Source organism: Poeciliopsis prolifica, unplaced genomic scaffold (genome assembly GCF_027474105.1).
Source record: "Poeciliopsis prolifica strain line A6 unplaced genomic scaffold, Auburn_PproV2 SCAFFOLD022, whole genome shotgun sequence".
In the NCBI taxonomy this organism is placed as follows: Eukaryota; Metazoa; Chordata; class Actinopteri; order Cyprinodontiformes; family Poeciliidae; genus Poeciliopsis; species Poeciliopsis prolifica.
Window position 1 is genome coordinate 3,219,025 of NW_026562397.1, and position 124,539 is coordinate 3,343,563.

The 124,539-nt window shown below is 40.7% G+C and overlaps 10 protein-coding genes, 1 long non-coding RNA gene, 66 other non-coding genes and 2 pseudogenes across 84 annotated transcripts; 39 read left to right on the top strand and 40 right to left on the bottom strand.

Moving 5' to 3' along the window:
• Positions 1 to 1,121: 1,121 nt before the first annotated feature.
• Positions 1,122 to 4,006, bottom strand: LOC129369796 (diablo IAP-binding mitochondrial protein-like). 2 transcript variants are annotated; one of them, XM_055045431.1, is made up of 6 exons: positions 3,917 to 4,006; positions 3,541 to 3,658; positions 3,344 to 3,466; positions 2,233 to 2,343; positions 2,037 to 2,133; positions 1,122 to 1,810 (listed from the first exon to the last, which is right to left on the bottom strand). In XM_055045431.1, exons 1-6 carry the CDS (start codon positions 3,958 to 3,960, stop codon positions 1,602 to 1,604), a joined length of 702 nt encoding a protein of 233 aa, XP_054901406.1. In that variant the 5' UTR covers positions 3,961 to 4,006; the 3' UTR covers positions 1,122 to 1,601. The 2 variants fall into 2 exon arrangements, with proteins under 2 accessions (XP_054901406.1, XP_054901407.1); XM_055045432.1 differs by having other exon boundaries at positions 1,697 to 1,810; positions 1,962 to 2,133.
• A 4,510-nt stretch (positions 4,007 to 8,516) lies between these two features.
• LOC129369715 (odorant receptor 131-2-like) lies at positions 8,517 to 9,422 on the top strand. Its single transcript, XM_055045294.1, has one exon. The coding sequence runs from the start codon at positions 8,517 to 8,519 to the stop codon at positions 9,420 to 9,422; it is 906 nt and encodes a 301-aa protein (XP_054901269.1).
• Positions 9,423 to 11,628: 2,206 nt separating this feature from the next.
• LOC129369716 (odorant receptor 131-2-like) lies at positions 11,629 to 14,723 on the top strand. The gene is made up of 2 exons (XM_055045295.1): positions 11,629 to 12,526; positions 14,665 to 14,723. Exons 1-2 carry the CDS (start codon positions 11,629 to 11,631, stop codon positions 14,721 to 14,723), a joined length of 957 nt encoding a protein of 318 aa, XP_054901270.1.
• On the bottom strand, positions 13,007 to 14,722 carry LOC129369797 (diablo IAP-binding mitochondrial protein-like). Of its 2 annotated transcripts, none has more exons than XM_055045434.1 (6): positions 14,429 to 14,722; positions 14,234 to 14,330; positions 14,013 to 14,135; positions 13,804 to 13,914; positions 13,595 to 13,691; positions 13,007 to 13,490 (listed from the first exon to the last, which is right to left on the bottom strand). In XM_055045434.1, exons 1-6 carry the CDS (start codon positions 14,542 to 14,544, stop codon positions 13,285 to 13,287), a joined length of 750 nt encoding a protein of 249 aa, XP_054901409.1. In that variant the 5' UTR covers positions 14,545 to 14,722; the 3' UTR covers positions 13,007 to 13,284. The 2 variants fall into 2 exon arrangements, with proteins under 2 accessions (XP_054901409.1, XP_054901408.1); XM_055045433.1 differs by having other exon boundaries at positions 14,013 to 14,138.
• Positions 14,724 to 19,613: 4,890 nt separating the features above from the next.
• On the top strand, positions 19,614 to 20,543 carry LOC129369717 (odorant receptor 131-2-like). Its single transcript, XM_055045297.1, has one exon. It carries the CDS (start codon positions 19,614 to 19,616, stop codon positions 20,541 to 20,543), a length of 930 nt encoding a protein of 309 aa, XP_054901272.1.
• Positions 20,544 to 21,571: 1,028 nt separating this feature from the next.
• On the bottom strand, positions 21,572 to 22,365 carry LOC129369718 (diablo homolog, mitochondrial-like; annotated as a pseudogene).
• A 19-nt stretch (positions 22,366 to 22,384) lies between these two features.
• On the bottom strand, positions 22,385 to 22,998 carry LOC129369710 (uncharacterized). Its single transcript, XR_008606973.1, has 3 exons — positions 22,688 to 22,998; positions 22,494 to 22,589; positions 22,385 to 22,399 (listed from the first exon to the last, which is right to left on the bottom strand). It is a non-coding gene; the product is annotated as an uncharacterized LOC129369710 (long non-coding RNA).
• Positions 22,999 to 25,241: 2,243 nt separating this feature from the next.
• On the top strand, positions 25,242 to 26,257 carry LOC129369708 (odorant receptor 131-2-like). The gene has a single exon (XM_055045284.1). The coding sequence runs from the start codon at positions 25,322 to 25,324 to the stop codon at positions 26,255 to 26,257; it is 936 nt and encodes a 311-aa protein (XP_054901259.1). The 5' UTR covers positions 25,242 to 25,321.
• Positions 26,258 to 28,853: 2,596 nt separating this feature from the next.
• On the top strand, positions 28,854 to 29,788 carry LOC129369709 (odorant receptor 131-2-like; annotated as a pseudogene).
• Positions 29,789 to 32,943: 3,155 nt separating this feature from the next.
• On the top strand, positions 32,944 to 71,674 carry p4ha3 (prolyl 4-hydroxylase, alpha polypeptide III). Of its 2 annotated transcripts, none has more exons than XM_055045752.1 (13): positions 32,944 to 33,194; positions 34,249 to 34,403; positions 34,505 to 34,728; positions 37,121 to 37,270; positions 37,347 to 37,398; positions 37,701 to 37,858; positions 66,422 to 66,601; positions 68,372 to 68,436; positions 68,547 to 68,706; positions 69,543 to 69,605; positions 69,928 to 69,996; positions 70,555 to 70,651; positions 71,087 to 71,674. In XM_055045752.1, the coding sequence occupies exons 1-13, from the start codon at positions 33,007 to 33,009 to the stop codon at positions 71,182 to 71,184; spliced, it is 1,659 nt and encodes a 552-aa protein (XP_054901727.1). In that variant the 5' UTR covers positions 32,944 to 33,006; the 3' UTR covers positions 71,185 to 71,674. The 2 variants fall into 2 exon arrangements, with proteins under 2 accessions (XP_054901727.1, XP_054901728.1); XM_055045753.1 differs by having other exon boundaries at positions 71,114 to 71,674.
• On the top strand, positions 38,341 to 38,412 carry trnad-guc (transfer RNA aspartic acid (anticodon GUC)). The gene has a single exon. It is a non-coding gene; the product is annotated as a tRNA-Asp (tRNA).
• trnag-gcc (transfer RNA glycine (anticodon GCC)) lies at positions 38,500 to 38,570 on the bottom strand. Its single transcript has one exon. It is a non-coding gene; the product is annotated as a tRNA-Gly (tRNA).
• Positions 39,072 to 39,143, top strand: trnad-guc (transfer RNA aspartic acid (anticodon GUC)). The gene has a single exon. It is a non-coding gene; the product is annotated as a tRNA-Asp (tRNA).
• trnag-gcc (transfer RNA glycine (anticodon GCC)) lies at positions 39,231 to 39,301 on the bottom strand. The gene has a single exon. It is a non-coding gene; the product is annotated as a tRNA-Gly (tRNA).
• trnad-guc (transfer RNA aspartic acid (anticodon GUC)) lies at positions 39,803 to 39,874 on the top strand. Its single transcript has one exon. It is a non-coding gene; the product is annotated as a tRNA-Asp (tRNA).
• Positions 39,958 to 40,028, bottom strand: trnag-gcc (transfer RNA glycine (anticodon GCC)). The gene has a single exon. It is a non-coding gene; the product is annotated as a tRNA-Gly (tRNA).
• On the top strand, positions 40,528 to 40,599 carry trnad-guc (transfer RNA aspartic acid (anticodon GUC)). Its single transcript has one exon. It is a non-coding gene; the product is annotated as a tRNA-Asp (tRNA).
• On the bottom strand, positions 40,686 to 40,756 carry trnag-gcc (transfer RNA glycine (anticodon GCC)). Its single transcript has one exon. It is a non-coding gene; the product is annotated as a tRNA-Gly (tRNA).
• trnad-guc (transfer RNA aspartic acid (anticodon GUC)) lies at positions 41,254 to 41,325 on the top strand. Its single transcript has one exon. It is a non-coding gene; the product is annotated as a tRNA-Asp (tRNA).
• On the bottom strand, positions 41,413 to 41,483 carry trnag-gcc (transfer RNA glycine (anticodon GCC)). The gene has a single exon. It is a non-coding gene; the product is annotated as a tRNA-Gly (tRNA).
• On the top strand, positions 41,985 to 42,056 carry trnad-guc (transfer RNA aspartic acid (anticodon GUC)). Its single transcript has one exon. It is a non-coding gene; the product is annotated as a tRNA-Asp (tRNA).
• On the bottom strand, positions 42,143 to 42,213 carry trnag-gcc (transfer RNA glycine (anticodon GCC)). Its single transcript has one exon. It is a non-coding gene; the product is annotated as a tRNA-Gly (tRNA).
• trnad-guc (transfer RNA aspartic acid (anticodon GUC)) lies at positions 42,715 to 42,786 on the top strand. Its single transcript has one exon. It is a non-coding gene; the product is annotated as a tRNA-Asp (tRNA).
• On the bottom strand, positions 42,873 to 42,943 carry trnag-gcc (transfer RNA glycine (anticodon GCC)). The gene has a single exon. It is a non-coding gene; the product is annotated as a tRNA-Gly (tRNA).
• On the top strand, positions 43,442 to 43,513 carry trnad-guc (transfer RNA aspartic acid (anticodon GUC)). Its single transcript has one exon. It is a non-coding gene; the product is annotated as a tRNA-Asp (tRNA).
• Positions 43,599 to 43,669, bottom strand: trnag-gcc (transfer RNA glycine (anticodon GCC)). Its single transcript has one exon. It is a non-coding gene; the product is annotated as a tRNA-Gly (tRNA).
• trnad-guc (transfer RNA aspartic acid (anticodon GUC)) lies at positions 44,171 to 44,241 on the top strand. The gene has a single exon. It is a non-coding gene; the product is annotated as a tRNA-Asp (tRNA).
• On the bottom strand, positions 44,327 to 44,397 carry trnag-gcc (transfer RNA glycine (anticodon GCC)). The gene has a single exon. It is a non-coding gene; the product is annotated as a tRNA-Gly (tRNA).
• Positions 44,899 to 44,970, top strand: trnad-guc (transfer RNA aspartic acid (anticodon GUC)). Its single transcript has one exon. It is a non-coding gene; the product is annotated as a tRNA-Asp (tRNA).
• On the bottom strand, positions 45,055 to 45,125 carry trnag-gcc (transfer RNA glycine (anticodon GCC)). Its single transcript has one exon. It is a non-coding gene; the product is annotated as a tRNA-Gly (tRNA).
• trnad-guc (transfer RNA aspartic acid (anticodon GUC)) lies at positions 45,626 to 45,697 on the top strand. The gene has a single exon. It is a non-coding gene; the product is annotated as a tRNA-Asp (tRNA).
• Positions 45,784 to 45,854, bottom strand: trnag-gcc (transfer RNA glycine (anticodon GCC)). Its single transcript has one exon. It is a non-coding gene; the product is annotated as a tRNA-Gly (tRNA).
• Positions 46,352 to 46,423, top strand: trnad-guc (transfer RNA aspartic acid (anticodon GUC)). Its single transcript has one exon. It is a non-coding gene; the product is annotated as a tRNA-Asp (tRNA).
• Positions 46,511 to 46,581, bottom strand: trnag-gcc (transfer RNA glycine (anticodon GCC)). Its single transcript has one exon. It is a non-coding gene; the product is annotated as a tRNA-Gly (tRNA).
• trnad-guc (transfer RNA aspartic acid (anticodon GUC)) lies at positions 47,083 to 47,154 on the top strand. Its single transcript has one exon. It is a non-coding gene; the product is annotated as a tRNA-Asp (tRNA).
• On the bottom strand, positions 47,238 to 47,308 carry trnag-gcc (transfer RNA glycine (anticodon GCC)). The gene has a single exon. It is a non-coding gene; the product is annotated as a tRNA-Gly (tRNA).
• Positions 47,808 to 47,880, top strand: trnad-guc (transfer RNA aspartic acid (anticodon GUC)). Its single transcript has one exon. It is a non-coding gene; the product is annotated as a tRNA-Asp (tRNA).
• Positions 47,966 to 48,036, bottom strand: trnag-gcc (transfer RNA glycine (anticodon GCC)). The gene has a single exon. It is a non-coding gene; the product is annotated as a tRNA-Gly (tRNA).
• trnag-gcc (transfer RNA glycine (anticodon GCC)) lies at positions 48,689 to 48,759 on the bottom strand. Its single transcript has one exon. It is a non-coding gene; the product is annotated as a tRNA-Gly (tRNA).
• Positions 49,257 to 49,328, top strand: trnad-guc (transfer RNA aspartic acid (anticodon GUC)). The gene has a single exon. It is a non-coding gene; the product is annotated as a tRNA-Asp (tRNA).
• On the bottom strand, positions 49,414 to 49,484 carry trnag-gcc (transfer RNA glycine (anticodon GCC)). Its single transcript has one exon. It is a non-coding gene; the product is annotated as a tRNA-Gly (tRNA).
• trnad-guc (transfer RNA aspartic acid (anticodon GUC)) lies at positions 49,985 to 50,056 on the top strand. Its single transcript has one exon. It is a non-coding gene; the product is annotated as a tRNA-Asp (tRNA).
• Positions 50,140 to 50,210, bottom strand: trnag-gcc (transfer RNA glycine (anticodon GCC)). The gene has a single exon. It is a non-coding gene; the product is annotated as a tRNA-Gly (tRNA).
• trnag-gcc (transfer RNA glycine (anticodon GCC)) lies at positions 50,863 to 50,933 on the bottom strand. Its single transcript has one exon. It is a non-coding gene; the product is annotated as a tRNA-Gly (tRNA).
• On the bottom strand, positions 51,581 to 51,651 carry trnag-gcc (transfer RNA glycine (anticodon GCC)). The gene has a single exon. It is a non-coding gene; the product is annotated as a tRNA-Gly (tRNA).
• trnad-guc (transfer RNA aspartic acid (anticodon GUC)) lies at positions 52,150 to 52,221 on the top strand. Its single transcript has one exon. It is a non-coding gene; the product is annotated as a tRNA-Asp (tRNA).
• Positions 52,305 to 52,375, bottom strand: trnag-gcc (transfer RNA glycine (anticodon GCC)). The gene has a single exon. It is a non-coding gene; the product is annotated as a tRNA-Gly (tRNA).
• Positions 53,034 to 53,104, bottom strand: trnag-gcc (transfer RNA glycine (anticodon GCC)). The gene has a single exon. It is a non-coding gene; the product is annotated as a tRNA-Gly (tRNA).
• Positions 53,600 to 53,671, top strand: trnad-guc (transfer RNA aspartic acid (anticodon GUC)). Its single transcript has one exon. It is a non-coding gene; the product is annotated as a tRNA-Asp (tRNA).
• On the bottom strand, positions 53,755 to 53,825 carry trnag-gcc (transfer RNA glycine (anticodon GCC)). Its single transcript has one exon. It is a non-coding gene; the product is annotated as a tRNA-Gly (tRNA).
• On the top strand, positions 54,320 to 54,391 carry trnad-guc (transfer RNA aspartic acid (anticodon GUC)). The gene has a single exon. It is a non-coding gene; the product is annotated as a tRNA-Asp (tRNA).
• Positions 54,477 to 54,546, bottom strand: trnag-gcc (transfer RNA glycine (anticodon GCC)). The gene has a single exon. It is a non-coding gene; the product is annotated as a tRNA-Gly (tRNA).
• Positions 55,045 to 55,115, top strand: trnad-guc (transfer RNA aspartic acid (anticodon GUC)). Its single transcript has one exon. It is a non-coding gene; the product is annotated as a tRNA-Asp (tRNA).
• On the bottom strand, positions 55,198 to 55,267 carry trnag-gcc (transfer RNA glycine (anticodon GCC)). The gene has a single exon. It is a non-coding gene; the product is annotated as a tRNA-Gly (tRNA).
• On the top strand, positions 55,768 to 55,839 carry trnad-guc (transfer RNA aspartic acid (anticodon GUC)). The gene has a single exon. It is a non-coding gene; the product is annotated as a tRNA-Asp (tRNA).
• trnag-gcc (transfer RNA glycine (anticodon GCC)) lies at positions 55,925 to 55,995 on the bottom strand. The gene has a single exon. It is a non-coding gene; the product is annotated as a tRNA-Gly (tRNA).
• On the bottom strand, positions 56,644 to 56,714 carry trnag-gcc (transfer RNA glycine (anticodon GCC)). Its single transcript has one exon. It is a non-coding gene; the product is annotated as a tRNA-Gly (tRNA).
• trnad-guc (transfer RNA aspartic acid (anticodon GUC)) lies at positions 57,208 to 57,278 on the top strand. Its single transcript has one exon. It is a non-coding gene; the product is annotated as a tRNA-Asp (tRNA).
• On the bottom strand, positions 57,363 to 57,433 carry trnag-gcc (transfer RNA glycine (anticodon GCC)). Its single transcript has one exon. It is a non-coding gene; the product is annotated as a tRNA-Gly (tRNA).
• Positions 57,931 to 58,002, top strand: trnad-guc (transfer RNA aspartic acid (anticodon GUC)). Its single transcript has one exon. It is a non-coding gene; the product is annotated as a tRNA-Asp (tRNA).
• Positions 58,658 to 58,728, top strand: trnad-guc (transfer RNA aspartic acid (anticodon GUC)). The gene has a single exon. It is a non-coding gene; the product is annotated as a tRNA-Asp (tRNA).
• Positions 58,813 to 58,883, bottom strand: trnag-gcc (transfer RNA glycine (anticodon GCC)). The gene has a single exon. It is a non-coding gene; the product is annotated as a tRNA-Gly (tRNA).
• trnad-guc (transfer RNA aspartic acid (anticodon GUC)) lies at positions 59,380 to 59,450 on the top strand. Its single transcript has one exon. It is a non-coding gene; the product is annotated as a tRNA-Asp (tRNA).
• trnag-gcc (transfer RNA glycine (anticodon GCC)) lies at positions 59,535 to 59,605 on the bottom strand. Its single transcript has one exon. It is a non-coding gene; the product is annotated as a tRNA-Gly (tRNA).
• On the top strand, positions 60,099 to 60,170 carry trnad-guc (transfer RNA aspartic acid (anticodon GUC)). The gene has a single exon. It is a non-coding gene; the product is annotated as a tRNA-Asp (tRNA).
• On the bottom strand, positions 60,255 to 60,324 carry trnag-gcc (transfer RNA glycine (anticodon GCC)). The gene has a single exon. It is a non-coding gene; the product is annotated as a tRNA-Gly (tRNA).
• On the top strand, positions 60,821 to 60,892 carry trnad-guc (transfer RNA aspartic acid (anticodon GUC)). Its single transcript has one exon. It is a non-coding gene; the product is annotated as a tRNA-Asp (tRNA).
• On the bottom strand, positions 60,976 to 61,045 carry trnag-gcc (transfer RNA glycine (anticodon GCC)). The gene has a single exon. It is a non-coding gene; the product is annotated as a tRNA-Gly (tRNA).
• On the top strand, positions 61,542 to 61,612 carry trnad-guc (transfer RNA aspartic acid (anticodon GUC)). The gene has a single exon. It is a non-coding gene; the product is annotated as a tRNA-Asp (tRNA).
• Positions 61,697 to 61,767, bottom strand: trnag-gcc (transfer RNA glycine (anticodon GCC)). Its single transcript has one exon. It is a non-coding gene; the product is annotated as a tRNA-Gly (tRNA).
• trnad-guc (transfer RNA aspartic acid (anticodon GUC)) lies at positions 62,267 to 62,338 on the top strand. The gene has a single exon. It is a non-coding gene; the product is annotated as a tRNA-Asp (tRNA).
• trnag-gcc (transfer RNA glycine (anticodon GCC)) lies at positions 62,423 to 62,493 on the bottom strand. The gene has a single exon. It is a non-coding gene; the product is annotated as a tRNA-Gly (tRNA).
• On the bottom strand, positions 63,143 to 63,213 carry trnag-gcc (transfer RNA glycine (anticodon GCC)). The gene has a single exon. It is a non-coding gene; the product is annotated as a tRNA-Gly (tRNA).
• Positions 64,593 to 64,663, bottom strand: trnag-gcc (transfer RNA glycine (anticodon GCC)). The gene has a single exon. It is a non-coding gene; the product is annotated as a tRNA-Gly (tRNA).
• trnad-guc (transfer RNA aspartic acid (anticodon GUC)) lies at positions 65,517 to 65,588 on the top strand. The gene has a single exon. It is a non-coding gene; the product is annotated as a tRNA-Asp (tRNA).
• trnag-gcc (transfer RNA glycine (anticodon GCC)) lies at positions 65,669 to 65,739 on the bottom strand. Its single transcript has one exon. It is a non-coding gene; the product is annotated as a tRNA-Gly (tRNA).
• Positions 71,675 to 73,363: 1,689 nt separating the features above from the next.
• c2cd3 (C2 domain containing 3 centriole elongation regulator) lies at positions 73,364 to 94,313 on the top strand. 2 transcript variants are annotated; one of them, XM_055045584.1, is made up of 33 exons: positions 73,364 to 73,556; positions 74,176 to 74,445; positions 74,688 to 74,845; positions 75,326 to 75,504; positions 75,599 to 75,738; positions 76,364 to 76,496; positions 76,575 to 76,712; positions 77,667 to 77,814; positions 77,891 to 77,988; positions 78,075 to 78,278; positions 78,376 to 78,491; positions 78,949 to 79,067; positions 81,025 to 81,156; positions 81,248 to 81,691; positions 82,155 to 82,306; positions 82,840 to 83,083; positions 83,363 to 83,546; positions 84,010 to 84,193; positions 85,026 to 85,198; positions 85,299 to 85,434; positions 85,640 to 85,908; positions 86,021 to 86,095; positions 86,187 to 86,774; positions 87,641 to 87,982; positions 88,450 to 88,588; positions 88,663 to 88,727; positions 88,811 to 89,016; positions 89,101 to 89,219; positions 89,290 to 89,439; positions 90,287 to 90,477; positions 91,388 to 92,069; positions 93,385 to 93,493; positions 94,080 to 94,313. In XM_055045584.1, exons 1-33 carry the CDS (start codon positions 73,505 to 73,507, stop codon positions 94,218 to 94,220), a joined length of 6,480 nt encoding a protein of 2,159 aa, XP_054901559.1. In that variant the 5' UTR covers positions 73,364 to 73,504; the 3' UTR covers positions 94,221 to 94,313. The 2 variants fall into 2 exon arrangements, with proteins under 2 accessions (XP_054901559.1, XP_054901560.1); XM_055045585.1 differs by having other exon boundaries at positions 74,254 to 74,445.
• Positions 94,314 to 95,412: 1,099 nt separating this feature from the next.
• Positions 95,413 to 101,241, top strand: LOC129369702 (dicarboxylate carrier SLC25A8-like). Of its 3 annotated transcripts, XM_055045275.1 has the most exons (6): positions 95,413 to 96,067; positions 97,369 to 97,576; positions 98,086 to 98,289; positions 99,726 to 99,827; positions 99,920 to 100,100; positions 100,171 to 101,241. In XM_055045275.1, the coding sequence occupies exons 1-6, from the start codon at positions 95,942 to 95,944 to the stop codon at positions 100,292 to 100,294; spliced, it is 945 nt and encodes a 314-aa protein (XP_054901250.1). In that variant the 5' UTR covers positions 95,413 to 95,941; the 3' UTR covers positions 100,295 to 101,241. The 3 variants fall into 3 exon arrangements, with proteins under 3 accessions (XP_054901250.1, XP_054901249.1, XP_054901251.1); XM_055045274.1 differs by having other exon boundaries at positions 99,920 to 101,241; XM_055045276.1 differs by having other exon boundaries at positions 95,413 to 96,055; positions 99,920 to 101,241.
• Positions 101,242 to 102,806: 1,565 nt separating this feature from the next.
• On the top strand, positions 102,807 to 115,570 carry camkk1b (calcium/calmodulin-dependent protein kinase kinase 1, alpha b). 2 transcript variants are annotated; one of them, XM_055045279.1, is made up of 17 exons: positions 102,807 to 102,904; positions 104,463 to 104,783; positions 104,863 to 104,910; positions 104,987 to 105,040; positions 105,122 to 105,173; positions 106,632 to 106,765; positions 106,930 to 106,966; positions 107,055 to 107,076; positions 107,183 to 107,271; positions 108,429 to 108,628; positions 108,707 to 108,760; positions 108,850 to 108,923; positions 109,866 to 109,953; positions 110,439 to 110,567; positions 111,849 to 111,952; positions 113,485 to 113,529; positions 113,850 to 115,570. In XM_055045279.1, the coding sequence occupies exons 2-17, from the start codon at positions 104,535 to 104,537 to the stop codon at positions 113,929 to 113,931; spliced, it is 1,461 nt and encodes a 486-aa protein (XP_054901254.1). In that variant the 5' UTR covers positions 102,807 to 102,904; positions 104,463 to 104,534; the 3' UTR covers positions 113,932 to 115,570. The 2 variants fall into 2 exon arrangements, with proteins under 2 accessions (XP_054901254.1, XP_054901255.1); XM_055045280.1 differs by lacking the exon at positions 113,485 to 113,529.
• Positions 115,571 to 124,539: the final 8,969 nt, after the last annotated feature.

The following is a 124,539-nucleotide window of genomic DNA, read 5'->3' on the forward strand; positions in this document are numbered from 1 at the left end:
CAGCAAGTACTGAAAAACTCTCGGCTCCAACAAAAGTACTTACTGGCTGTGATTCTTGCCAAAGGGTGTGGTGTTCAGCACTCAGCATGCCGAGTGCCAAAAAATTTGTAAATGGTTTCTGATAAATAAAAAAAAACAACAACAACAACAAAAAAAAACAACAACAACAACAAAACAAGCGAGTAAGATAATAATGATAATGAAAATAAAAAAATAATAATTGTGGATTAGATAAACCTTCCTGCTCGATTCTGTTTTGGGGACATTATCAATAAACCAGAGGCCATATTTAACTGTACTGCAGTTTCTTACTCACAAAAGTGAATGTAGAAAGATTAAGCCTGACAGGGAGGCTGTTGCACAACCACTGGTGTGATCCAACCATGACTGAACTGGGTATCCACCCAGGATGACCAGAAGGGGCCTTGTGTCTTTGCCAATAACACATCTCATAGATGTCATTTGTTTTCAATCAAAAAAAAAAAAAAAATGTTATTCCAAATGTGAAAAGCATTCCAGCCCTCTTCCATTAGGGACCTAATGAATGAAAATCATCCTAACATTTAATGCAAACTAGTTTCAAACACTGGCCAGTCTAGAGAGAACACATTGATGTTACTATGATTCTTTATGGCATCGATTCAACAAGATCTCAGAAACATTGTTTATAGTTTTGGCTTCGATACGACAGCGTGAAGCAGCTGCATCATCCTGCTGGCTGGAGTCGTCTGACGTGCTTCATAAAACCGTGGGAAGGTTCCTTAGATCGGCTGCAAATGGCAGGAGAAGCATTGCTGCAACGAGGTGCTGAAGGAGGAGTGTGGGAAAGAGCAGGTGCTTCTTAAAGAGACAGGCTCAATTTCAAGGTGTCAGAAAGCCGAGTGAAATTTCTTTTAAGATGTGTTTGAAATTATGAAAAAATGAAGAGAACGCTTAAAATGATCAGTTTCTCTGATTTGACTTTTTTAGGTGTATTTTTGAGGAAAGATGTTTTTATAGTTGCACTACTAGTCTAAATCTGATATATATTAGAAAAGTAGAAAGATTGAAATCCTTTAAGTCCAAGAAATAAATGGAATTCATCTTTGAATAATCAGTTTAAACAAAAAGCAAAACATGACTTTAGTTGCATCTTATGTTTATTAAAATAACCCAAACTATATATTGACACAGAAACCTGTTGGTACATCAACTTAAAAGAGACCAGGGTTCATTAATGCAGTTTGCAATCTGACAGTTATCAAATCAATCGCATCAAAAAAACCAAATGTTTAACACAACACTTTGGATTACACTGCAATATTGGAAGTGGAGAACTATTGAAATATTGATTGGCAAAACTTGCAAATTAGTTTAGTCTTATTTCAAGTGTACCCAGATATTTTCACATGAAATTAAACTGAAATGACTGGTCAGACTCTCCTTCTGTAGTGCATTGAACAATTCTTATCCATTCTAAAAAGAAAAGAAAACAATAATGTCATGCTTTCTTTTAATTTTGGTTACAAACAATTAACTTTCATCAAAAAGTCTGTCATGTGACAGAAATAAAAGACAGAACTCTGTACAGATTTGGTAAAATGATGTGCTGATTGTGCGTCTCAGTCCTCTCTCAGGTAGGCCTCGGGTGTCTCCTCTTCGTCGTTGCTCCCCTCAACGATGGCGGCGTATTGCGTCATCCTCTCGACTTCCATGACTTTAGTCTCTGCCAGCTTCTTTTCTGCGTCCAGTGAGACTTTCTGGGCCTCCTCTACATGGGATTGGGCCAGCTGGATGTTCGTCCTGACCGTGATGGACGCGATCTCAGCTCCTGAGAACACACACACACACCCACACACACCCACAAGTACAAAATGCTCAAGCAAACATCAAACTTGTTGAGTTTAGATTTGAAAAGCGGGTCCTTAACCGGGCCCGACTCGTCTGTTATCTCCTTTTGTGTTTTCGCTCAAAGGACCCACAGAGTGACAGCACACGACCCATCTGCCGTCCGGAGCGATGGAACTGAATGGGCAAAAACACTTTGAGTCGCACACCTGATGTGTACGCAGCCTCGGCCGCCGCCTCACACAGCCTGACGGCGGTGGCCCAGATCAGTTCGAAGCGCTTCTGTTCCTCTTGTTTGTGGGCAACCTGCCACAAAAACATGCAATGAAGAAATTTACAACCGCCTGTTTTAAGGTTTTTAGTTGGGATGGACCGAAAACAATGGAAAGAGACACAGAGACTGACCTCTGCACGCTGGCTAATGATCACCTGCCAGATCGTATCTTCTTCTGTTGGACTCAGTTTCCCCAGGGAAGCTAAATATTGCCTTTGCAGGGCGATGAGTGTGTGCACTGCCTGTGTGGAGACAAGGGCGAAGATTCTCACTGTTTACACTCAAAAGCAAAGACACATTTATAGAGACATACTCAAAACCTTGAGAATTTTCAGAAACATGAAGGGATTTCTTTAGGGACACATTAAGAGTGCACTCTTAATGTCTTATTGCTAGCAAGAGAAGCATTATTGGTAACATAAATGAGCTGTTTGGTTTAATAAGAAAATATGATAAAATAAAGCTTTGTGATTTTATTTATGTACATATGCACATTTTTTGGGAGGTAATTTTATCTGTCATTTGACCTTTGTTTTTGTCGGGACAAAAAAAGAACCAACGGACGACAAGCCGCTTCTCTTGGCTGATTGAGTGTTGAGTTTTGCTTCTGAAAAAAGGTTGAAGTTGTGCTAAGCTCGAATTAGCCTATCAGCGAAGAGACTGAAGACTAAAATAGCATCTCAATGCTAAACATGTAGCTGCAGCGCCGATGTCCCCCAACGCCGGTTCCATCATCCACAGTCCATATTTCTAAAGTTCTGTGAATGATCAAAAGTTCTTAAAGCACTGGAAAGCTGGATTGGTAGAATAGGATTTTACACTGATCTGCTGGTTAAACAACATCAAATATTTCACTGGACACAAAACATATTTTCGTTCTTAAGGAAAGACGGGATCTTTGACTTGCCATGAAGATAAAAGGGAAGCTATAACAATATTTGGTGCAACTTTTACATCATGCTCCTAAGATAATGTGTTAAAAACCTCAAACAAACACTTTATTATTAGGAGCAGATACACTTGTCAAAAAAGACATTGAAAGATTGTAAAGAAAATTTCCATTCCAATTCTTCTTTTTGTGTTGCAATAAAGCAGAAGTGTGTATTGTAGAGAGAGGGGAAAAGACCACATACCTCCAGTTTGGCTTTTGGTTATGGTCCATTAAGAGCTTCAGCAGCACATGGAAAGTATCAATCAGTTCTAACAGTTAGGACAAATGGTAGTCACAACACGAAGCCATACCTTTGCATACTCTGTGAGGGCGTCAGTCAGAGCCAGAGTTGCCTGAGAGAGAAAAGTGCTTGAACTGTCTGTCACCAGAGAGGCTGCTCGTCTCACCAGGGAGTCATGAGAGAGGTTTTCAACCTGCATCGGGGGGTTCAATGAGTTTACAGCAGCTGAAACGTCCAAATAGGCACATTTTCGGCTGTCAGACTCGCCTGTTTAAAAGGTACAGCGCACAGACTTCCGCCGACGGCGAGAGAAGACAGGACACTTGTCCATCTGGGGGACTTCCGGACAGCAGGTTTTATCCAGGACAGGTACCGGGAGGAATTTCTGTACAGAAAAAGGGAGTTAAATACAGATAAATAAACCAGGAAACAGCGAGGGAGAGACGCTGATTTAACTTCCTTTTTGACTGGCTCTGCTCCACTGACAAAACAAATCTGAGAATTGGGGCAATCAAACAACTGCTGTTTATTCGCTCATACTTTCATAAAGAAGTTTAACAACTACATAAATCAAAGCAGGTGCCATGTATTAAACAACAAGCTAATGATTGTGTCACGATATCTTAATGTTAACGCGACCGACCTGAGGAAATTGAGATACAGGGATCTCCTCCAGATCGCCGCCATTCTGGTCCGACACAATGAACTGTTCTGCTCTACGGCAGACTGCAGAACAAAGGTTCCGCCCCGTCTTCTTCCTGATCATTTTACAGCGTTGGGTGGTGCATTGTCGCCATCCCCTGGTTCTTAACTGTAAAAGCACTCTCTCGCTGAATGAATGAATGAATGAATGAATGAATGAATGAATGAATGAATGAATGAATGAATGAATAAATAAATAAATAAATAAATATTCGAAGCTTTTAACATTTTTTTATTTTCTGTCAAAAGACAGAATAGGACAAGAAAACAATTCTTGATCTTTCCTTCAAGTTAATATTCAGTTACTCAAAAATCACAAAAACTGTAATTTCTAAGCATTTTCCTTCATCCTTTGCTCTCCACACGTGTGGAACTGGACTGAACTTATACAAATTCAACACTTCTGCCCCCTTGTGGTGACTGATTAACATCTCCTCCAACCCCAGCTTCAGTTTCTCTGTGCCTGGTGGTACCTAGCAGACATTGTCAGTAAATACCTTCTGTCAAACACACCCATTAATTTTTCATTTCACCATTTTTTTCAATAATTGTTAACACATTTCTATCCCCTCATCGAAATGTTTTAGACAAATGAGGAAAGCAAAACAAACACTTTGAAATGTGAAATTCGTACAATAATGGGAACATAAACATTATTCTCACTGTTCTCAAATTAATATCCAAATATGCAAGATTATCTTTCCATCACACAGCAGCAAAAGACTGGAACAAACTCCAAAAGAGTACTGAAGCGGAGCAGCTTTGAATCAATAAAAACTTTTAAAGGTATTTTAAAAGTTATTTTAAAGGTTGTCTGAAACCTGCACATGCTTCGGCTAAAAAAAAAAAAGAGTCAGTTTTATCACAAGATTGTGAATTTTTGAGTTTTCTTTGTTTATTTTAGGTTTCTGTGTTTATTGAGTCTCCGTGTGTCTCGTTCCCTGGTTACAGGTGGGATTATTCCCCTCTGTGTATTTAATCCCACCTGTCGGGCTCTTGTCTTGTCTTGTTTTCTGGTCACGTCGAACCTGTTGTTCGATGTCCACTGTTACCAATTGCTACCACTTTTGAGCCTTGGCCTTCTGTTCATTCTTTGCTGCCTGGATTTTGGACTTTATATTCATGTCATCATTGAAATCATAATTCTTTCACTCCAACCTGGGTCCTCAGCATCATCCTTACCACCTCTTCACCGCATGTCATGACAAAGAAGCCCTTGTCTCTATATTGTTTTATGATCTCAATAGGTTTGCTCATTTTTGTTGTTTATTACATAAATACGCCAAATAAATATTTATACAAAAAGCAATACCAAGCTATTGATCTAAACACGTGACCTGAACGTTTTATTGTTTCGCAATAAAGTACTGGATGTAATAACTGAGTTTATTTCAGATGTTTGTCTCATCAAGTCAAATGTTTCTGGCTGCAGCGAGTTGTTTACACCAGGGGCGTGAATGCAATATTCAGTTTGGCCTCTTCATGATTTCCATTTCCAGGCTGGAATGAGCACCCATTGATACAGGCTCAAATATATACATACACCCTCTTTCATAATTGGTTAAATCTCCCATAACAAGGTTCACCAAAAGCAAAGGTTTCATATGCATCAACAATCTCCTGGAATATCTGATTGGTTGTAGAGTTCGGTTAAACTGGCTGGTTTAATAGAACCAAAGAAATTTGACTTTGTAATTTAACGCCTTGAATTTGGGCTTCTGTCTCTTTAAAAAAAACTCTACAACTTCAGTAACGTTCTTTTTATTTATTTATTTTTTTTACCAGCTTTGCAATGGCAAGTAGCTCCTACGATGAGCTCAGCAGGTGTGCAGTTGCTAATTGCTGCTGGCTAGTTTGAAGGAGTTGAGTGGGAGTTCACAAGAAAAAGCTGCTCTGTGAAGTGGAAGCTCGGAAGCTTGGAAATTGTAGCTCTAAGTTGGAGTTTTGTCCTCAAAGGCAGGGCTGGGTCCTGGCATTTTGCAAAATGAATGGTTGCTCTAAATCACATTTAGAGCTTTTGCAACGTGATTTTTGACCAAACTACCCCTTTAAGCATGACAGTGATCCCAAAGCCGCATTGAAAGCTTGTCATTAAGCTTTCAGAAACCTAGCACTCTGAATTAACCCTGTTGTAAATTGTGGACTATGGCCAACAGCATTTAAATTAATCAATATTTCAACCAGAATAATTCCATAAACTGGCTGATGTCAACACATGGACACATGGTGGGCAATGCACGATGCAACCAAATATCACCTGAAGAGCATATGTTTGATCTCTTATCTACTTTTTGTGGATAAGAGAAAATCCACATTAAAATTAAACTTGTGCATCAAATTATTTAAAAAAATCAATCAGTTCAATCAGTTCAAATGACCAATAATTGCAAAGGTTTAGTTTAAAATATGTTTAATGAAAACACTACAAACATACAAAGTTGTTTTTGTTGGCGTTCATGTCGAGGTTGTTTTTCTCCTGTTTGGAGACGGTAAACAGGTTGTTCTTTGAATAATTAATGACAGTCTTCAAACATCACTTTAATGAGTTTCAGAGGAGCCTCGTAACACACACAGGAGCAGAGTTAACAGACTAATGATTGTCATCATTACCTCATGGACAAAAACAACTTTGGCTGAAAAACAAAGCAAGATCTTCAGAGTGTAACTCTGCCCCATGACACCTTAAAGTCTGTACAACTATACAAGACTCTAGATGCAAAGCCAAAGTTAAACGCACAAACTTATATTTTTTGTTTACCTCCTGGTTGTCTTAACAGTGACTTGCAAAAGTCGCTGTCAAACTGCACACTCTTAAAAGTTTCTGCATTTTGCCTGTTCCAATGGGATTTTATGTGACAGATCAGCACAAAACAGGTTTGGGGTAAGCATCAATTCAACGCAGAAACAAACAAAAAAGATATGTATTCATTTCATTTATTTATTTATTTATTTTTGTAAAATATAAATGTCAAAAATAGTTAATACAATTCTCAATAAAAAATAACAAGAATGAAATCTCTACTGGCTGTCTCACAATCAGACCCGTCTTATGCTGACCCAGCATTTGCACTTCATGCCTTCTCGGCTGGGAGGCCTCTTCGCCATCACCCTAATCTGGAGCTCCATTAAAAGATCCTCCATCAGGTTAATGTCAGGACTCCCTCTCGGTCACACCAAAACATGCGTCTTACTTTTTGTAAAACTAAACAAAAACACTTTCCCTTATGAATCATTTTGGGCTTCACTATATTTATTTAGCAAAGTTTTGCATTGAATATTAATTCCTACGTCTTTCACAATTAAATTTTCTGAATTTGTTTTGATTAATTTATATACTTTATCCATCGTCTATATTTACATTCTTGAGAGATCGTGAGGAAAATAAGTACGTGAACACCCTGTGGCTTTGCAAGTTCTTACACTTAGAAATCATGGAGGGTCTGAAATGTTCATCTTTGGTGCATGTCCACTGTGAGAGACATAATCTAAAAAATGATAATGACATAATGTATAATTTTTTAAATAATTTATTTGTGTGCTACTGCTGCAAAGAAGTATTTGAACACCAGTTAGTCCAGGTCCGTTCCACTCTGGGTCTTAATCCCACTCGTCGTGTTTGGAGAATGATGAGTACCGTCCTGTGAGAAGCATGTCGAGGTTCTGGAGGTCTGGAGGCTGGGCTAGCCAGTCATACATTGTGATATCCAGATTTATTTATTTATTTATTTTTGTAGATTCAAATTAAAAAGATAAAAAAAAAACATACAAAACACCCCACAGGAGTACATGGTGCTCTGACCTCTGACCTCTGACCACCACCAGCAGACAAGGGTGGTGATGTGTCTTGCGCAGAGGCCGATGCGGTGGGATTCGAACCAGCAGCCCACCCATTGTGGGACGAATGTCTACCACCGTCAACATCATTGTCCCAAAATGAAAAATCAGGCTGATCTAATCATAGAAAGGGATGAACCAAGAAATCAAAATGGGAAAACAACTAACAGGTTGTTAGTTGTTTAAAACCAACAACACCCAGGATTCGTAAATAAAATGGTGCATCAGGCATGTTAACTAGGTTCAGTGCTTAAGATAATTAAAGTGCATCATTCAGTAGTTTCTTAATAATCATATATAAACAGCTTTACTTGTGTTTTGTCTCTCTCTTTTTCTCTTTCTATGGATTAAGGTTTTCATTGCATTGTAGGTGAAATTCAACGAAAAAAGATCAACTTTTAGCATTAGTGAAAATAGTTTTCAATATCGTCATGATGGTTGCCGTTGTGTGATGAGGACGAACTCCAGAGGCGTGTCGAAACGACGACACGCCTCTGGATTCATGTGTGCATATCAAGGTTTACAAAGAATATTCAGAGAGCATTTGTGCTCACCATGAGCCAAGGCGCCACATCGGATTTAGAAAGGAACTGATAATCGAAATGATTTGCTGTCTTAGAACTGCATGCAGATGTACTTTGTTCTAATCAGAGTGAGTTGAAGAAATGAAGTGAGGTTCCTAGGGTTTCTGTGTATTTAACACTGAAATGAATAACAACACCTCTGTTTTAACGCAAAAGTTTTATGATCGGGCGGTGATTGTACAGATTCTGGTGGGTGCCTTTCTTTGCATCAACTCCATGCTGATTGCAACTTTTTTCACTAAGGACATCTTCTACACAAACATGCGCTACATTTTGTTTGCCAATGCATTGTTTTCTGATTGCATAAATTTAATAACGACAAATGTGCTGTTGCTCTTAGTCAGCTTTTCTTTCCCTTTACAAACATGGTCATGCCTTTTCTTTTTCATTCTGTCGTCTATGTATAATTATGTCACTCCTCTGACTCTGACAGCGATGAGCCTGGAGCGCTACGTGGCTATCTGCATGCCACTGCGTCATGCAGAGCTGTGCACTGCAGGCACAGCCCTGCAGGTCGTCCTCGTCATTCACAGCCTCAGCATCATACCCTCCACTGTGGTTCTTATCATCTTCTTTTCCTCGGTCGCTGTGAGCTTCTTTAAACAATATGCACTGTGCACTGCACAAGTGTTCATTTCACACAGGTGGCAGGATCATGTTAGGTCTGGGGTCAGTCAGTTTTACTTCCTGGTCATGTGCGTCCTCATCGCTTTCTCCTACGTTCAAATAATGAAAGTGGCCAAAGCTGCATCTGGTGAAAACAAAGAGTCGACACGAAAAGGACTCAGAACTGTGATCCTTCATGCTTTCCAGCTGCTTCTCTGTCTCATCCAGCTGTGGACCCCCTTCATTGAAGCTGCTGTTCTTCAGATTGACCTTAATTTATATGTAAATGTTAGATACTTTAATTACATCTGTTTAAATCTTGCGCCACGCTGCCTCAGTCCTCTTATCTACGGCCTCAGGGACGAGGCGTTTTTAGTCACTCTGAAGCATTACATGCTCTGTGGACTAAGTAAAACAAACTGAAGAACCTGAAATTCATTGAACAGAGAAATGAATGTGATTCCTGATGAATACATGTTTCAATATTTTACCTGAATTCTCAGCAGAGTTGTTGGTACGTGTCAGATTCTGTTGTTTTGGGGTTTGATACATTGACTCTAGTTTAACTATTATTCTGAACTTCGTTTTCACAAGGCATGGTCAGCTTCGTCTCTGAGGCCGTCAATAAGAGGACTCATTTTCCATTAGCAGAGCCGACACGGCTCATCCTGGCTGTTCTCAGATTTTCCCAACTACTTCAGGGCAGTGCTAGCAGGAACAAGCAGGGAACAGCAGCAAAACCATTTAAATAACAGCTGGCCGCATTCATTGCTCCAACAGTGTGAAACCCCAGAACTATAATATGAACATATTATGTGAATTTTACTTTTCCCTTGGATTAAAAATAAAGTTTATGCGTGGCTACTTACTGGTTTGCATCCTTTGACTGCATTGCCTAAATCTAAAAGCTTGCACATTTTATAAATTAAAGTGCCAGAATGTAGTTCTGTTGATATGTACAGCAAAATAACCAGCCGGACAGAGTCTTTATCATTATGATTGAGATAGCCACAAATTTGTATTAGACAAAATGGGTTTTGTTGGGGTACAAATAATTCTATGATTTTCTCTGTCATTTTTAGCTGCTTGCATACTAATTTATACACACATGAACACATTTAGTGCACATGCTCTTAGGTAAGGTTAATGGAAGTGACACTCTCTTTAGGGCATAGTTTAGATAGAGGCCCAGAAAAGGAAACAGAAATTGTTTTTTGAGGCCATTTTGCTGTGTTAGCCCATAAGGAAAGCAAGACAATGAACCAGCACTGCATTTAGTCTCAATAAACGAAATTCATGAATTCAACTCACTGACTCTTCTTGATCATCATAGTATAAGAACCTAAATGGAGACAGGATAATCTCTACAATTTGGAGGCACAGCTGGATGTTTGATGGTTAGTTATTTGAAAAACCGAGCAGAGGAGAAAATCCCTGAGCAAAATTGCTGTTGATTATTAACTGGTCTTTTTATCCACGCTCAGTTTGCATGTTCTAGTTCTCTCTCTGGTTGTAGTAACAACCTTTTCAGCATGTCAATGTTCTTAGGCCTTCATTTGATCCAGGTGTGTTAAACCAGGGAGAGAACTAAGACATACAGGATGCCGGCCCTCCAGGACCCACTTTGGGCCGTAAAGTCAACAATACAATACAAAGCGCAACAAGCTGGTTGAGGAGGGTGAATGCTGCCAGTCAATGACTCGATGCAATCTGCTGGGTTTCCTTAGATGGAAACAAAGAACTGCTTTGACTGATTAATTGTTTAATAACTAGGATGAATTGGAATGTATGTTTGATTTAATTAAATCTTTTTTTCAGGTGCCTTGAGACGACATTTGCTATGAATTGGTGCAAAATAAATAAACTGAAACATCTAGTCATTCTTTTCCCCTGATGTTGTTGTGTACGGTGCTTTGGATTCCTCCAGACAAGATGAAGCACCATACAAGTACAGGCTACTTAGGTGTTACAAAAGTTACTTCATGGAGATGACGACACAGATTCAAAAAGAATTTCTGTTTTTCTTGGACTTGCTTATCTTTCTTCAGCGCCCCTCAGTACACCAATTACAAATGGTTTCAAGTAATGGAGTAGTTGGCCCGTGTCATTTCTCTGTCATGATATAAAAAACCTTTTCTGACCAACCTGGTATCCATTTGATTTGTTCTTTTAAAAATTCACTGATATATATTTTTTTTAAACAAAGAAAAATCAAAAGGTGTAATTCCGTTTTTTTCTTTCTTTCTTATAATCAAATTTGAAATAAATATCCTGATTCAATTTTCTTTTCTTCTGTTCCCTCATGAGAACAGCTGAGGTGCACAAACAGCAAGTGGCGATGACGACACCACAGAGTTAACTTTCATTACATGTTGCTGCTGGATGTCTTGTATTTAAAGCCTTCATGCAAGGAGATCTCTGTCAACAGGCTGTTTAAAACTCCTTACGCTGGAGCAGAATCAGTGGTTTTTAAATTGCTGCATTTCATCTGAACACCTTGGTTATACTTATGCTTCGTATTTTATTGGAATAATAAATTTTTTTGTTGTTGTTTATTATTTAAACACAATGCACTGAATGAGTTGTTGTGTCAGTTGACTGAATCCTTTTTTTTCTCTTTAAAAGGAAAATGCCTAATAACAGCTCTGCTGCTGTTGCCTCTGTCCAGCAGCAGATAAGTTTCCGTGTTTTGCTCATTCAGATTTTGGTGGGTATTTTTCTGTGCGTCAACATGTTGCTCATTGTGACGTTTTTCAAGAAGGAGTGCTTCCACACCAGCGCTCGGTATATTTTATTTGCTGTGATGTTGATGTCGGACAGTTTTGTACTTGTGCTTTCTAATCTTATGGTGCTTGTAAACTCTCTTCAGTTCAGCATACAGGTGTGGTTGTGTACCGTCATTTCCATTGTCACGTTGCTCTATGTCATGGCCACACCTGTGACTCTGACAGCTATGACTCTGGAGCGTTACGTGGCCATTTGCCTGCCGCTGCGGCATGCGGAGCTCTGCTCCACACGCAGGTCAGTGCACTGCATCCTCGTCATTCACTGCATCAGCTCCGTTCCCTGTTTACTGATTCTCTCCATATTCTTCGCAACGGCTTCTTTTGAACTCTACCAACAGAGGGCATTGTGTTCAGTGGACATGTTCCTTTTACAACCGTGGCAGCGCCACTTTTGGTCCGCCATAAGTCAGTTTTACTTTTTGATCATGTGCATAATCTTAGTTTTCTGCTATATTCAGATTGTCAAAGTGGCCAAAGCTGCGTCTGGAGAGAACAAACAGTCGACACACAGAGGAATGAGAACGGTGATTCTTCACGCCTTCCAGCTGCTGCTCTGCCTCATCCAGCTGTGGAGCCCATTCACTGAAGCTGCTGCACTCAAAGCTGATGTTAATTTGTTCATGGACATCCGATACTGTAACTACTTATTCTTCAGTGTGGCACCGAGATGTCTGAGTCCTCTGATTTATGGACTCAGGGATGAAATATTTTTTCTCGCACTTAAAAACAATATTTACCTCAGATTTAATACAAGATACACATTCTAAGTGGTACTAAGAAAAATGAGTACAAAGTGCGAAAGTAAGTACAGACAGTCATTTTTACTCTATTAATATCTAAAGAACCATCCCTTGTAAAAAATTATGTATAGCACAAAGGTGAAGTGATTTTTTGTAAAGATTTGTTGTAACTTCTAATAATGTTTTATATTGTTCAGTATATGTTTCTTAACATTGGTAAACATCAACACAAATCTTGCAGATTAAAGTCATGATGATAAGATTCACTCTGTCTTTTCTTTATTAAGTTGTGACTTCTGGAATATAATTAGCAAAAGTTACAATAGTGGAAAAAATGAACTTGTGATCAAAAAATTTTAAATCAAATAGTCTTTGACTTCTCATAGTCTCAGTCATGCCTCAACCCTTGCCTCATCACCAAGATCAACTCAAAATAAATAAGTCAATAAGTAAATAAATGATCACAATAGATTTTACAAAATAATTTTTAAAATATCTTTTTATTTTTTCAAAAATAACAAAGATGATAAACATAGTAGAAAAAACATTCTTGCCACAGCAAAACATCAGATTTTGTTCTCTTCTATCTCCATGTTCATCACTGATGATTTCATTGTACAATTCAAATAAATAACTTAGGTGATACAGTAGATAATGCTTAAGAAAATGTATTAAAAATCTATTAAACAAAACGTTTAATAAATGAACGTTTCAGAAGGAAATCAGTTGCACTTTGACATGGTTTCTGCTGTGGTTGACTCAGTCCTCCCGTAGATAAGCCTCATGCACCTCACGCTCCTCGCTGCCCTCTAGAAAAGCTGAATATTCGGCCATTCGCTGGATCTCCTCCACTTTAGTCTCGGCCAGCTTCTTATCTGCCTCTGATGACAGTTTCCGCGCCTCCTCCACTTGCGACTGGGCCACCTGAATATTTGTTTGGACCAGGATGGACGCCTGATGGGCTCCTGCAAAATCAGAGACCCAAACATGGACATCATTTCCTGAACAATGTGGAAATGGTGAAAAGTACATATTTAAATGTTGACTACGCTGCTCTAATTTCCCTCACCTGAGGAATATGCTGCCTCAGCTGCCATTTTAGAGAGGTTGACGGCATTAATCCAGGTGGAGTCATAATGCTTACATTCATTCAGTCTCTCAGCTGCCTGTCAGGACACATACAAGAAATAATCAACATAACAAATACATGTTTCTGCAAGAGACAAACATGTCAGAAGTGTATTCAGATCTTTTCCAAAGACCTTTTCTCAGGCCTACCTCTGAACGCCAGCCACTGATCGCCCGCCGAAGGGATTCCTCCTCTGATGGACTCATCTTGCCCAGGGATGCAAGATATCTCTTTTGGAAAATGATGCGTGAGTGCACAGCCTTTTGAAAGAAGCCAAACAGGAGCAGGTTGAATATTCCTGTGATGAATCAACCCCAACAGTTTGGACATTTCATGCAAATGCAGAATGAATGTCTACCTTTGAATAGTCTGTCAGTGCATCTGTGAGAGCCAAGGTGGCCTGAGAGAGGAAAGAGCTGGAGCTGTCTGTCAACACTGAGGCAGCTCTCCTGATCAGAGAGTGATGGGAAAGATCCTCAACCTGCTGCAAAAAAAAGAACAGTAGTCTTAATATGTTTCTTCTTGGAAGGTATGATGAACTTTTATTTTTACAGTTTTCACATTGAGTCTTTGACTCACCCAAAGCCCATGGCCGACACTTAATGAGGCCATGCTGATGTGAGTCGGGTTTGTCAGCTCTCCTGGTTTCTGTGCTCCAGTTCTATTATCAGACGTACTGCAGAAGGAAATGATACAAGAAATGCTTAGAGATCTAAAGTCACAGACAACAAATAATTGAAATTATTACTGTTTTCTGTTTACAAAATAACTCACCTGAGGTAGCGGATGCAGGCTGCACCTCTCCTCTGCAGCAGGGAAACCTCTTGGTTTCGTACCAGTTCTCCTGCAGCACGTTTTGCACAAGCTGAACACTGACGAATGACTTGCATCTTGAAGAGTTTCGCTTTAGCTGCTCTAGCTGACTCTTTTTAAGAATTGTTGAGCGATAAATGCTGATTTTCTGTCTTCAACAAAGTTGAAAAAATGTCCTGCTGACTTATTGATGGCTTGTCTTTGTGGAATGAAGAAAAGACTCCAGAAAGTTTGGAGTCTGTTGAGTGAATGTTGACAGTTCCACCCTGAGGATATTTATAAGGCCTCAGCCCGTGTTGATTACGCAAAAGGTATTGATCTGCTGACACAGCTTGCAAATGTACGTATTTGGCTCTATCTAAAGTCCTTCTGATATGTGCAGGACAGAGGCGGGTAGTGACTTTGGACAACACTTTTCCTGTTCGTTGCACTTTATTCTCTGTGCTCCTCTTGCTGCTCATATGTCTAACAGAATGCTTGTGTTCGCAGAAAAACATTCGATCAAGACTTTCAAAACATTTTTGCCTTGTGTTGTAACTCTCCCTTCATTCCGATCAATAGAAAAATGATGTTCTGATATTTTAAAGTAATTAAGTGTAACTAATACACCTGTTGTCATAAACATTGAAGGTGAAATCTACTTCTTTGTAGTTTTTTTTTTTAATTTCACATTACTGAAGCTTTGATGCATTTATGAAATCTAAAACAGAAAAACAGTTACTTACATTTTTTTTACCTTCAGTACTACCAGCAGGTGCAGCACTATCATTTTCATTACTTGATTTGGAGCATATCCTTTTGCCTTATAGCATTATTGCCTAAGTCATGTTTAAGTGGGGGGTTTTTAAACAGGAAAATATAAATAAAAACTAGAAATAAAAAAATAGATTGTTTAGACCGTAACAAGTGTTCTTGTTGCAGGGTCCTACTACAGGATGATGTAGTAGTATAAGAATGTGAGCATTATACAGGCGCCTCAGTTTGGTCAAGATATGACTTAGGCAATTATGTAATGAGGCTGTATGTCCTCAGTCGGCTCTAGTCATGGTGGGTCAAGAACATTTTAATATTTGTGATCAAAAAACAAAAAAATTGTACAAAATATGCAGAATGAGAACATTCTGCATATTTGCAGAATGTCCTCTGCAAATATGCAGAGGACATTCTGCATTTGAGCCAGTTATCGTTAGTGCAAGGGTCAAACACAGTGAGTATATTTTTCTTTCCATCCCAACCAAAGGTCGTTTGACATTCTTTAAGATCAATGATCAAATACAAGTCTGCTAGTTAAAAGTGTTAAGTTGTTTTAAAAGAGGACCCAAGTGCAGGAAAACCTGGAGGCCAAAGGAACATGAACGTCTTCAATAAAATAAACGTAAACTTACAACATGGCATAATGAATCACAACAATGAGGAGGCAGGAAAAGAGCAGACCAGGGAGCGGGAGGAAATGGAATAATCCAGGAGGGTTTGAGAAATATTACCTGGTTACTGAGGAGTTTGAAGACTGACAAGCTGCAGGTGGTCGACTACAAACACGATGCATCAAATATCCAAGAGAAGAACATCCAAAAAATACGAGAAACACCCAAATAAACTAGAAAACTTAATACAAAGGCAAGAACAGATGCGGCAAGAGCTTCAAGATGATACTTACTGCTCAATGTGGCAAGACCTGTAGAGCAATAAGGACTTAAGAAAGTAAGCAAACAAGAAAAAGATCAAAATCAAACACAGAAGAAAAACAAAATGCAAACACTTCAGAATCGCAACAAAGGCAAAATCAAATATTTTGTCCTTAAATGTCTGAAAACACCTTTTGTATCCTTGGGTTTGTCATAAATGGTTAATGATAGAAGTCCAGTAATGAACTCAGGTGTGAAAACTACAATTACTATTTATAAAGAAAAAGATAATTTGAATGTGTAGCTAAAATGCCTTGTTTTAATATGTTGATCCAAAAGTTAATTGTCATTATTTCAACTATATGATACAGAAAGCAGATAAATGAAAGTTTAAGTCCAGGGTCTTAAACAGTTTCCATGTTTAAAATCAAATCAAATGTCTTTAACATCTGAACTCATGTTTACAATCGTTTGCTTCACATAATTACTTATCATATTAATAATAAAGTGGAAGAAATATGTTTTAAATGAGAATTGTAAATTAAATCTGCAATTTAAAGAGGATCTACTTTATTTTTAGTATACTAAAGTGTAGTCTGCTACAGATTATAGTCTACAATTTTTATTTATCGTTATTTATTTATTCATTAAGACAATATGCATGTCAAGCCCCTGTCTGACTTTGTCAAATCCACTTTTTTCTACATTGAACTGAGAACAGCCTGGTTTGCTTCCTTTTTCTGTGTCATTTAATGTTCAACCGAGATCACTGTTGATTTGAAAAGCTTGTATTATGGCTCCCAACCACAAAAAGGTGTTTTTCCATTCAGAGGTCAAACAGAGAAAGTTTGCTTTAGAAGGGTTACAGTCCAAACCCTTTTCACTGACGCATAACGGACGTAAAGAGCTGACGAAACCCACCGAGCTGCTCCCTGCACTCTGCCTGTTTACCAAAATGGGTCAAACCTTCAGCTTGAACAACTGAGCCCAAGTGATTCGTGTTAATCAGTTCAAGCCTTACGGCTCAAAATTCACACTGTGGGGGATTTACCAAACCATTGTGCTTGCTCTCTATTTACTTCAGATCTTTCTTGGCTGATTGAGTCACTTTTTCTCAACCCTGGAGCCCTGAGCTCTGACCGCTGACCTCGGCATAATTGTGCAAGAGAGCGACACTGGAAAACGGTCAAAATAGATAATGCAGTGCATCAAACGTACCACCTGTTTTTGTCACATCAATGTTTTTCAAAATGTTCTGTGACTTTTTGACTCCTGTCCAGAGACACCCAGGTCCAAGCTGGATGGAGCCAAGACTCAACCTTCCAGGTCACTGCAGTAACAAAACGAGACGGAGGCAAAAAAACGGCGTATAAACAAAACTGAAAAGCTGAAAGAATTAACTGAGTATCTTTGCCTTCTCTATGTACTCACGATTTTTGTGATCAGTCCAGACCAAGAAGGAGTATTCTGTCCCCTCCAGCCAATGTCTCCACTCCTCCATCGCCGCCTTCATGTTCACAGTTTCTTTCTGAACAGGACAATATTCTGGAAAGAATAGCAAAGGAGTGAAAGCTATTGTTCTTCACAGCTCGCTGAGATCCAACTCCAAAAATAAACTGGCAGTGAGGATGTGGTAGTGTGAGGTTAGAGACAGGTGTGAACACGTCTTATAAACCACTCAGGTCTTACATTCTTTGATGCAGAGGAGCTGAACTGGAGTAAAGGTCATGAATAAACCTTCAGTAAAAATTTGCAAAATCAAGGAATCTTTGCAGCTGCATGTGGCTGAAGGTTATGGACCTCTCAGTCATGGCACTAAGTTTAACTGGAGCCATCTTTACCTCACTCTCAGAAATGATCAAACTAAGGAAGGAAACTGTGGACATCACCCTTTTCAGTCTTGCCAAGGAGTCAATGGAGCACTTCACTGACCTGTCTGTTCACCAGAGAAGAAAATCATCAAGATAAACAAAGACATATTGACAAGATCTCAATATGTCCCATAATTTACTGGGGCCTGAAAAAACAGAAGTGCACTGGTCAATTCAATAGACATTTCTAAATACTCATAATGAACACAGGTGTGTTAAGATTTTCTCATACTCTCACTAGATGGTAGCAATGCGCAAGTCCAGCTTTGTGAACATTTTTGCACCATGCAGCAGTTCGAGAGTTGTAGAGAGAAGAAGAAGTAGGTCCCTGTTGCTTGTTGTCCCAATGACCAAGGGCAATCTTCTTGGTCATTGGTGTCTTCCTTAGAAGAAATTATTGTATCTGAAGAGGAGGAAGCGTCAGAGAAACCACAGTTTTTTCTGCAATCCACGTGCCATAAGAGAATCCGTTCAGATGCCCGATCCATCTGGAGGTTGTGCTTGGCCAATCAGTAAAACTTGTGTTCTCTGATCACTTATGTTGATTTAATTTACATTCGGCTTGTTATACGTCTACAGGTGACGATGGAGAGTCTCAAACCAACGTTCATCCGTTTTGTCTCATGAGCCCAAGACCAAGACAGAGACCAGGAAACAACAGGTCACGTCAGTTTTTGTCTCAAGACTGGTCTCCAGCCATTCAGCCCAGAAGCTCAAACCTTAATGTCTCAGTCACAACTTTTATAGGATATGTTATCGGATATGTTGTGTTACATGAATGAATTTTGCTCAGGCTACAAATCTGAGATGAAGAGGGGAAACTAATTACTGAGATGCAGACTCCTACAGAAACAAGCAAACAAAAGTCCTCTAAATGCAGGCAGAGAAATGAGAGGCTGATGCTACATAACAGAATTTTGAGGTGGCACTCAGCTCAATACAAACACAGCCAGGGGCAGAGTGCAGCAAGGCTGAGTCCTGAACTGCACAAAGGCCTTGTGTTCCGTCAAAGTGCAGCATTCTTCCTGCCGGCCATCTTCCCTGATCAACAAAAATCAGTTTTATCACTGAAACAGTTCCAGAGAGGACTGTTGGTCTGCTGTGTGTCAGTACTTTCACTGTTTTGAATCCATTTGCAGTCCAAAATCAGATTTTTCAAGCCAATAAATCCAATTTTTCATCAGTGCACAATTTTTCAATCAAAAGTCTGTTCGGCTTCTTTTTAAAATGTAGCATTCTTGAGAAACTCTGTATTTCAGCCTAATGGTGTCAATTTGCAAGACAACGCAAAAAGTTATTTTCCTTTTAACAAGGCTGAGGCAAACATCTAGAACTTTTTTCTTCTGTTCCCTCATGAGAACAGCTGAGGTGCACAAACAGCAAGTGGCGATGACGACACCACAGAGTTAACTTTCATTACATGTTGCTGCTGGATGTCTTGTATTTAAAGCCTTCATGCAAGGAGATCTCTGTCAACAGGCTGTTTAAAACTCCTTACGCTGGAGCAGAATCAGTGGTTTTTAAATTGCTGCATTTCATCTGAGCATTTTGGTTTGACTTTCATTTTTATTCTTTTTAAAGGGAAGTGTTTTTTGTAGTAATATTTTGACATAATGCAACAAAGTTGTTGCCCATTTCTTTAAAAGGAAAATGCCTAATAACAGCTCTGCTGCTGTTGCCTCTGTCCAGCAGCAGATAAGCTTCGGTGTTTTGCTCATTCAGATTTTGGTGGGTATTTTTCTGTGCGTCAACATGTTGCTCATTGTGACGTTTTTCAAGAAGGAGTGCTTCCACACCAGCGCTCGGTATATTTTATTTGCTGTGATGTTGATGTCGGACAGTTTTGTGCTAATCCTATCTAACGTTTTGGTAATTATAAACTCTCTTCAGTTCAGCATACAGGTGTGGTTGTGTACCGTCATTTCCATTGTCACGTTGCTCTATGTCATGGCCACACCTGTGACTCTGACAGCTATGACTCTGGAGCGTTACGTGGCCATTTGCCTGCCGCTGCGGCATGCGGAGCTCTGCTCCACACGCAGGTCAGTGCACTGCATCCTCGTCATTCACTGCATCAGCTCCGTTCCCTCCATGTTGAATCTCTCCATATTCTTCGCAACGGCGTCGTTGGGCTTTTACCAACAGAGAGCGTTGTGTTCAGTGGACATGTTCATTTTGCATCCGTGGCAGCGTCACTTTAGGTCCGCCATAAGTCAAGCCTATTTTTTCATCATGTGCACAATCTTAGTTTTCTGCTATATTCAGATTGTCAAAGTGGCCAAAGCTGCGTCTGGAGAGAACAAACAGTCGACACACAGAGGAATGAGAACGGTGATTCTTCACGCCTTCCAGCTGCTGCTCTGCCTCATCCTGCTCTGGAACCCGTTCACTGAAGCTGCTGCACTTAAAGTTGATGTGAAGTTATTTTTGAATATCCGATACTTTAACTACATAGTATTCAGTCTGGCACCGAGATGTCTGAGTCCTCTGGTTTATGGGCTCAGGGATGAAATGTTTTTTCTTGCACTTAAAAATTATATTTGCTTCTGTTTTTGTAAAAAAAATTGCAGTCTGAGTTAAATTACGTACAAGTACAGAAATTATTGAATTATATTATTACTTTTATGCTGTGTGGTTTTGCTTTCATTTTTATGCATAAATTGATCTAAATTGTAAGAAATGAACTTGTTAAAAGTTTTAAATTAAAATAACATTCCTAAATCTTTTCTCCCATGAGTTGCTTGCATGTATCTAATTAAGTTTTAAGTCTAATTAAGTATCAGTTAATACAGTGCTACATTTGAAATACAATGAAATACAGTGCATCTATGTACAATTACTCCAGCATAATAGGTAATTCTATTATTTACTTTTGCTGCTAAAATAAGAAAGCAATTATCTTTGGCTTCATGTTAGATGGACTTTTAATTGCAGAAATAGGATGAAACAAAATGTACTGCAATCTTTTTTAAAAGTGTATATACATCACAATAAAGTTCACTCTCTTTTAAAAAAATAATAATTGTGAAATCTGTAATACAGTTAAAATTTTTCCACAAATAAAAATGAACCAAAAAACTGAATCCAAAACATTTCAATCAAATAGCCTGTTTTGGATCAATTGCTCCGTCAACATGATCAAATCATCACAGCTTCGGGGAAATGAGGAAAAAGTAGCTTGTGACTAAAAAAAAACATCCCCACAACAGTGTTTTTTAAAAACTTTTTAAAACATCTTTTTATTTTTTCAAAAATAACAAAGATGATAAACATAGTAGAAAAAACATTCTTGCCACAGCAAAACATCAGATTTTGTTCTCTTCTATCTCCATGTTCATCACTGATGATTTCATTGTACAATTCAAATAAATAACTTAGGTGATACAGTAGATAATGCTTAAGAAAATGATATTTAATCTATTTCAATCTGGAAATTTGTTCTTCCTTGTAAACATAAATACATACAATCTACACAATGCTACAGAATCCAGATGAAGTTAAGATGAAGAGAAAACAAAACGTTTAATAAATGAACGTTTCAGAAGGAAATCAGTTGCACTTTGACATGGCTGGTTGACTCAGTCCTCCCGTAGATATCCTCATGCACCTCACTCTCTCGCACCTCGCTCCTCGCTGCCCTCCAGAAAAGCTGAATATTCGGCCATTCGCTGGATCTCCTCCACTTTAGTCTCGGCCAGCTTCTTATCTGCCTCTGATGACAGTTTCCGCGCCTCCTCCACTTGCGACTGGGCCACCTGAATATTTGTTTGGACCAGGATGGACGCCTGATGGGCTCCTGCAAAATCATAGACCCAAACATGGACATCATTTCCTGAACAATGTGGAAATGGTGAAAGTACATATTTAAATGTTGACTACGCTGCTCTAATTTCCCTCACCTGAGGAATATGCTGCCTCAGCTGCATTTTAGAGAGGTTGACGCATTAATCCAGTGGAGTCATAATGCTTACATTCATTCAGTCTCTCAGCTGCCTGTCAGGACACATACAAGAAATAATCAACATAACAAATACATGTTTCTGCAAGAGACAAACATGTCAGAAGTGTATTCAGATCTTTTCCAAAGACCTTTTCTCAGGCCTACCTCTGAACGCCAGCCACTGATCGCCCGCCGAAGGGATTCCTCCTCTGATGGACTCATCTTGCCCAGAGATGCAAGATATCTCTTTTGGAAAATGATCGTGAGTGCACAGCCTTTTGAAAGAAGCCAAACAGGAGCAGGTTGAATATTCCTGTGATGAATCAACCCCAACAGTTTGGACATTTCATGCAAATGCAGAATGAATGTCTACCTTTGAATAGTCTGTCAGTGCATCTGTGAGAGCCAAGGTGGCCTGAGAGAGGAAAGAGCTGGAGCTGTCTGTCACACTGAGGCAGCTCTCCTGATCAAGAGTGATGGGAAGATCCTCAACCTGCTGCAAAAAAAGAACAGTAGTCTTAATATGTTTCTTCTTGGAAGGTATGATGAACTTTTATTTTTACAGTTTTCACATTGAGTCTTTGACTCACCCAAAGCCCATGGCCGACACTTAATGAGGCCATGCTGATGTGAGTCGGGTTTGTCAGCTCTCCTGGTTTCTGTGCTCCATTCTATTATCAGTCGTACTGCAGAAGGAAATGATACAAGAAATGCTTAGAGATCTAAAGTCACAGACAACAAATAATTGAAATTATTACTGTTTCATGTTAACAAAGCAACTCACCTGAGGTAACGGATGCAGGCTGCACCTCTCCTCTGCAGCAGGGAAACCTCTTGGTTTCGTACCAGTCCTCCTGCAGCACGTTTTGCACAAGCTGAACACTGACGAATGGCTTGCATCTTGAAGAGTTTCGCTTTAGCTGCTCTAGCTGACTCTTTTTAAGAATTGTTGAGCGATAAGTGCTGATTTTCTGTCTTCAACAAAGTAAAAAAAAAAGTCCTGGTGACTTATTGATGGCTTGTCTTTGTGGAATGAAGAAAAGAATCCAGAAAGTTTGGAGTTAGTTGAGTGAATGTTGACAGTTCCACCCTGAGGATATTTATAAGGCGTCAGCCCCTGTTGATTACGTAAAAGGTATTGATCTGCTGACACAGCTTGCAAATGTACGTATTTGGCTCTATCTAAAGTCCTTCTGATACGTGCAGGACAGAGGCGGGTAGTGACTTTGGACAACACTTTTCCTGTTCGTTGCACTTTATTCTCTGTGCTCCTCTTGCTGCTCACTTCTGGAGGTTGGATCCGATCAGGCCGAAAAAAATCTAGCATAATCAAGTCCAAGCTTGTAGACGTTGTGTCTGATGCCAATCCAACCTAAGTAATTATGCTTCGCATACAATCCCTTTAGAACCTGGCCTCCATCTACCAGATAAATAAATATTTTCACACAGAAGTTCCAAAGAAGTAAATAGAAACAAGAGTACTATTAAAAACGATAGGAATTATAATATTCTGTACAAAATAATGAAATAAAAAAATGCACAGTTACAATAATAGACATAATCATAAGTCAAGAGATCCCATCTGAGTAGGATAAATGAAAGTACAATCTCAGTGTCAAATCACACGTTCCAACATGATCTGATCTTTAGTTTCTTATCAAATCTTTTACATTTAAATCTAACCTCAAGTTACCTTGCTGCAAAGTAAAAGAAAAAGGGTTTTCTTAGTGCCACTCACTGCAAATTGAATTCAAGTGAAAAAGATGCCACTGGGAATAAGTCAACCAAGTCGTCTTCCAAGGAATTGCTGAACGTTGTGAAATTGACTTTTGTGTTTGTCTTTTTTTCTGTGTCATTTCATGTACAAGCAAGAATTTTGTTGATTTGAAGAGCGTAAATTTTGTCTTCCAGCCAAAATTCAGAATGAACTCTGAATGTTTGGACAGGTTGCAGTCCAGCCCCTGTCCATCCCTTTTTACTGACGCAGAATGGACGTAAAGAGCTGACGAAACCCAGCAAACACGCTCTAAACTCTGCTTGCTTACATAACGGGTTACGTCTCTGGGTTAAACCTCCAGGTTGAACAACTGAGCCCCAGAGATTCATGGTAATCAGTTGGAATCTGACGACTCAAGATTTATTCCAACTGTGGGGAATTTACCAAACTATTGAGCTCCTCTCTATCTTCTTTGGGCATTTCTTGGCTGATTGAATCACCTTCTTTCACGTAGCTGTGTGGAAAATGGCCCAAGAAGATAATGCAGTGCACCAAAGTGCTTTTTGAAATGCTCCAGAGACCAGGGAACAATCTCAAACTTTGGTGTTTCAGTCACACTATTTACTGAGTGTATATGATACGTTATGCTACATGGATGACGTTTGGTCATTCTATAGCTGCTGAGGTTAGCAGCAGACCATCCCCACTATGAACAGTGTTGGTGCTGTACTGCTTCCCCCTCCTGAGACGCCAGATGATGGAACAGAATCGCCCTGAAGTCATGCGAAAGTCTTTCTCTATGGCCCAAACACGCCCCAGTTTGGGTCAGGTGCAACTACATTGCACCTGACCCATTAGGTGAACCCACATCTCCTCTTTGGGTTCTGCTGGACTCCGTGGAATAAAGTTTGGCTCTCGCCAACAATCCCCTTCTCAATACCTGGCTTCAGATAGGGGCCCCAGTTACCCGCTTCCAGGCAAAGGAACACTGTTTTCAATGATTGTGTGCATGATAAGGGGTCTTTGGCCTGCACTTTGTCTGGTTCCACACCTACAGCATGTCTGCCATGGGGGTGACCCAACCAGGGGCCTGAAGCCCCCTGGCAGCATATCTACTCGGATCACAGGGACACTCAAACCCAGTTCCAGCCCATGAAGGGACTGCTTGGATTTACGCTTGATATTATTTTGCTTCAGTTGTGATTTTCAATCTTTGAAAAAAAATCCTATATTTTTCTGCTGCTTTATTCTTAAAATAAGAAATACATCAGTCTCTTGTTACTTTGCCAGATAAAAAAAAGTTTATTGTTATCTGGCATGAATTTGTGATAAAATTCCTTTCAGAAGGTAATGTGCAAGGTTTTCAAAGAAGAATATCATATAGAGTCACTTGGCCATGGGGGTGTGGCTCCAGAGGAATCAAGTCTAAGCCTATATATTGGAACGTGTTGGCTTAGACTTTTCAGTTAAGACGGAGATTCATCCTGACATGTTTCTCTACAAAGACACCATGAAAAGTAAAACGCTGTAAGCTCTTCTGCCTGATAAAGGCATTAATAGGTGAGTGAAGTACGGTCAATAGTAAAATGTCGAGCGTTAACAGATTGTACGTTGTATTTTTATACTCTTTCTGTGTCAACTGAAACTTACCGTTTTGCTACTGTTTTTCTGAAACTGGAACTATTTGTTCACAGCAGCAAAATGCAGAATGGGACTGAACTTTCTGTCAATGAAACTTCCTCAAAAAGCTTCTCTGTGATCATCAAGGTGTGTGTGGTGATCCCGTTGTTCTGCGTCTTCCTGTGCTTCATCGCCGTCATGCTGCAGATCTTTGCCTCTCACAGACAGTTTTTGGACACTTCCCGTTACATCCTGTTTGCACACATGCTGATCAACGACACCCTGCAGATCCTATCCTCTGTGTTACTCTTCCTCTGTGTGATGGGTCGGGTCAACTTACCTCTTCTGTTCTGTGTCCCTCTGCTCTTTGTATCTACCGGTACCTTCCAGAACACCACTTTGATTCTGGCTGCCATGTCACTGGAGCGTTATGTTTCCATTTTCTACCCTCTGCAGCGCCCGGCCTCCTGGCGCTCAGACCGTATCTGGATCATTACTCTGCCTCTGTGGATCATCAGCTTCACTTTCCCCATTATTGAGTTTTCCATCGGGAAGTACAGTCCCAATGTAGATGTCCTCACTACAAACATGCTTTGCAAAGCTACTGTTATTAACTCATCCCCGATGCAGGGACTGTATCGGCTTGCTGTTTCTGTGCTTTTCTTTGCAGTGGTAAGTGTTGTCATCCTCTTCACCTATGTGAGGATTGTGATGGAAACCAGGAAGATGCGGCAGGACAGAGCTTCAGTGAGCAAAGCCAGGCACACTGTGCTGCTGCACGGCTTCCAGCTGCTGCTGTGCTTGCTGGCGTTTACTCAGCCTATTGCTGAAACTCTCATTGGACTCCACACAAACTGGCCGGCTGAGGATGTCGCCTTTTTCAATTATTTCTGCTTCATCCTGATGCCTCGCTTCCTCAGCCCGCTCATTTATGGCTTCAGAGATCAGAGTCTGAGAAAGCACATTGGGAAAAGATTCCTCTGCTGCTCACAGAATAGAAAACTCTTTTTCAAATAGTGACACTGGCAAAAATCATTTAACAAGATTCAGACCACAAACACTTCTGAACATTTTTTAACCAGTTTTTTGTTATGCACAGTTAATATTTAATAAGATGTTTTCCCAAACTCATAAAATATGCATGAATTTTTCAACTCTGAAATTGATGTATGATCACAGCAGAAGCAAAGAAAAATAAGTGGTGTAGCTGTGCAGAAATATGGATCTGAAATGAAAATGTAATTTACAAAGACATTAACATTTTTCTGTTTTTGCAAATTGTCAACATGTTCCTTCACAATTTAATCCTGACATATTGCCACCTTTTCAAAATAATGGCCTAAGTAATTTTTGACAAGTGATTTTTTTTGTTGTTGCCTACATCGTATTTTCGTACCGAAGAAGCAATGATGTCTCTTTTTAATTGTTTTGCCAAAATCATAGAAGAAAAAATGACAGGAGATGATTTCTTTCATTTCCAGATGAGAAGAACTGAAACATAAATTTTGCAGATGGAGACATTTTGAGGAAATTATTTCAAATATGAAATTTGTTAAAAAAAAATATATCACAACCTACGTATTTTATTCCACCAAACATTTAAAATTCTGATTTCTAATTTGCCCTCAAATGCAGCATTGGTTCTCTTTTGCTCTTGACAATAGGAAATGACTTTTTAAATGCTTCATTGTGTGAAAAACATCCTGTAAATTGATTGTGTCATGTTTTTGAAGTAAAATCCTCTTACAATGTTGCTGCTCCATCACTGTATTTCAATAGAAATACTGTAAAAATGTTCTTCATAAGTTGTTTCATGCTTCCTATTCCTTTTCAAACAGAAAAGTAGTAGTAAACAAATGATTTTGTTCTTGGTTATGTATGCACATGCATTTCGCTGCTTGTTTGTATTGGTTGTTTAATTGTTTTTAAAAGCCTGTTTGAAATAGTTTAAATTTGTGCTTGAAGAAAGTTCAGCGTCATCTATGTGACCTACAGACGAGTGGAAATCCACCAAGGTAGAGTAGCTGGTGAAATGCTCATTAAAAACTTTATGAAAAGATCAAATTGAGCTGTTTTATTTTAGAAGAGGTCTTGTTGAAGCATGCAACAAGGTGGTGCAGGGATAAACCGCGGGACCCATATACCAGTCGTCCCCAACCCCCGGGCCGTGAACCGGTAGCAGTTCATGGACCGATTGGTACCGGAACGCACCAGAAATAATTAAATGTTTTTATTTATTGCATTATCTGAGTCTGGAGGCTCTTTAATTTTGAAAGTCCTTTTATCAGATTCTCTTGGTTAGGTCTTGCCCGCCAACATTGAGCCCACAAACAGCAAAATGACTCAGAAACAGATCAGATGTCTTTGGAAAGTTTCTTTGCAAAAGGGAAAAAGGTCCAGAGAAGAGACAGGAGAATGGATTTATCCTGGACTGGTAGGTGAGTCCCACATCACAAGGCCATTCTGCATGATATGCGACAACCGACTTCCTAATGAAGCTTCAACCTGCTTGGTAGCCCCCTGTGTGTTAGCAACACTTCGGGTGTCATTGTCTCCCAGATGGGGCCATCTCAGGGCTCCCATTGATTTTTCGTTATCATGAGTTAAAATTTTCATGAAAGTAAAATGTTTGTTTTTGTGGCACATCTGTATCTTATTTTGAAGGTGCAAACGTTACCATAACGACTACAGTCGGACAGCTTATGGGTCCTAAAATATATTAGGCAGATGGTTATAAGGCATGTTTGGTGTATTGCTGCAGCTAGAATGGCTCTCTTGTTCTGAAAGTACATTTTAAAGATAAATTATCTATCCATTTATCTAATATTTACGTTTTTTGAATCAGTTGCTCTCTCTAACATTTAAAGAAATATTTTACTGTCCCGGTCTTAAAATAAGCCAAGTTTTAATCTACATCATCAGATATCACATAAATCCCATAAAATATATTTTATATATATATATATATATATATATATATAATATATATATATATATATATATATATATATATATATATATATAATATATATATATATATATATATATATATTGCATTATCTGAGTCTGGAGGCTCTTTAATTTTGAAAGTCCTTTTTATATATATATATATATATATATATATATATATATATATATATATATATATATATATATATATATATATATATATATAGTGGATATCTACACTTGCATCACAAAGTATTTAGTTAAATTTCCTTTTAGAATGTAAATTTTAGGGTTTGCAGAGAAGATAACTTCTTCAAAGTTTTATCAGTTGGAAAGTTTCATGTTTTGTGAAACTTTGTTACCAGCTGAAATCTGTTGCTAATTAGAATCACAACACGTGTCTCTAGAGGAATCTGGTCCAAGACTACATAGTGGAAAATGACTGGAACATCTGAGTTAAGGAGGGGATTCCTCCTGAAACACATCTCAAAGACACCATGTGAAGTAAAACAGTCTGTGCTCCTCTGGCTGATAAAGGGTTTTGCAGGTGAGTGAAATACAGTCAATGGGGAAAATGTTAAGCATTTGTATTTTTTAACTCTTTTTGAGTAAACAGAAATTTACTGTTTTTCTGAAACTGGAACTACTTGTTCACAGCAGCAAAATGCATAATGGGACTGAACTTTCTGTCAATGAAACTTCCTCAAAAAGCTTCTCTGTAATCATCAAGGTGTGTGTGGTGATCCCGTTGTTCTGCGTCTTCCTGTGCTTCATCGCCGTCATGCTGCAGATCTTTGCCTCTCACGACAGTTTTTGGACACTTCCCGTTACATCCTGTTTGCACACATGCTGATCAACGACACCCTGCAGATCCTATCCTCTGTGTTACTCTTCCTCTGTGTGATGGGTCGGGTCAACTTACCTCTTCTGTTCTGTGTCCCTCTGCTCTTTGTATCTACCGGTACCTTCCAGAACACCACTTTGATTCTGGCTGCCATGTCACTGGAGCGTTATGTTTCCATTTTCTACCCTCTGCAGCGCCCGGCCTCCTGGCGCTCAGACCGTATCTGGATCATTACTCTGCCTCTGTGGATCATCAGCTTCACTTTCCCCATTATTGAGTTTTCCATCGGGAAGTACAGTCCCAATGTAGATGTCCTCTCTACAAACATGCTTTGCAAACCTGCTATTATTAACTCATCGCCGATCCAGGGACTGTATCGCTTTGTTGTGAATGTGCTTTTCTTTGCAGTGGTAAGTGTTGTCATCCTCTTCACCTATGTGAGGATTGTGATGGAAACCGGGAAGATGCGGCAGGACAGAGCTTCAGTGAGCAAAGCCAGGCACACTGTGCTGCTGCACGGCTTCCAGCTGCTGCTGTGCTTGCTGGCGTTTACTCAGCCTATTGCTGAAACTCTCATTGGACTCCACACAAACTGGCCAGCTGAGGATGTCGCCTTTTTCAATTATTTCTGCTTCATCCTGATGCCTCGCTTCCTCAGCCCGCTCATTTACGGCTTCAGGGATCAGAGTCTTAAAAAGCACATTGGGAAAAGATTCCTCTGCTGCTCACAGAATAGAAAACTCTTTTTCAAATAGTGACTCAGATATTAATCAGTTATAAATTGAGTTTTAAAATATGTTTCAGTCCTGTACCATCACAATATGTAAGTGAGACAGCTGTTAACCAAGTCTATTTTGAATTATGTTATTGTAATTAAATGACAATAATATCATTACGGAAGTCGTACAGTTAATTATAAAAAATGTTGTTACTTGCAAATGATATTTTTCATCGTTTTGTAACCACAGAGTCTTTCAGTTCAAGGACCAAAAGGACCCAGGGGTCACATTCCCTACTGTGCTCTTACACTGAGGTGAGAGGTTTGTCAAAAATTCATACATATTTTGATAGCAAGATCTTTGATCACTTTTATGAGGTACAGCCAAAAGTTAACAATAAGTTAGTTTGCTTCAAGTCTTACTTGTTTGCAGATTTATTCTTTTTGTAATTTCAAAAAAATTCAAGAAGTTACAACACAAAAGTTATCGTTGTGTGGAAAAGTCCTGTAAATTAACTGTGTGATGTTATTAAAATGAAATCTTCCTGCTGTCCCCTCTCTGCACTTCCGATAAAATTGTTTTTCATTAGTTGTTTAATATTTCCTACTCTTTTCCAAAACAGAAAAGCAGTGGTAAACAAGTTATTTTGCTCTTGGTTATATATGCACATGTTTTTCTCTGTCCTACTTCTCGCCTGTTGAATTGTTTTTGTTAAAATCTTTTTGAAATAAATACATTTGCCTGAAGAAAGCCCAACATCTCCTATGTGACTGCGAGAAAAGTAATTAGCGAAATGTTAATTATAAAGCAAAACTAAGATAAATCTGAGCTTTGTTGTAGAAACAAATTGTGTTTGTGTTGAGAGTTTAAAAGTGTGCTTGCCTTGGCGGAGTCCAACTCTCACCAGAACCGAGTCTGACTGACTGACTGCCGGTAAAGCCATGCACACTGTGCTGCTGCACGGCTTCCAGCTGCTGCTGTGCTTGCTGGCTTTCACTCTTCCCATCTCCAAAACTCTCATTGGACTCCAAACAAACTGGCCGGCTGAGGATCTTGCCTTTTTTCATTTCTTCTGTTTCATCCTGATACCTCGCTTTCTCAGCCTGCTAATTTATGGTGTCAGGGATCAGAGTCTGAGAAAACACATTGGGAAAAGATTTCTCTGCTGCTCACAGGAAAGAAAACCCTTTTTCAAATAGTGGCTCGGGTTTTAATCACATATAAACTGAAAATAAAATGTTTTAATGTTTAGTAATTATAACTAAGTCAGCTTTGAAATAATTAAATGACATTTTGGAGGATTTTAAACGACTCAAAAACTGTTTGCTTTTTCGGAGGTATTAGTGTCAAAAACATCCAATGGCCACATTTTTGACTGTGCACTTAGATAGTATATATGTCAAAAAATATATTTTTTGATAGTAAAATTATGAAAGCATTGAAACACTACCAATATAGAATGTTGTACATTAGCATTCCAAGCCAAGGAACATTTCTAAATACTTTGCAAATAGCTTTTACTAATTTTACACACTGGGGTGAGATACAGCTAACATTTAATAAGTAAAACTTTATCCAATTAAGTAAAGTAAAAGTTTATGTTGATTGATGATGTTAAGGGAAACAAATGAAAATAAAAGTGATGTGCAAAGCTATGGAACTTCAATAAGAGGAATAAAAAAGATCTCATATCTCGATATAAGTTGTTATTGATTTATTTGCCAGCTTATTGTGAGTTTCTTTAAATCAAGGTTAAAAAGCCACAAGTTTAGAGTTGCTTTCGATTCATAACTGGAACATAAGTCTCCATTGGTCAACCTGGTGTTGCTACTACAACTAACACTTCAGCTCTGCAGAGATTCAGTAATGAACAGTTCAAACTCATCTATCCGTTTTTGTCCCCCAAAAAACTACAAGTGATAAGTCTAGCAAACTCTTTTTCTGTGTTGTTGGAGACTTTTATGGTGAGAACATTTGATCAATGTTTGCCAGCCGGCACAGCGACACTTGCTACTCCATCTCCTGGGTTGCCACCAGACGGGCGAGAGAGAAAGTGGTAGGGAGGGAGCGCTGTGCTATTATACCCAAAGTGATGAAAGTTGTCCCAAGCCATCTCAAACAATGGTAAAATTCAACTGTTTGACCAAAGGTCAGTAGTGAGATGGTTTTAGGCAAAAGTTATGCCTAAAACCTTTATTTAGCTGCTGCACACCCAGGATTTCTGGATAGAATTAGACAGGACACAACCAGGGTACCAGGATTGTCTAATTAGGTTCCTAATTAAATAATTAGGAACCTAATTAGACAGTTTATCAGTAAACAAAAATTTACTTGAGTGTGAGTTTTGCTTTAAGAAAGTATTGTCTGTCATTGCATCTGAGCTGATTAAATTGTAAACTCATTCCTCTCATCGGGTGTTGTCAACCCAGGCTGCATCAACAGCAATTATCAAATCACTGATCAGAAAGAACAATTTGGACAAGTCACTACTTCAGCATTACAGGCCAATGTCCAACCGTACATTCATCAGCAAAACTACTGAAGTAACTGATAATTGCTGTCTTTGCAATAATTAACCCCTATGACGTCTTTGGGTTTAGTTTTCCTGCGTTCAGTACCGCTCATCACAATAATGAGACTATCCTAGTCAACATGTTCAGTGACATCCTCATAAAAACAGACTGTAGAAGAGCCACAGTGTTGCTTCTGTTGGACCTCAGCACAGCATTTGACAGTGCTGACCATGAAACATACAGGAATAAAAGGAGTAAACTAATGCAAAGGAATGAACTGACATGTCAATATAAAAAATCCACATTTTAATTGATCTCTGTGTTTTCTTTTTACAATATCAACTATTTAGTCCACCAACTGTGGTTATTTGCTGTACTATCTGGGTTAGGGTTGTCCTCCCCACTGATAGTCAAGAGTAGATTTAGTAGTAATGGCGCAGTTTGACCAGCAGATGTCGCCGAAGAGCAAAAAGCCCGTTAAAGGCGCTTTTTTTGAAACCTTATTATTATCATCATTATTGTTTTACAATTGTGCTCAATTGTGCTTTTTCTTAATAAAAAAAAGTTTCAAACACTGTTGCCTCAGCACAACTTCCAACAGGCCTCCTCTTTGTCAGAAGAGTTCATTGCGGCGCAGCTCCTCACAGAGAGAGGCGTGAAGCCGATCCCCGACCAGAACCGAATCATCCGGACGAGGAGCGGCGAGAGGCTCTCGGCTCATTCCGCGATAACGACGGACTGATGGAGGCTCGTGCGGCCGGCCTCCGTCTCTGCTGCTTCCTTGTCGCTGCTCTCGCTCTCCAGGCCGAGGGAGAAATGTACACGTCGCTCCAGAACGTGAGGCAAGCCATTGACGTCGAGAGGAAACTGATCGATTACCTGAGAGCTTATATCGACGGCGAGCAGCAGAGGCTGGAGGACATGAAGCGGTGAGCGAGGCTGAGTTCAAGGACTTTTCACCAGGATGGTAAAAGGAGAAATCTGTTGATTTCTCTGTCGCCTCCACTCCTTTTTGGTTTGTGAATGAAATGCAGCTTAATAGCTTAACTACTTGTATTTTTTAAACCGTTTCATTTATGTGATCTGTGGGGTTTTTCTCTTCTTTTTAAAAGGAGTGACTTTGTTGTAAAGTGTGAAATAATTAGTCATTATTGGCGTGCATTGATGCAGAACTAAGCAAGGCCTTGGGAAAGGAAAAAACAACAACAAAAAAACTCACAAACTTACACTTTATGTGTTTTCTCCAGTGTTAATATAGCTGCACGTATTTTCCTCTCTGTCTCTGTGTCCAGAACCAGAACCAGCCAATGATCCAAAGTGAAGTCACCTTTATGTGTTCAGAAAATTTCAGAAACAGGGCAGTTCAAAAAGCTTCCCATTGTAAAAAAAAAAAAAAAAAAAAAAAAAAACATTTCACAGCAATGAATTATGAAACAAGAAATTTATCTTTTGTTAAATATTCAAGCAAATATTCCTAAAATATATTGATCAGTGTTCCAGTTACTACTTATCAAAGGCATCTGTAAACAGGTGGAGGTTTTAGCCTTGATTTAAAGGAACTCGGTTTTTCAGCATCTTTGCAGCTTTCTGGAAGTTTGTTTAAGATTTAGAGAGCATAGAGCCTGAATGCTGCTTCTCCATGTGGGGATTCAAAGTAGACCAGAACCAGAGTGGTGATGGAGTCAGGTATGCTGAATACAAATCCAAGCCACATTTCAGAAATCCTTTTTTTTTCTTTCTTTTTTTAAATAAAACCGATTTTTGAATCATGTATTATTCTTTTGGTCCGTCATATAAAATGCATATACATCGAAGCTTATGGCTGCATTGTGAAATCTAATGGGTTGAGATAGTAAGAAATACTTGTGGAAGGTGTCAGGTTGTTACTCGGGTTCAGTATGTCTTTCATTTCTATTCTTTCCAGTCTGATGAGGACCATATGTGTTCACCTTTCTGTGACCCCCAATCTCATCTTTCACACAGGTTTCATGCCAAGGTGTCCGACCTCCACACTGAGCTCTACAAAGGTCCTGCAGCTGCAATGGTGAACCCGCTGGTGGCCTTCACGCTCGTCAAGCGGCTGCATTTGGAGTGGCTGAACGTCGTCTACAGCAATGAAGCTCAAGAAAACGCTCAAAGTGAGCTCTGTCCCTCGCCCTCCTCCGTATTGATTCCTGAACTTCTTCCGCTTTTTCAGCCGTCACAAGCAAACTTCAGCCTTCAGTAATGCTCCGTTCAGCCCTCAGGTCCAGATACGAGGAAGAGGAGGCTCACTTGCCCAAAGTGGAAGACCTCCGGGGGGCTGCAAAGGGGCTGATGAGGCTCCAGGATGTGTACTCGCTCCAAGTTTCAAGCCTGGTAAAGGGCCGCTTCCAGAGGGCCAGCGGTGGAGGTGTGATTGACGTCTGCTCGCCTGCTGTGTCTGTCTCGCTGTCTGGTGACGACTGCTTCCTGGTTGGGAAGGTGATCCATTGCACAGAGAAACTGATTCTTTCTTCATAAGGTCATATTCTATTGATATCAGCTCTCTGGTGAATAAGTGAGATTGCTTTGTTTAGGTGCAAACTTGTGGTTTAGTCCCGTAAATCAAAACGTTACCTGCCAAACTCTTCACAGCCCAGGAGGAAAAAGAGAAATTTTGAAAGAATAAAAAATGTCAAAAACCCAGAGAGATGGTAATTGCAGTGCATGCAAAAGTATTCACACCCCCTGAGGTTTTTCACATTTTTTCCCATCGCTACCACAAACTTTTATGTGTTTCATATGAAAATGTGGGGGAATTTAAAGCTGTGTTAAAGCTGCAGTATGTAACATTTAATAAAATGTTTTTTTTTACATATTTATTGAAATGAGACCGATGATATGTGAAACAACTGAGCTCCCTTGCCTTCTCCAAGTGTTAATTAGAAACAACCAATCAGAGCCAGAAGGCGGGACTTAGTGGTGTCAATCACCCTCCATGTTGCACTGGTCATCCTCCTACCCCCTTTGCTCTCCGCTATGCTGCAGCTAGCATAGCCTGTTGTGAATGCTCAGGCTAGCTAGCATAGCAACCGATGATGGCAGATAAACGGCTTTCCTGAAACAGTAAGTTGTTTCCTCACCAATAGCACATTTAGCAGCGAATACACTGCCATGATTTGCAGCGCTGCGGCCCTCCTCCTGGCTCTTCTGATTGGTTGTTTTTGGTTGAGAGCAGTGCATTTCTTAAATACATGGTAGCAAAAGAGACAAGGGCACAGGTTCACTTTACAGAAAGACAATTCCTTTAAAGAAACAGCCAGAGCTGGAATGTAATGGTTTGGGTTCAAACATGTTCACGTTGTTTGAATGTCTCAGTTAAAGTCCAGACTTGACTGAGAAAAAGTCGACAAAGTCTTTCCACTCACTCTGTGACCTTCAGATAATTCGCAAAGAACGGAAACGTCTGGACAAACGTAGTAGAGAGTTTCTCCAATGAAAGGTGCTACTAGAAAGTTTTGAGATCACATCTATCTTAATGCACGCCACACCTTTCAGATTTTTATTTGCTATGAGACCTGTGTATTTTGTGTCCATTTTTAAATTATGCTATATTTGTATGTGCACATAGAATCCCAGTAAATACCCTGAGGTTTGTGGTGAGGATGTGAAACAATGGAAAAAATGTTGAGGGTTTTAGCCAGACAAAGACCACACACATGTTTTCTATAAGTTCACTGTGGGCTTCACAGAAGCAGACCAACAGTAAATATGAACATCAGGCCAAAGACAGAACATGAAATAACAGGACAAGTTGTCTGAGGAAAGAAGGAAAATATGAAAAAAAAAGTTGTATGTTTCCATTGTTTAAGCTGCACTATACATGATAATATAATTTAAGACAGACAATGTGTCAAAAAATCTGAGCTCCTGTGTCTTCTTCCAGAGCTCCAAGTGCTAATTGCAGAAATGCACCAGTCAGAAACAACCAATTACAGCCAGAAGGAGGAGGTTTTCAGCACTGTCAATCACTCCCATGCTCATCCCTCCCATTTGCTGTTTCTAAGCAACTATCAAAGAGCTGTAGCTAGTCTAACCTAGACAACATTCACCACAACGTTTGCTAATTTAGGCTAAGGCGAAATTGACTGCTCCTCAGATTGTTTCACATCTGGCCTTAGACCTGATATAGTTGATCATCTCCCTGAAGATGCAGTCAGATGTTGATTGTTGCAGATTTCTGATGATCCGGAAATCACAAAGAGACCACAAACATATTCACTGCTTCGTTTAAAGGGGCGGTATTATGTATTGGCATCTTATACCACAGTCAAGAAACTATGTTTTCTTCAGTTGTTATAAAAATGCCAATATATATATATATATATATATATATATATATATATATATATATATATATATATATATATATATATATATATATATATATGTATTGTGGTATATATTGTGGTATATATATATATATATATATATATATATATATATTATATATATATATATATATATATATATATATATATATATATATATATATATATATGTATTGTGGTATATATTGTGGTATTTATATATATATATATATATATATATATATATATATATATATATATATATATATATATATATATATATATATATATAAATGGAGTCAAAATCTTACAAAGTTGTTATTTGTTCTTCTATGACAGGTCCACAGCAGCACAGAGAGAATCTGAAGGAGCTCTGATTCAGTTGTTGCTCGTTTGACACATAACTAAAATTAAAAATGTTGCCTGAATGCTGGAACACAACAGAATACCTGATATAGTTTATAAAATACTGACTCAACAAATCATTTAATATCAGAATAAAGTATTTCTTTCATCGTGCACAGGTGGCCTATGAACAGGAAGACTACTACCACTCGGTGCAGTGGTTGGAGGAGTCGGTGCGTCTCTTCAGGGGAGCCGCAGGACAGTGGATTCCTGAGAATGAAGGGACCTTAGAGGACGCTCTGGATCACCTGGCTTTCTCCCACTTTAAAGTAGGAGAGCAGAGAAACGCACGTTGGTCCCATGTTTGACTGCAAGGACTGTTCTAAATTCCTCTGTTTGATTCAGACAGGAAATGTCTCGTATGCCTTGAATTTGTCTCACGAGTTACTGCATCACGGTGAGTCTGCACCTCCATTTCGCAATAAGAGCAGTGCCTGCACCTTTTTTCAACATTTTACTGTTTCAAAACCTAAATTCTTTGTGATAGACTGAAACAAAGTGTTGCGTAATTATGAAGTGAAAGCTCATTTTTAAGTTTGCCACACGTTACAGCTAAACAGCAGCAGAAACCGCTCTCTGTTTTTGCAAACGCTTGTTCTTTGACATACAGTACTAAGGGAAATTTCAAGAAGAATGAATGGTTTGTAATAAGACTGTATCCAGCCTTGGTGACTCTTTGCACGCGTTTTGTTTTCCCAGATCCAATGAATGCACGGGTGTTGCAGAATGTTGAGAAATATGAGAAGCTGCTGGGTTCTGTTGGTCCAACCAGGGAGAGCAGCTTAGGAAGACCTGGCTCCTCTTTCTTAACGACACGGGACACTTATGAGAGACTGTGCCTGACTCAGGGCTCCCAGGTATTTATCAGCATTTTACTCTTCACGTAGTGTCCTGTAGTAACATGTAGCTCAACTATCAACATCCACATTGTCTGCCAATGTGTCATTTTGAACCAGTAAAGTAATGAAAATAAGGCCCGATCAGAAACCGTCGTTTAAGCATGGATCCACCCATAATATCGGTTATAATATTGAAACAGTGACGTGTTCCAAAGTCTAAAATTAGTGCTCACATATCCTTAAATATGAAAGAGGAGGCAACAATAACGCCTGTCAGGAAGGTTGAATTTCGCCCACAGTTACAAGACCTACTGCCGGACTCGTACCGATGTATTTCTAATCAAAAAATCATACCTTCGTGACTTCAGGGCACCGATATGAAAGACTTTGAAGTTTGGTGAAAGACATTGGATGATGGCAAGTAATTAAAAAACCCACTCAGAAACTGTAGATTGTCCTGAGCTGGACCCAGAAACACCAGGTGGACGACAGCAGGCAGCTCCTCGTTAGTATAGTGGTGAGTATCCCCGCCTGTCACGCGGGAGACCGGGGTTCAATTCCCCGACGGGGAGAATACGTCTTTTTTTTTTTATCTGCAACATACACCCTATGCTGTAAATTTTGTATAACATCTGTCTTACAAGCAGAAAAATGGGGAGTGCATTGGCCGGGAATCGAACCCGGGCCTCCCGCGTGGCAGGCGAGAATTCTACCACTGAACCACCAATGCTTACATTCCCTCAACACTTTTCCTCTTTGTTCAGACACACACACATTCTTGTTCTTCCACCTAACTGGGACCTTGTTACTGACTTCCATGAATATCAGTACTAGACTCATGCCTTCCCTAAACAAGGGGGTTCCACGCTATTAGGATGGGGCTTTGGTGATAAGTCTTCAGGAGATAATATTGGTTGTAATGTTGAAACAGTGACGTGTTCCAAAGTCTAAAATTAGTGCTCTCATATCCTTAAATATAAAACAGGAGGCAACAATAACGCCTGTCAGGAAGGTTGAATTTCGCCCACAGTTACAAGACCTGCTGCCGGACTCGTACCGATGTATTTCTAATCAAAAAATCATACCTTCGTGACTTCAGGGCACCGATGTGAAAGACTTTGAATTTTGGTGGAAGACATTGCATGATGGCAAGTAATTAAAAAACCCACTCAGAAACTGTAGATTGTCCTGAGTTGGACCCAGAAACACCAGGTGGACGACAGCAGGCAGCTCCTCGTTAGTATAGTGGTGAGTATCCCCGCCTGTCACGCGGGAGACCGGGGTTCAATTCCCCGACGGGGAGAATATGTCTATTTTTTTTTATCTGCAACATACACCCTATGCTGTAAATTTTGTATAACATCTGTCTTACAAGCAGAAAAATGGGGAGTGCATTGGCCGGGAATCGAACCCGGGCCTCCCGCGTGGCAGGCGAGAATTCTACCACTGAACCACCAATGCTTACGTTCCCTCAACACTTTTCCTCTTTGTGCAGACACACACACATTCTTGTTCTTCCACCTAACTGGGACCATGTTACTGACTTCCATGAATATCAGTACTAGACTCATGCCTTCCCTAAACAAGGGGTTCCACGCTATTAGGATGGGGCTTTGGTGATAAGTCTTCAGGAGATAATATTGGTTGTAATGTTGAAACAGTGACGTGTTCCAAAGTCTAAAATTAGTGCTCTCATATCCTTAAATATAAAACAGGAGGCAACAATAACGCCTGTCAGGAAGGTTGAATTTCGCCCACAGTTACAAGACCTGCTGCCGGACTCGTACCGATGAATTTCTAATCAAAAAATCATACCTTTGTGACTTCAGGGCACCGATGTGAAAGACTTTGAATTTTGGTGGAAGACATTGCATGATGGCAAGTAATTAAAAAAACCCACTCAGAAACTGTAGATTGTCCTGAGCTGGACCCAGAAACACCAGGTGGACGACAGCAGGCAGCTCCTCGTTAGTATAGTGGTGAGTATCCCCGCCTGTCACGCGGGAGACCGGGGTTCAATTCCCCGACGGGGAGAATACGTTTTTTTTAATCTGCAACATACACCCTATGCTGTAAATTTTGTATAACATCTGTCTTACAAGCAGAAAAATGGGGAGTGCATTGGCCGGGAATCGAACCCGGGCCTCCCGCGTGGCAGGCGAGAATTCTACCACTGAACCACCAATGCTTACGTTCCCTCAACACTTTTCCTCTTTGTGCAGACACACACATTCTTGTTCTTCCACCTAACTGGGACCTTGTTACTGACTTCCATGAATATCAGTACTAGACTCATGCCTTCCCTAAACAAGGGGGTTCCACGCTATTAGGATGGGGCTTTGGTGATAAGTCTTCAGGAGATAATATTGGTTGCAATGTTGAAACAGTGACGTGTTCCAAAGTCTAAAATTAGTGCTCTCATATCCTTAAATATAAAACAGGAGGCAACAATAACGCCTGTCAGGAAGGTTGAATTTCGCCCACAGTTACAAGACCTGCTGCCGGACTCGTACCGATGTATTTTTAATCAAAAAATCATACCTTCGTGACTTCAGGGCACCGATGTGAAAGACTTTGAATTTTGGTGGAAGACATTGCATGATGGCAAGTAATTAAAAAACCCACTCAGAAACTGTAGATTGTCCTGAGTTGGACCCAGAAACACCAGGTGGACGACAGCAGGCAGCTCCTCGTTAGTATAGTGGTGAGTATCCCCGCCTGTCACGCGGGAGACCGGGGTTCAATTCCCCGATGGGGAGAATACGTCTTTTTTTTTTATCTGCAACATACACCCTATGCTGTAAATTTTGTATAACATCTGTCTTACAAGCAAAAAAATGGGGAGTGCATTGTCCGGGAATCGAACCCGGGCATCCCGCGTGGCAGGCGAGAATTCTACCACTGAACCACCAATGCTTACGTTCCCTCAATACTTTTCCTCTTTGTGCAGACACACACACATTCTTGTTCTTCCACCTAACTGGGACCTTGTTACTTCCATGAATATCAGTACTAGACTCATGCCTTCGCTAAACAAGGGGGTTCCACGCTATTAGGATGGGGCTTTGGTGATAAGTCTTCAGGAGATAATATCGGTTGTAATGTTGAAACAGTGACGTGTTCCAAAGTCTAAAATTAGTGCTCACGTGTCCTTAAATATGAAAGAGGAAGCAACAATAACGCCTGTCAGGAAGGTTGAATTACACCCAAAGTTACAAGACTTGCTCCCGGACTCGTACCGATGTATTTCTAGTCAAAAAATCATACCTTCGTGACTTCAGGGCACCGATATGAAAGACTTTGAATTTTGGTGGAAGACATTGCATGATGGCAAGTAATTAAAAAACCCACTCAGAAACTGTAGATTGTCCTGAGTTGGACCCAGAAACACCAGGTGGACGACAGCAGGCAGCTCCTCGTTAGTATAGTGGTGAGTATCCCCGCCTGTCACGCGGGAGACCGGGGTTCAATTCCCCGACGGGGAGAATATGTCTATTTTTTTTTATCTGCAACATACACCCTATGCTGTAAATTTTGTATAACATCTGTCTTACAAGCAGAAAAATGGGGAGTGCATTGGCCGGGAATCGAACCCGGGCCTCCCGCGTGGCAGGCGAGAATTCTACCACTGAACCACCAATGCTTACGTTCCCTCAACACTTTTCCTCTTTGTGCAGACACACACACATTCTTGTTCTTCCACCTAACTGGGACCTTGTTACTGACTTCCATGAATATCAGTACTAGACTCATGCCTTCCCTAAACAAGGGGGTTCCACGCTATTAGGATGGGGCTTTGGTGATAAGTCTTCAGGAGATAATATTGGTTGTAATGTTGAAACAGTGACGTGTTCCAAAGTCTAAAATTAGTGCTCTCATATCCTTAAATATAAAACAGGAGGCAACAATAACGCCTGTCAGGAAGGTTGAATTTCGCCCACAGTTACAAGACCTGCTGCCGGACTCGTACCGATGTATTTCTAATCAAAAAATCATACCTTTGTGACTTCAGGGCACCGATGTGAAAGACTTTGAATTTTGGTGGAAGACATTGCATGATGGCAAGTAATTAAAAAACCCACTCAGAAACTGTAGATTGTCCTGAGCTGGACCCAGAAACACCAGGTGGAAGACAGCAGGCAGCTCCTCGTTAGTATAGTGGTGAGTATCCCCGCCTGTCACGCGGGAGACCGGGGTTCAATTCCCCGACGGGGAGAATACGTCTTTTTTTTAAATCTGCAACATACACCCTATGCTGTAAATTTTGTATAACATCTGTCTTACAAGCAGAAAAATGGGGAGTGCATTGGCCGGGAATCGAACCCGGGCCTCCCGCGTGGCAGGCGAGAATTCTACCACTGAACCACCAATGCTTACATTCCCTCAACACTTTTCCTCTTTGTGCAGACACACACACATTCTTGTTCTTCCACCTAACTGGGACCTTGTTACTGACTTCCATGAATATCAGTACTAGACTCATGCCTTCCCTAAACAAGGGGGTTCCACGCTATTAGGATGGGGCTTTGGTGATAAGTCTTCAGGAGATAATATTGGTTGTAATGTTGAAACAGTGACGTGTTCCAAAGTCTAAAATTAGTGCTCTCATATCCTTAAATATAAAACAGGAGGCAACAATAACGCCTGTCAGGAAGGTTGAATTTCGCCCACAGTTACAAGACCTGCTGCCGGACTCGTACCGATGTATTTCTAATCAAAAAATCATACCTTCGTGACTTCAGGGCACCGATGTGAAAGACTTTGAATTTTGGTGGAAGACATTGCATGATGGCAAGTAATTAAAAAACCCACTCAGAAACTGTAGATTGTCCTGAGCTGGACCCACCCAACACAGGTGGACAACAGCAGGCAGCTCCTCGTTAGTATAGTGGTGAGTATCCCCGCCTGTCACGCGGGAGACCGGGGTTCAATTCCCCGACGGGGAGAATAAGTCTTTTTTTTTTATCTGCAACATACACCCTATGCTGTAAATTTTGTATAACATCTGTCTTACAAGCAAAAAAATGGGGAGTGCATTGGCCGGGAATCGAACCCGGGCCTCCCGCGTGGCAGGCGAGAATTCTACCACGGAACCACCAATGCTTACGTTCCCTCAACACTTTTCCTCTTTGTGCAGACACACACACACATTCTTGTTCTTCCACCTAACTGGGACCTTGTTACTTCCATGAATATCAGTACTAGACTCATGCCTTCCCTAAACAAGGGGGTTCCACGCTATTAGGATGGGCTTTGGTGATAATTCTTCAGGAGATAATATTGGTTGTAATGTTGAAACAGTGACGTGTTCCAAAGTCTAAAATTAGTGCTCACATATCCTTAAATATGAAAGAGGAGGCAACAATAACGCCTGTCAGGAAGGTTGAATTTCGCCCACAGTTACAAGACCTGCTGCCGGACTCGTACCGATGTATTTCTAATCAAAAAATCATACCTTCGTGACTTCAGGGCACCGATATGAAAGACTTTGAATTTTGGTGGAAGACATTGCATGATGGCAAGTAATTAAAAAACCCACTCAGAAACTGTAGATTGTCCTGAGTTGGACCCAGAAACACCAGGTGGACGACAGCAGGCAGCTCCTCGTTAGTATAGTGGTGAGTATCCCCGCCTGTCACGCGGGAGACCGGGGTTCAATTCCCCGACGGGGAGAATATGTCTATTTTTTTATCTGCAACATACACCCTATGCTGTAAATTTTGTATAACATCTGTCTTACAAGCAGAAAAATGGGGAGTGCATTGGCCGGGAATCGAACCCGGGCCTCCCGCGTGGCAGGCGAGAATTCTACCACTGAACCACCAATGCTTACGTTTCCTCAACACTTTTCCTCTTTGTGCAGACACACACACATTCTTGTTCTTCCACCTAACTGGGACCTTGTTACTGACTTCCATGAATATCAGTACTAGACTCATGCCTTCCCTAAACAAGGGGGTTCCACGCTATTAGGATGGGGCTTTGGTGATAAGTCTTCAGGAGATAATATTGGTTGTAATGTTGAAACAGTGACGTGTTCCAAAGTCTAAAATTAGTGCTCTCATATCCTTAAATATAAAACAGGAGGCAACAATAACGCCTGTCAGGAAGGTTGAATTTCGCCCACAGTTACAAGACCTGCTGCCGGACTCGTACCGATGTATTTCTAATCAAAAAATCATACCCTTGTGACTTCAGGGCACCGATGTGAAAGACTTTGAATTTTGGTGGAAGACATTGCATGATGGCAAGTAATTAAAAAACCCACTCAGAAACTGTAGATTGTCCTGAGCTGGACCCAGAAACACCAGGTGGACGACAGCAGGCAGCTCCTCGTTAGTATAGTGGTGAGTATCCCGCCTGTCACGCGGGAGACCGGGGTTCAATTCCCCGACGGGGAGAATACGTCTTTTTTTTTATCTGCAACATACACCCTATGCTGTAAATTTTGTATAACATCTGTCTTACAAGCAGAAAAATGGGGAGTGCATTGGCCGGGAATCGAACCCGGGCCTCCCGCGTGGCAGGCGAGAATTCTACCACTGAACCACCAATGCTTACATTCCCTCAACACTTTTCCTCTTTGTGCAGACACACACACATTCTTGTTCTTCCACCTAACTGGGACCTTTGTTGCTGACTTCCATGAATATCAGTACTAGACTCATGCCTTCCCTAAACAAGGGGTTCCACGCTATTAGGATGGGGCTTTGGTGATAAGTCTTCAGGAGATAATATTGGTTGTAATGTTGAAACAGTGACGTGTTCCAAAGTCTAAAATTAGTGCTCTCATATCCTTAAATATAAAACAGGAGGCAACAATAACGCCTGTCAGGAAGGTTGAATTTCGCCCACAGTTACAAGACCTGCTGCCGGACTCGTACCGATGAATTTCTAATCAAAAAATCATACCTTTGTGACTTCAGGGCACCGATGTGAAAGACTTTGAATTTTGGTGGAAGACATTGCATGATGGCAAGTAATTAAAAAAACCCACTCAGAAACTGTAGATTGTCCTGAGCTGGACCCAGAAACACCAGTGGACGACAGCAGGCAGCTCCTCGTTAGTATAGTGGTGAGTATCCCCGCCTGTCACGCGGGAGACCGGGGTTCAATTCCCCGACGGGGGAGAATACGTCTTTTTTTATCTGCAACATACACCCTATGCTGTAAATTTTGTATAACATCTGTCTTACAAGCAGAAAAATGGGGAGTGCATTGGCCGGGAATCGAACCCGGGCCTCCCGCGTGGCAGGCGAGAATTCTACCACTGAACCACCAATGCTTACGTTCCCTCAACACTTTTCCTCTTTGTGCAGACACACACACATTCTTGTTCTTCCACCTAACTGGGACCTTGTTACTGACTTCCATGAATATCAGTACTAGACTCATGCCTTCCCTAAACAAGGGGGTTCCACGCTATTAGGATGGGGCTTTGGTGATAAGTCTTCAGGAGATAATATTGGTTGCAATGTTGAAACAGTGACGTGTTCCAAAGTCTAAAATTAGTGCTCTCATATCCTTAAATATAAAACAGGAGGCAACAATAACGCCTGTCAGGAAGGTTGAATTTCGCCCACAGTTACAAGACCTGCTGCCGACTCGTACCGATGTATTTTTAATCAAAAAATCATACCTTCGTGACTTCAGGGCACCGATGTGAAAGACTTTGAATTTTGGTGGAAGACATTGCATGATGGCAAGTAATTAAAAAACCCACTCAGAAACTGTAGATTGTCCTGAGTTGGACCCAGAAACACCAGGTGGACGACAGCAGGCAGCTCCTCGTTAGTATAGTGGTGAGTATCCCCGCCTGTCACGCGGGAGACCGGGGTTCAATTCCCCGATGGGGAGAATACGTCTTTTTTTTTTATCTGCAACATACACCCTATGCTGTAAATTTTGTATAACATCTGTCTTACAAGCAAAAAAATGGGGAGTGCATTGTCCGGGAATCGAACCCGGGCATCCCGCGTGGCAGGCGAGAATTCTACCACTGAACCACCAATGCTTACGTTCCCTCAATACTTTTCCTCTTTGTGCAGACACACACACATTCTTGTTCTTCCACCTAACTGGGACCTTGTTACTTCCATGAATATCAGTACTAGACTCATGCCTTCGCTAAACAAGGGGGTTCCACGCTATTAGGATGGGGCTTTGGTGATAAGTCTTCAGGAGATAATATCGGTTGTAATGTTGAAACAGTGACGTGTTCCAAAGTCTAAAATTAGTGCTCACGTGTCCTTAAATATGAAAGAGGAAGCAACAATAACGCCTGTCAGGAAGGTTGAATTACACCCAAAGTTACAAGACTTGCTCCCGGACTCGTACCGATGTATTTCTAGTCAAAAAATCATACCTTCGTGACTTCAGGGCACCGATATGAAAGACTTTGAATTTTGGTGGAAGACATTGCATGATGGCAAGTAATTAAAAAACCCACTCAGAAACTGTAGATTGTCCTGAGTTGGACCCAGAAACACCAGGTGGACGACAGCAGGCAGCTCCTCGTTAGTATAGTGGTGAGTATCCCCGCCTGTCACGCGGGAGACCGGGGTTCAATTCCCCGACGGGGAGAATATGTCTATTTTTTTTTATCTGCAACATACACCCTATGCTGTAAATTTTGTATAACATCTGTCTTACAAGCAGAAAAATGGGGAGTGCATTGGCCGGGAATCGAACCCGGGCCTCCCGCGTGGCAGGCGAGAATTCTACCACTGAACCACCAATGCTTACGTTCCCTCAACACTTTTCCTCTTTGTGCAGACACACACACATTCTTGTTCTTCCACCTAACTGGGACCTTGTTACTGACTTCCATGAATATCAGTACTAGACTCATGCCTTCCCTAAACAAGGGGGTTCCACGCTATTAGGATGGGGCTTTGGTGATAAGTCTTCAGGAGATAATATTGGTTGTAATGTTGAAACAGTGACGTGTTCCAAAGTCTAAAATTAGTGCTCTCATATCCTTAAATATAAAACAGGAGGCAACAATAACGCCTGTCAGGAAGGTTGAATTTCGCCCACAGTTACAAGACCTGCTGCCGGACTCGTACCGATGTATTTCTAATCAAAAAATCATACCTTTGTGACTTCAGGGCACCGATGTGAAAGACTTTGAATTTTGGTGGAAGACATTGCATGATGGCAAGTAATTAAAAAACCCACTCAGAAACTGTAGATTGTCCTGAGCTGGACCCAGAAACACCAGGTGGACGACAGCAGGCAGCTCCTCGTTAGTATAGTGGTGAGTATCCCCGCCTGTCACGCGGGAGACCGGGGTTCAATTCCCCGACGGGGAGAATACGTTTTTTTTAATCTGCAACATACACCCTATGCTGTAAATTTTGTATAACATCTGTCTTACAAGCAGAAAAATGGGGAGTGCATTGGCCGGGAATCGAACCCGGGCCTCCCGCGTGGCAGGCGAGAATTCTACCACTGAACCACCAATGCTTACATTCCCTCAACACTTTTCCTCTTTGTGCAGACACACACACATTCTTGTTCTTCCACCTAACTGGGACCTTGTTACTGACTTCCATGAATATCAGTACTAGACTCATGCCTTCCCTAAACAGGGGGTTCCACGCTATTAGGATGGGGCTTTGGTGATAAGTCTTCAGGAGAATATTGGTTGTAATGTTGAAACAGTGACGTGTTCCAAAGTCTAAAATTAGTGCTCTCATATCCTTAAATATAAAACAGGAGGCAACAATAACGCCTGTCAGGAAGGTTGAATTTCCCCACAGTTACAAGACCTGCTGCCGGACTCGTACCGATGTATTTTTAATCAAAAAAAATCATACCTTCGTGACTTCAGGGCACCGATGTGAAAGACTTTGAATTTTGGTGGAAGACATTGCATGATGGCAAGTAATTAAAAAACCCACTCAGAAACTGTAGATTGTCCTGAGTTGGACCCAGAAACACCAGGTGGACGACAGCAGGCAGCTCCTCGTTAGTATAAGTGGTGAGTATCCCCGCCTGTCACGCGGGAGACCGGGGTTCAATTCCCCGACGGGGAGAATATGTCTATTTTTTTTTATCTGCAACATACACCCTATGCTTTAAATTTTGTATAACATCTGTCTTACAAGCAGAAAAATGGGATGCATTGGCCTGGAATCAAACCCGGGCCTCCCGCGTGGCAGGCGAGAACTCTACCACTGAACCACCAATGCTTACGTTCCCTCAACACTTTTCCTCTTTGTGCAGACCACACATTCTTGTTCTTCACCTAACTGGGATCTTGTTACTGACTTCCATGAATATCAGTACTAGACTCATGCCTTCCCTAAACAAGGGGTTCCACGCTATTAGGATGGGGCTTTGGTGATAAGTCTTCAGGATAATATTGGTTGTAATGTTGAAACAGTGACGTGTTCCCAAAGTCTAAAATTAGTGCTCTCATATCCTTAAATATAAAACAGGAGGCACAATTAACGCCTGTCAGGAAGGTTGAATTTCGCCCACAGTTACAAGACCTGCTGCCGGACTCGTACCGATGTATTTCTAATCAAAAATCATACCTTCGTGACTTCAGGGCACCGATGTGAAAGACTTTGAATTTTGGTGGAAGACATTGCATGATGGCAAGTAATTAAAAAAACCCACTCAGAAACTGTAGATTGTCCTGAGCTGGACCCAGAAACACCAGGTGGACAACAGCAGGCAGCTCCTCGTTAGTAGTGGTGAGTATCCCCGCCTGTCACGCGGGAGACCGGGGTTCAATTCCCCGACGGGGAGAATACGTCTTTTTTTTTTTATCTGCAACATACACCCTATGCTGTAAATTTTGTATAACATCTGTCTTACAAGCAAAAAAATGGGGAGTGCATTGGCCGGGAATCGAACCCGGGCCTCCCGCGTGGCAGGCGAGAATTCTACCACTGAACCACCAATGCTTACGTTCCCTCAACACTTTTCCTCTTTGTGCAGACACACACACATTCTTGTTCTTCCACCTAACTGGGACCTTGTTACTTCCATGAATATCAGTACTAGACTCATGCCTTCCCTAAACAAGGGGGTTCCACGCTATTAGGATGGGGCTTTGGTGATAATTCTTCAGGAGATAATATTGGTTGTAATGTTGAAACAGTGACGTGTTCCAAAGTCTAAAATTAGTGCTCACATATCCTTAAATATGAAAGAGGAGGCAACAATAACGCCTGTCAGGAAGGTTGAATTTCGCCCACAGTTACAAGACCTGCTGCCGGACTCGTACCGATGTATTTCTAATCAAAAAATCATACCTTCGTGACTTCAGGGCACCGATATGAAAGACTTTGAATTTTGGTGGAAGACATTGCATGATGGCAAGTAATTAAAAAACCCACTCAGAAACTGTAGATTGTCCTGAGTTGGACCCAGAAACACCAGGTGGACGACAGCAGGCAGCTCCTCGTTAGTATAGTGGTGAGTATCCCCGCCTGTCACGCGGGAGACCGGGGTTCAATTCCCCGACGGGGAGAATATGTCTATTTTTTTATCTGCAACATACACCCTATGCTGTAAATTTTGTATAACATCTGTCTTACAAGCAGAAAAATGGGGAGTGCATTGGCCGGGAATCGAACCCGGGCCTCCCGCGTGGCAGGCGAGAATTCTACCACTGAACCACCAATGCTTACGTTTCCTCAACACTTTTCCTCTTTGTGCAGACACACACACATTCTTGTTCTTCACCTAACTGGGACCTTGTTACTGACTTCCATGAATATCAGTACTAGACTCATGCCTTCCCTAAACAAGGGGGTTCCACGCTATTAGGATGGGGCTTTGGTGATAAGTCTTCAGGAGATAATATTGGTTGTAATGTTGAAACAGTGACGTGTTCCAAAGTCTAAAATTAGTGCTCTCATATCCTTAAATATAAAACAGGAGGCAACAATAACGCCTGTCAGGAAGGTTGAATTTCGCCCACAGTTACAAGACCTGCTGCCGGACTCGTACCGATGTATTTCTAATCAAAAAATCATACCTTCGTGACTTCAGGGCACCGATGTGAAAGACTTTGAATTTTGGTGGAAGACATTGCATGATGGCAAGTAATTAAAAAACCCACTCAGAAACTGTAGATTGTCCTGAGTTGGACCCAGAAACACCAGGTGGACGACAGCAGGCAGCTCCTCGTTAGTATAGTGGTGAGTATCCCCGCCTGTCACGCGGGAGACCGGGGTTCAATTCCCCGACGGGGAGAATACGTCTTTTTTTTTATCTGCAACATACACCCTATGCTGTAAATTTTGTAACATCTGTCTTACAAGCAGAAAAATGGGGAGTGCATTGGCCGGGAATCGAACCCGGGCCTCCCGCGTGGCAGGCGAGAATTCTACCACTGAACCACCAATGCTTACGTTCCCTCAACACTTTTCCCTCTTTGTGCAGACACACACACATTCTTGTTCTTCCACCTAACTGGGACCTTGTTACTTCCATGAATATCAGTACTAGACTCATGCCTTCCCTAAACAAGGGGGTTCCACGCTATTAGGATGGGGCTTTGGTGATAAGTCTTCAGGAGATAATATGGTTGTAATGTTGAAACAGTGACGTGTTCCAAAGTCTAAAATTAGTGCTCACATATCCTTAAATATAAAAGAGGAGGCAACAATAACGCCTGTCAGGAAGGTTGAATTTCGCCCACAGTTACAAGACCTGCTGCCGGACTCGTACCGATGTATTTCTAATCAAAAAATCATACCTTCGTGACTTCAGGGCACCGATATGAAAGACTTTGAAGTTTGGTGGAAGACATTGCATGATGGCAAGTAATTAAAAAACCCACTCAGAAACTGTAGATTGTCCTGAGTTGGACCCAGAAACACCAGGTGGACGACAGCAGGCAGGTCCTCTTAATATAGTGGTGAGTATCCCCGCCTGTCACGCGGGGAGACCGGGGTTCAATTCCCCGACGGGGAGAATATGTCTATTTTTATCTGCAACATACACCCTATGCTGTAAATTTTGTATAACATCTGTCTTACAAGCAGAAAAATGGGGAGTGCATTGGCCGGGAATCGAACCCGGGCCTCCCGCGTGGCAGGCGAGAATTCTACCACTGAACCACCAATGCTTACGTTCCCTCAACACTTTTCCTCTTTGTGCAGACACACACACATTCTTGTTCTTCCACCTAACTGGGACCTTGTTACTTCCATGAATATCAGTACTAGACTCATGCCTTCCCTAAACAAGGGGGTTCCACGCTATTAGGATGGGGCTTTGGTGATAAGTCTTCAGGAGATAATATGGTTGTAATGTTGAAACAGTGACGTGTTCCAAAGTCTAAAATTAGTGCTCACATATCCTTAAATATGAAAGAGGAGGCAACAATAACGCCTGTCAGGAAGGTTGAATTTCGCCCACAGTTACAAGACCTGCTGCCGGACTCGTACCGATGTATTTCTAATCAAAAAATCATACCTTTGTGACTTCAGGGCACCGATGAAAGACTTTGAATTTTGGTGGAAGACATTGCATGATGGCAAGTAATTAAAAAACCCACTCAGAAACTGTAGATTGTCCTGAGTTGGACCCAGAAACACCAGGTGGACGACAGCAGGCAGCTCCTCGTTAGTATAGTGGTGAGTATCCCCGCCTGTCACGCGGGAGACGGGGTTCAATTCCCCGACGGGAGAATATGTCTTTTTTTTATCTGCAACATACACCCTATGCTGTAAATTTTGTATAACATCTGTCTTACAAGCAGAAAATGGGGAGTGCATTGGCCGGGAATCGAACCCGGGCCTCCCGCGTGGCAGGCGAGAATTCTACCACTGAACCACCAATGCTTACGTTCCCTCAACACTTTTCCTCTTTGTGCAGACACACACACATTCTTGTTCTTCCACCTAACTGGGACCTTGTTTACTTCCATGAATATCAGTACTAGACTCATGCCTTCCCTAAACAAGGGGTTCCACGCTATTAGGATGGGGCTTTGGTGATAATTCTTCAGGAGATAATATTGGTTGTAATGTTGAAACAGTGACGTGTTCCAAAGTCTAAAATTAGTGCTCACATATCCTTAAATATGAAAAGAGGAGGCAACAATAACGCCTGTCAGGAAGGTTGAATTTCGCCCACAGTTACAAGACCTGCTGCCGGACTCGTACCGATGTATTTCTAATCAAAAAATCATACCTTTGTGACTTCAGGGCACCGATATGAAAGACTTTGAATTTTGGTGGAAGACATTGCATGATGGCAAGTAATTAAAAAACCCACTCAGAAACTGTAGATTGTCCTGAGTTGGACCCAGAAACACCAGGTGGACGACAGCAGGCAGCTCCTCGTTAGTATAGTGGTGAGTATCCCCGCCTGTCACGCGGGAGACCGGGGTTCAATTCCCCGACGGGGAGAATATGTTTATTTTTTTATCTGCAACATACACCCTATGCTGTAAATTTTGTATAACATCTGTCTTACAAGCAGAAATGGGGAGTGCATTGGCCGGGAATCGAACCCGGGCCTCCCGCGTGGCAGGCGAGAATTCTACCACTGAACCACCAATGCTTACATTCCCTCAACACTTTTCCTCTTTGTGCAGACACACACACATTCTTGTTCTTCCACCTAACTGGGACCTTGTTACTGACTTCCATGAATATCAGTACTAGACTCATGCCTTCCCTAAACAAGGGGGTTCCACGCTATTAGGATGGGGCTTTGGTGATAAGTCTTCAGGAGATAATATTGGTTGTAATGTTGAAACAGTGACGTGTTCCAAAGTCTAAAATTAGTGCTCTCATATCCTTAAATATAAAACAGGAGGCAACAATAACGCCTGTCAGGAAGGTTGAATTTCGCCCACAGTTACAAGACCTGCTGCCGGACTCGTACCGATGTATTTCTAATCAAAAAATCATACCTTCGTGACTTCAGGGCACCGATGTGAAAGACTTTGAATTTTGGTGGAAGACATTGCATGATGGCAAGTAATTAAAAAACCCACTCAGAAACTGTAGATTGTCCTGAGTTGGACCCAGAAACACCAGGTGGACGACAGCAGGCAGCTGCTCGTTAGTATAGTGGTGAGTATCCCCGCCTGTCACGCGGGAGACCGGGTTCAATTCCCCGACGGGGGGAATACGTCTTTTTTTTTAATCTGCAACATACACCCTATGCTGTAAATTTTGTATAACATCTGTCTTACAAGCAGAAAAATGGGGAGTGCATTGGCCGGGAATCGAACCCGGGCCTCCCGCGTGGCAGGCGAGAATTCTACCACTGAACCACCAATGCTTACGTTCCCTCAATACTTTTCCTCTTTGTGCAGACACACACACATTCTTGTTCTTCCACCTAACTGGGACCTTGTTACTTCCATGAATATCAGTACTAGACTCATGCCTTCCCTAAACAAGGGGGTTCCACGCTATTAGGATGGGGCTTTGGTGATAAGTCTTCAGGAGATAATAGGTTGTAATGTTGAAACAGTGACGTGTTCCAAAGTCTAAAATTAGTGCTCACATATCCTTAAATATGAAAGAGGAGGCAACAATAACGCCTGTCAGGAAGGTTGAATTTCGCCCACAGTTACAAGACCTGCTGCCGGACTCGTACCGATGTATTTCTAATCAAAAAATCATACCTTCGTGACTTCAGGGCACCGATATGAAAGACTTTGAATTTTGGTGGAAGACATTGCATGATGGCAAGTAATTAAAAAACCCACTCAGAAACTGTAGATTGTCCTGAGTTGGACCCAGAAACACCAGGTGGACGACAGCAGGCAGCTCCTCGTTAGTATAGTGGTGAGTATCCCCGCCTGTCACGCGGGAGACCGGGGTTCAATTCCCCGACGGGGAGAATACGTCTTTTTTTTTATCTGCAACATACACCCTATGCTGTAAATTTGTATAACATCTGTCTTACAAGCAAAAAATGGGGAGTGCATTGGCCGGGAATCGAACCCGGGCCTCCCGCGTGGCAGGCGAGAATTCTACCACTGAACCACCAATGCTTACGTTCCCTCAACACTTTTCCTCTTTGTGCAGACACACACATTCTTGTTCTTCCACCTAACTGGGACCTTGTTACTTCCATGAATATCAGTACTAGACTCATGCCTTCCCTAAACAAGGGGGTTCCACGCTATTAGGATGGGGCTTTGGTGATAATTCTTCAGGAGATAATATTGGTTGTAATGTTGAAACAGTGACGTGTTCCAAAGTCTAAAATTAGTGCTCACATATCCTTAAATATGAAAGAGGAGGCAACAATAACGCCTGTCAGGAAGGTTGAATTTCGCCCACAGTTACAAGACCTGCTGCCGGACTCGTACCGATGTATTTCTAATCAAAAAATCATACCTTGTGACTTCAGGGCACCGATATGAAAGACTTTGAATTTTGGTGGAAGACATTGCATGATGGCAAGTAATTAAAAAACCCACTCAGAAACTGTAGATTGTCCTGAGTTGGACCCAGAAACACCAGGTGGACGACAGCAGGCAGCTCCTCGTTAGTATAGTGGTGAGTATCCCCGCCTGTCACGCGGGAGACCGGGGTTCAATTCCCCGACGGGGAGAATATGTTTATTTTTTTATCTGCAACATACACCCTATGCTGTAAATTTTGTATAACATCTGTCTTACAAGCAGAAAAATGGGGAGTGCATTGGCCGGGAATCGAACCGGGCCTCCCGCGTGGCAGGCGAGAATTCTACCACTGAACCACCAATGCTTACGTTCCCTCAACACTTTTCCTCTTTGTGCAGACACACACATTCTTGTTCTTCCACCTAACTGGGACCTTGTTACTGACTTCCATGAATATCAGTACTAGACTCATGCCTTCCTAAACAAGGGGGTTCCACGCTATTAGGATGGGGCTTTGGTGATAAGTCTTCAGGAGATAATATTGGTTGTAATGTTGAAACAGTGACGTGTTCCAAAGTCTAAAATTAGTGCTCTCATATCCTTAAATATAAAACAGGAGGCAACAATAACGCCTGTCAGGAAGGTTGAATTTCGCCCACAGTTACAAGACCTGCTGCCGGACTCGTACCGATGTATTTCTAATCAAAAAATCATACCTTTGTGACTTCAGGGCACCGATGTGAAAGACTTTGAATTTTGGTGGAAGACATTGCATGATGGCAAGTAATTAAAAAACCCACTCAGAAACTGTAGATTGTCCTGAGCTGGACCCAGAAACACCAGGTGGACGACAGCAGGCAGCTCCTCGTTAGTATAGTGGTGAGTATCCCCGCCTGTCACGCGGGAGACGGGGTTCAATTCCCCGACGGGGAGAATGTCTTTTTTTTTATCTGCAACATACACCCTATGCTGTAAATTTTGTATAACATCTGTCTTACAAGCAAAAAATGGGGAGTGCATTGGCCGGGAATGAACCCGGGCCTCCCGCGTGGCAGGCGAGAATTCTACCACTGAACCACCAATGCTTACGTTCCCTCAACACTTTTCCTCTTTGTGCAGACACACACACATTCTTGTTCTTCCACCTAACTGGGACCTTGTACTGACTTCCATGAATATCAGTACTAGACTCATGCCTTCCCTAAACAAGGGGGTTCCACGCTATTAGGATGGGGCTTTGGTGATAATTCTTCAGGAGATAATATTGGTTGTAATGTTGAAACAGTGACGTGTTCCAAAGTCTAAAATTAGTGCTCTCATATCCTTAAATATAAAACAGGAGGCAACAATAACGCCTGTCAGGAAGGTTGAATTTCGCCCACAGTTACAAGACCTGCTGCCGGACTCGTACCGATGTATTTCTAATCAAAAAATCATACCTTCGTGACTTCAGGGCACCGATGTGAAAGACTTTGAATTTTGGTGGAAGACATTGCATGATGGCAAGTAATTAAAAAACCCACTCAGAAACTGTAGATTGTCCTGAGCTGGACCCAGAAACACCAGGTGGACAACATCAGGCAGCTCCTCGTTAGTATAGTGGTGAGTATCCCCGCCTGTCACGCTGGAGACCGGGGTTCAATTCCCCGACGGGGAGAATACGTCTTTTTTTTAATCTGCAACATACACCCTATGCTGTAAATTTTGTATAACATCTGTCTTACAAGCAGAAAAATGGGGAGTGCATTGGCCGGGAATCGAATCCGGGCCTCCCACGTGGCAGGCGAGAATTCTACCACTGAACCACCAATGCTTACGTTCCCTCAACACTTTTCCTCTTTGTGCAGACACACACACATTCTTGTTCTTCCACCTAACTGGGACCTTGTTACTTCCATGAATATCAGTACTAGACTCATGCCTTCCCTAAACAAGGGGGTTCCACGCTATTAGGATGGGGCTTTGGTGATAAGTCTTCAGGAGATAATATTGGTTGTAATGTTGAAACAGTGACGTGTTCCAAAGTCTAAAATTAGTGCTCACATATCCTTAAATATGAAAGAGGAGGCAACAATAACGCCTGTCAGGAAGGTTGAATTTCGCCCACAGTTACAAGACCTGCTGCCGGACTCGTACCGATGTATTTCTAATCAAAAAATCATACCTTCGTGACTTCAGGGCACCGATGTGAAAGACTTTGAATTTTGGTGGAAGACATTGCATGATGGCAAGTAATTAAAAAACCCACTCAGAAACTGTAGATTGTCCTGAGTTGGACCCAGAAACACCAGGTGGACGACAGCAGGCAGCTCCTCTTATATAGTGTGAGTATCCCCGCCTGTCACGCGGGAGACCGGGGTTCAATTCCCCGACGGGGAGAATATGTCTATTTTATCTGCAACATACACCCTATGCTGTAAATTTTGTATAACATCTGTCTTACAAGCAGAAAAATGGGGAGTGCATTGGCCGGGAATCGAACCCGGGCCTCCCGCGTGGCAGGCGAGAATTCTACCACTGAACCACCAATGCTTACGTTCCCTCAACACTTTTCCTCTTTGTGCAGACACACACACATTCTTGTTCTTCCACCTAACTGGGACCTTGTTACTTCCATGAATATCAGTACTAGACTCATGCCTTCCCTAAACAAGGGGGTTCCACGCTATTAGGATGGGGCTTTGGTGATAATTCTTCAGGAGATAATATCGGTTGTAATGTTGAAACAGTGACGTGTTCCAAAGTCTAAAATTAGTGCTCACATATCCTTAAATATGAAAGAGGAGGCAACAATAACGCCTGTCAGGAAGGTTGAATTTCGCCCACAGTTACAAGACCTGCTGCCGGACTCGTACCGATGTATTTCTAATCAAAAAATCATACCTTGTGACTTCAGGGCACCGATATGAAAGACTTTGAATTTTGGTGGAAGACATTGCATGATGGCAAGTAATTAAAAAACCCACTCAACTGTAGATTGTCCTGAGTTGGACCCAGAAACACCAGGTGGACGACAGCAGGCAGCTCCTCGTTAGTATAGTGGTGAGTATCCCCGCCTGTCACGCGGGAGACGGGGTTCAATTCCCCGACGGGGAGAATATGTTTTTTTTTTATCTGCAACATACACCCTATGCTGTAAATTTTGTATAACATCTGTCTTACAAGCAGAAAAATGGGGAGTGCATTGGCCGGGAATCGAACCCGGGCCTCCCGCGTGGCAGGCGAGAATTCTACCACTGAACCACCAATGCTTACGTTCCCTCAACACTTTTCCTCTTTGTGCAGACACACACACATTCTTGTTCTTCCACCTAACTGGGACCTTGTACTGACTTCCATGAATATCAGTACTAGACTCATGCCTTCCCTAAACAAGGGGGTTCCACGCTATTAGGATGGGGCTTGGTGATAAGTCTTCAGGAGATAATATTGGTTGTAATGTTGAAACAGTGACGTGTTCCAAAGTCTAAAATTAGTGCTCTCATATCCTTAAATATAAAACAGGAGGCAACAATAACGCCTGTCAGGAAGGTTGAATTTCGCCCACAGTTACAAGACCTGCTGCCGGACTCGTACCGATGTATTTCTAATCAAAAAATCATATTTGTGACTTCAGGGCACCGATGTGAAAGACTTTGAATTTTGGTGGAAGACATTGCATGATGGCAAGTAATTAAAAAACCCACTCAGAAACTGTAGATTGTCCTGAGTTGGACCCAGAAACACCAGGTGGACGACAGCAGGCAGCTCCTCGTTAGTATAGTGGTGAGTATCCCCGCCTGTCACGCGGGAGACGGGGGTTCAATTCCCCGACGGGGAGAATACGTCTTTTTTTTTATCTGCAACATACACCCTATGCTGTAAATTTTGTATAACATCTGTCTTACAAGCAAAAAAATGGGGAGTGCATTGTCCGGGAATGAACCCGGGCCTCCCGCGTGGCAGGCAAGAATTCTACCACTGAACCACCAATGCTTACGTTCCCTCAACACTTTTCCTCTTGTGCAGACACACACACATTCTTGTTCTTCCACCTAACTGGGACCTTGTTACTGACTTCCATGAATATCAGTACTAGACTCATGCCTTCCCTAAACAAGGGGGTTCCACGCTATTAGGATGGGGCTTTGGTGATAAGTCTTCAGGAGATAATATTGGTTGTAATGTTGAAACAGTGACGTGTTCCAAAGTCTAAAATTAGTGCTCTCATATCCTTAAATATAAAACAGGAGGCAACAATAACGCCTGTCAGGAAGGTTGAATTTCGCCCACAGTTACAAGACCTGCTGCCGGACTCGTACCGATGTATTTCTAATCAAAAAATCATACCTTCGTGACTTCAGGGCACCGATGTGAAAGACTTTGAATTTTGGTGGAAGACATTGCATGATGGCAAGTAATTAAAAAACCCACTCAGAAACTGTAGATTGTCCTGAGTTGGACCCAGAAACACCAGGTGGACGACAGCAGGCAGCTCCTCGTTAGTATAGTGGTGAGTATCCCGCCTGTCACGCGGGAGACCGGGGTTCAATTCCCCGACGGGGAGAATACGTCTTTTTTTTTATCTGCAACATACACCCTATGCTGTAAATTTTGTATAACATCTGTCTTACAAGCAGAAAATGGGGAGTGCATTGGCCGGGAATCGAACCCGGGCCTCCCGCGTGGCAGGCGAGAATTCTACCACTGAACCACCAATGCTTACGTTCCCTCAACACTTTTCCTCTTTGTGCAGACACACACACATTCTTGTTCTTCCACCTAACTGGGACCTTGTTACTTCCATGAATATCAGTACTAGACTCATGCCTTCCCTAAACAAGGGGGTTCCACGCTATTAGGATGGGGCTTTGGTGATAAGTCTTCAGGAGATAATATCGGTTGTAATGTTGAAACAGTGACGTGTTCCAAAGTCTAAAATTAGTGCTCATATCCTTAAATATGAAAAGAGGAGGCAACAATAACGCCTGTCAGGAAGGTTGAATTTCGCCCACAGTTACAAGACCTGCTGCCGGACTCGTACCGATGTATTTCTAATCAAAAAATCATACCTTCGTGACTTCAGGGCACCGATATGAAAGACTTTGAATTTTGGTGGAAGACATTGCATGATGGCAAGTAATTAAAAAACCCACTCAGAAACTGTAGATTGTCCTGAGTTGGACCCAGAAACACCAGGTGGACGACAGCAGGCAGCTCCTCGTTAGTATAGTGGTGAGTATCCCCGCCTGTCACGCGGGAGACGGGGTTCAATTCCCCGACGGGGAGAATACGTCTTTTTTTTATCTGCAACATACACCCTATGCTGTAAATTTTGTATAACATCTGTCTTACAAGCAGAAAAATGGGGAGTGCATTGGCCGGGAATCGAACCCGGGCCTCCCGCGTGGCAGGCGAGAATTCTACCACTGAACCACCAATGCTTACGTTCCCTCAACACTTTTCCTCTTTGTGCAGACACACACACATTCTTGTTCTTCCACCTAACTGGGACCTTGTTACTGACTTCCATGAATATCAGTACTAGACTCATGCCTTCCCTAAACAAGGGGATCCACGGAATAAGGATGCGGCTTTGGTGATAAGTCTTCAGGAGATAATATTGGTTGTAATGTTGAAACAGTGACGTGTTCCAAAGTCTAAAATTAGTGCTCTCATATCCTTAAATATAAAACAGGAGGCAACAATAACGCCTGTCAGGAAGGTTGAATTACACCCAAAGTTACAAGACTTGCTCCCGGACTCGTACCGATGTATTTCTAGTCAAAAAATCATACCTTCATGGGCACTGATGTGAAAGACTTTGAATTTTGGTGGAAGACATTGCATAATGGCAAGTAATTAAAAAACCCACTCAGAAACTGTAGATTGTCCTGAGCTGGATCCAGAAACACCAGGTGGACGACAGCAGGCAGCTCCTCGTTAGTATAGTGGTGAGTATCCCCGCCTGTCACGCGGGAGACCGGGGTTCAATTCCCCGACGGGGAGAATACGTCTTTTTTTTTTATCTGCAACATACACCCTATGCTGTAAATTTTGTATAACATCTGTCTACAAGCAAAAAATGGGGAGTGCATTGCCGGGAATCGAACCCGGGCCTCCCGCGTGGCAGGCGAGAATTCTACCACTGAACCACCAATGCTTACGTTCCCTCAACACTTTTCCTCTTTGTGCAGACACACACACATTCTTGTTCTTCCACCTAACTGGGACCTTGTTACTTCCATGAATATCAGTACTAGACTCATGCCTTCCCTAAACAAGGGGGTTCCACGCTATTAGGATGGGGCTTTGGTGATAAGTCTTCAGGAGATAATATGGTTGTAATGTTGAAACAGTGACGTGTTCCAAAGTCTAAAATTAGTGCTCTCATATCCTTAAATATGAAAGAGGAGGCAACAATAACGCCTGTCAGGAAGGTTGAATTTCGCCCACAGTTACAAGACCTGCTGCCGGACTCGTACCGATGTATTTCTAATCAAAAAATCATACCTTCGTGACTTCAGGGCACCGATATGAAAGACTTTGAAGTTTGGTGGAAGACATTGCATGATGGCAAGTAATTAAAAAACCCACTCAGAAACTGTAGATTGTCCTGAGTTGGACCCAGAAACACCAGGTGGACGACAGCAGGCAGCTCCTCGTTAGTATAGTGGTGAGTATCCCCGCCTGTCACGCGGGAGACCGGGGTTCAATTCCCCGACGGGGAGAATATGTCTTTTTTTATCTGCAACATACACCCTATGCTGTAAATTTTGTATAACATCTGTCTTACAAGCAGAAAAATGGGGAGTGCATTGGCCGGGAATCGAACCGGGCCTCCCGCGTGGCAGGCGAGAATTCTACCACTGAACCACCAATGCTTACGTTCCCTCAACACTTTTCCTCTTTGTGCAGACACACACACATTCTTGTTCTTCCACCTAACTGGGACCTTGTTACTTCCATGAATATCAGTACTAGACTCATGCCTTCCCTAAACAAGGGGGTTCCACGCTATTAGGATGGGGCTTTGGTGATAATTCTTCAGGAGATAATATTGGTTGTAATGTTGAAACAGTGACGTGTTCCAAAGTCTAAAATTAGTGCTCACATATCCTTAAAATAAAAGAGGAGGCAACAATAACGCCTGTCAGGAAGGTTGAATTTCGCCCACAGTTACAAGACCTGCTGCCGGACTCGTACCGATGTATTTCTAATCAAAAAATCATACCTTCGTGACTTCAGGGCACCGATATGAAAGACTTTGAAGTTTGGTGAAAGACATTGCATGATGGCAAGTAATTAAAAAACCCACTCAGAAACTGTAGATTGTCCTGAGTTGGACCCAGAAACACCAGGTGGACGACAGCAGGCAGCTCCTCGTTAGTATAGTGGTGAGTATCCCGCCTGTCACGCGGGAGACCGGGGTTCAATTCCCCGACGGGGAGAATACGTTTTTTTTTAATCTGCGACATACACCCTATGCTGTAACTTTTGTATAACATCTGTCTTACAAGCAGAAAAACGGGGAGTGCATTGGCCGGGAATCGAACCCGGGCCTCCCGCGTGGCAGGCGAGAATTCTACCACTGAACCACCAATGCTTACGTTCCCTCAACACTTTTCCTCTTTGTGCAGACACACACACATTCTTGTTCTTCCACCTAACTGGGACCTTGTTACTGACTTCCATGAATATCAGTACTAGACTCATGCCTTCCCTAAACAAGGGGTTCCACGCTATTAGGATGGGGCTTTGGTGATAAGTCTTCAGGAGATAATATTGGTTGTAATGTTGAAACAGTGACGTGTTCCAAAGTCTAAAATTAGTGCTCTCATATCCTTAAATATAAAACAGGAGGCAACAATAACGCCTGTCAGGAAGGTTGAATTTCGCCCACAGTTACAAGACCTGCTGCCGGACTCGTACCGATGTATTTCTAATCAAAAAATCATACCTTGTGACTTCAGGGCACCGATGTGAAAGACTTTGAATTTTGGTGGAAGACATTGCATGATGGCAAGTAATTAAAAAACCCACTCAGAAACTGTAGATTGTCCTGAGTTGGACCCAGAAACACCAGGTGGACGACAGCAGGCAGCTCCTCGTTAGTATAGTGGTGAGTATCCCCGCCTGTCACGCGGGAGACCGGGGTTCAATTCCCCGACGGGGAGAATACGTCTTTTTTTTTATCTGCAACATACACCCTATGCTGTAAATTTTGTATAACATCTGTCTTACAAGCAAAAAATGGGGAGTGCATTGGCCGGGAATCGAACCCGGGCCTCCCGCGTGGCAGGCGAGAATTCTACCACTGAACCACCAATGCTTACGTTCCCTCAACACTTTTCCTCTTTGTGCAGACACACACACATTCTTGTTCTTCCACCTAACTGGGACCTTGTTACTGACTTCCATGAATATCAGTACTAGACTCATGCCTTCCCTAAACAAGGGGGTTCCACGCTATTAGGATGGGGCTTTGGTGATAAGTCTTCAGGAGATAATATTGGTTGTAATGTTGAAACAGTGACGTGTTCCAAAGTCTAAAATTAGTGCTCTCATATCCTTAAATATAAAACAGGAGGCAACAATAACGCCTGTCAGGAAGGTTGAATTTCGCCCACAGTTACAAGACCTGCTGCCGGACTCGTACCGATGTATTTCTAATCAAAAAATCATACCTTCGTGACTTCAGGGCACCGATGTGAAAGACTTTGAATTTTGGTGGAAGACATTGCATGATGGCAAGTAATTAAAAAACCCACTCAGAAACTGTAGATTGTCCTGAGTTGGACCCAGAAACACCAGGTGGACGACAGCAGCTGCTCGTTAGTATAGTGGTGAGTATCCCCGCCTGTCACGCGGGAGACGGGGTTCAATTCCCCGACGGGAGAATAGTCTTTTTTTATCTGCAACATACACCCTATGCTGTAAATTTTGTATAACATCTGTCTTACAAGCAGAAAAATGGGGAGTGCATTGGCCGGGAATCGAACCCGGGCCTCCCGCGTGGCAGGCGAGAATTCTACCACTGAACCACCAATGCTTACGTTCCCTCAACACTTTTCCTCTTTGTGCAGACACACACACATTCTTGTTCTTCCACCTAACTGGGACCTTGTTACTTCCATGAATATCAGTACTAGACTCATGCCTTCCCTAAACAAGGGGGTTCCACGCTATTAGGATGGGGCTTTGGTGATAAGTCTTCAGGAGATAATATGGTTGTAATGTTGAAACAGTGACGTGTTCCAAAGTCTAAAATTAGTGCTCACATATCCTTAAATATGAAAGAGGAGGCAACAATAACGCCTGTCAGGAAGGTTGAATTTCGCCACAGTTACAAGACCTGCTGCCGGACTCGTACCGATGTATTTCTAATCAAAAAATCATACCTTCGTGACTTCAGGGCACCGATATGAAAGACTTTGAATTTTGGTGGAAGACATTGCATGATGGCAAGTAATTAAAAAAACCCACTCAGAAACTGTAGATTGTCCTGAGTTGGACCCAGAAACACCAGGTGGACGACAGCAGGCAGCTCCTCGTAGTATAGTGGTGAGTATCCCCGCCTGTCACGCGGGAGACCGGGGTTCAATTCCCCGACGGGGAGAATATGTCTATTTTTTTATCTGCAACATACACCCTATGCTGTAAATTTTGTATAACATCTGTCTTACAAGCAGAAAAATGGGAGTGCATTGGCCGGGAATCGAACCCGGGCCTCCCGCGTGGCAGCGAGAATTCTACCACTGAACCACCAATGCTTACGTTCCCTCAACACTTTTCCTCTTTGTGCAGACACACACACATTCTTGTTCTTCCACCTAACTGGGACCTTGTTACTGACTTCCATGAATATCAGTACTAGACTCATGCCTTCCCTAAACAAGGGGGTTCCACGCTATTAGGATGGGGCTTTGGTGATAAGTCTTCAGGAGATAATATTGGTTGTAATGTTGAAACAGTGACGTGTTCCAAAGTCTAAAATTAGTGCTCTCATATCCTTAAATATAAAACAGGAGGCAACAATAACGCCTGTCAGGAAGGTTGAATTTCGCCCACAGTTACAAGACCTGCTGCCGGACTCGTACCGATGTATTTCTAATCAAAAAATCATACCTTCGTGACTTCAGGGCACCGATGTGAAAGACTTTGAATTTTGGTGGAAGACATTGCATGATGGCAAGTAATTAAAAAACCCACTCAGAAACTGTAGATTGTCCTGAGTTGGACCCCGAAACACCAGGTGGACGACAGCAGGCAGCTGCTCGTTAGTATAGTGGTGAGTATCCCCGCCTGTCACGCGGGAGACCGGGGTTCAATTCCCGACGGGGAGAATACGTCTTTTTTTTTAATCTGCAACATACACCCTATGCTGTAAATTTTGTATAACATCTGTCTTACAAGCAGAAAAATGGGGAGTGCATTGGCCGGGAATCGAACCCGGGCCTCCCGCGTGGCAGGCGAGAATTCTACCACTGAACCACCAATGCTTACGTTCCCTCAATACTTTTCCTCTTTGTGCAGACACACACACATTCTTGTTCTTCCACCTAACTGGGACCTTGTTACTTCCATGAATATCAGTACTAGACTCATGCCTTCCCTAAACAAGGGGGTTCCACGCTATTAGGATGGGGCTTTGGTGATAAGTCTTCAGGAGATAATATCGGTTGTAATGTTGAAACAGTGACGTGTTCCAAAGTCTAAAATTAGTGCTCACATATCCTTAAATATGAAAGAGGAGGCAACAATAACGCCTGTCAGGAAGGTTGAATTTCGCCCACAGTTACAAGACCTGCTGCCGGACTCGTACCGATGTATTTCTAATCAAAAAATCATACCTTCGTGACTTCAGGGCACCGATATGAAAGACTTTGAATTTTGGTGGAAGACATTGCATGATGGCAAGTAATTAAAAAACCCACTCAGATGAATATCAGTACTAGACTCATGCCTTCCCTAAACAAGGGGGTTCCACGCTATTAGGATGGGGCTTTGGTGATAAGTCTTCAGGAGATAATATTGGTTGTAATGTTGAAACAGTGACGTGTTCCAAAGTCTAAAATTAGTGCTCTCATATCCTTAAATATAAAACAGGAGGCAACAATAACGCCTGTCAGGAAGGTTGAATTTCGCCCACAGTTACAAGACCTGCTGCCGGACTCGTACCGATGTATTTCTAATCAAAAAATCATACCTTCGTGACTTCAGGGCACCGATGTGAAAGACTTTGAATTTTGGTGGAAGACATTGCATGATGGCAAGTAATTAAAAAACCCACTCAGAAACTGTAGATTGTCCTGAGCTGGATCCAGAAACACCAGGTGGAAGTCAGCAGGCAGCTCCTCGTTAGTATAGTGGTGAGTATCCCCGCCTGTCACGCGGGAGACCGGGGTTCAATTCCCCGACGGGGAGAATACACCTTTTTTTTATCTGCAACATACTATGATGTAAATTTTATATAACATCTGTCTTACAAGCAGAAAAATGGGGAGTGCATTGGCCGGGAATCGAACCCGGGCCTCCCGCGTGGCAGGCGAGAATTCTACCACTGAACCACCAATGCTTACATTCCCTCAATACTTTTCCTCTTTGTGCAGACACACACACATTCAATGCTTACAGTTCTCCACCCATCTCCTTGCGCAGACACACATATTCCTGTTCGTCCACCAAAGAACGTGTGACACGTGGAGCTTTTGTCCACCTGAACAATTAGGATTATCATGTCTTCATTAACAAACTGAATGTGGTTTAGTAAACGTGGTGCCTATCTGAAAGCACTGTATCATTTTAATTGTTTTAAACTCTAAATAATAAATTTGTGCTTGGAATATTGTAGACATGTTGTCAGTAGCTTTTAAATATTCTATTCTCACATATAGAATAGAATAGAATAGAATAGAATAGCATTTATTGTCATTGAACAGGATTCAACAAAATTTCTATTGCAACTCCCGTTGCAATAGTTTAAATCTTAAGTTTTTTTTACATGATACATGCACATCACCGCACACACCTATTTCTCTCTCTGTCTCTCTCTCTCTGTCTCTCTCTCTCTCTCTCTCTGTCTCTCTCTCTCTCTCTCTCTCTATATATATATATATATATATATATATATATATATATATATATATATATATATATATATATATATATATTGTTGTTTAGCTAAGGCATCTATATATATATATAGATATATCTGTTTTCACAGGTTTTTTTTTTTTTACCTGTTCTCACTCTTGCAGCCGATGCACTTTGAAAACCCCAGACTGTTCTGTGACCTCTTCACCAACAACAACAGTCCTGCACTGATCCTGCAGCCTGTGAGGCGGGAGGTCCTGAGCCTGCAGCCTCATGTGGAGCTTTACCACGACTTCCTCACAGACACTGAGGCGGATGACATCAAGAAGCTCGCCCAGCCTGGCGTAGGTGATCGTTGCTGGAGCATATTGTTTTCCAGCGTAAACGTTTAACTTTTATTTGTTTTGATTCTGGATTTGTTGAGCGATTCTGAAGCAGAAGTTCAGACAGTTTTTTTAATTCCTTTGTATTAGTAAAGAGAATAATGCCTAACATTTTGACCAGCTTTTATCTTTCAAAGGAATGGTTTTATGTAAAATCTACTTTTTTGAGCATTATGTAATACTACAATGTTATTCTACAATCAAAAATATACTCTGAGTGTTGTTTTAATTTTTTTGTGCATGTTTGGGGAATCCTGGAGTCTCCTGTGGCAACCATCTGGGGTGCAGGACACCCCTGCCACATGCCTTCCTCTCTCTGCTCCTCCAGACTAGCAGCAGCAGCAATTAGCAAACACCTGCTGGAACTATATGCCTGCTGAGTTTGGCATAGGAACAGTCTCAGTCCAACACTCCTAAGAAAAGTTGTAAACGGCATAATGAGGAGCATTGTTATGACAATATGCAGGAAGTGGACTGTTGGAAAGAGCAGGGGTTCCTTAAAGAGACAGACACCCAATTTCAAGGCATCAAATGATTACTTCCAACTTCTTTAAAGTATGTGTGACATCTACAGCATTATTATAACAACAAATCAAGGTAATATAGTTATTTGATTGTGCTATATAATGGCACCATGTGCCCAGAAAGTACATAATGCTGCTCCTTTATGCGCCCAATGTGTAGAAAAATATGTTTATTTTCATATTTGTTTGCTTTTAAATTTCTTCTACCTCCTCATGCTCTCTGTTTTATTGCTTTCTTATCATATTCCATCATTCTGGCCCCTTGCATTTAATGCGACCCTCCTGAGGAACAAGCTCAAAGTTATTATTTTTACTCTTGTCCTTTTTAATTTTCTCCTAACTCCCAGCCATTTAACCAGATATCGGAGCTGTGTTTCTTTTTCATGAAATCAAATGACCACTTCAGCATCTCAGTCAGATGCTCTTCCGGTTTTCAAGATGGTACAATCCATTCTCAACTTCTCTCAAACGCAAATGGCATTCTATTTTCTGAAGCATGAACCCCCCTTTTTTTTGTTGTTTAGCTAAATTCCTCCAGTAGAGCAAAATATCTCCCTGAGCTTTGCCAGGAAAACGCTGTGAGCCTCATGCAAAGATGAAATTTAACAGAAACCTTTCTCCTTGCTCTCAGCATGCTGACTCATGCACTTTAGGAACCGTTTGGTGGATTAACTAGGATGATGTCTCTTTAGTCTCTTTGAAGTTTCTCTGAGAGTTTTTCTGTCCGCTGGTCGGATGGAGGGTCAGTTTTCATGTCATCGCTGTCAGCTTGCGGGCTGATTGGAAGCAGGCCCGTGGTACAGCGATGGGAGGCACTTTAGGCTCTGGAGTCGTTTCCAACAGGTCTCTCAATTTAGAGATTTTTGGCATATTTCGCGAGTTTTCACGATAGGACGCTGTCCACTTCGGTATCCGAGGAGTTTAAACTGCAATTTATTTTTTTTTATTGTTGATTTGAATATCAGGTTTCTGTTCCACAGAGTGTGGCCATTTTATAGTTCTGTTGGCGATTGGCAAACATAAATTTAGCAGAAAGCAAAGTGATTGCCAACTACTTTTAGTGGTTTAGAGAAGTGGAGAGAGTCAGTCCAAAAACATGTGCAGTGACACAGTTTGCGGTTCATGTTAACAGCTTGAACAGTAAAAAAAGAAAAAAAAAGTCTAAATAAAACTTCTCATATTTTATTTTCTGCCCTTTCATAATAAGTTGAAGAGATCCGTGGTGGCAGCTGGAGAGAAGCAGGAAACAGCAGATTATCGAATCAGCAAGAGGTAAAAAAAAATTAAATAAAAAAATAATAATTAAACTATTGTTTCTGCTGCTGGTGTGCATCAGAACATCCAGAGGCATAACAAACTGACTAGGTATGTTTCATTTCTAGTGCGTGGCTGAAGGGCTCGGAGGGCTCCACCGTTGAGAGGTTGGACCGAAGGATTTCTGTGGTGACGGGTTTGAACGTGACACACCCATATGGCGAGTTCCTGCAGGTGGTGAATTATGGGATTGGTGGACACTATGAGCCGCATTTTGACCACGCCACAGTAAGTCAACAAGTTGGTTGCCGTAACTTGGTTAGCTTTAAGTTCATTTCCCTTAAACTTTTCTGCACTTTTCCACATTTTGAGCACAAAGTTGTATTTATTTCCCTTTATTTGGGAGAGCAACACAAAACCATGCATGAATTTGAAGTGTAAATTGAACGGAGCATGGACTTCAAAATCTTTTACCGATTAAAGTTTGAAGTGTGGCATTCATGTCTGTTCACGCCCATTTTCTCTTATTTCTCTCATCACCATGGTTACACCTCTAACTCTGTGGGTGCCTGTCTAATGCAGTCTGCCTCATTGAGAGTCAGGGGTGCTGTGGTGGTACCGGGGCAAAGCACGACCCACCTCTTGAGGCCTTAGTCTTCGTGGCGATGGTTGCAGGTTCAGTTCCTAGCTTAGAGACATTTGCCTCATGTCTTCCCCCTCTCTCTCATTACCCTGTTTCCTGTCAAACAAAACCTAGAGCCAACAAAACCTTTAAAAAACACTACTAATGAAATGTTTCTTAAAAAAGCCTCATTGAGAGTCAACATCTTTGCTAATTCTTGGTCAAACCAATTGTGCTCAGTCAGATCACATTGAGAGTTTTCATGAGTAGACAGATTTTCAGTTGGATTTACATCTGGTCATTGACTAGGCCATTCAACCACAAGGTGTTCTAATGTAAGTGTACTATTCTATGTACACATTGATGCACCAATAAAATAAACGGAAGTTGGTTGCTGTAACATGACAACACATGATAAAGTTGAAGGACAAATATCACATTTACAAGGTGCTGCATGTGTTGGTTAAGTGTTGATAGTGTTTCCGTGTCTTTTTAAAACCAGTCTCCCTCCAGTCCTGTTTTCAAGCTGAGAAGTGGGAACCGCATGTCGACCTTCATGATCTACGTAAGTCAAATCTACGCTTTTGGCTTGAGGTTGCTGGTCAGATTCCTGTAGTTTTACCGTGGGCTCATCCGGCGGTTACCGGATGAGCCCCTGCGTAACCCTAACCCTTTTATCGCACGATGCTTTTCCAGCTACTCTGACTTTCATATTTACAACTTTTCTCAGCAATTTCCTTTTTACATGTGAATAAACTGATCGTAAAATGTGATAGCCGCGAGAAATAACGATCCCTAAAACATTTCGACTGGCAAATTTCACTTGCATTTGTTACATCAAGGCATAAGCACAAGACGCTGCTCTAAAGGAATGTTATTTTCCACAGCTCAGCTCAGTGGAATCTGGCGGCTCGACGGCCTTCATATATGCCAACTTCAGTGTTCCAGTTGTGGAGGTAAAAAACTTCGGTTATCATCAAGACGTTTCTCCTAACTTTATGTGTCGGCGTCAAGACTGAGTTACGTTCACATTCACCCACTGCTTCTAATCCAGCTGTGTAAGAAATATAAATGGAGAGATTTTCTTACCAACAGCTCTGCATCCAAGTTGAGGTTTTCTTTTCTGGTTGCCAGGAAACTCTTTTATGTCACTCCATTAAGTCGCGCAATCATTCATATTCCTGGCAAATTTGGGCTTAAAGTAATCTTTTAATTTTACCAACATATTTTCTCTGAATGGAAACCATCTGAATGTTTTGTGGAGTTTACTTTACGTCTTGTAATTGGAATCTTAGTTGCGTTTTAACTCTGCATAAAAAAGAAGGAATCACACATAGAGATGTACTGCCTGAAACCCCTGTTACAAATCATGATAACATGTTTGACCTCTTAGAAAACTGGACAAATTCAAGTAAATTGGTATTAATTAGATTTAATTTAGGAGGTGCTGTAAAAATTAAATTGTGTTAAATATATTCAATATATTAAAATCTGTTCTTTCTGGTATTTCTTAGAAAGCTGCCATCTTTTGGTGGAACCTCCACAGAAATGGTCAGGGAGACGAAGACACTCTGCATGCTGGCTGCCCGGTGCTCATCGGTGACAAGTGGGGTAAGACTTTGTGTTCCTGCTCGAGACTTTTGTTGAAAGTCCAAAGAAATGCCGTCAGCTTCCAGAAACATTAATCTGATCTCCTCATGCAGGAGAGCTGGAGCCCATCTGTGTTTCATTTTGAGTCTGAGTATGTTTCTGCTGCTGGTGTGCATCGAACTCTGCAGTTCAGACTCTGAGGGCTCATCTTGGAAAGTGAACATCTGCTGCCGGTTGGCTCAGACAAGTGAAATCTGTTTCGCAGGCTATTTAAACTGACCTCAGCACATTAATAATGATGATAATAATTGGGAAGCAGCTGCAAAAGTAGTCGCTGTGCAGGTCAACAACAACTTGCAGTGCAAAAGCAGATGGGAATGCTTGTTGGAAACGTGTTTGGAAAGGCTGAAAAAGAGATGCATTTGTCAACGCTGTTTGCTTATTTTTGTTTGACAGCAGTTCCAATATGTCTCTGTGCCACAGTGGCCAACAAATGGATCCACGAGTACGGCCAAGAGTTTGAGCGTCGCTGCAGCCTGAACCCTGAGGAGTGAGAGGGAGCACAAGCCTTTACTACTGTCAGGCACGTTGGCAAGAAGAGACGAGAGAGAGAGCATGTGTGTGTGTCTGTGTGTGTGTGCACAGACGAGGGAGGGACCGAAGGGGCCAACCTACTTCTTTGATTGGAGCCCGGGGCCCCAGGGAGCCTTGACAGTTCTGCTGTGGATGTGGAGGTGAAGGTGGAGCAAAATCAGCCCATGAAGACCAACTGTTTCCATCAGTCACTTCATGCTAGTGGAGGAGTGTTTACATTGCTTGCATTTCGCAGGAATGCTGGAAGATGCTCGTGCAGGGCACGCAACGTAAATCATCAAATGAAACTTGTCCTAAATTTGGTCATCATTGACAATGTAAAGTTCAGACTGCGTAAAACATCTCATTCTGTCACGCCTGATAGAAGAGTCTCATCACTGTCACTGTTTCTCACTCAGACTGATGAAAACGTGGTCTAACAAAACAAATAAAGTATTAAATCAGCCTCTATCTATGTCTCATACTTATATCCCTGTTAGTCTGACTGGTTTTAAATCTCGCTGAATAAACACAGCTGACCTTGAGTGCATATTTCTCAGATGTGTGTCAAAATACCTGGTAACTCTATGAACCAACCTCAACCTATTTTCAGGTCGAGGTTGGTTCGTAGAGTATTAAAATCTCAAATCCACCGAACCCTTCTGCATGGAAATGTTGTGGGGAACGTTCTACCGCTTGACTGGCAGAGATCTAAACTTAATACTTTTTTGTTCCCGCAGAGACATAAATTTTCTTTCCAGCTGAGCTAGCCTTTCCAGCCACAGGCAAACACACAGAAAATATATGAAGAGAGCATGTAACAGATCTCTATTGCACATTCCTGCGCACACACTGAGCAATATTTTCCCATGGAGCTGTTAAAGAGAGGAAGGTTCCTCTGTATTCTTTCGCTGGAAGCTCTCGTGAAAAGCTTGAATGTACAGCAAAAGTGACCACTGGACTTTGACAGCATTATTTAAAAACACATTTTGGAGCTTATATTGTTTATAACTGGTAATCATGTGGTTTACTTACACTATGGGCTTTAATTAAGTTTAGAAGTTTATGCTGTTAGGATGTCCGATCTGCAGTCGAATGAACCAGAAAGTTTGGAAAACTAAAGTCACTGATGTGACATTATTTTTTCCCCTCTCCCTACACTCACAGTGCAGCTCTCACTGTTACCACAGCAAACATGCAGGGTAATTCTCAGCGGCTGTTCAAACTACCTACAACATGCATGAGAAGATCTTTGGTATTCTGAAACAAACTGTCAAAAACAAACACTGGAGAAAAATAGAAGCTTTAAGTGATCCGCCCAAAAAACAAACTGAATATGCAACTCATGTGGTTTCCAACCTGATTAAATTCCCTCATGTGAGTGGGTTTGAATTATTCATGTCATTACAGAGTCTTTCTGCATCGTTTTTCATAGAAATTATGTGATAGGTCAGTGCTTCCCTCTGCTGGTGGTGCACAAGATGGGCGTCTTTGTGATGCCTCATGTTTTAAACATATCAACAGTATTGAAAACTTAATTAATTCATTTATTTGTAACCCAAATTAAAAACTGTTTATGGTAACATGTATTTATTTTATCAGTTTGTAAAAAGAAAAAAAAAAACAACAAAAAAACCCCAACAACAACAGAAAACAATATTTTTTTGCATGCGCAAAAAAAAAAAAAAAACGGCTTCAGCCTTGAAAATTACTATTTTCCAGATAAAACTGGAGACGGCGTATTCATCTTCATTTTTCCAGACATTCCCATTACTCTTGATCATTAAATGCGCATGCAACATTTTGCATGCGCATTAAATCAGCTAATATATTTATAATTTTGATAAGGGATTCTGACGAAATGTTGGTATACTGAAGTGTTTTCCGTGATGTACATCACATTTCATTTATTAGTAATTGGAAAAAGAGGTAATCAATATAAAAAAATTAATTATCATCGTTGTAATCCGAGGTGTCGCAGTGAAGGAAATAACCAAGTAAAAAACCCAAAAAGAAGTAAAGACAGAAAGGAGAAAGAAAAGGAAGAGAGGGAAAGAAGCAGACTCTATTCCCCAGAATGCATCAGTAATGCCTGGTGGTAGCGGAAGTGTGTCTTGTTGCTCGGAGACAGTTTTCCGCGCTTGTTAGTCTTGTGTGTTCCTGTGTGTGCGCGCGGCTAGTTTAGCTCCAGTTAAACTGATTATTACTTCACCGGAGAGCGATAAGAAACATGTCAGCGAAGCGTTCAGGCTCTGTTTCGGAGAGACTGCCAGTTACGGTCTGTTTTTACTGAACTGAGGAATGAAGAGTAAGAAACAGAAGTCTGCCAAAGCTGCAAGCCACAAAAGAAAAGGTAAATGTAACGTAGCTACATGCTAATGTTATGCTACTTCTAGGTAGCTCGTTCAACCAATTGTCACTTTCGTAAGAACGTACACGAAAGCTATAAAACTTCATATATAAATAATGTAATTTCTCACTATTCTGCAGCCTACTGACATTTTTGATTCGATCAAAAGACTCACAACAATACTCAATATGTTATAACTCGGTATTTTATCCTTTACAGCCAGAGGTGGCTGCATTTCCTCAGTTACATTTACTTCAATAACTTTTTTGGGGAAATGTATTTTATGATTACGTACTTTTTACTTTTACTTCAATATTATTAGTAGTAAGAATCAGTACCTTGAGTCAAATTTCTAAATACTGTGAATTGCTTGAATAAATGAAATGAATTAAACATGACAAATGTTTCATTCATTTGTGACAGAGACACATTGTGAAAGTGAGAGCTCTTGTTTCTACACAAGTTATTTTCTGTCTCAGATCTATTGAACATGTTCCTGTCAGTTAGGCCTGCATGACGCATAGCAAAGACCAGTTTGGACTGAAATAAAATTTGGATAAATTTTTAAGTGACTGTGTGTTGTGTGTCTCCGGCTTGGTGTGACCTGACATCACTCTGTCAGTCCCCAGCGATGTGTCTCCCTCAACAAGCCTCCCCCCTCTCGTTGAGGGTCAGCTGAGGTGCTTCCTGTGTGTGACAGTGAGCAGGGTCTTATGGACAGTCCACAAGCCTCCGACGTCCTCGTTCATCAGGGTGCGCTGGTGGGGCGAGTCATCCAATGGCACCCACTTCTTTCCAAGAGATGCATCCCAGGTGGCTCAGAGAACCGTCAAGAGCACAGCTCGTTACGCAATCCGCTGCAGCCCGAAGCAGTTCACCTCATATCTTACAGGTGATTATCTTCTCTCTGGGTCTGCCTGCGTCCTCCTGCAGTCCAAAACATGTCTGTTAGGTTCATCATTCTACGTGCACAGTTGTTTTCTGTGTCTCTGTGTTGCCCTGGTGTACCCTCATTCTCACCCAATTACTGCTAGAAAATGCACCAGCTCCCAGGATAAGCATGTTTAGATAAAGGATGGATGGATCTGTCATGTTTTTGCTTTTACAAATCAATAGCTCTTTTTTTCTGAACAGATATGGGCTCTTTGGTGCTGGAGGTTTTAACTAAGCCGGATCATTTACCAGTCGCTCGGGCTCAAGTTGATGGTATCTACCGTCTGTCTGTGTCACAGCCTATTAGTGGATTTTACACTCTGGTGTCGCCAACCTCAGAAAAGCTGGGAGAAGTCCAGGTGAGCAGACTGATCAATTCAAAGCTTTGTGTACAGTAACAAACTTTAATGGACAATAAATTGTCCTAGTAGTTATTGCGATAAATGATGATATTGCTGTTTTGAGACAATTTTCAAGTAATATGATGATCATGGCATAATGATCCAAGTTCTCCATCCAAAAGACTAACAAACTTTAGTTTTTGTACAGAACTCTCAACACTGGAACTGAAAGATATTTTAAATATCTGAAAAAAAACAACAACCAAAAATAATAATAAATAAAGGAAACAAAAACACACACAACTAAAACATAAATAAAATGGATAATGTTTCTGTAAACAAAAATGCCTTTAAAAAAAAATTGTCCTAACATGGAAACTATGAAGCTCATTCATCATGAGATTAATTGTTCAATTGCCTTTTACAGACTTAGGTATAACTTAAATATTGTGGGATACTAAAATATGTTGTTTTTCATCTCCAATCTTGACTTCTTAGGTCTCCCTAAATCTGGAGCCTCTGACTGAAGCCTTCGACAGCAGCAACTCGGCCCCTGGCACAGACACCAGCATTGATAAACTGCAGGTACCCAAAATGATGGACCCCCCGCCGCCAGTAGTCGTCACCACTGGAGGTGGGAAAGAATCTGGCGGGAGCAGTGGTGGGAACACACCAAGGTTTGGGAAAGTTACTGAACAAATACCCATACAAAACTCTCCCTTGCTTGTCTCTTCTGTTAATGTCTTTTGCTTTTTGCTTTCTCCATTTTAGAGGAAAAGACCACTTGTATTTTCAAAATGTCCAGAAGAAGACGCTGGAGAATCAGGTTCCTACGTCCAGCACACTTCAAAACAGCGAAATTGCTGGGAATCCCTCGACAGCGGAGACAAGAAATAATGACATCATCTCAGGTCAGCAGTAACATCATTAGCTCATCTCATGAGCGCAAATATTTGTCTATATTCTGCTAAAATTAAAAGAACACAATGTTGCAATGGCAGTGTTTCCATTAAATAAGAAATTAAATTAAAATAACATGTGAATAAGCTTGTTCACGCGATAAGTCATTAAAAAAACATGTAGGCGGACATTTTATGGAAGAGTTATGCATTCAACACACTTAAATGACACATTTTTGTGAACTGTGTGATGCTGTGAGAGCTCTTGTGGAGCCAGCTGCACATTGTTCCAAAAAACCCCCCAAAACAAACCATCATCGCACTACTACTTCCTGTTATCTTCTTAGTCGTTTCCATAAATAGTAACATTCGGCTGTTCATTACGTGACTCATGTGACACATAAAAAGTGTTTCCATTGCAGTTTTGTGAAATCCGACTCTTTAGCTATGGTCAACTATTTATCTCATTCTAGCTCAAAACGTTTATCAAAAAACTAGCTTTTTCTAAATCGGGCTTATTTATTTTCATAATTTCAGTTTGCACAATTTTATGGGTAATAGAAACGCAGCTAGTCAATCACAAATGTGCAAAAGCAAAAATGATCAGTCATAACTGTTAACCTTTTTCTGGTTGCAGTCATTCTGGAGCGAGGAAACAAGCTCAGGAATGCAATGTTGGAGTCAGCTCTGAATTGTAACGTCGACTCTTCTCTGCCTCTGAAGGACAGTCCTCTACCTCTACCTAAGAACAACATCCAAACACCTAAAGAGTCAGTGGCTTTAATTTTTTAAAGATTCCAGAAATGCACAGTTATTTTTATACCTACTACCCTGCTTTATGTTTGCAGGTTGTTCCCTTTTACATCAGGTATGTTTCTTCAGGATATCCTGCATGCAGACTCTGGGGATGGAGCCTTCCCCTCAGACAGCGGCCTGGATTGTCTGCCAGACATGGACAAAAGAGCTGTGGATCTGCTGCTTGGCAGGTAGACTCACTTTTTTCTCCTAGTGTTGTTACTCAATCACAAATGGCAAAACATTTTATTGGAATTGAGTGGTTTTGTGTTCACTCCCTTTTAAATTAGTAATTTGTAGAACTCTTTTAAAGGGGTGATTTTATATAATGAGGTTTACATCATATTAAAATGTTATTGCCTTGTCAACAACATAACTGGAGTGTTGCTATGACTTTTTCATGCATGTTTGAGAAATCTTTTCATCTCCATGGCAGCCATTCAGTAGTGCAAAATGTCCAGACTAAGCACCGCCTTGGACACGCAGCTCATCCTCTGACCTGCAGTTTCCAATCTTCCCAGCTTCTGCATTACAGAGCAGTTCTTCCCTTGTTGCTCCCCCTCTCTGTTCCTCTAGATTAGCCAGCAGTAATTAGCAAACATCTTATGGTACTGCGCGTCTGCTAAGCTCATTATACGAGCTACTTCTCAGTGCAACGCTGGCAAAAACATTGTTAAAGAGTTAATAGAGGAGCGATGTTGTGATTACTTCCTGAGGCCTGACTGAGGCTGAATTTCAAGTTGTTGAATTACAAAGTCAAATTTCTTTTAAGTCATATTTGACAAATGCATCATTTCGAAGGTAACATACTTGAAATGTCACTATGTGCCTGGAAAATACAAAACACTGCCCCTGCCAACATTTTTCAAAATGTTGTATTTTTTATTTCTTTATTTGACCTTTATCTATACAGGTTGTCTGATTGTGATCCAAAATCCCATTTAACACAGAGTCCTGTTTTACTAAAACAAAATTACAAATGAAACTACAAAACAACCAATTAAGAAATTTGACTTAATTAGGGTAAGCTAATAAAATACGAGCGAAAAAGAAGAGCAAGTTTAATAAGATTTTCCTTTTTTTCTTAGAATAAATTTGAATTGTTTCCAGGTATTTTTTAAAATTTGTTTTCTTTTTCCCCCCAGCTCTGTGACATCTGGACTGCCTCTGTGGGACAGCCAGGGGTCACCTCCTGACTCTCTCTCCGGCCACAGCAGTGTGTGTGGAGGCAGCGAGCTCAACGATCCGCTTTACGATCAGAGCTTGCTGGAAAATCTGTTTTACAAAACTCCTGTGAGTACTTACTCTTTATCTTTTAGTTTTAGCTATATTTTTCAGCCAACAACTAATTTAAGTTATTGTTTTTAAGCATTTAGACAATAGAGGGGACAACAGTCAAGGAGCAACAACATCAAATAAAACTCATCCAGAGAAATCGAGGCAATCTGAACCTGGGATCGGCCAAAGGTAAAATCCTCAAAAAACATCCCAAAGTCATTTGGTTTCATCTAAAAACGGCAGACTGTTCTGACCCACATTTTGACTTTTTTCAGTCCAAATTTAGATGAACAGCAGTTTGCAGATCGTGGCGATGATCTCTATTCTTCATTCAGTGAAGAGCAGTTCAAGTTACTGAGTCTAATCCGAATAGCAAGAGTTACCGTTGAGTCGCTGGCCGTTCCTGGAGGCGGATCAGCCACCACAACCAGGAAGACCGTCAAAGGGAAACCTCTGCGCCCATTACCCAGCAAGAAATGGTAAAATATTTAGTAATGTTCAATTGAACTAAAGATCATCTTAACATTTGTAACATTTATATTTGAGAATCTCTGAATCTCTTCTCTTTTTTTATAGCACTTATTTTGTAGAGTATGTTTTCCCGATGACTTCATCCTCTGGTCAGTTTGGGCGGAGTAAAGGTGGAGATGTAGACGTGACTAGAGCCGTTTCCAGTAAAATCACTTTTGGAGGTAACTGTTCTTGTTGTTATTTGTAACTGAGCCATAAATCAGATTAATCTTGATGAATTGGTTATTGAAGTTAACCAATTAATTAATTAACCAGTTAATTAATCGTTAACTGGAGTTAACTTTAAAAATTTCTGAGAGAACAACACACTAAGAGCCGTAATTAACCAAAAGCTGTACAAAAATATAAAAAATTTTCTTTTAAGATAAAAAAAAGAAACATTTGTCAGTAAATATGTTCCATACAGAACTCATCTTATGGTAGTTTCAGCTTCACCTGGTTCAAATTCAGTAAAAAAATGTCTTAAGCTTCTTTTGGTGTCCAGTTACTAATCGGTTAATTCAGAAAATCAACAGATTAGCCCTACACTGTAATGTTAAGTCAAGCAGAAAGCGCTAGCTGCGACCCTGCTTTGTAAAACTGTTCCTTATAGTGTTTGTTTCTGTGTGTTTCTTTAAGCTGTGAAGTTCCACCAGCTCTCTGTGTTTCCCGTCCACTTCAGCGCCGCAGCGATCAAGCTGTGGTGGGAAAGTGAGCTCACTTTCAAGATTTACTCAAGAAAGAGTGACCAGAAAAAAGTGAGTTACTCAGACATTTAACTGTGTCCAAATTCAGGGTCTGCATCCTTCAAAGGACAGTTTCGTAGGCCGATTAGGTCATAGCGTGGTGACATGGCCTGTCCGAATTCGAAAACTCCTTCACAAGCGGCCTCCAAATGCGTCCTTCTTTTCCCCAGATTTGAAGATTTGAAGGATGGATCCGGCGTATCCTTCACGGCCCACCATATCCCATAATTCATTACGGGTCCCAACCGGGCGTTCAGGCAGAGCGACAATGGTGGTGAAGAGCGGCAAATTGTTTTGTTATATTACACTTTAAGTGACACGACGTGATTTTGTATAACGTTTGTAGGCGACATTGTAAGTGTAAGTCTCAAATATCTGCTCGGTCCACCAAAACATAACCTGCTCTGACATTTTCTGACATGTCTGCTCCCACTCCGTTAACAGCCAGCTCCCCTCGCCAGCTGTCAGCTGGCCGGGCGCTTCAGGTTCAGTATACCGGAGGAGAGCGCCTGACTCCCGCCACGTTGTTTCAAAACTCCTGCTAGCCAATGAGTGGAAATTAAACACCACTATTATTCAGACATTTAATTGTAAAATGTTTGGTTTATTAAAATATTTCATTTATTCCTGAGCAAATCGGTTTGATTGATTAAAGTTAAGCCGTCAAATGTAATAGTTTTAATTAACTTATGGCTAATCCGAGATTTTGAGAGTATTGTATTTGAAAATGAATAATTTGCTTATTTTTATTCTTGGTAAAAACGTGCAATACGTTTGAACATTTTAGAATCAAATTCACAGATTTCTTTTTTTACTATGGAACAGCCTTTACTATAAAAGGTGAAGACTAATACAGAAATCAAGAGTAATTCATGACTAAAAAACAAACTTCGGCGTCATTTTTTCTTCTTCTTCGCTGTCTGTTTCACTCTGTCAAGGTTGCTAGGCAACATGAGTTACACTGAGGTGGACGAGTTGGTGAAGTCCTGTCCGAATCCACTGCTTCTCTCTTCTGGTCTTAGTTTATTCACGGCCTTGGAAGGACCCAGTCTACGTAGACCGAGCCTTGAAAGGATGCAGACCGTGAACTCGGACACAACTTTTGATTACTTCTTTAGTTAGCATCTACAAATACATTTTATTTTTAAAGTAAGTACATTTCAGGCAGTGAGATGTAAACATTAATATAAATACTAATTCAAAATTTTCTACCCCATCAGTTTACAGGTACACAAAAAGCCTCATTCACCCTTAAACATCCTAATCATTTACACATTCGCACATTAAACAGATACTGGAAGATGGGAATTAAACTATCAACCATCTGACAGCCGTACAGATACTCTTCCCACTTGCGACTACTGTATCAAAATGTTTTAGAGAAGTTAAAAATAAAATGACAAGTGTGCAAACAGCATAAGATCTAAGCGAAATAATAATGGAAAACTGATCAAAACAGTCAGTTATATTGTAAAACTGACAGTCAACATTTGAGGAGTAAACAGTAGGGAAGTGATTAATTTTGGATTAAAGGGAAATTAATTGTAAGAAATTCTGAGGACAGCACTGCAGACAATAGGACTAAATAGAGAGAGAGAGATGGTGAATCACTGTGGCAACCCCTGAAGGGAAAAGCCAAAGGAGGAGATTATTTAATAAAAATTCTAAAGCCTTTGCAAATGTATTTTAATCATTACTGTAATAATAATTATATTTTTTATCCTTAAGAAATGGATACATTTTTACGCTGCTTTGTAGAGTTTATTTAAATGTGTGATCAGTAACCTTCTGCTGGTGGTGTACAAATTTTAAACATAAATGTAAGTATTTTTTCTTTCCAGTTTTTAAATATTTGCTACTTTATTAATCTAAGATATATTTTTAAAATAAGGTTAATTAAATCAGCTCAATATATTGATCAGCTGTTGGTGTTACAGGTGCTAAAAATGTTTTCTCTCTGTTTTTGCAGCCTGTTTTTATTGGTAAGGCCGTTCATGCTCTGCGCAGTCTGCTGCAGAGCAAGGAGCTGAGTCAGTCCGTTGTTTTGCCGGTTTGCAACTCGGAGGGAACCAGAGAAACGCGGGACGTTGGACCTCTCACCGTAATTTTTAGCTTTCTATTTCACTTTTGCTGTTTATTTTAATAAGCAACAAAGTTAAGGGGTTGTGACCCAGTTGCTATATATTTTGCAGGTTTCCATAGAACTAGGAACACACAGCAAAAGTTTGTCTAATAAAAAAACAGGGAATGTGGTTGTGAGAGACACACTGCCTTTGAAAATCGCAGCCAGCCCCGAAAGAGAACATGTTAGAAGATCTCAGCGTTCTGACATGGAGGTCTTAACGGCTCCAGTGATGGATCATCCCAGGCTGAACATTTGGACTCCTCAGACACATACAAGCAAACCGTTGAATCCTCCTGGAATCCGAACATCTCCGCTCAAATCTTCTCAGGCCGAAGAGGAGCCCCAGATCCTTCTGCATGCTTTACTCATGGTTCCAGACGGGAAGAAGTTCAGCTGTGGGCCGCAGCAGGCTCCAAACGTCTTCTTGAACTGTAAGCTGTTCTGGTGTGATGAGACGGCCAGATCCACGGTCAGCTGGGGCCAGGCAAACCCCACCTTCAATTTCGTTCAGGTGGGTTCAAGAAACTCAGCTGTCTCCATCGGTCTGAATCATTTTATTGCCATTCTTACTAAATGTCTGCTTGTTGCTAGCCATCTTTTCTGCTTTAATCTTTGAAGACTTAAGTCACAAAGAAATCAGCTTTTCCTCAGGGAATATTTAAATATTAAGAGAGTTGTGTGTTTTTCATTGTATTTGTTTTAAATAGCTTTTCCTGCCCTTCGTTTCTGTTTGTGTCCGAGCACTTTAAGTAATGTTCTGTGAAGATTCAGACGTCACAACCTACTTTGTGGTTTTAATTTAATTGTGCATCAAATAATCTGCAGAGGGATGTAAAGATGCTCTCGTGATGTATGAGGAGAGAAGCGAGTAGATTTGCTGGGACACATATTTCAGTGAAAAAGTTGAAAATGAATAAAACAGACTACAAAATGCACCAAATCTGACTTTTTTTTGTTTTCTTTTTGTGTTAAAGGTAACACCAGTGGGATTAACAACAAAACTTTTAGAGCGTATGAAGAATAACATGATGGTGATTGAAGTATGGCAGAAAACTGGAAGCTCTGTGAACGATCGACTCTTCGGCCTCGTTAAACTACCTTTACATCAGTTTTACATGTCATTTAGGTAAGACAACAAAAACAAGTCCATTTTTTATAACTGCATAGGGAGTTATTAAGCAAAATTGTCCTTTTTTTAATGTCATGGTATAATGTCATTCCCTCATCAAACACATACCTGGAGTTTTGCCTTGATTCTTTCATGCATGTTTGAGGAATCCTTGAATCTCCCATAGCAACCATTCAGGGGTTCCTTAATGCCTGCTCAAGCGATCTGCTCCTTCATTTGGCATGTTTTTTGAGCTTCAGCCCCTCGTCTCCGGACTCCTTCAGACTAGAGGCAGCAGAAATGAGCAAACATATAGATTTAAAATGTGTTATCCTACATCCATCCAGACTGCTGCTGTTAGTAGTGAACAAGCTGAAAGTTACCTCATTTACTTTCTCCTCTGAGGAGCGCTGTTGTGCAACTTAACAGTTATTTGTGAACCGTGTCTCACATGGTATCAAAATGACAACTTGCCGAAACGGACTGCAAACTGAGCAGCAGAAAACCCTTTTAATTGTATTCGATATTTCCCTTCCTTTTTTTATTTTCAGGGACCCGAAGATCACCCAGCTCCTTCTGCAGGCACAGTACCCAGTTTTAGGGGTCGACTGCTACATGCCTGTCGTCGATGTATTCTCAGGCTGCTGCAGGGGAAACCTCAGGGTTGTTCTGGCCATGGGTCGGGCAGAGCAGATCGTCTCCCTCCAGCGCACCAGACATGAGGAGTACGACTTGTCGCCTCAAGGGGTGAGACCAGTTCACATGCTTGATCACCAGCCACACCCACAAACAAAGGTATGTGCTCAGCTCTTGTAATATGTAATATAAGATGTTACTCTGCTTTCGCTTATTTGTATTAGACATATTTGCTTTCTGATGTGAATAATAGAATTGCTGATTACATCAGTCAAGAATTTTATTTTAAACAGAATCAGAGCCTCGCCCTCTTCTTCTAATTATGCTACATAAAGGCACTTGTACAACTATGTTGATGCACAAATACTAAAATATTGTGACACCTTTATTTGAATGACTTTTCTTAAATAACCTTTAACCCCAGTCTTTGTCTTTCAGGTGAATGCAGCAGAAGTGAGGCTTATGAGGGAGCATGTGTTTGTTCTGAGAGTGGAGAAAGTCAGCGGGCTGACCCCACTGCAGTCCACAGTGTGGGGAGAGGCTGACTGCTATGTTCAGTACAGTTTCCCCACCCAGGAGTTCAACGCTGCCTCCAACATTGATCCGAGCCTCATAGAGAGCAGTAAGGCCGCCTTTAAATAAAAATAAAACTTTAAACCTAAGCTTGTTACAATAAGCAATTAATGGATTAATTGGATTACTAAGTGATCATTTCCATTGTGATGATAAATATTTTTTGAATGGCAAATTTCCTCATAGAAGCATCATAATTAATTTTATTTCTGGTTGCAGTTTTATTAGAGATTGATCAATGCAGGTTTTATCCTAATTGATACCGATTCTTTTTACTGATCCCAATATGTGCTGCCAATTGTTTTTCTTCTGGAAGCCGATATTGCCTTTTCATTGTTCATTTACATGATAAAAATGCCATTATCAATATATGACTTGAAAAAGCAGCAATGTTATTGCTATTCTTTATTGTTTCTGGGGCAGTTTATCATCCAGTAAAATTTGTCAATGCGACAGGCCTATTTAAACTCAACATGTTACTTTCTTATTCGCCAAAATTCTTCCTCCACCAGGCTTGAACGTGAAGCCGTATCGTACCATCACCACTCTTTGCGTCCCGGACCCGGTGTTTGGCCACACCGAGACTCACGTCCTTCTCGCTCCTGAAGGAATTCCTGTCCAGCGACTGCTGCTCAGCTCGCTATCGAGCCAAGGCCTGAGTAGTGGAGGAGGCATCCAGTTTGAAGTGTGGTGCAGGTAAGTGTCATATTAGAAGGGATGTGTTATTCAAAATTTTCATATTGCATGTTTTCATTCCTCCATTTGGCTTTTGACAGCTACTAAAAATACCCTAAGTGCTTAAGAAAGTGCTTTTTTGGCAATAAGTTCATGTTTTTTGGTGTCTGGAAAAATGTTTTGAAGAACTTCCGTTGTAATGTCACAAATCAGCAGGCACTGCCCGTCTCATAACAATCCCAGCAATGCGCTCCCTGTCACCTAGCAACCCAAGTGGAGCTCCAGGAGGTTTGGTCAGCTGGTTTTTACTGCTGTATGTGCAATAGCTCTTGGACAACTCAAGCGTTTTGTTGCTGTCTTGCCATCCAGAAACCACTTGATGCATTTTTTATGGTTGAGCAGGAAGGTCCACTTCTGCTTTTCAAAGAAGTACGGTTGTATAACTGCGCATCTGTTTGCAGCCATTTTCACATGCAAGTTCACTCTTTAGTTGGGGGGTGTGGCCAGCAGCAGTGTATTTAAACTTATAGTGACAAGATACCATAAGACAGCTTGTTTTGAACAGAACAGAGCTCAAGATAGACACCCCTGAGCAAACTGAAATGTAATCATCCAAGAATAATAAAAAAAAAAAAATTATGAATATGTTTTGCATAGGCCATTGACCTATCCTAACCCATTCAAAGAATCACCTTTAAAGACTGAGTATTTTGTCCTGGCTTTGACATAATATGGTTACACTGTACACATGTCCCTAAGTTGCTGTTCTCATTTAGGAACATTAAAATTCCAACATTTCCCATCCTGACAGCTGATGGTTTGTTTATTCGATTGTTATCATGTTTCGTTGCAGATATTATTATCCAAATGTCAGAGATCAGCTTGTGGCCACAGCATTGCTTCCCCTGTCCAAATTATGTGCCATGGCAACCATGCAGAAACAACAAACTAACGAGGCTCAGATGTTCTCCCTTCCCCTGGTTCCAAGGACTGAGGGCCACTCAGGATTTCAACCTCAGCCTTCAGGTAAGCACATGCACATCTATAAAGGTGATCCAGACGAAGACAATATCTAAAACAATAACAATGTGTCTAGCATGTTTTGTCCTCCTCTTTCTCTCCCCAGGTTTGCTGGATATTTGCATTCGCTACAAGCACCGGCCTGTCCGACCTGAAGGACACGCTGGTAGAGGAGCTCCTTCCCGTGTTGTGACGCTTGTGGTTCAAGTGCACAGAGTGTGTGGGCTGAAGGCAGCAGCTAGGTACACCATCAAACCCACCTCAAAACAGATTGGAGTGTTTCCTGTGATTTATTTGAGTAATGTTCACAAACGGAAGGTCATGAAGTGATAAATGCTGAAGTATACAAAGCTTTGGAAACATATTCAAGTTAAAGCTGAAGTTTTGTGTATTAGTACAGTAACTCCTGGTTCTTTTTCCCTTCCATCCTCTTTTCAATTCTTTCAGAGCACTATTGGAAGAAAACAATCAATCCAGTCATTTAACAGAGGTTGGGGTGAACCCATTCGTCACAGTCCAGCTGTCCTTCTTACCTGACAGCGAGAGGAGGTGTACCCGCACTGCGAACAGGACTTTCTGTCCCGACTTCGACCACCATATGGAGGTGGCCTGTGATCTGTTGCTGCACATGAGCAGCGGGGAAACCTGCAGCCTGGCTGAGCAACTGGAACAGGCGTATGCTGTCTTTACTGTGTGGAACAGAGACATTCAAAAAGGTTAGAGGAGCTCAGCTTACCTCAGACCCAAATTTGATGAGCGTCATAATACTGTTAAAGTTCAGTTTTTTTGTTTTAGTACAAAAAACATTTTTGTTCTGTTCTCTTGCAGCATCTTCTGAGCAAAAGGAGATCATGTTGGGTTTTGTGAAAATACCATTGGTTGATCTCATTCATAAAAGAACAGGTCTGTTACTTTTTTTAAAAAATGTGTGATGGGGCAAGCTGTCCTCTTTAATAAACACAAAAGTTAATTCATGTTTTTCTCAAACATTTAGGTATTTCGGGCTGGTTCGGGCTTTATTTAGTTAGTAAAAAACGTCCTTCACAGCCGGAGCACATCTTGGTCGGTGGCCTGGAGCTTTCCGTCAGCTTTGCTCACCACTCAGACAGAGAAAGGGTGATTAAAGCTGCAGAGGGTTTGGGCTGGGAAATGGCACAGCAAGATGATGAAGAATCCTGGGAAGAAGGCATGAGAAAACTGTCACTGACTTTTTCAATGCCTAAAGCATGGCTTCCTGTCCATTGTCTGCTTCCTCCGGGGTCGAGCGAGCTTCAGCGCTCTACCTACTGCTACATCAGGTACAAGTTCTTCGACCAGGACGCCGTCTGCTCCCGACTGAAGCACCCATGTGTTGAGGGCGACCAAGCCACGGTGAGCTTTGAAGGAAGTAGAACTGTGGAGCTGAGAGTCACTCAGCCTTTGGTGTGGTATCTGCGTGAGGAAAAACTGGAGGTCCAAGTGTGGGTCACCTTCTCTAAAAACAGGACTACGAGGCCAAGCGACTCAGACCGACTGGTGGGGTCTGCATTTGTTGGTCTGGCTTCTCTAGCAAAGACTCCCAAGCAGAAGCAGTCCCTGAGTGGTATGTAAAAAAATAAAAGTACTTACTGTCTAATTCAAAGTGACCAGGTATCCTTAAAAACTCTTACAATCATGAAGCTAAAAATTAGCCTTAGAATATTTAAAATACATTAGAAAAATGTGAGTTAGCCTTAAATACATGAATTGCAGATCTTAAATTTTGTTGTGGCAGGACTGTTAAGTCTCTGTAGTTTATTTTTCTCTTGGGACTTTTTTGTCTGGGAGAAGTTTAGTAAAAAACTTCATTATGTTGCAACATAATGAAGACAAACGTCTTTGTTAGGTTCTGTGACTCGAGGCGGTTGAGGTGACAGCTACCTAAGGCTAAGATAGATACTTGATCAATATCAATAGATAATACGTCAGATAGAATGTTCGATGTATAGAATATTGACTGAACTTTGATCTAGAGACGCACAGCATTCTGGGGGATGTAGGCAAAGGAAAGACTTTAGCCGCTCAATCTCTCACTGCCAGCAAAACAAAGTGAGTGGCATTAAGTAAGTCAGTCACTCGTTGGTTTCCTCGCAACAACTTGTGTAACTTGCACAGCAACGGTTTAAGTTTTTGTCTCGAAGTAAAAACTGTGGATAAATCAGGAGTGGTCATGTCACCAGTTTGGCAGTACTTCAGATATTTAAAACAAACTAATTAATAATTATCCATATCGACTAATATGAAATGCTTAGATCACAATACAGTTTTAAGCTATATTGTCCAAACCTACCAGTAACCAGCTTCCAAAAACCCTTGCTAGCAAAACCCTAACAAGCTAAGTTCATTCATTGTGCTTTTAAAAAGCTCTTAAAAAGTCTTAATTTTGAGTTGGTGAAACATGTAGAAACTCTGTTTATTATGTTTCTGTAGGAGTGTACCCGTTGTTCATGCGCTCTGCCGCCGATCTACAAGGCGCGGCTCTCAGGGTGCACATCACACCATTGGATGGTTCCGTTCCCACAAACCTGTCAGCTGCACATGAGACCCAGCTGGACTTTGACAGTCAGGAGGAGATCTTATTGGAGGAAGTGGAAGAAATAGATGGCTCCCCGTTCGCGCCCAGAAAATCCTCGCACACCCACAGCACACACAGGAGTAAACCCTCCAGGGAATCTCCAGACCTGACGTCTGCGCATCACGCAGAGGTGAGCGTGGAAGACTCTTTCCCTGTGACTGTGGCAGTGGACCGAGCCATGCACCTCAATCTGAAAGGTTGGTATGTTATGTAGACCATTTCATGTTTACTTTAATGACTTTTATTGGGATTTTATAAGATGAGCCAACACAGAGTTGCACATCATGAAAAGGCAAAATGATGCATAGTTTTCAAAATTAAGAAACAATCAAACTAAGGAGTGCATGTGTTTTTAAAGTCCTTCAGTCAATCCTTTGTAGGGCTCTCTTTGACTGTCATTACAGAAACAAATCTTTCAGGAATCATCACTACCTTCTTTGCATGTTTAACACTGAAATTATTGCCCATTCTTCTTCAAAACAACAGGCAGCCCTTCTGGTATCCTGAAGGGATGTTGCAAAAATGTATTTTTCTTTTGGAAGCCATTCATCATTTCCCTTACACGTCGTGAATGGGTGTTTATCACATAAAATCCCCATAAATACATCGCCATGTTCTAGATGCCAGAGAATTAGACCAAATAAGTGTTTAATTTTTTCCCCAGCTTGTCCTCTTACTGAGCGCACTGAAGGAACTCCTTGTTGCTGTGTTTCATACGTCACCGCTGACTCGCCTGAACCAGTTTACACATCTGTTGTAACCAACACAGACTGTCCTGTGTGGGACCATCAGCACGAGTGCAGGTCTGCTTTCCACACAGACTTCAAAATAAGCAACACATTTGCAACAAATTAACGCGTTTGCTTTTCATTTTCAGGCTTTCAAAGGAGCTGCTGGTCGATCCACATCAGTTTCTTGTGTTCAAAGTGTGGCATAAAGGAGGTATTGTGAGATGAATTGTGATTTATGATGTTTTGGCTTGTTCCGTGGTATTATTTAACCGTTTTGATGTTTTACGTCTGCAGAAATGGAGCGGGTGATTGGATTTGCCACTGTAGATCTGTCTCCTTTACTCTGGGGTTTCCCGTCAGTGTGTGGTTGGTACAACATCACAGACTTCAGTGGCCAGTGTCACGGTCAGATTAAAGTGTCTATAACTCCTTTGAGGGGAGTCCAGGACCTCCGTGGACAGAGAAAAAACACCAACGATGAAGCTGCCAAAAACCCATCAGTAAGTGCGCCGCTTTGATGAAATGTAAGATCTAGTGATTTCTAAATCTCAAGCTGAGAACGGGTTTGTTTATTTTTGTTTCAGACCAGTCCTCTCAGCTACCAAACCACAGCCATGTACAGCAGCTTCCCGTCCCACATCAGCAGATTCCCAGAGCAAAAGATCTCGTCGCCAAACCACAACGACGTGCCTTTCTCTGAAAGGTTGGAACCCTCACAGTTTCCCGACATCCAAACACTTTTTGTCCTTTTCATGAATTATTTCATGTCGCAGGCCAAGTGAGAACGATCGCCATTTTGAGCACATGGACAAAGTTCGTCTTTACCACCAGAATCTGCAAGAACAAACGGCATCTCTGTCTGTGTGTGGCGGCCCGACCGGCGACGTTAATCCCTCCAGCTCATTTTTGTTTTCAGCACTCAGGTATTCAGATGAATTTTTTAATTCCCATTCTTTAGCTAGACATTAGGTCTGAAACAGTTAATGAGAGTTACTGTGATGAATTGACTAGAATAATTGGCAATAGGCCTGTCACACAATTAACAATAAATCAATTAATCGAATGATAAATTAAAAGAAACTCAATAATTTTAATTTTTTACCAAAGACTGAATGATAAAAGTTTTCAGTCTGGTGCTTTGGTCTCAACTATCCCTTTTTTGAAAGATAAATTTCTTTACACAGATTTTATAATTTATTTTGTCGTTTCTGTTGTTTTCTTTCTTTACTTTGGATATTTCAAATATCTTTCAGTTCCATTGTTTAAATGTTCAGTAGAATTTAAAGTTTATTTATCCTTGACAATATGTTGTTGCATTAATATACAATTGTTACAATAATATTACTTGAAAATGGTCTCAAAACAACAATGTTATTGGTTATCCTAACAAGTTTTGGGACAATTTATCATCCAGAAAAATTTGTTATCGATTAATGTTAAGTAATTTAAGTATATAGACTCATAAAAGGCTGTTTGTTGAAAAGACAATATACCCAAACAAGTAATTAAAATAAAACTATAAAAAATGCATATAAGATGAAAATCCTTCTCTGTGTGTAAATATGTTTTAAAATTTTTCAAATTTATTTTTAATCGCATATAAAAATCTTTAAAGTGGTTCAATAAAAAAATTGTTTTTTTTTTTTGTCTGATTAATTGATTGACCATCACAATAATTAATTACTAGAATACTCATTTACATTTGACACTTTAAAAAAAAAAAAAAAAAAACACTGTGCCAATATAAAACTACTTATATCTTTATGACAGGAGAAAACTTAGCGAGCTTGACAACATTCAGCAGTACTTCAATCGTAAGCTATCGACTCCTACTTTTCCGCCTGCGACTGAACAAGTCGGCCACGACCAACAGGTGGATCGCGGGTTGTTGAAGACCGACACGAGTCAGCTGCTCCTCAAGTCCAACCAGCTTGTTGGGGAAGTCAACAACATCATCAGTGGTGAGCTTCTTCCCAAATATAATAAATATAAAAAGATCGGCCAACCGATTCTGATCAAATTTGTATTTACATTTCTGTTTTTGACTTTTTGTTCCAAAAAAACTAATGTATTACAAAATGCCTAGGTAAAAAGTTGGAAAATAAATGTTTATTCTACATAATAAAAAGAATACACAAAAGTTACAACTCAAAAATTTTACAAAGCACTCTACAAATGAGTAAAACATAACACAGATATATATAGTATAAAGTAGAATTAATTCTACTTTATACTATACATATATAAAGTATATTTAAAGTATAAAGCTCTAGTGTGTAACTTTTATAAAAAAAACATTTTTTACATATTTACTGAAACTGTCACTATGTTGTGACAGTTTGGTTCAAGACTGGTAGGCTGCCTTCCATCAGTGCTAACTAGAAACAACCAATCAGAGCCAGGAGGCGAGTCTTGGCACTGTCAATCAGACCCGATTATATGTCCCATATTATACTATAATGACATAGATATAGGTTTAACAAATATGTTTGCATTAAATTGAAATTATTTACGAAATAAAACAGCGTTGGCACTTCTAATGGACTTTTAATGCAACTTTTAGAGCAACTTTGCATTAAGTCTCATATTTACCAAATGACATTTCATGACAACAGTCATAGATATTAATGAAAGACTTCTTCATGTTCATAAGTGTCATGTCAGTCTTATGAACACCCTGTCAAATGAAGTGTTTCCCATCTTTTTTTTTATAGAAGTTACCTACTGCAGCTTCAATGCAGTCATGCAATAAAATATTAATGATAAATTAGACAATATTTTTAACATCAAACTACGTCTGATAACAGAAATTAAAATTATGCTGTTTTTGGTTTTTTTCTTCTCTCTTCATAATTTTGGCTCGTCTTTCAGGTCTACGAGGTCACTTCCTGGAAACAATTCCCTCCAACACTCAGAGCTCATCAGACTCACCTGGTGAACGCAGCAGCCCTCCGGCCGACTCAGACAGCAAGTCCAGTCCAAACAGAGCGACTCATCATCGTTTGGATGTTGTGTCTCCGTTGCCTGCTGAGACATCTGAGGACGACACCGACTCTGACCACGACGACAAAAAGGACGAGCAAAGCAGCAAGGACAGCCTGTCACAGGACGAACACCAAGAGGATTTTAGACAGGACGAGGAAGATGGCGATGATGATGAAGGAGACGAGGATTTCGAGGAGGTGGTGCTGCAGCCCAGGTCTCTGAATGAGGTGACGTCTCTAACAGACAGAACCAGTCCTTGGACCAGCATCCTGTCAGACCCCGACCTGGTTTCTGTAGAGAGCATAGAGGATCATAAGGAGTCAGAAATGAGTGAGAATGAGGACAAAGGCCTGCAAGAAAATCGAGACGGCTGTCTTTCCGATGAGAAACGCACAGAAAATGCTCACCGTACAGAGAGAGATGATGACAGGATGCTACAATCCGGTGATCAGACAAAGGGGTCAAACAGCACCAACAGTTCAGATGACGTGTCATCATCTCCACAGCCTGTCGTTGACACACACTGTGCTTCAGGAACTCAGAACACGGATGAAAACCAGCTCCAGGCGTATCCTTAGCCTGTTTTTATTTATTTATTTCGCATTGTTTGCTCTATTTTTCTGACTCGTCTGTTTAACTGGTAACCAGGTCAGATTAGCAGTTTATATCAAAGCTACCATAATGTAGAAACTAGTATTGTAACAGTTATACTTTCATTCATCATCGTTATTATTATTGTTGCAATAATAATAACATAATAATAATAGTAATTATTATTACTACTATTACTATTATTATTAATAATTATAATAATAGTAATTATTATTATTTTATTATTGTCATTAACATTGTACAGGAAACCCAGAGATACTTTACAGTGTCTCTGGTCTTTGCTTCTTCCGAGGTAAAGAAGGGAATAAAATGTAAAAAAAAAAAAAAATAACAGAGCAGGGCTATATGGCTGAAAAACGTATCATAATAAAACTGTTTCCAATCAGTCAATATCAATAATTATTGATCAGTTTTATGTTTTAAATATGTACATTACTGCCAAATTGGTAGTGTGATCTTTCCTGATTTATCCAGAGCTTTCACTCCTGCCTTTATTTAAATTTTTATTCATTATGAATAAAAATTCAGTTCCAGGAGAAACCTGGAACTGTTGCTGTGCAAGTTGCTTGGTAACCAAAGAGTGAGTGAGATAGTTGATGCTACCAATGTTGCTTAGCTAGTCGTGACCAATTGAGCAGCTAAAACCTTTTCTCTGCCTACATCCTCCAGAATACTGTGCAGTTCAATGAAATTATTTAACATGCTATCGGACGTATTTTTTATTTATATTGATCTTACCATGTGGAGGCTTTTGCAGTAATCAAGTCAAGAGGTGGAAAATGAGTGAATCAAAGGCTAGGCTGTAAAGGAGCAACAGTAAAAGGTGGAGGTGATCAATGTTCTTGGGATTCAAGATGGCGGTCTTCGAAATTGAATCGAATTAGAGCTGGAAGTTGAAGACAACTCCAAGGTAGAGAGTGTGAAGACGAGGTTCCTGGCCATTTATCTGTGGAAACAGAGTTTATGAAGAGTTTATTTTGATAATTAGATTTTTACATAAACATGTACTTTTCCTAATCTCTTCTACATGCCACCATTTCAGAGTCAAAGCCTTTTACAAAGTTCAATGACTTCAATAACTTGTAGTACAGTCCTCTTCTTCAGATTTGATTTTTTTTGTCCTACTTTAACAAAATTAGTTAAAAGTCTTTAGCATTTGAAAAGTTTTAGACTTCACTTTGAGCACTAATGAAGTTTTTAGATTGATTTATGACAGGGATATTGGACACTATCTTTAAGTCTTGTTGTTTTTTTAAACTTCTTACCTTAAGCTCATTACCTGTGGAAGTTCCTAATTTCTTCCTTCCGTCTCACCAACTGGAGGCATCACTGAGAGCCATGCGTTTAGCTCCATCCTTCTGCCACACATCTCATGAATCTGTAAGTGCTTTACAGCTTTATCTCCGAGATTAAAACCTTTGTTGCTATTCCTACTTTAATCATTAATAGTTTCATTCTGACATGGTATTGATAGTTTCTGGTACTAACATTTTTTAAGTTATGGTTTTTGAAATGCCCACAGATATATTTACTGATATACCAAAGAAAATATTGGGTTTATGTTGCCATCACATGCCACAACATTTTTGCCCCACTTCATATTTATAACACAGATAAATTTGGCTCTTTGGGAAAAAGGCACTTGTAGCCATTGTGTTCAAATCAAAGGAGTAACTAACTGCTTAAGTGAATGCTGGGAATTAGTACCGGAATCCTACCATCATTGCTAAGAAACCGGTTTAAGCCTGTTACTCATTGTTGAATCCATGATTATGTTTGTGTGTTCCACACATACAGTGTTCAGTAGCGAGCCTTTCATGTTACAAAATGCTAAAAATGACTCGTTGACTTTGGGTAATGCACCACAAGCACACAAGTCATTATTTTAAAATCTTCACATGCAATGGCATGTCCGTGCCTCTGATGTTTTTATGATTGAAGATGTACTTCTTTGTGACATTTGCAGGGTCAGGACTCCTCAGACCGCCACAGCGTTCCCTCTCGCAGAGGTCCCCGGCAACGGCCGGACATGTCCCCTTCGTCCCTGAAGAAACAGACGGACAGAATCGCAAAGATATTCGCAGCTCGTTTCGATAAGTCCAGTTAGCTCAGTGGTTTTACGCCACAATAATTATGTAAATTCATTTTTATATTTGTATGTTTTATAAATAAATATTGAAAAATGTGCTGCACTTTGAAACTTTTGTGTGTTTTGAACTTGAGATTTAGTGAATGTTACAAACCCTAGACATAACTGAACAGATGTTGTGGATGAATATCTGCATGGTAGAAATATCTGGATGATTTTGTTGAAAGATCTGGATGATTTTGTTGGAAGATTTGGTAAAGATGTGTGAAAAGATTAAAAATAGATTAATCTTTTATTGTGCTAATGCACAATGTTGCAATTCAAGAGCCATTGGCCAAATCCGGTCCACCATTTCTACCTCTGTGGCCCTCTAGACCTCGAATAAGTAGAAGTTGTTTACTAAAATGTAATTTTATCAGTCAAATGAGTTTTTATTTGTATATTGCTGAATTGCATCCCTATGAAAAAAATATTAAATGTTATTTAATTTTAAGAAGCATTCATTGAATTTTAACAGTTTAACAAATGAATACCTTACAACTGATTGTTTGAAGGACATTATGATCTTGATGTGGCTCAAAATGAAAAACAGTTTTGAGACTCCTTCTGTAATGTATCTGTAACTCGTACCACCTCCTTTTAAATGAGTACACTTATTAAAGAGCAGTACTATGTTTTTCCCAGGCATGTTGTGCCATCTTATAGCACCATCAACTATGTTAATGGTGCCATTTGTCGTAAAATTGCTCTACATATCAAATACAACTTGAAAGAAATGTGACTTTTTAATTTAACATCTTGAAATTGGGCCTCTGTCTCTTTAATAAACTCCTGCTCTTTCTGAAACTGCCTCTTCAGAAAGTCATCTTAACATTGCTCCTCGATCAGCTTCAATGCTTGTATGCATTGTTCTCTTCAGCTTGTCACAGATCTGTTATCAGATTTAGAGATGTGACATCACGGAAAAAGTTTTTTTTTTTTTTTTTTTTTTTTTTTTTTTTTTGTGGACTTTCAAAGAGAACTACAGCATTCCAAAACCTCCTCCATACCTAACAGTGGTCTTAAAAATCCCCCCACGTATTTACCTTTGAAAGAAATGGATTTAATTAAAAATTTGATTTTTTTTTTTTTTAATTTTTGCCACTGTAGTTAGCATAACTTCAGTAATTAATCATAATAAATTATTTTTTAGCTTATGTAATTACTGCAATTAAAAATGAGTTCATATTGAGTTCCACTTGCTGCGAAACATTTCTGCTTTAAACCAGCGTGTCACCAGTCGGACCAGCTGTTCAAACTTTTGCGTCACCAAGCAGGTGAGTTGAGTGTTGAGAACACGCCCACCAGCAGCCAGACGTTTGGTATTTTGTTCAGGCGTGTACCGCACACTATGTTCATTTTCTTTGTTTGTCTTTTTTTCTTCCTTTTTTTCCCCAGAGAAGTGGTGCAACAGTCATGGAACAATCAGTTAACACATTCCCATCACCAGCATAAATTCTTTCATCTGTTCGCCTGCTTTCACTTCTAAGTGACAACAAGTAATGGCACATGAAGTGAACTCTACTTAAATAAGACACACATTCTGTTTATTACCTGGAACATGATTGTCTGCTTCAGTTTTGTTACCGGTCACAAAGTCCTGAAAGGATTCGGAGTTAACTTCAGATTTTGGGATGACTGAACCCTCTGGATTGATTTTTGCTTTTTATTGGCTGCGTTGATCCTTTACTGTTTTGAACATGGCAGGAGGATCAGCAGCTGACTTGGCACCTACAGCTGTTGTCAAGATTTTTTCAGCTGGAACAGCTGGCTGCATGGCTGATCTGGTCACCTTCCCATTGGACACCGCCAAAGTACGACTGCAGGTAACTAAAAGCATCACAGCCAGGACATGTGGCATGAGTTTTAATGTTTACTGCTAAGCTCCTACACAGGCTTTTTGACTCTCCAGAATTATCAGTACATGTCAAAGTGACTTAAAATCATTCATTACCTTTAACTTTTTATCCTTAAATTTGATCAAATTCAGGATAATAATAATAAGGTGCTAAAAAATGAAAGTTCTTGGGAGAGTTTGCAGATTTGGATTTGATGGTTGTTGCGTATTTCAAAAGCCGTAGTTTGTTCAGCATTTGTTTGAAACCGATCACGTGCAAAAGCTTTGGAGAAAGCATCTATTCAATGGTCTCCATGCAAGATTTCATCAGCTTAGCACTTTAAAATTAAACACAAGGATTTGCAAAAGATGCTGTTTCATTCATAATCTTTAAGAATTTTCCTTCAACAAGACAAGTTACAGATGAAAACTAAAATTCTGCCTAATTCTGGTGAATTGTTAATTAATGAGCGTGATGAAATGATGAAACCTCTAAAGATTCCCCCAACCCCCTTTTTTTATTTAAGAAAAGCTCAGTAGTTTCTTTAGTTCATCAAATAAAAACTGATAAGTGTGGTGTGTTAATATTCCAATCTCTTTACCTTGCTTGGACTAAACCTACCAAAACAATACCCTCCATTTAAGCTGACAGGCTGGGCCCAGACAACACTCTTCATATAAGCAGCCAAGAGGCCACTTGCGATTAAATGGGATTAAGTGTTTATAGGAGAACTATTAGCAGAGTATGTTACAAATCTAGTCCTGGTTGGGCTGGAGAAGAACAATAGCCAGATTAAAACAGAGTGGTGGCAGTATCCTGCTGTGGGGATGCTGATAAGAGACCAAAGTGTTGGAAGCTTTAAAAACCTTCAACCTAAAGCAGGAGGACACTAAACATATAGACTGAAGAACAATGAACTAATTTACATCAAAGCTTATTTAGGGGTTAGAATGGCCTAGTCAAAGCCCAGCTCTAAATCCCATTGAGAATCATTGTCAAGTTTGGAAAACTGGAGTTCATAAATGCTTATCGCTCAATCTGACTGAAATGTGATATTTTGCAATAAATTGTTTCTTTTGTCAAAATGTCTGAAAGCCATAACTTATCTCATTCTGTATGTAGGTTTTCACATAAAATATCTTTAAAATACTTTAACATTTGTGGTTCTAATGTGACAAAATGTTGACAAACACAATGAATACTGACACTTCTAAAAGTATAAATTTCTTATTCTCAGCAGTTTTTTAAATTTATTTATTTATTTTCTTTTACCTGTACTATTTATTCAGGTCCAAGGAGAATCGAAGGCCCTCCCAAAAGGCCAGAAGGTGGCGTACAGAGGTGTATTTGGCACCATCATCACCATTGTGAGGACCGAGGGGCCAAGGAATCTGTACAATGGGCTCCTGGCGGGGCTGCACCGACAAATATGCTTTTCCTCCATCCGGATCGGTCTGTACGACACCATGAAGCAACTCTACGCCCACGGAGCAGAAAGTATGTGCATTCAACACCACACGCCTGGGAAACCTTCAACAAGCTTCAGCCACCAGCGCTTCGAAATAACAAAGTTTTGGATTACGTGCAGAAGTGTTAGGCTTTCAGTGTCTTACATTCGCGATATAATTAGACACAAGTCAGAATTACTTTAGCTTGTTTATGAAATAGCTGCACCAAGGAAAGACCTATCTGTCGTGTTGAATCTAGGAAATCCTGAAAGGTCGTACAGTACAATCAGTGTTTCTCTTGTTGGTGCCCAACAAACTGGTTTTTACTTTAAAAAAAAAAAAGAATACTGCAGCTAGCATGTCTTCGACTGGCAGGCCAAGAAGAGCCAGTATAGCTGGCTCTGTGTGCCTGAACAGTGTTAAGTCTGGAATGAGGAATTCATGATGTGACAAATAGCCAGTAAAACTTTGACAGCAGATTTCATGGCCAACCCTACCATGACTTGTTTCTGCAAAGTTGCCTGTAGTCGCTAGTTGTCACAAACTGCTGTGTGACAGATCCTGGATTCGGGGCCCGACTTCTGGCGGGCTCCACCACCGGAGCAATGGCGGTGGCTTTTGCTCAGCCCACCGATGTTGTGAAGGTCAGGTTCCAGGCTCAGGTCCACCAGCCGGACAACGGCTCCGTCAAGAGGTACAGCAGCACCACCCAGGCCTACAGGACCATCGCCAGGGTGGAGGGCCTCCGAGGGCTCTGGAAAGGTATTTTCAAAGTCAATATGTGTGCATATTTACCAAGAAGTTGCTTATTTAATCTTAAACTCAAAAAGTATATCTTTTTTTAAACAGTTTTGGCTTAATTACTGCCTTCGTTTTTTTCAACAGATGGACTTATTTTTAGTTAGTATGCTACCATTAATAATTAATGAAATACTAAATTAGCTGACAATTTAATTACTATTAATGGTTTTCAACTCTTTCCACATTTTTATTTTGTCAGAACTCTTCCCACTACCAAGCTTGTAATGTAAACTAATGCAATCAGAATATTGAGATTTTTTTTCCTGATCACTGTCAGCAATTCACATCAAAGCTTAAAGGTGTATTTCAGCTTTTATGCTGCAACTATTATATATAATACTTTATGTTCTAAACCCCATGAAATTTCACATGCACTTTTTTATTTTTACTCTTCCTCTGTCATAGCAGGAAGTATTTCCAGCACAGGTTTCAGAAACGTTTCTCTCAGCAGCCATATGCACAGTTTGGAGGTGTGTGCCCTTCTCCATAGCTGTGAACCCTCACTGGGTGCCAAACCAAATCAATGTGCACAGATCATGATGTTTTATCTATTTACACAATGCATAGATTGTGCATTTTATTTGTCTCAAAATGGTGCATAATTAAAGAAGTATTATGTGTTATTCATAATGTAATGCTTTGAAACTGGACAAATGTCTCTTTAAAAACTCCTGCTCTTTCATCACAATAAAAAAAAATGCATAGATCGGAAATTTTAACACGATATGCCAAAATGATGCACTACACACAGTAAAGTACACTGGATTTGAAGTTTGGTCCTCAAAAAAAAAAAAAAGATAAGAAATACAAATGAGACACTGATACTTCACTATAAGGAGAACAGGAAATGATATGTTGGAGGGCAAGCGATGGATCGACATGTTGAGGTTATGCAACAGCATTCTGATGTTGTTTGGAGGCGACAGTGGATGTAGTGTAGCTGTAAGCCTTAAAAAATACGAAAACACGATAGAAGGAGCTTCTCAGTGCAATGTTTGCTAATTGCTGCTGGCTAGTCTGAAGGAGCTGCATCTTGAAGGCTGCTCTGGGACCACCCAAACATTTCACAGAGCTTAGTGGTGACCACTGGAGATGAAAGGATTTCTCAAACATGCATGAAAGAATCAAAGCAACACTCCATGCATGTTTTTGATGAGGGGAGAAACATTAGAAGGTGATGGAGATACTGCCCCATTAACAACACTTTGCCCTGATGTACTTGGCAAAGACCCTCCAAGGTCTTGATGACTATGTTTTGATGGCATCTTAGCTGCTGTTTCTTTGTCCTGATTCACACAAACTCATACTGGTCTGCTGTTGTGTCGCATTTAAGTGCTCTATTATTGTTTTTCCAGCTTATTTATATTTTCTGACGGTATAAAATGTGTTTTTTCCAGGCTGTCTGCTGAACATAACTCGTAACGCCATTGTGAACTGCTCCGAGCTGGTGACGTATGACATCATTAAAGAGCAGATCCTGAAGAACAAAATGATGACAGGTAGGGCCTCCCTCCACCCCCACCTGTTGATCCCTCTCCAGTCTTTGTGGTCTTTAGCAAACCATTTTCTGCGTTTTTTTCCCCCCCTGCAGACAACATGCCATGTCACTTCACTGCCGCATTCGCCGCAGGTTTCTGCACCACTGTGGTGGCCTCTCCGGTGGACGTGGTGAAAACCCGCTTCATGAACTCCGTTCCTGGGCAGTACGGCGGCGGCGCCAACTGCGCTCTGACCATGCTGCTTAAAGAGGGGCCCTCGGCTTTTTACAAAGGGTGGGAGTTGTCGTCGAAAACCGGGGCAGATCAGGTCCAGCAGCTGATTTATCTCAATCTTTCCTTGCAGCTTCATGCCGTCGTTTCTTCGCCTGGGGTCCTGGAACATAGTGATGTTTGTCAGCTATGAGCAGATTCAGAGGGCCGTGGTAAGATTTCAGCGGCCCTGGGAATCTCGCTTCAGAACGGTTTGACTGGGCGAAGCTGTGCAGCTGGATCTGTCGATAGCTAGCGGTCAATCCAGACCTCGTATCTCACCAGAGAGGACAAGCTGCAGGTTTGATTGGTGATTATTATTTTAGGTAATAATCGGAAACACTCTTGTTTTTTACCTGAGATTTGTCATTTTGGAGAAACTCTGGCTCTCAGAAACTCGTTCACATTTTGGGCCCAAATCAAGATCGTGAGTGTTCTCACGGCCTGTTGCGCCAGAATGTGTGTTTATAAATACACTCCGAAAATACATTCCGTTCAAATCCATTGACAAACTGTTCAAATATCAATAAATGTCAATATGTGTCTTAATCATAAATAATCTCGATTTTTTTTTTTCACGTGAATTTCCCTCTATAGGATTTTGTGATTGTTGTTGTAATTTTTTCCAATCAAATTCATGGATTTAAAGTGCTGCTTTAGAAATATTTGTAAATAATTTAGTCATATTGGTGCTTAGCTTTGACTTCAAATGTAACATGTCGATTATGAACTGTCACTTGACATTGCGTAAAGCTGAGGCAACTGTCATAAAAGTAAGAAATGCTGCCACCTGCAGGTAGGGGTTAGCAGTGACTTCAACCCAATGTTTCTGACCATTTTTATAGGAAATTTTTCAAATATTAAAGTAAGCATGTCAGCCCAGTTAAAGTCTTTCTGATTCTAGAATGACACCTACATGGAATATTTTAAAGGCATATTTACTTCTTCAAGTTCAGCAGGATAACAACGTGTTCTGATGTTGCATTTTTCACGTTTTGTACCTCAGACCACACGAAGAATTCAGTAAGAGGAGGTTCTTTAAAAAGAAACTAAATTGTACATTATGTACATAATAAACAGAAGTGTAAAACTGCAATTTGCTGCTTGATGTTGAACCTTTTTTTGCTGAAGAAACTGTTTCAAACTGTTTTTGGATGTGCTAAAATAAAAAAGACTAAAGATATAAAAGCATTGATGACACTTCCTTTCAGTAACTTTTGTCTTTATTTTATCATTAATATTTTTTCACATTTTAAAGTGCTTATAATGATATGTGTTGGTCGTATGGAAAGTAATGGAGCACTGTTGTTATGCACTCCTACATATAAGGACACAATTATATTTAATAAATTGGAAAATACATTCCGTTGAGTTTATCAGATTAAACGTATAACTTACAATTAATCCTTAATCAGATATTTAACTTAAATGTTACAATTAACAGAGTTAAAGGCTAGAAAACATCTGTCTGGTGTAATTAATTTATAAAATGTGAAATTAACTTTTTCATAATATTCTAATTTACTGAATATGACTGCTCTACAGCAGCCTGAAACGTTCCTCCTTGGATTATAAAAAATTGTGCTGATATGTTTTATTTGACTCCAGGCCTCTTTCCTTTTTACATATATATTTTTTTACTTTTGCAGCTGGGCCAGTCGGTTTCAGGCCTCATGTTTTATCCTGAAGCAGGGAAGCGACCCACATTTCTTCAATGTGACGCTCAGAAAACATCCTCTCATTTGTAATCCAACGGTAGAATGCTTATAAGTTGACCCTATTTTCAACATTTGAGGAGCTTATCAAGGAAACAACACCACAGACAGATGTGCAGGATTAAAAGAAGGGTTTGGGGGTTTTCCAACATAATAAAACACAATTTTAAAACATCAGCTTTAAAGCATTATAAAAAAGAAAAAACAACAAGGCTTGTCTCAAAACTTGCCTAGTTTTGCCGTGAATGATTATTCTAAGGTCATTTAGATTTTACAACTTCACTCCCAACTGTGCATCTCCCGATTTTAGTTTTTTGAGAAAGATAACTTTTTAACAAATTTTTGCCAGTATAAGTAAGCACAGCTTAAACTATTAGAGCTTAAACTAGTCTACTGGAGGTGATTTTAAACCAACATGGAGCGTTATTGTGATGTGAAATAAAAATAATACAAGTTTTAGTGTGTTTGTAAATGTAAAATTAAAATTTGAAATGCGTGATCTGTATTTTTATCATTCAGTGGACCTGCAGGATCAACAAAATGCAAAAAGCAACAATTCAGCAACAAGCCACAATGCAACAATAAAACATCACGACTCAGCAACCAAAAATTGCAACCCAACAACCAATAGCCACAAAATCCAAACAGAAGCTGCAGTGTTTGGATTTTATGCACAATCATGTAACATGTTCTAAAAAAAAACCTATAATTTCCATAACATTAAATATAATAGTGAACTAAATTACATAAAGGACCTTGCTTTTATCCAGTTTCATGCAGTGAATGCAGAATAATTTAAGTGTACAGATAAAACTAAAGGATAAATAAACGGTAGTCCTGTCTGCTATTTAGCTGCCTCTCAATATGAAGCAACACATTTTGCCGGTGTTGTGTTTTTGTTCTGCTGCCCATCATGTAAACACAAGCAATCGTCCTGCTGTCCTGGGAACAACTCTGCTTCATCTATATGTAGCCCGAGTTAATCCCTAAGACGTGTGCTGCTGATGTCCCTGACCGCTCAGCAGTGAACATCCTGCAGAGCGAGACGAGCTTCAGCCCCCGTCAACATGCAGATTCACAGAAACAGCCCTGGAAACAGGACGGCTCCAGTCTGTGAGTAAATCCGTTACCTCGCAGTTACTGAAGTTTGAGATATTTCAGAGACATTTAGGCTTTTGTTTTATCCGGTGTATCCAAAACCATTGTTAGAAATACTTTTAACATCTCTTGTGTAACTTTATAAGGAGCATTTTTAAATGTGTGTGTGAGTCCAGTGCTTTGTTGCGAAGTTACAAGCCTGTTAAAGCTTCCCGCTAAGTTACATAAGAGGCTTTTCAGTTCTCTGTACTGTATTTTAGGTAGCAATGAGTCTCGTTCATAGGAAGCTGATTGCGTTCTACTTGCAGCCTAATGTCACAGGGTGGAAACTTCACATTTTTATGTGTCCTTTGGTAATTGTTCAGCTTCCTTCTTCTTTTTAGGCTGTGCAAATCAAATGTCCCCCATTGATGTTCAGAAAATAATCTGCATGATCTGCCTTATTGGGCATAATTCTGTCACATAAAGTCCAGACACGTAGATAATATGTTCTAAAAGAAAAAAAGACCATAACTCACCTTATTACTGCTGCATATTGAAAGTACAGTAAATCAGATTCTTAGCTATGCTGCACAGAACAACTTTTTAAAAATGTTTTTGAAGTGAATTCATCAGATCTTGGCGTTAAATGTTAAATTAATTTCTCAGTAAAGATTTTTCATGATCACTTTTAGAAGTACCCTTATATTGTTGGGAAAGCTGAACCAAACCTCATTTCACTGAGCTCAAAGTAATTTAAGGTCATTTATATATACAGATCTAGAAAAAATTAAGAGACTGCTTTTTATAGGCATATGTTTGTGCTTTGTTCTTTTACTCTATGAATATGAATAAAAAAAAATTCCCTTCTCACCCACCGTGTGTGGTTCTTATCCTCTGAGCTCAGGTCCTCTACCAGAGGCCTGGGAGCTTGAGGGTCCTGCAGTATCTTGGCTGTGCCAAGGACTGCACATTTCTGGACTGAGATGACTGATGTTGTTCCTGGGATCTGTTGTAGCCACTGCTCCAGTTTGGGGGTTACTGCCCCGAGGGCCCCGATGACCACATGCACCACTGTGGTCTTCACCTTCCAGGCCCTCTCCAGTTCTTCCCTGAGGCCCTGGTATTTCTCCAGTTTCTCGTGCTCCTTTTTCCTGATGTTGCAGTCGCTTGGTATTGCTACATCTACCACAACGGCTTCCTCTGTTGTTTATCCAGATCGACAATGTCTGGTTGGTTCGCCATTACCATTCTGTCTGTCTGGATCTGGAAGTCCCACAGGATCTTAGCTCTGGCGTTCTCCACCACCTTTGGGGGTGTTTCCCACTTTGATCTCGGGGTTTCCAGTCCATATTCTGCGCAGATGTTTCTGTACACTATGCCTGCCACTTGGTTATGTTGTTTATATATTTATATATTTATTTATTTTTGTAATTTCAATTTGTGCAATTCTATGATTAATGAAAACGTAGCTAGTCAGGAGACTTTAGCACAAAAATAAACATTTCCAACTCCGGTTTTCCTTCCTGACCAATAAAAATAAAACCTATTTCTATAGGTTATTTTCTCATCCAGTTCTTCATGTTCCTCTCAGTGCAGTGATGCAGCGTCTGCCCATCCCACTGAACCATTCAACCGTAAACAAGGCAGCATCGTCAGGGAAACTATGAGCTCGGATAACGTCTTCAAACCGGAGATGGAGTCGGACCCTCAGGGCGAGCTTGCCGACATGGTGGCATCCATGAACGCCAGCCGCCTGACCCCTCCTAACGGCTACAGGTCAGGAGCGCCCAGTTCTACCATGGGCCAAAGGGCCCGCCTCACAGACAGGAAGATGTCTCTGCAGGAGAGGGGGAGCCGCGTGGCCCGGCAGCCCACCATCGAGACCAAACGGGTTTCCATCACTGATGCCGATGTGAGGAACCTCACATGGATTAAGACTCACCTGAGCTCCTCCTTTCTGAGACTAAAACTTTACTATTTCACCTCTACAGGACTGTCTTCAGCTCAACCAGTATAAACTGAAGAAAGAGATTGGAAAGGTGACCTACCAATATGAAACCCAGTGTTTTCATTTCTGATTCTTGAATTATAAACCTTTTTATTTGTTCCCTGTAGGGCTCTTATGGAGTAGTGAAACTCGCCTATAATGAAGATTCAGAACAATACTATGTAAGCTGAAGCTTTAAACTGCTTGAGCCTGACTGTCGTTTAATGAAATGGTCATTAATCCTTTTTCTTTTCTTTGATTAGGCAATGAAGGTAGTTTCAAAGAAGAAGCTGCTGAGGCTGTGTGGGTTTTTGCGTGAGTAAAGTCTCATTTTGATTGTTTCAGTCTTGTGTGGTTTATGGTTCCAGTGGAAGGTTTGCATTCACATAAAATCTTAACAAAACGTTGATTTGGCGCTTTTTTAAAAGAAGTTTTAAAACAAGAACTAGACACAACAGTTTGAGTTTACTGGGGATTTTCACTAATCTGCAGATGAGGCTCAAACAACTAATTGCAACCCAGTTAATAGGTGGTTAATTGGCAGTGGGCAAGTTGCACTTTTAACAGGCTGATAGCTTTTAAATAGCTTTTTGTTGTTCTGACTGGATATTTAGCCACATTTTCCTTATGAACAGGTGGAGTTTTTTTCTAATTTTTAAAAATTTCCTGCCACAGCTATAATTTTCAGCATAGTTTCAAAAATGCCAATGGGGCCGAAGTTGCAGGGCTTTTGTTGGGTAATTCCTGGGTCTATAAAAACACGGTCATGGGTGTTTGAGATGATTACTGTTCTAAATTTGAGCTGCCGGCTCAAAACTGCCACCTTAAAGAAAAGCTATTTCTTAGGATCCCTGTGAATTACGGTGTTGATTTTTTACTCCGTTTTAGAATAGTCGTCTGGTTATTATTTGGCGGTGGCAGTGAGGGACGTGCAAAAAAGCCTTTCAGTCCATCTTGACCACGCTCTTCCAAATATTGAGCAGTTAAAGTCAGATCAGGAGGAATATCTGAGACGTTTTATTACTGCCAAGTATTCCTCTCCCTGTTTCAGTCACGAAGAACCTCTGAACAAGGCAAATTGAAATAAACCCAAGTCCCATCAAAGGCCTGCTGCAGCAAGATTTGGCTGCAGTGGCATAAAGTATGCTTGTAGGAGTCACAGTAATCTTTTTAAACTTGAAAACACTTTGATATGGGCTGTTTGCTGTCAAGGTTGCTGACCCATCACACAAAGTGGATGTTTCAGAGTAAGGTGACTTCTTTTTATGTTCTTCTAATGACCTAAAATCAACAGCAAGTTGTTTTAAATTTATTCTAAAAAGGCAATGATCCCAAAATTGATCTAAAACCATCATCAGTTTATGGTTCTGCGACTTTAACACTGTTTAAAATCTACATAGACAAAATTAGAAGGTGGCAAATTATCAACCAAATTAAATGAGCTCTGTCACTCCTAGCAGGAAGTGTGGTCAAAACCACACTTCCTGGTTTTGAAGTGTGGTTCAAAACCACACTTTAGAAAATTGCCAGACGCTTGTGGTTGACTACAGAAAATGGTCTGGTTTCTTTGCAACATTAGTACGAGGTTATGCAAATATCTGAGTGCGATCATCTTTTTGCCCTGCGACCCTTCGCAGAAATCCGTTGATGGACATTTGGACTGCGTTGAGCTATTAGCTTTGCAGCAATGCTTCATTCTGAACAATTATGTACCAAGAAATAGCTCCTTAAATTGCCTTCATCCAGACTGGCGCAGTGTGTTTGTACCTCCAGGTCGCCCATCTCCTCAGGGGTCAAACTCTCAGCAGGATATGTTCCCTAAATCAATGCAGCCTCTGGAGAGAGTGTACAGAGAGATCGCCATCCTCAAGAAACTGGACCATCCGAACGTAGTTAAACTGGTAGAGGTGCGTCAGATGTGACCAAAACAACAAGCAGCAGAGCAACCTGTCTGCATACTTCAGCCAAAAACATTTAATCGACTCCTTTCAAGATCAGAAATAATATTTGTTTAAATAACTTTGAAAAAACCTAAACAAACATGAGGTAGCAATGTTGATGTATCTTGCAGGTGCTCGATGACCCTGAAGAAGATGGAGTTCACATGGGTAGGGAATCATTCACCTTTTCTGCTGTAGCGTGATAAAAGAAAGCAAAGTTACTAGGTCATTCAATACAAGTTATTTTCTCTTTTAGCCTTCGAACTAATGAAAGAGGGGTATGTTTTACATACTAATCCATCACTTTGATATGTTAGATGGCAGGAGTGGCCCCCACGAGATACAATAAAATGTTTGTGTGGTTTTTGCTTCTTTGCCCCTCAGGCCGGTGATAGAGGTGCCCACAGACAACCCGCTAACCGAGGACCAGGCTCGCTTCTACTTCAGAGACGTCGTCCTGGGAATAGAGTACTGTGAGTAGACGTGTGAATAATCTGAATGTGATGTATGTCTTGTTTTATATCGGTTGTAAGAAGCTTGAATCTTACAAAGCAGCAACGTCACATACTTCAACAAAACTGGAATCCCATCGATGCTTTCAAGAGCAGCCTGAATCAAAGTGAGGCTAGCATGAGCTCGTCAAATAAAGGAAATAGGGAGACGCCGTCCAAGCAGCCTGAGCTTGAGTTCACTGATACAGAACAGCCACAACCTCCAGTGTCCTGGTAGAGATTAGGAGGTAAATTGATAAATTGGTCCCAATTTCCTTCATTTTGGGATTTCGGCAATCTGCTGATATTTACACTTGAAATTGATTCCACTGATCTGATCTACCTCCTCAACGATCTGAAATTCAACCACCATCCCTTTTTGCTTTACTGTTACATAGTAAATTTGTCTTTATATTTAGTGACTTTTCAGACAAAAAACATCAGTATTGGCCAAAATCGGAATCTGCAGATCAGACTTTTTAAAGATCAGCCAGAAAAGCCAATGTGTTCACATCGACAGAGTATAACACTCATCATTTGCTAACATGCATTCTGATGATAGGCTCTGAGAAGCTTCTTGTTGTGTTTATTTTGTAATAAATAAAAAATACATATTATTCTGATGTATTTTCATCTATTTAACATGAAGAAAAGAACTCTTGAGCTTGTAGGTTGTTCTTCTTATTTTTGTGTGTATTTGTGTGTGTTTTTATTGTGTTTTTCCAACTAAAGGCTTTATGTTTGTGTTGCTGTAATTTGTTCTATAATCGGTGGGTTGCCTGCTTGAAGCCCCGCTCTGCCTGTCTCACTCCTCCAGCAGACACCTGTCTGCTGGAGGTGGTCAGAGAACCTGGTGGCTCCGGTGCATGGCAGCCTGGCCCCAGTGCAGCTCTGGCTACACTGCAGTATCTTGCCACCATCAGTGTGTTAATATCTGTGTGACTGGGTGAATGACTGACTGTAGTGTGAATTGGTTTGGCGTTCTCTTGATAAAGCTCTACACAAGTGCAGGCCATTTACCAAAATTTACATTTAGAATAAACTTGGATAGATTTTTTTTTCTCCAACTATCAATAACAACTCAGCCTTCTTCCTGTGTGTATTTGTGTATGCGTGTGTCTATGTGTGTGTGTGTGTAGTACACTATCATAAGATCATCCACCGAGACATCAAACCCTCCAACCTCCTCCTGGGGGACGACGGTCATGTTAAGATCGCAGACTTCGGCGTCAGTAACGAGTTTGAGGGCCACGACGCCCTCCTGTCCAGCACGGCGGGGACGCCGGCCTTCATGGCTCCTGAGATGATGAGCGAACTCGAGCAAAGCTTCAGCGGGAAGGTGAGCTGATCACCTGTGGATCACTGACAGACCACGGCGTGAGGACCTGTCATGACAGTGGCCATGTTTGTTCCACAGGCATTAGACGTGTGGGCGATGGGGGTTACGCTGTACTGCTTTGTCTTCGGGAAGGTAATGTCGCCCGAAGGATGCTTGTATGAACCGTTTTATCACTTCATTTAAGCACATTTATCATTTTTAACCTGTGTGTCTCGTTCCAGTGCCCATTTTATGATGAGTACATCTATTCTTTGCACAACAAGATCAAGAACAAACCTGTGGAGTTTCCAGAAACGTAAGAATGTCTGAATATTGACTCAAAGCTTCGAAACATTAACTTAAACTGTCGAGGCTCTGAAACAGAAAGTCATGTTGAGCTATAGTACTTTTTAACTCTCTTTTTGTTACAAGTACCAGTAATTTGCATCACAATGTTAACATTAAGGGAGTAAAACATCTTATTCTTTATTTTTGTTGTCATGGTTACGTCTTATTTGATGCTGTTGAGCTTGGTGTTGGATTCTGTCACTTTCGAGCTTTTTGTATATTTCAGGTAGTTCCGCTTTTTTGTTAATGCCTAACAATGGCTGACCATCCTGTTTGAGAATCTGTCATACAACAGAGCATCTTCAGTCAGAGGCTTCTTCAGAACCACTGTAACACAGACTGCGACAGGAAATCCTTTCTGCCCACAGCCATCAGCATGTACAACACCACCTTTGAAGAAAATTGTTTAATACGAGTTACAACAACATTTAATTTCACGCTGAGATTAATGCAGTACTTTTTAATTCACCTGAAATTACAAACCAGAATCTTTAGCATCGCGCTCCTTATTCTCGCTCAGGAACTTCTTCTATCTTTCAGTTTTGGAGTTGCTAATCACAAACTTATGTTTTCTGCATATGTCTGCTGTTACAGGTTTTATGGTCTATTTTTGCAAGTCTGCCTTTTTAATACCCAAATACACATAGTGCATTTTAAAATCAACTGAACATTATTTTAAACCAGGAGGCACCATATTTCTTTCATAACTTTTATGTTGAAGTTGAAGATTGTACATCATCTTTTCGTTTGTCCTGTTTTTATATCTTGATAATTTCTACCTTTGTGTGAATCTACTGACTTTGATTGCTTGTCAATTTCCCCGTTGTGGGACATTGGAGGATGTTTCTGTTTCATTCTATTCTATCTTTGACATTTAACTCTGACGTCTTTATTGATCTCTTACCGACAGCCCTTCAATAAGCAATGAGTTGAGGGATCTCATTGAAAGAATGCTGGATAAAAACCCTGCAACCAGAATCACCATCCCTGAAATAAAGGTGAGTATGCAAACACCAATCAGTTCATCACCACAGTGTGAATTTGTTTATTACGTCAGTGTGCGTGCACGTGTGTGTGTATACCAGATTTTCATATCTATAGGGAACCTATTTCTGTCTACAATGTGGGGTCATGGGGACCATTGCTCCTTGTGGGGATATTTTCTTGGTCCCCATGAGGGAAATTGTTGTTTTTGGGTTAGTGGTCAGGTATATGATGCTTACGGTTAGGGTTAGGACAATGGTGAGAGTAAGGATGTAGCAATTAATGGAAGTCAATGCCAAGTCCCCACAAGTGATGAAAACATGACAGCGTGTGTGTGCGTGTGTGTGTGTGTGTGTGTGTGTGCGTGCGTGCGTGCGTGCGTGCGTGCGTGCGTGCGTGCGTGCGTGTTGTGTGTGTGTGTGTGTGTGTGTGGTGCGTGTGTGTGTGTGTGTGTGTTTGTGTGTGTGTGTGTGTGTGTGTGTGTGTGTGGCTGCTACAGCTCCATCCGTGGGTGACGGAGAACGGCTCCAGTCCTCTCCCTCTGGAGGAGGAGCACTGCACGGCGGTGGAGGTCACCGATGAGGAGGTGCAGAACAGCGTGAAGCTCATCCCCAGCCTGTCCGCTGTGGTGAGTCACACTGCGCCCACTGGGAGGACCAGACCCAGCTCACACATTCCAGTTTTAATATTTACTGTCATACAATATTTATGGCAGAATTTTTTTGGGGGGGAGTTTGGAAAACACCTTTCTGGTGTTTTCTCTGAATTTCCTTTAAAGTTTAAAAATCATCTTGTTGATTTGCAAACATATTTCTATCCCATAAACTTCCATTTATTTCAATAGGAGTTTCTTTTTTTCCCAATCGACCAATATAACATAATGGATAGATGAAACAAAAGGATTATAAAGCAATTTTTTTCAAAGTGTGGCATTCACATCTGTTCGGCTTTCTTTACTCTGATACCCCTAAATCAAACGCAGCTTATTAATCACCTTCATCAGTCACTTAATGAATTAACAAACTCCACCTGGGTGTAAAAGGTAAGTACAAATGAGTGATAGCACAATATCTCAAGAGTTAAGCACTTTCTTTGAAAATGGAAAGAATAATCAAATAGATGGCAAAAGATGATCCAATCAGATGAGACGAAAATAAAACTATTTGATCTGCATGCCAGGCTTGAAATTTTTCATGTGAATGGAAAATCTTTGTCTGTAAATATGTTCACCTCAAGTTCGACTTTTAGCTTCACCTGCTTCAAATTCCATAAAAGACATTTTCTATTAAGCAACTTTTGCTATCCAAGAATCAATTTGTTCATCAAAGATTAGTCACATTAGTTGAATGTGCTGAGCTTCTCACATATTGATGCTAAAAATATATTTTTTATGCTTATGAATTCTCCGCTACAAAAAAAGAAATGAAGAAATGTTTTGTTATCACCTTTTAGACAATAAAATGTTTATTTTCTTATTGAATAAACAAATTAAATGATTTTTTATTTGTATTTTATGTGTTTCTAATATTGCATAAAATCAGCTTAAGTGGTCTGATTAACCATTATAACAATGGATCAAACAATTGATAAATGAATTAACCATTAGTTGCAGCTCTAAACCTATTATGTCGTTAATTGGTTATAAATTAGCATTAAATTTTCAGTCAACCAAACATTTCTTTTGTCTCTGATCTTCACACAACCATACTTTATAAATAGACTTGTTTGTATTATGGATTTGTATTTGATAATAGATAATAGAAATGTTTTGTCATTATGAGCTATCATCTGCGTAAATGGTCAGATTACATAATTAAATCTAGCATTTTTCCACAGTGTTTTTGCTGAGTGGGCTTTAGAAGGCACTTTTACAGAGATCCATTGAGATTCTTTTTGATGTCCACTGCAGATTCTGGTGAAGTCCATGCTGAGGAAGCGCTCTTTCAGTAATCCCTTTGAGTGTCAGGGCAGACGGGCAGAGAGGTCCATGTCTGCCCCCGGAGGTCTTCTTACGTAAGTCGCCTACTCTGCAAATCCTGTTTGCTTCTCTCTGCCAGCTCTGCGATTAGCCCTCTAACGGAACAAAGCAGCGAGCAGATGCTTGGATTAAAAATAGATCACTTCTATACTTCACATGTAGTGTTGCTCACATATAGCACGCTTACCGAGGCTGTCACTCCGAAGGGCTCTTCATCAAGTGTGTGTGCATGTGCGTAGAGTGAAACATTCATTCTGTGGCGATGGACTTGATGAAAGCGTGTGCAGAACTGAAACTGCCCTGCACACTCTGTAACATACGTAGGACTTTAAATACATTTATTTAAATATCAAGATGAGTTCCTTCTGAGAGAGTATGAGTTGGTATTTTCTTCCAGTTCTTCAGCAACAGCCCATTTGAATAACGACTTGATTTGAAGCCCTTTTGCCTTCAGAACTGCCTTAATTCTTCACAGCATAGATTCAACAAGCGATCACAAATATTCCTCAGAGATTTTGGGTCATGATGACGTCAAACATTTACTGCAGATTTGTCAGCTGTTAGTGTCCCATTGTAGTACAGATGCTCTATTTGACTGAGATCGGATTACTGTGGAGACCAGAAGTCTGGGTAAAATTTCCAGATACAGTAAAGTTAAGTTGGCCAATGCCATTAAATAAAGAAAAGACAAAAAATGCATCAGACAGACACAATATAAGTGAAAGTGATACTTTTTAATTGTGCTTGTTGTGCTTTTTGCCACCAGAAGTACTTTATCCTTTATTAACATAAAGTATATTTGCATTTCCAACAATATTAGTTTCATACGTTTGACGTCTTTTCTGAAAATAAAAAAAAGATTTAAAAGTGTTACTTATGCCAGAATCTACTGTAATTGTGTTATTTATTTGTATATATTTTCCTTTTACATTTTAAAATACCAGAATTGGTACATAGTTTTACAGCTTTTGTCTGTCTGATGACATCATTTTTAAAACATAAATCAGATGTTTTGATCATGTAATAGTTGAGTAGCCTTTTTATAAAATGCTTTTTTACTCTTACTTGAGTCATTTCTTGGATGGTTACTTTTTACTTTTAATCAGGTAAAAATATGTTAAAGTCCTTCAATATATACTTCAAATATATTGAAGTAGTGCAGCTGGTAAAAAGAAAAAAAAAATAAATAAAAGTCTTCCCCAAAAGTCTCATTACCTCATTTCAACCTTACCGGTTAGTGTCATAAAGTTACATATAAATGTTGCGCCCCTTTAACATTTCTGCAAAGGCACAAACAGAAAACCAAGCTCTGGTCATTTGTAAGAAGTAACAAACTACAAAATGTTTACTTTCTTCTATTTATAGCTTTTCTTCTAACCTAAACTAGAATCAGCCGTAAAGCTGCTAAACTTTAAACATCACATATGATTCTTTCAGCTAAAAATTGCCAGTTTTTCTGGATGCCACCTTTTAAAATGCAGCAGGAACATGAGACCCCTGGCGTATTTCTGGTTAAGTGTTTTGGGGTTTGAATTCTGGTTTATTATATCACGTCTCCTTCCTGCAGGGGACTTTTGGGCTTACTGGGGTCTTCGTCTCATCCGTCTTTGAGGTAAATTGTTTTTTAAAAAAAAACAAAACAGCGTTTTAGGCTGAGCTTGATTCGTAGTGCTTCACACGTAACTCAGCTCATCAGGTTTGTTTAGCCGTAAGAGGATTTAAATTGGACAGGACCAAACAAACAAATCTCAAATCCTGTTGATGAGCTATTTCTGTTTCTTGTCTCCTCTCGGATGAAAACTGATGAGCTTTGCTGCAAAGCGGAGTTACTTTGTGACTTTCTTAGCATAGCGACGCCTCTTCCTCCTCGCCCTCCTCATCTGCTGTCTCAATCAGGAAGGTTTAGGTTTAACAGATGTTCGTCTCCCGCAGGAAAATCAGCAGAGAAGGGAGCAGAGAAGGAGAGCTGGAGGACTTGTATGAGGACGAATCCTTCGTCGAGAGCAACGATTAAAGTGACACGTTTAGATTAAAGCAGCAGGGAGGCGGCGGAAAAGATGAGTTTTTGCACCTTTCGTTTGTCCTTTTTCATCTCCTCGTATTTCCTCTTGTTCCGTTCAGGCTGTGCTCACCTGCAGGCTGTTCTTTTCCACCTCTGTGCAGAGGAGCTTGAGATTATATTAGTTTTGAAATAAGACACTAGTTGTGATGCCATTCTGTCTTGTTTGCTGTTGTTTTTCTGTTCCAGCTGGCTTGTATGTCACTTTTATTGATAGACTCGAAATGTAAATATCATCTAAAGAAGTATTTTTATGTTTTCGTACAGCATCTTAAAATATATAAATGAATAAAAGTCATTATATTCAAGCAGGGTTTGAATATTTGGTTGTGAGTAAATGCAGCAGCCAAAACTGTAATGTTTAATATCAAACACTAGGAGGCAGCATTTTGTAACTTTTGTTATTTATGACATATTTTTCATTTTGTATGTTTTCTTATAATGTTTAACCTCACACGGAAATTACAAGTCACTGATTTTATAAAGCATAATTATAAATAAAACAACAAGCATCTTCTATCTTGAAGTTCTTCAGAGCAAGAAATTTCAGGGTTTCCTAATTGAAAAAATGCTAAGTTATAATGAGATTATTTACCCATGTAACTTCACAATTATTTTCAATTTTAAACTCAACGATCTGTTAGGAAGAAAACAAAAACGTGAAATTATTTAGCATAAAAGTTCACAAAGCGAAAGCTTTGTTGAAACACCTTTTGATTAAACTCCAGCAGGAAACCCTCCTGGGTACAAACCCAACCTCAATTACCGTTAATTTTGTTAAACAAAGTTCAGCTATCCTTGTAGGATTCTCTTGACATTTTTATATATACATCCTTCAGCTTCGGCCAGACTATGCAGAAAGATTTTTTTTTTTTAAAGTATATTTCTGAAATTATCTCATCCTGCAAAAGGTATCTGTCAGGAGAAGGACAGTTTCTTCACAAATGACAAAAAGCAAAGCAAAAACGTGAGAAATCTGTTCAGAAGGAGCACCAAAAGTACAGGGATGGTTGCTGAGTGCTGGGTCCAACTTGTGACATTAGTCTTCTATATTTTCCATACAAGTTTTTCACTCCAAATAAAACGTATAGTTTTGTCTAGGATGACACGGTGTGACGGAACCAAGTTGGACATTTTGGGCCACGGTTCAATTTGACTGAAATAAAACAGTTTCTCACCAACAGGAACACAATCATACCCAGAGTGAAACAAGGCGTTAGAAAACTCAGGATGGAGGCAGCAGGGATTTAGCTATTTGATTTATAGGTAGTTCAAACCTAATTCCAAATCTGCTTCAGTAGAAAACCAGTAAGGTTTTGGAAAGGCCAAGCCAGAGTCCAGAACTAAAAGTTAGAAAACCTCTTCAGGTGGGTTCACCTGAACAGCAGTCTGAGAGATTTGGAGAATTTTGTAAGACAGGGTGAAATTAAATGTTTCCTGTGAATATTTTACCAAAAGTCGGTTCAACAAATAAGTTCTTTAAAAGTGTGCAGGTTCATTTGAACAAGTTATTGCAGCATTTTCTTCGAACAGATTTGTTTTCTTTTCATGTGAATTGTAAAACATACATGCCCCATTAAAAGCCTTAAAGTCATTTATCATTTGTATTTCTTTTTAGGTTAAAAACAGTCAGGTGTTACATGAACATCATTATATCCAAGTGTTTCATACGCTTGGATATACTAATGTATACTAATGTGACTAAAATGTCACATTCGTAGAATCCAGTCTTAACATAAAAAAGTATTTTTTATTTCATCTGCTATTTTTGTGTCACCCATTTCTAATGCCACCCTGGGCATCCGCCCGAGTTTCACATATAAAAAAGAATCTTGACTATTTAATGCTTTTAAAAGTTATATGTATAAAATACAATAAAATAATTGACTCCTTTTTGTGAGCATGTATGTTGAAAATACAAATTTTCAGTTAGTAAAATCTTGCAAATGTTAATACATTTGCATTTTTAAGCATAAACTGTGATTATGCTTAAAATAACTCTCTGTTCAGAGTTCTGCTGTCTGACCCATTTATATGAATCTATTGTCACTATCAAAGTATCTTTGATCTAATGCACTTATTCCTGCTCCTTTGAATATGCTGCAAAAATAGAAACTTTGGCTCTGAGAACTGAGAGGAAACATGATGCAGCATTATGTGAAATCCAATGCAAGTATTTTCTCTGCACAGTCTATCCTGATCAGCACTAAAAACACATTGATTATTGTTGGAAAGTGCACTGGGATTTTTTTCCAAGGTTGCGCATTTTGTAAAAGATTGTCTATGACGAGAATACAGTATGTAGAAATTATAAAAATATTTCTGGTGTCACAGAAATGATTTAGCAATCGCTCTAAAGGATACATACCCAAATATGTTATTAATAAAGAGAGAGAATTTCTAACAAATATGAAAAACTGCTTTCAGGTGTTACAGGCAGCACCATGTAGCCACAAAGTAAATGAGACTTTAACACTTGTTGATTTTTTTTTTTAATTTTAATGTCAAATATAGCCAAAAATGCTACATCTCAAAAATAAATCCATTCTGCTACATGCTAACCAACATATAGCATCAGCATTAGCCAGTTAGGTTTTTAGCAACAAAAAAAAACAGATCCTGCCACTCTGGGAGAAACACTTCAATCATTCTTATTGAGGCAAAAAAATGTATAAGTTTGTTTAGGTTAAGTTTGAGTACCTAGATGTCAAAGTTAGGCAGTCTTTTTTCCCCCCTGTAATATATTAATAAAGCTAAACAACCAATAATTAAATCAAATAGCATTAAATAGAGAAATGCTACATTGTTACAGTCAAGTTTAGAGATTTATATTGGAGTTAATTTATACCCTTTTAAAACCCTGTTTTCTAATATAGTTTGACCAATGGGTGTTTAATATGACTTTTATATTGAATTCAAGTAAAGTAACCAAACATTCAAAACTGAACCAAATACTGTAGAACAACAACAACAACCAAAAAAGCCAGTTTGTGGTGAGAAATGAATGGCGATGCGCCTACATTATCCCCACATCAGTGAATAAAATCGCACAGCACCATATTACTTTAGGTTCTTCACTATCCTGTCTCAGCATTTTGAAGAAAGTTTAATACTTGCACATGTGACTCAAACACAATTACGTTTCTGTTGTTTATGTGTGATTAAAATACTTTCTCTTTATTCGTCCATTACCACCTTTATGCTTTCAGGGTTGCTCACTTTTCTTTTTCCAGAAATGAAAAATGAGATGAGACATTGGTATGTGAATATTTCTTAATAGAGAAATAAATATTTCAATGGATTTTTCTCTCACTTAAGGCTGGTTAATTTGACTTTTCCCCAGAATGGCCTACATGTCAACTCGTTACTCTATTAGGCAAAACTAAATTGAAGAAACGTTACAGTTTTGGGATTTATTTCAGAACTAGCTTTTGTTCTCTGCAATCAGTATTTTCTGCATCTGATGTGACACATTAAAACCCAGAAACACCCAGGCTTAGTCTGCACAGTGAGAAAACTACATGTTTAATCTTCGCTGTTCGCTTTTGGCGTAAACGTTTCTAAAGAGCAATTTCAATAACTGCTCAGCTTTTGCGGGCCGAAATGGTTTATTTGTATTCCTGCTGTCGGCCCATTTCTCCGCTCGCTGCAGTTATGTGACGACCTAAGAGGAGTGTTTCTGAGCAAGGATTTCTGTGGAAACAGTTGCCATGCAACAGCACAATACAGCGCTTGTGAAGAGTGTTAACTTCACTGTATGGGCTGCTCTCTCTCTCTCTCTCTCTCTCTCTCTCTCTCTCTCTCTCTCTATCTCTATCTCTATCTCTACCTCATGCAGTCATGCAACATCCTGCTTGTTTCTCTTCTGTTCTTTCTACTGTAAGCTCAAATGCACAATGGAGTCTTTGTTTGGGGGCGGCGGTAACTGTGGTGTCCTTGTTTCAGTGGCGGTCAGGGGAAACTTGCTTCAGCGTCTGCTCCCACACCCAGACCGCTTTTAGTTTCCACAAACACAGCCAGCGAGCTGAACCTCAGCTGAGCTCTAATCCTTGGCTCGCTGTCGCTGTCGACGCTCCGCTCCTGTCACCGCGCTGCGTTTCGACGCTTCGGTTTCAGCCATTGACCTCTGTCTGTGTGCAGTTCCCCACGTCTGAACGCACCGGCTGAACTGTGCATCCCTCCCTTCCCCCCCGGCGCCCCAGAGAAGGTGAAGTGAAAGAAGCATGCTTCGTATTCTTCTTCCATGCGCTGTGGGGAATCCCCCAGGCCCACATTCATAATGAGTCACCATCTTAGGTAACAGACAGCAGACCCACAAACACGGGGAGGTATAATTTGTCAACCAGCCGGCACCAGGGGAGCTGATTGTAAAACAAACCAGGACTGGCTAGTCGTTGTTGGGGTGAGAGCATGTGCAGCGAATTCGATCAAATGTTATCACTACTTCAACTTTTCCACGTTTTGCTGAGACCCAACAATTTTTTTTAATATATTTATTTATGTGAGATAGGTCAGGGTTCTCTAACCTACGGCTCTGGAGCCACAAGTGGCTCTTAAAACTGCAGTATGTAACGTTTACAAAAAAATATATATACATGTATTTTTATAATTTACATGTATGTTTAAACTGTCACCATGTTGTGACAGTTTGTTATGAGACCAATAATATGTAAAAAGCTTGATCTCCTCCCTGAGCTGCTATTGCCTTCTGCAGAAATGAACCATTCCCGACCAAAAACAACCGATCTGAGCCAGAGGGAGGGTCTCAGTGCTGTCAATCATTCTCCTGAATGTGCTGCTAAATGTGCTGACTCTGGAGAAAACTGCTTATTTGACATCATCTGTGGCTATGCTAATTAGCCGTAGCATTCACAACTGGCTCTGCTCAGGGAGGGATGAGCAGCGTCACACGGAGGGTGATTGACCACGCTGAGCCAGCCTCCTGGCTCCGACACCTGACGTAGCACCGATAACCGCCGTCAGAGAGAATGAGCCACTGAGGATTAGAGCCCGGACACCGGTGGTGGAGAGGAAGCAAAAAGACTGAAGAAGTTGAGAGCTAAAGGTGGAGAACAGGTGGAGGTGGGTTGATAGGACCTTACGAAGGGAGCGATGCCTGATGATTAGAGGAGCTGAGGAGAAGACGGGCAACGATAGGCTGGGAGGTGAAGAGAGTCTTCCAGCTTAAATTTACACCCAGGTTTCATTTTATTTCTTTTTCAAGGTTTTCTTGGCTCTAGTGGCCTTGATTTGATAGTGAATTGACAGGAAAGTGGGTGATGAGAGAAGGGGGGCAAAGGTCACCAGGCCAGGAATCGGACCTGCGACCGCTGCATCAAGGACTAAGGCCTCCATACATGTGTTGTGCTAAACCCCTGCGCCAACAAATATAAAAATAACAAAGGGTTAGGAGAGGAGCCATGTTGAGTTTCAGACAGAGGCTCAATTTCAAAGCACCGAACTACGAAGTAACATTTCTTTCACGTCATATTTCATATATAGTTAATTGATGGCTCTATAAAATGATATGGCTGGATAACACATAACATTCCCCATAGCTTGTAATCTACTGAACAGTTATTCACTGTGTTGTGTTGTTTTATCACAGAAAGTCCCATTGAAATAAATCAAAGTTTGTGGTTGTAACAGGACAAAATATGAATATGGGGTGTGAATAATTTTGCAAGCCACTTTAAGGGTATTTGGCAGTGAAGAGGTTGAGCTGTTTCTTTGAAAATACCAAAAGTGGTTGACTCTTCACTGAAAAACAAGGAGGCAATAAAAAGTTTATAGGGAGAGAATGAAACCAGAAAGCCTCCCATCCATTATTTAAACCTTCAAACACCCACTGAGCTTAAAATCATAACTGACTAGTATTGAAGTTCATGTTTCATTTTGTTTTGTTTTTTCTCCTACAGTTGGAAAGTTAAAAGGAGAAACATTTATAGTTTACATAATGACATTTTAACTTGTTTTTGTTATGTTTGTTTTGCGTCTCCTGAAATGGAAGGCCGTCGAGGAGCGAGATGTTACGTAACGCAAGAGGCAGGGAGGGGGAGACGAGTGGGCTTAAATTTAGACTCACCTTTTACAAACATGTCCTCATCCCACAAGTCTTTGTAGTTATAAATAATCACATCTGATTGTTGTTTTTTTTTTTTAAAACCTTTTGAGAAATTGAGCGTCTGGTGCTGTGGACTGCAGCCGGGTAGAGTCGCGTATCGCAGCTTTAAATGCTTAGCGACGGGATGCTAGCTCAGTTAGCAGCATAAAAACCATCTGGTTTAAGTGTTGTGGCACTTTTCGATAAATAATACAATGTCTAAATGTTAGCTTGAATAATTCATGCTGAAGCAGTCGAGGGTAATGGCTGCGTTCGTGCCAAAAAAATTCAGCTGCCTTCTGCATCGTATCATTTATCACTTAGGAAAAAAACTAATTTCTTTACCGTGTTTGGGATGATTTGATGCCACTTTTTCAGAAAAAAACAGACGAAAACACACAGACAATGAATCTTTAGTTATAGGATATGATCTTTTTGTATCCATACTATAGGATCCTATAGTGTGTTTAGTGGGAAGGCTGTCACATTGATGTCCCTGGTCTACTCACTGTCTACTCTCAGGCTGCAGGGAAGCCTATTTATAGATCTGTCTCTGTTCTCAGTCCTCCTTTTTTTCCTCTCCATCGCTCTTTGTCCCCTCCTTCTCTCCCTCTAATGGCCTGATATTTCTGAAGCTGCGTGTCTATAATCATCCAGAAGATCTATAAGCTGCGGATTGTGGCCAGCTGGATTTTAATTCTTTTTTTTTTTTTTTCCAACTTCTGAAAGTTGACGCCTCTAGTTTTTGGGGAGCTACTCAGAGATACAACACAGTGTTTTATTCCAACATCTTTTGAATACCTTGTTGGCTACTGGCCGCCGCCCTAATAAGGAGTCGATTACAAGTAGATCCGTCTTTGGACTGGGGGGGTGAAGGTTCGCCGCTGGTCTGGTGTAATCCCCGACAGCCTAGAGTTTTTTGGGGGGTTTATGATGAATGGCTGAACATGGACAGTGAGATCTATGAACGGCAGGAGGTTCGAGGCCTCGCTGTAATCATGCGGCGTGCTGTTTAGTAAAATCAATAGACAACGGCATCAGAGCATGGACCTTGTGGCGACCTTTCAGCGAAATGTCACAAACTGACTAATGGTGGCGGACGAAGCAAAAAATCTGGTGTTTTAAATGTCAGCATACAAGACGGAGGGAAAGCCAGCAGACTTACGTTAATATTCCTAAAGTGGCAGTAATTACTAACTCGTGTTTACTCACTGTCAAGTTCAAAGGCCTCACTTTCCTTACCAGCTTAGTAAGCCCTCGATCCAAGAATGTCTGCTCTGATTCACACAATGATCATTAACAGGAGCAGTATTGTGTCAAATAAACAGTTTTTATTTCATGATTCTGGCAGTGTGTTCTGTTTTAGTTTAGTTCAGTCCTACTTGTTCTAGTTTGTGTCTAGTTATATGTTGGTTTGATTCATTTTCCTACTTCCCCTGGTTTTGTGCTCTCCATCGCCCTCTGTGCCATTTTCTCTCTCTCTCCTCACACCTGCATCCTGTTAGTTAATCACCTCTCAGTATTTAGACTCATCTGTTTCTCTCACTCCTGTCTGGATCCTCATGTTACTTTCCTGGTCATAGCCTGTTATTATTCCTGTTCCCTGCTAGCTTTTCCCCCTGGATTCCTGTTTTTGTTGGGATCTGGCTCTCTGTGTTCCCTGTTTTTTTTTTTTTTTCATCTTTTTTTTTGTGAAATACCAAAATCCACTAAACTAAAGTAAAACTTGTAGATGTATTTTAAAAGAGAGTATTGTGTAAAAGCGACTTTTTTAAGCTTTAAAATGTTATTCCTCATCAAAGACATTCCTGGAGTGTTGCTTTGATTCTTAAATATATATTGTTATGACTTAGAGGAAATTGGGCTGCTGTCTCTTTAAGATCTCCTTCCCTTTCTGAATCTCCAGCTTCAGGAAGTCATCACAACATTTAACGACATAAAAACCTCATTAAAGGGTCATGAGAAGCAACTCTTGTTATGAACTCAGGAGATGCTCAGTTCCACCAGCTGTTTGCTAATTGGTGCTGGCTAGTCTGAAGGAGCTGAGTGAGGGAGTTGCAGGGGAAAGCTGCTCTGTGAAGCGGAAGCTTAGAAACTGAGGAGTTTAGCGCAGCTGAAGGGAGATTCAAGGATTCCTAAAAATATGTCTGAAAGAATCAAAGCAACACTCCAGGTATGTTTTTGATGAGGGAATAACATTATAACATGATGTCAAGTTTAAAAGGTTGTTTTTACATAATACCCTCTTTTAAAACTTATGTATAAGTTAACTCCTGTAGTTAACTAAAATTTTCTACATTAATAAATGAATCTGTCTGCAGCTTAGAAGCCCATGAAAATATCGGGGATTTTGAAATAGTTCAAAATATTTTAAAAATTTGTATTTTATTATTCTGGGATTTATGTAACATTTAAGTCATTCTTACTGTCTGATCTATTGTCATGTGGGACAAAAAAAAAGTGACTTAATTATTGTTGCTGGCAGCGGCTTTCAGGAAAACATATTGTTTTAAAACACGCATCTTTTTTATTTATTGTTTGCCTTTCTTAATCGATTATTAAAGACTTTCTGAAACCCAATAAGTGAACGAATGACCTGCCTGCGTTTACGTTCACGGAGGCGTGCTCGTCTCATCTGCTTGGCAGGTAATATGTGCGCCGTCATCCTCAGCTCCCTTTATGTGATGACTGTGACGGGAACCCGGTGGCGCTGAGCGCAGAACAAAATGTTTTCCCTTACATGAAAGCAGATTAAAAATAATTTCCTGAGATAAAGGGTAATTTTGCTCCAGTGCTTGCTTAACGTACAGTTAGTTGTGGAATCTATACGTTCCCAGCACAAATATCTAGTTAGTGTCGCTTTCATTGAAAAGAATTTGTCATGCAAGGACAAAATTGAGTTTGAAGCTGCTGGAGATCCAATTACAAATCCATCAGCTGGCTCCTGGGTGTTTAGGGATTTCTAATGTCACCACAATTTCCCAATATCCGTTATGCAGGCGTGCCAGAAAGCATTGCACTGCATTACAACGCTGGAACGTATGTAGGTTGATGTTGAACCTCGACGTTTCTCGTGTGCTTAGAGCTTTCTGGGGCGGGTTTTTGTTGTTTTTTTTATTCCAGGATGCAAAAGGTGTTTGCAGCAACTGCAGCAAGGAGCTTGGCTGATGGTGGGATACTTATTATAGCCCTAGCAACAGAGACGGGATTGGAGGCCACGCAGACAGAGCCTTTCAGCTATTGGCTGGCGAGGAGGACCTTTCAAAGCTCAGAATTTCATCTCATGAAAGCTTCGGTGCAGCGGGCTGCAGCAGGAGAGGCTGCAATCGGAAGGTGGTGGAGGTGGTGGGTGGAGATCGAGGAGGATGGGGATCACTTCAGTTGATCAATTATCAGAAGGCTCCATCTTCCTGTGTAAAACACAGATCTGCAGCCTTGATCTTTTCTGAGTACCAGACAGAGGCCAGGTGAAAAGCAAAAATGCTCTCCTGTTGATATTTAGATGTTGGATGATACTTTATGATTTATTGTTGGGTTTTTTTTGGAGAATTGTTTGGTGATTTGTGTACTAAAGACGGTTTTAAAGTGAATATGATGTTCGCTGCTCGTGTCATAGCTCTGCAGTTGAAACCGACTCCATCTCATGCGCTCACCCACAAGCACTCAGCACAGGTTTACACAACACACACGGTCCCCACCTGAACGCGGCTCCGGGCACGCATTCATACCACACACACGCACGCACGCACGCACACACACGCACTCCAAGTTATTCGACCCACAGGGCGATACATAAAGTCATAGAGATTTTCTGTGTGGCACTGTGTGGGCAAAAGGAAGATTTAAAGGAGCAGTATTATATAAATTTTACTTTTTTTAAAAAAACTTCACATCAGGTTATAATGTCATCATAAACATACCTGAAGTGTTGCTTTGATGTTGTTTGAGGAATCCTTTAATCTCCCATGGCAATCATTCAGCTGAGCAAAACGGGGACCTAGCCCCGCCTACAAGCTGCAGCTCCTCCTCTGTGCTGCAGTTTCCAAGCTTCTGCCTGGCCACACCTCCGCTCCTTCAGACTAGCCAGCAGCAATTAGCGAACACCTGATGGATGTGCATCTGCTGAGCTCATGATAGGAGCTACTTCTCAGTAGCTCCTGTACTACTGAAAAGTAGTACAGGAGTAGTACTACTACTAAGTAGTAATATGGTAAAAAAAATTGTTATAGTGCCAATAGAGGAGCCGTTTTGTGATGACTTCCTGAAGTTTCACAAAGAGCAGGAGTTTTTAAAGAGACAGAGGCCCAATTTCATATTATAACTGTTGCTGTAACAGTTGCTCAATTAATAATACCGCCCCTTTAATGCTGCTAAATAAAGAGGGATGAGCTGTGTTGATGCAACGATGGCAAAACATGGCTAAAATAGACAAAAAATGAATATATAGATTGATAACTTTA

Excerpts from the sequence above, each read along its gene's own strand:
- LOC129369796 (XM_055045431.1), bottom strand. The coding sequence starts at position 3,960 with ATGGCGGCGATCTGGAGGAGATCCCTGTATCTCAATTTCCTCAG. Across the intron at positions 2,344-3,343 it reads CCCTCACAGAGTATGCAAAG|GCAGTGCACACACTCATCGC; the intron begins GTATGGCTTCGT and ends GTCTCCACACAG. Across the intron at positions 1,811-2,036 it reads CGAGGCTGCGTACACATCAG|GAGCTGAGATCGCGTCCATC; the intron begins GTGTGCGACTCA and ends GTGTGTTCTCAG.
- LOC129369715 (XM_055045294.1), top strand. The coding sequence starts at position 8,517 with ATGAATAACAACACCTCTGTTTTAACGCAAAAGTTTTATGATCGGGCG.
- LOC129369716 (XM_055045295.1), top strand. The coding sequence starts at position 11,629 with ATGCCTAATAACAGCTCTGCTGCTGTTGCCTCTGTCCAGCAGCAGATA. Across the intron at positions 12,527-14,664 it reads TAAAAACAATATTTACCTCA|GTCTTTGTGGAATGAAGAAA; the intron begins GATTTAATACAA and ends TATTGATGGCTT.
- LOC129369797 (XM_055045433.1), bottom strand. The coding sequence starts at position 14,544 with ATGCAAGTCATTCGTCAGTGTTCAGCTTGTGCAAAACGTGCTGCAGGA. Across the intron at positions 13,915-14,012 it reads CACTGACAGACTATTCAAAG|GCTGTGCACTCACGCATCAT; the intron begins GTAGACATTCAT and ends TTCTTTCAAAAG. Across the intron at positions 13,692-13,803 it reads TCAGTGGCTGGCGTTCAGAG|GCAGCTGAGAGACTGAATGA; the intron begins GTAGGCCTGAGA and ends GTGTCCTGACAG.
- LOC129369717 (XM_055045297.1), top strand. The coding sequence starts at position 19,614 with ATGCCTAATAACAGCTCTGCTGCTGTTGCCTCTGTCCAGCAGCAGATA.
- LOC129369708 (XM_055045284.1), top strand. The coding sequence starts at position 25,322 with ATGCAGAATGGGACTGAACTTTCTGTCAATGAAACTTCCTCAAAAAGC.
- p4ha3 (XM_055045752.1), top strand. The coding sequence starts at position 33,007 with ATGGAGGCTCGTGCGGCCGGCCTCCGTCTCTGCTGCTTCCTTGTCGCT. Across the intron at positions 66,602-68,371 it reads AGAAGCTCGCCCAGCCTGGC|TTGAAGAGATCCGTGGTGGC; the intron begins GTAGGTGATCGT and ends TTTCATAATAAG. Across the intron at positions 69,606-69,927 it reads TGTCGACCTTCATGATCTAC|CTCAGCTCAGTGGAATCTGG; the intron begins GTAAGTCAAATC and ends TATTTTCCACAG.
- c2cd3 (XM_055045584.1), top strand. The coding sequence starts at position 73,505 with ATGAAGAGTAAGAAACAGAAGTCTGCCAAAGCTGCAAGCCACAAAAGA. Across the intron at positions 78,492-78,948 it reads CAGTAAAATCACTTTTGGAG|CTGTGAAGTTCCACCAGCTC; the intron begins GTAACTGTTCTT and ends TGTTTCTTTAAG. Across the intron at positions 89,220-89,289 it reads GACGTGCCTTTCTCTGAAAG|GCCAAGTGAGAACGATCGCC; the intron begins GTTGGAACCCTC and ends TTCATGTCGCAG.
- LOC129369702 (XM_055045274.1), top strand. The coding sequence starts at position 95,942 with ATGGCAGGAGGATCAGCAGCTGACTTGGCACCTACAGCTGTTGTCAAG. Across the intron at positions 96,068-97,368 it reads CCGCCAAAGTACGACTGCAG|GTCCAAGGAGAATCGAAGGC; the intron begins GTAACTAAAAGC and ends CTATTTATTCAG. Across the intron at positions 98,290-99,725 it reads CCTCCGAGGGCTCTGGAAAG|GCTGTCTGCTGAACATAACT; the intron begins GTATTTTCAAAG and ends TGTTTTTTCCAG.
- camkk1b (XM_055045279.1), top strand. The coding sequence starts at position 104,535 with ATGAGCTCGGATAACGTCTTCAAACCGGAGATGGAGTCGGACCCTCAG. Across the intron at positions 108,629-108,706 it reads AGCAAAGCTTCAGCGGGAAG|GCATTAGACGTGTGGGCGAT; the intron begins GTGAGCTGATCA and ends TTTGTTCCACAG. Across the intron at positions 110,568-111,848 it reads TCCCCAGCCTGTCCGCTGTG|ATTCTGGTGAAGTCCATGCT; the intron begins GTGAGTCACACT and ends TGTCCACTGCAG.